The 126121-nt window shown below is 41.5% G+C and overlaps 3 protein-coding genes across 3 annotated transcripts; 2 read left to right on the forward strand and 1 right to left on the reverse strand.

The window, feature by feature from the left end:
- Positions 1–7302: 7302 nt before the first annotated feature.
- ZDHHC17 (zinc finger DHHC-type palmitoyltransferase 17) lies at positions 7303–56068 on the forward strand. Its single transcript, XM_035126738.2, has 17 exons — positions 7303–7416; positions 17671–17774; positions 20152–20274; positions 22197–22274; positions 24857–25001; positions 27597–27661; positions 29089–29251; positions 38315–38440; positions 38796–38938; positions 40496–40596; positions 43243–43367; positions 45824–45886; positions 47751–47844; positions 48733–48816; positions 49035–49192; positions 50962–51056; positions 53090–56068. The coding sequence occupies exons 1-17, from the start codon at positions 7354–7356 to the stop codon at positions 53226–53228; spliced, it is 1869 nt and encodes a 622-aa protein (XP_034982629.2). The 5' UTR covers positions 7303–7353; the 3' UTR covers positions 53229–56068.
- Positions 7660–17662, forward strand: LOC118077747 (pancreatic progenitor cell differentiation and proliferation factor A-like). The gene has a single exon (XM_035101466.2). The coding sequence runs from the start codon at positions 11282–11284 to the stop codon at positions 11621–11623; it is 342 nt and encodes a 113-aa protein (XP_034957357.1). The 5' UTR covers positions 7660–11281; the 3' UTR covers positions 11624–17662.
- A 980-nt stretch (positions 56069–57048) lies between the features above and the next one.
- On the reverse strand, positions 57049–75064 carry CSRP2 (cysteine and glycine rich protein 2). Its single transcript, XM_035126739.2, has 6 exons — positions 74909–75064; positions 64673–64791; positions 61284–61452; positions 59568–59697; positions 59140–59233; positions 57049–58419 (listed from the first exon to the last, which is right to left on the reverse strand). The coding sequence occupies exons 2-6, from the start codon at positions 64782–64784 to the stop codon at positions 58343–58345; spliced, it is 582 nt and encodes a 193-aa protein (XP_034982630.2). The 5' UTR covers positions 64785–64791; positions 74909–75064; the 3' UTR covers positions 57049–58342.
- Between the last annotated feature and the right edge of the window lie 51057 nt (positions 75065–126121).

The following is a 126121-nucleotide window of genomic DNA, read 5'->3' on the forward strand; positions in this document are numbered from 1 at the left end:
GCATCCCCAAACTGTGGCCCTCCAGATGTTTTGGCCTACAACTCCCATGATCCCTAGCTAAGAGAACCAGTGGTCGGGGAAGATGGGAATTGTAGTCCAAAACATCTGGAGGGCCGAAGTTTGGGGATGCCTGTATTAATGTATTGTTATTTCATAAAAGATTGGGGTGGTGTACAACAGAAAACACCATTAAAAACAATACAGAGAATCATTAAAGTGACTGGCTAATAAAATAAAATAAAATAAAAATAAGAAGCAGCATTGGCCTGTGGGCATCAAAAGGTCTTCCAAGAGACACTGAAACTGTCAGTGATTCAGTTGACTATTATGTTTACATCACTACTGGAAAGAAAATTGTTTGAATTTTCTGCAGGCTGTCTCTAGTATAATGTTCTCTTGAGCATGCTTTCTATGTGTTATAAAGCAGCAGGGAAACCCAACCCAGATTTCAAGCAACTGTCACTAGCTACTCCAATTATCAGTGTGTTGCTTGCATCAGCATTCTGCTTCTTTTTTCACTATAGAGTGATGGATATATTTGTTGTTGTTGCCCTCTGCATTTTGCATGTTTCAGCCAGGTGGAAGAATTAATCTTCTCTTTGCAGCTGGATGGAGATAACAAGCAGCCTCTGACAGTCTGTTTCACTTACAGCCCCCCCCCCTATCTGTAGTACTTGCTTACATAAACAAAATATTGCTAGGTAGGTACAGAAGGTGCATCTGTATTGAGTAGATGTTTTTAGTAGTGAGGTTTCCCTCCACTATGCTCGAGGCATTTCCAACATTGTTGGCACCAATGTCTGTCAGAATCTATAATAATTTCTACAAATATAATGGGCTATATTAGTAATTCCTTTTGTTCAGAAGAATATTTTATTTTTCAGTTAGCCATGGTGTTTAACCAATTAAATCCAGCACATGTCATTTATTGTTTGGAACATTATCACTCCAGCAAAAAGGAGAACCTCTAAACCCATTTATGTACGGTAGCTAGCAGCATCACTGCAAAGAGACAGCTGGAATTTGAACCAGGGCTTGGAAAAACCCAATGACCAATGGAGGGGGTAGGAAGAGTGAAAAGGGAGTGAGACCATTAAATTGTTCAACAGCACGTCTATTCACAAGTTCCATTGACTTAAATGGGATTTATTCCCAGGTAGGTTTCTACACACTATAGGATCGCAGCCTAAGAATCTAAAAATTGACCACAATTACGGTAGCTTATAGTATATAGCTTATTGAGTAGTACGAGAGACTTAACAAGTAATTGTGGTTTTGCTGTTATAAGAACAAGCCAGTATGAGCCTTGGACTTGCACGCTGTTCCTTGTCCATCATGTGCAGGAGAAAGAGATCTAAAGCTAAAGATCGTAATGATGGTTTGTTGAAGTCACCATTTGTTGACAAGTCAGAACAGCAACTTGATCCTGGTTCAGACTAGGACCAGTGTGACCTGTGTTTGGGGGTGGGGTGGGGAGCTCTACTCAGCCATGAAGCTCGCTTCATCCAGTTCCTCACCCCTGCTATTGTCCAGATCGAGAAGTTGCAGAGAGAAAGTATTTCTCTATTCCACAGTCCAGCAGGTGGCAGGCTATTCTCAGTAACATTGACAGACACAACAAAGGATTCTCTTAATAATTTATGGAGGGTATAATCTTTCCTTACATTGCTTTGAACCCTGAATCCACCTCCTTAAATATTCACGAAGACATGCCAGGATTCTTGATGCATGCCAGATGGGCGGGGTATAAATATATTATTATTATTATTATTATTATTATTATTATTATTATTATTTTGTTGCTGTTGTTATTTTGGAAATGTCTGCCTTTCACACTGCACACATTTACTGAGAGGAGATGCTGGTGCAACATCTGTGTAGCTGTGGCAAACACAATTGCTTGTGTGAAGCAAACCTCACTCTTTGCATTCATAGTTGTGATGGATTGCGACAAGCTTCTTTTACAAACACAGGATTTCCTTCAACAGAGAACAGGAAGAAATGGATATTGAAACATGGTGTTGAAAGTATAATCTTTAGATGGCAAACAGTAAACAGAGCCTTTATATATGTTCAACAGGAGATTGTACCCTGTACAAAGAAAAATAACACCTTACATTGCATTTATTCAAATGAATTACCACTTTCCGGCTAACAATGAGGCTTTGTGCATGAATAGAGCATGGGCTGGACCACAGGACACACTGGCTAGCCCCTGCCTGTCATTGCCTGGAGTGGCTACTGTGATGCTGGCCTAATTACTGGGAATGGAAAAGAAGCATATCATAAAGGTTGTAAAGTGACATTTTAAAAAAAGATTAAAAGGGATGCTCCTACCATTAGGCATAATGAGACAGTTGCCTCAGGTAGCTGTTTTTGGGTGTCAAAAAGGATAGCAAATTGCTATCTGTAATATTATTATTACAGACACTTTTCTGCCTCGGGTGCCAAAATTACTTGACCAGCTTTGGATACTGCACCTTGACTTGAGGTAGGTGGGCTTCATAGCTTGACATGCCACAGGCAACAAATTGTCTTGTGCCAACTCTGTTGTCTTTATTTACTGATGTGCTACAAACTGGCCTTCTCTGAATATGGTAAGCTACTGAAATATGTACAATTTAAGTGCTACAATCCACAATTTGCATTGGCAGCCAGTCAGCAATCAGGCTACATTCAAAGTATTGGCCTTGGTGTACAAAACTATACAACTTGAGATCAGAATACCTGAAAGATGCTCTCATCCCTTATACACTCAACTGATACTCAACTTGAGGGCAGTGGGATAGCTCAGTTGGTAAGAGCATGAGACTCATAATCTCAGGGTTGTGGGTCTGAGTCCCAACTTGGGCAAAAAGATTCCTGTACTGCAGGGACTAGATGTCCCTCATGGTCCCTTCCAACTCTACAGTTCTACCTATGATTCTGTGATCATTGTACTGTACTCTGCAGGAGAGAGCATCTTCCAGATACCATCTTATCAAGAGGTCCATTCCACACAATATGGAATATACACAATATGGAAATCTGGCATCTACTCCTTGGAACTCTTCCATTACATAGCAGACTGGTGGTGTGGCGAGTGGTTTGGGCAAGGCAGCAGCACCATGAAGATCTCCGAGTGAGCAACTTAACTCTTAACAGAGGTGGACCAAGGCCTTCTTGGTGTAGTGGTTAAGAGCGGTAGACTCGTAATCTGGGGTACCGGGTTTGCGTCTCCGCTCCTCCACATGCAGCTGCTGGGTGACCTTGGGCTAGTCACACTTCTCTGAAGTCTCTCAGCCCCACTCACCTCACAGAGTGAGTGTTGTAGGAGAGGAAGGGAAAGGAGAATGTTAGCTGCTTTGAGGCTCTTTAGGGTAGTGATGAAGCGGTATATCAAATCCAAACTCCTCCTCCTCTTCTTCTGCCTCCAACCCATCTCTTGGGCTCCACCCACTTTATGAGAACTGCAATCCTTAAGGGCCAACCCTAGATGGGCACTTCTGTGTTCCCCAGCCTTCCACCTACCCTGCTCTCTGTTTCATTGGACTAGTGTGGTAGGATGGGTGGTACTCTATTCCTTTGGCCAAGGAAAGGTGACTGAGAGTCCTGGCTTTTTTGTTTTGTTTGTTTTATATTTTGGAACACTGCTTCAGTGGAGTTTAATGTATCTGCTATATTTTATAAATGCTGTTAGCCACTTTGAGGACTCAAGTTAAAAAGCAGGATATAACTCCCCTAAACAAACAAACAAACAACCTTTTAAAATGACTTTCCATTTTAAAATAATATTTCCATTTTCAATTTTATATTATTGATAGGAGTGATACTCTGGAAACAAAGTTCTTGGTGCTACTTATAAAAATGCCCTTGGTAAACATTGTGGAAACCCTGATTTAATATCTAAATTTGCCTGTACATCCTGACACCTGTAATCATCATAAGTAAAGTGAGAAAATGTTGATTGCATGTATACTGTGTGTTAGCAAAGCATCCAGACACTAACAAAAACATTAAAAGTAAATACCTATCAGCCTTCCTATATAGACAGAAGGTGTTTAGCCAGAGATGCAATATATTCATTTTTAATTGTAAGGACTCTCTTATAATTTTACAGCCTGTATTACTCAGGTTATGAAGACAGTTTCCAGTTCAAATAATGGAAATCACAGCTGTAAAATGCAGACATATGAGAAGGGAGCTTTCAGCTGCCATGATTTCAGCAAAGGCTTTGACATATATTTGATAAGATCTGCTATGGAGGGTGCTGAAACAAAGCTGGCTGTTAGACAGATCTTCCTCCCATTAGATGAAAGAGATGGGTAAAAAGAGTTTAAAACATTATCCAAATCCTATAGGACTAGTATGGGGCTTGTCAGATACCATTTGGAGTGAAATTGACAAAGGAACTCCATCAAGAAAAAGACATAGATTCCACTTTCAAGATTTATAGTTTCTTAAATTTATATGCTTCCAAGACACGTAAAATGCATCGAGTTGTTAACATAATCACAATAAGATTACAACTGAACACAACAGCTAAAATACAATGGCAACCAACATATCAAATAACATTGTTAAATATGAGATCTCTAAAAACCTAACAGTGCAATCCTTTCTTCGAGTTACACTTACTAGAAGGGAACAGGATTGTGTGTGGGGGAAATCCTCTTGCTGGGTGCAACACAAAGGTATAATGGTGTTGTAGATGTAGACTGCTGTTGCAATTCTTTTGTGTAGGCATTACATAATGCCAGCATGACTGTAAACTCCACTGTGACATAGTGGTTCAGCAAGAAGAACTGAAGGTGGCTAGGGCTTGGTGGGGAAGGAACTGTTGGAGATTCATTCCCCATGTTTGCATTCATGGGATTGTTGTCTATCACATGACAGTGTATGTTTACATTCCACAGAGTGGGAAGTGATGAAGACAGCATGTTTGTGTTACTGTGTTTCCTCAAGTGGGACTGTTGTCCTTTGTTCTTTCTCTTTGCTGCCTGATGCTAGAGAGAGAGAGGGAGCAGGGCCGTCTTAAGCATACCCGGCGCACTGGCGCCGTGGTGTGACGGATCCCTCCGGCGCCCCCCCACCCCTTTTCCCAACGCGGCTGCCACGGGCACAGCTGCACTGCGCCACCCAGCCTGCCGTAGGGGCCATCTCTAGGCCCGGGTCCGGTGTTGCCCGCTGTCACGGTCCGGTCGGCGGGCATCAGGACCAGGGGCAAGATGGTGGTGAAGAAGCAGGAACAGGTGCAGGGCTGAGGGACCAGCAGCAGGCAGTTGCAGGATCAAGGAGCAAGGCAGAGACGAAGGTCCACGGGGCAAGAAGCAAGGCGAAGGCTCAAGGAACAAGAAGCAAGGCGAAGGTCCAAGGAACAGGAAGCAAGGCGAAGGTCCAAGGAACAGGAAGCAAGGCGAGGTCCAAGGGTCGAGGAGCAAGGCGTCGACAAGGCGAGGGTCCAAGGAGCAGGAGGCCAGATGCAACCAGGCAGGGATAGTGTTGCTGTGGCAAAGAGCTAAAGGGAAATGCTGGGCTTTTATCCCTCCCAGCTCCTGCCACCAGGTGCAGTGAGATCTCAAGTGGCCTCACCTGGGTGACTACTCCTTGCCTCTCCAGCACAAGCTGATGTCTTCACCTGTGTGGCCACGCCTTGCTTCCCCAGCACAAGCTGAGGCAGGCCCCAGTCCTGCAAGGCACTACAGGCCCCAGAGCCTGACTCCTGCCCATACTCCTGACACCCGCCCCCTGTTGCGACGCCCCTGTGCGCGGCGGAGACGGCCCCAGGCCCGCGCACCTCCAGAAAGCGGCCTGAAGCCGCTGAACAGCTGAGAGGCGCGCCTGGGGCCGCCTCAGCTGCGCCTCTCAGCGGGCGCAGCGGCGCCCCTGGTGGCCTGGCGCCCCACGCCACCGGACCCGGGCCTAGAGACGGCCCTGAGAGGGAGCCATGTTGCAGTGCTCCGTGTGTGTTTAAACGTAGATTAGCCAAAATGCTGAGTTGCTGAGTTGTATTACGCAACTGCGCAAACTCTGCGGATCCGTAAGTGTGCTGATGTTTCTTGGCATCTGTCGCTGTGATGTTCAGGCTGGAGTAAGCTTTTGAAGCTCCCAAACGATTGACCAGGAGGGAGGGAACATGCCAGTTGGGCATGTGTCTCTGCCAGGTCCTACTCACAAGTAGGAAATCCTAACAGGAACAAGCCTGGCTTTAAACCCTAGGCTTATTTAGAGGTTGGTCCCATGCATCCCTCTCCACCTGGCATCATGTTACACCTTCAAACAAAGTGGTGCAAGTTAAAACATTCCCTTGAAGTTAGCAGAGATCCCAAGACATCTGTACTGGCACCTCCTCCTCCCCATCCCCACAGTCACAATGCACAGGAAGATGTTCTTGATTCCTCCTTGGAATTACCTACTTTAATTCAAGCCTGCAATGCAAAGGATCTTGAGCTGCATCCACAAAAACATACCCATTTGTGATTGACAGGTCTGTAGCCCCACCAACTTATCAAAATGGAGTTAGAAAAGTGTTGGTGAACTGCCCTGAAAAGGGCAGGATGCGCAAGTGGGACATATAAATCAGGATGAATTTGGGATAAATGTGCATTGCTGTGTATGAGGACAGAAGACAAGGCAATGAAATATTCCAGATCTGGTTTGTCCAGTAGGGGAGTTTTACATAAAGGATTTTGCCTAGCCCTAGGTGGGGGGGGGGCAGGCAGAAAAAGAAGACAACTGGGGTGAAACTGCAGTGGGTCTCAGCTGATATCGGGATAACACTTCTTATTACTGTAACTTCTAGCCTAGGCAGTACGTGATCGTGATTGACTATAACAGCACTTGTGTCAGTAGTCACTGACACTAAATAAACGTACACATTCTTTAAATGCAGAATTAAAACGTAAGGTCGGGCATTTTAAAACACCTTAAAAAGTGCAAAAACTTGCTTTTGGGTCAACAGCATGTTGGAAGCCCCAACTCTTTGCTGCCACTGACATGGCTTGACTCGCTTGCATGACCTGTGTGTGGGACATCCTGGCTTCGGGGGTACCGGCCCACACAAGGCACCTTTCTGAAGTCTACCTTTCCCCCCTCTACATATGGGCCGCTGTCATTTGCTTTGGGTGACGTGGGTGGACCTAGGGGGCCGTCCCCCCCACCCCCATCTAGGGCCCTATCTAGAATCCACGCGCAGCAAAAGCACGGGCGTGAGCGGGGACCAGCGGCTACTACTGGAGAGGGTTCGCTTCCTCTCTCGCGCTCGGCTATCCCTCTCCTCCCCCCCCCCCACCGGCGCAGAGCGCGAGAGAGCAGGAGCGAGGTCGTGAGGGAGCGCGTTACCCGGCATGCAGCGGGAGGCGCGTTCGCACCAAGATGGCGGCGCCTCTAGAGGAGTACGAGAAAGAAGCGGGCTGCGTCCCTATCCTGCACCCTGAGGTGAGGCCCTGCTGGCTTTAAGGCCTCCCTCGCAACCCCGTCAGCCTGGAGAAGAAGCTGGGTGGCGGCGAGGAGGAGGAGCAGGAGCGGAAAGTGGCGGCGGCAGCGGAGGCCTCCGCCCTCCTCTTGGCACTCCTTTCCCAGGCGGGGGCGGAGGTTGGCCCGGAGGCGCGGGCAGGATTGTCTGGGAGGGAGAAGCGGCGGCGGCGGCGGCGGCGGCGGAGGGTGCGCCTTGGCCCGGGCTGCGGGGAGGGGAAGGGAACAGGCTGGGCAGGCAAGCTCCCTAGTGCCCAGCAGGGGTGGGTAGGTAGAGGACGAGGCTTTGCCCTGTCTCCCCGCTTTCCTTAATTCTGATTCCCTCACAAGGATATTTGGGGTGGAAACTGGATGGAGCTGGGCAATCCGTACCCCGTGAGCCGCCTTCCCTTAATTATACATAAAGGAGCGAGGGCACTGCAGGTGCCTTGAGTTTACTTTAAAAAAAGGGGGAAAGGGGGGGTCCTGAGACTCAAAAACCTCAAGAGAGAAGTATCACACTCCTCTAGTTAAACGCTGAAAAAGGCTTTTGAACCTCCTAATGGCCCAAGCGCGCAGTTGCACAATTTAGGGGCCCCCAGGGCAGCTTTCTGGTTTGGCTGTTCTCTGCGTGTTTGGGTAAAAGGATTCAGAGCTAGATTTAAACAAGAGCAATACTCTCTCTGGTCTTGTGGAGTCATTGATCTCCTCTCTCCCTTTTCACTTTACAGTTTGGGGCTTATTGTGGCTTACAGCTTGGTCCTATAAATTAGGGAACAGAGAGTGTGGTAGCTCTCTGAAGATGGGCATATTTATTATGGGATATAAACTTTTGTTAATCTTTTAAAGGCGTAATGTATTTGTTGGTTTTTAAGACACAGTATATTTGTTAGCTTTTAAAGGTGTTACAAAGTTACTGTATGTTTTTCTCTCTGACAGATTAACACAGTTTCTGGAAGTTGCATTCGTTACAGATAATTAGTTATATACTTACAAAGAATAGACCTCTTTGTAAGATTTACTGGCTTCCAGGCAATCAGTTGCTGGGAAACACCAATTTCTTTTCTACTGTACTTTCATAAGCATGACTATCAGGAAGATGACTGCAGTGGTGTTATGGGCACCTAATGAATAGTGCTCTATGTTGTCATTGATAGGTGTCTTAGTTGTTTCTCAGTTACCTGCCAGTGCACTTAAAAATGCCAGTGCACTTAAAAAAACCCAACTCCAACTGTTTCTCTGTCCATTGTGCTTTCCTTTCTTTGAAAGATTTATATGTCTTCTACATTTTTTAAATCCAGTCTAGTCTTCCAGTATAGCAGGGACATTTTATATTTTGCTGTTCAAATGCTGGTGGTGGAACAGTAGCAGAGATAACCTGTACCAAGAAAATCCCTTGGTAGTCACCTTATTTTGAAACTTTAACTTGTCAATATTCTAGTACTGAAAATCTAATCACTTTATAGGGCTGCAGCCCTATAATAAATGGCCTTGAAGGCCATTTTTGTAGGTTTGTAGCTGCTTCCTACATAGTATAATGAAGGACATGCTTTGGTTAATTATGTCCCTAAAATGTGTGCCAAATATCGGTGTGTTTGGGTTTGTTTTTTACTGAGCAGATGGTATTTTTCTTAGTCAACTTATTGAGCATTTGTCTAAGACTGTATCTTAAATTTGATAATCCTTTTCCTTTTGATTTCATCAATGAAAGATTACGTAATTGAAGGTATACAATAAAATATTTATTGTAAAAACAAATAAAGTAACAAGTAAAGACTAATAAAAAGAAGTAGCAAGACATGGCTAAGAAAATGCTATGCACTTGGGGGTATTTTACATAGCAATCCTATACACCAATTGGGGAGGGGAGCTAGGGAGATCACCACTGTGCTGGTATAATCACCACCATAGACTGTGTATGGTCAGCCCAGGAAGCAGATGGGTGACACAATCAGAAAATTTAAAAATGGCATATAAATAGCAGATATGTGCCCAGCACCTCTAGAAACATCAACACAATCCACTAGTTGGGAACTTTGCCAGTGAGAGTGCCAACATGAAAATGAGCCAATGAACTGTGTTGGATGTTAGCTTGTTTCAGACAAAGAGTTAACATTAATCACTGTTAGTTTGTACAATACAACAAACTGTGGTTAAATAAAAAAGAAGCAAAAGCTTCCAAATTTGATGCAGCTGTACCAGAGGAAGAATGAGAATGATGGAGCATGTAAGAACATAAGAAGACTGTGCTGGATCAGGCCAATGGCCCATCTAGTCCAGTATCCTGTTCTCATAGTGACTGACTGTGGGAAACCTGCAATCAGGATTCAAGTACAAGAGCACTCTGCCCTTTTGTGGTTTCCAGCAACTGATATTCAGAAGCATTGCTGCCTCGAGTCTAAGGTTCACTGCAGCTCATTCCCATAATGCTAAACTGTGGTTTAGCATGATCCCCGAACACAGTCACTGAATGTCAAAAAAGAAAAGGGGGGGAAAAGAAGACAAATTTTGATTATAGTATCTGGGCCTTTGTTCTCAGCAATGTTCATGCATGGTGTAGTTAAGTATCTACAGTTAATGAAAGCCATAATTCTTTTTCTGTGTAGTTATTTTCATGCTCAACTACAAGTAGTATTTTGTTGAGAAAGCCACATATGATACATTTAAAGGCTATCCGGTCATTGAATGTTGATTAACCTTTTAATGATAGCTAAATAATTTTAATGATGGATATATAATAAGGAAATGATAAACGAATGGCCGCCAACTTGAATGGGTTTAATAAAGGATTAGACAAATTCATGGTGGATTGATCTATTAATAACTGTTAGTCATGATGGCTATGTTCTACCTCCACAGTCAGAGGCACTATACCTGATGCTAGTTGCTGGGCATCACAAGTGGGGAGAGTACTGCTCCACTTGGGTCTCGCTTGCAGGCTTCCCATAGGCATGGTAGTTGGCCCCTGTAAAAACAGAGTGTTGGACTGGTTAGGTGTTTGGTTTGATCCAGCAGGGCTCTTTTGTTGCTTTTTCTGGTATGAGACCTGGCAGAGGCAGATAAGAATATTTTGTTCCAGTCTCACAACTTCAGAGGTAATTATAGAGATGGAGCATATGGACTGTAGACACAGAGATGGTGTGAGACTGCCAAGTAAATGGAACTGTGAGTAGAGGTTTTAATGGAAGGAGTGGGTCTCGGCTGATATCAGGATAACACTTCTTATTAACCTCCAGGTAGTACGTGATCATGACTGTAGCAGCACTTGTGTCAGTAGTAACTGACACTAAATAAATGCACACATTTTTAATTGCAGAATTAAAACATAAGTTTGCACATTTTTAAATACCCTAAAAAGTGCAAAATTGAGTGACTCTTGCTTTTGGGTCAATAGCATGGAAGCCCTAACTCTGTGCTGCAGATGACTGGTGATTAGCTAGAATGTAAAAGTCCCACACCATTAATTAATTCCTGACATTAAACATCAAAGAGCCTTGAGTGTGCAGGTATATTTTTAACAAACACAGAAATATCCTCAGCATTTGTGCTTATTGGAACTCCAAAAAGAAGTAATTCTATAGGAAGTGGGCAGCTATGGAGGACAGACCCTCCCACTAGTTGTTACTAAACAAGATTGTGGCACAACAAAAAGGGCCTCTGAAATCCATATACGCCTCAGTGTTTGTGTGTGTGCTGGAGTGTAGTCCTAGTATCTCCTTTGCAAATGGGCTCCATCACCTAGCGTCCGTGCCCCCCCCCCCCCGAGCCAGGTCACCTGTGGTCTGAAACAACTAGGATTTTGCTGAGCACAGTCTTAAAGGGTTTACAACTTCCACAAGAACAAAGAAACATGGCAGCAATGCTGCCAAGTGGCTCCCTTGTGGCAACCCACGCCTGCTACCAAAGGTGTCTGGGTTCCATTTCCAGCAACAGCTCCTGTGGAAATGCTGAATATGGGGAAGTCATCCCTCACCATCCAGGTTTCTCCAAGACTGATCCTGGGCACTGGTGGGCCAGCTTCTTCTTTGGAAAGACGACCCACCCAGTCATGACAACTGTGTCTGAATCCCCAGAGATCCCAGGAACTTTAAAGGTGGTGAACTGCATGATTACATGTGGCCTGGCTCAGGATGTAATGAGGAAGCGCTATGCCAGTGAGCCCAGCAAACTGAACGCGGGTCCCACTGCATGAGGTGGCTGACTGTCCCTGGATGGACGCTTCTGACTTGAGCACTAGGAGGCAGAACCCATTTTCCACTCCCCCTTCCTGTAGAGTAGAGCAGGCTGCTTTGAGTACTTATTAGATGTATGTAGGTTTTTATAAAAGCAAAAAAGGTAACAAAAAGGGGGAAAAAGAAATCTTCTGTACCATCTTTTTCTACAACTTTTTTTTTGTCAATGCAGCTGCATCGTCTCCCCTCTCTCCCCACCCAACAAAGCCTTATTAACACTTAATTCTTGTTTTGTACTCATCTGATGGAAACTAAAAATCCTGAGCAACCTTCTAAAAAAGGGGGGGGGGGCGCTGCAGTTGAGCACAGTGCTTAAGCAGGGTAGTAGGGCTCCTGCAGGTATTTTTCAGAGGTTTATGGGTTAAAACCAAAACTTTGAAGTTGACCCAGTAGTTCATTGACAGTCACTGCAACTCCTTAATGAGTGGTACAATAGGTGCACAGTAGGACACTCCACCAAGTAACCTCACTGCAGCACCCTGTACCAACTGCAGCTTCCAAACCAACCTCAAAGAGAACTTTGCATTGAGGGCATTATAGTAATCCAGTCTTTGGGACCCAAGTGGCGCTGTGGGTTAAACCACAGAGTCTAGGGCTTGCTGATCGGAAGGTCGGCGGTTCGAATCCCTGCAACGGGGTGAGCTCCTGTTGTTCGGTCCCAGTTCCTGCCCACTTAGCAGTTAGAAAGCACATCAAAGTGCAAGTAGATAAATAGGGACCGCTCCGGCGGGAAGGTAAACAATGTTTCCATGTGCTGCTCTGGTTCGCCAGAAGCAGCTTTGTCATGCTGGCCATGTGACCCGGAAGCTGTCTGCGGACAAACGCCGGCTCCCTTGGCCTATAGAGCGAGATGAGCGTCGCAACCCCAGAGTCGGACACGACTGGACCTAATGGTCAGGGGCCCCTTTACCTTTACCTTAGTAATCCAGTCTAGAAGGGTCAAAGAAGCCAGGCTGTGATGGTCCAAGACTTGGAGCATTTGATATATCAGCCAAATCCAGTAGAAGGCACTCCTAGTCACCATAGCCACTGGACTCCTATGAACAAAGAAGAGTCAACGGTGCACTCTCAAATGGCATATGCAGTCCTTTACAGGAAGTGCAACTCCATCTAAAATAGGTTGGGTTCATTACCCAACTCCTGGATTGGAATCCACCCACCCATAGTCTTGCCAGGATTCAGTTTCAGCTTATTGACTCTCATCCAGTCCATTTCTGCATCTGGACCCTGGTTTAGGCCTCACCTGAGATACAACGGAACTGAGTATCATTAGCACATATGATATTCAAGCTATTTTGTTATACAAACAACTTCAAACATGCTTCATGAGATGGTAAGTAGTCTTGATAAACACTTGCGTTTATTTAACAAATGTGACTAAGATCCTCTGTCTAAACTTGGTAGCTCCAGCCCATGTCTGCAGTGTAAGAACTATCCCTGCAAGGTACTGTTTAATTCCTGTAAGTTACTTAAGAGTTGGCTTGTAAAACATTCATTTGCCTATGTGCACAAAACATTGGTGCATGCCATAAAGTTTTTCAGTGATCTCCTTTCCATTGTTCCCTGCTGGACAGTTGCTTTTATGTCAAAATAGGCTGCACTGATTTAAATAAAATGTGATGAATGCTAGAATAGCGGTCAGGTTTTCTGTTGCAACAAAAACAACAGAGGGTTGAACTAGAAAAGTGAAACTAAAACCCAAATAGGTTTTTCCATGTGTGCAGGCTGCTGCTCAAGTGGAATCAAAAGAATTGCTGGATAATTTACCTGCATGAATGTACCAGGAACTCTTTGTTTGCAAATGGCTGTGAAATAGCACTAGCAGCTGTTCTAATTCTTCACATAGCTCTTTGCATTTAACACAGGGTTTCCTGTGGCATATTAAAGACTGTCTGATACTGTTTGTAGTTTTGTGTGGTGTATGTAGAGATGGAAGAACCCTGCTCTTTTATTCACGTGTCCCTTCCATGTCCCCAACTCCCTTTTCTAGTTGTGTAGCTGCTTCGTAACTGCTTTCCAACCTCCACTGCCTCCCATTTCTGAAGACCTACAGTAGAGAGTGGGATAGTTTTGGTGGGGCAATGGAATAGGACAACGTTTCTCAAACTTGGATCTCCACTCCACTAGTTGGTGGGTCTCTACTCCACTCTCCCTGACCACTGGTCTAGCTAGCTAGGGATGATGGGAGTTGTAGTTCAACAGTAGCTAAAGACTCAAGTTTGAGAAACACTGGAATAGGACAATGGAACATCAAAGATCTACATCTCTGCATGGGTAGGACAACAGATAGCATTCTCTGTCCTTTCACAAGTAGCTTGGTCTACTTCAGGCATCCCCAAACTGCGGCCCTCCAGATGTTTGGGGATGCCTGGTCTACTTTATGATGGGGAAGGATGCAGATTTCAGTTTTTCCTGGAGACTGCTGATAACTTTCTCTAATCCAAACACTTTTTAGCAGTTTGTAAAATAGAATGGTATTCTTGTCTCCATATAACAGATTAGGACTAGGATGAGATTTTTATTTTTATTTTAAAAAAGTGTAGATTGCTCAATTTGACAGAGATTTGAAGCAAGGACTTCATGCCAATATAATGTAGGATAATTGGTCACATTTCAATAAATATGAAATTTTTCTACTTCCATCTTTTACTGTTGTTCTGGGATGACTATACAAGTTTTTCCTCTAAAAACTATTTAGTAAAATGCCTTGGTCTGGCTCGCTGCTGAGAATGGTAATGATATGCTGATAATGTTAATAATATACTACATAGTTGAGCACGTGTAAATCTTACTGAAATCAAGAGAGTTTAAGCATGCTTAACTGTAGATTCTATTATACCCAGGTTTTTGGTAAAGTCTTTGTTATATTTCCCCCATTGAAATTTATGCCTCATGAACAAATTCTATTCTTAGAAATTTAACTAAATCCATATGCTGTTAAAGAGGTGTTCTTAGTAAACAAATGTTTACAGATGTTATGTAAGTATAGAAAAACAGTTTGACAAGAATACTTGACCCTTTTAATACTTCTTAAAAAACTTAGATTGACACAGCAGATTCTACGGACTGGTGAAGTCAATAGAGGAAAATCTCCCATTGATTTTAATGCATGTGTATTTCAGCTTGAATGAGTAAAATTTAACTAATCTGAATGCTCCATTAAAAAAAAGTGACAGCTTATTCCATGCCATCTGTGCATGAAATCACATGATCTTTCTGACCTCCAATTGCAGTGTTTGGATTAAAAGCTCTGGTCATGCATCTGTCCATCGCTTTGTTATGTAAAAACAGCATAAGCATATTGGAGAATGTGCAGGATTAATCAGTTAGTTAAATGACTGTTTCTTGCTGAATAAAATTCCGCTATTGTTTTCTATTAGTTTATGAGAATTATTTTTGAATATCTGAAAAAATGCAATTTGTTAGTGGTGTTTGCTTTCGAAAGCACGTTAAAGTGCAAGTAGATAAATAGGTACTGCTTTAAGCGGGAAGGTAAATGGTGTTTCCGTGTGCTGCTCTGGTTCGTCAGAAGCAGCTTTGTCATGCTGGCCACATGACCTGGAAGCTGTACCGGCCAGTAATGCGAGATGAGCGCCACAACCCCAGAGTCGGTCATGACTGGACCTAATGGTCAGGGGTCCCCTGTACCTTTTTCCTTTACTCAGCTGCTATTCTGTTAGAAAGGTAGTAGCCACACCTCTGCCTAGTGGCACCTCATCTCGAATAGGCTTAATGCAATAATGTATCGATTAGTGTCACTTTTTGTGGTCACCAGCAAGGGTAAGAAGATCCTGGAATTATAATAGATTGAGTTATTCTTGGTGCTCTGGATGGAAAAATGAAAACAATGATGCAGTGTTTTTCCATTTCCTTAGGAAGTGGAATCAAGATGTTCCTTTAGGTACTTGCAATATGCAGTCTGCTTTACATTTGCAGCTTCTCCCAACTGAATTTGAATATTTGTCACTAGACATTAGATGGATTTCTCATCCTGAAGGATTGGGTTTGAAATGAACAGAATCTTGACAAATAATTCAACTGCCAGGTACCCTTCTAAATTATCCAGTAGCAGAAGAAGCTGGGTTATCTTACTGAAGCATGCATATAAGGGAAGCAGTGACTCGTACTAAATCTCCATTGTATGTAGGGATTGGCCCATTTTACTGTTCACAACTTTCCCTAAATTAGGGGTGACTGATAGAATGCTGTAGAATCTTTTCCATCAGTCTATTTTGTGAATTCATCACTGGCATTGGTTGTGGTTTCCAATTTCATTGAAGGGTTCTGTTACATAGAAAGCTTGGAAGTTTGGAAAGCTGTGGCACAATGCAAGAGATGAAGATATTCTGTGTCTGCTGTGTAACTGTGTATTCCCTTCCTCCTATAGTAGTTGTTTTAAACTAGTTATCAATTATTTCAAGCAAACCAAAATGATTTCCTAAAATCTACATAAAAAAATGAAAGCTAGTTGTGTTGGTCCATGAGAATAAATTCCAAAATCTATAGTTAGACAGTATCTTTATTAGGACAAGCCAAAAAGTCACACACATGTGTGACAAGCTTTTAAGTTGCCATACTCCCTGCTTTGTGTGACATCTAGCCAGAGAACTTGAACACTTGCCATACTTTTGTGACATTTCCCTTTTGTGACATTTCCAAACTCTGGATTTTTTAAATCCCCCCCCCAAGAAGCTAGTGCATCTGTTAAATCTAAATCCATTTTCTGTCAAATGTCAACACTTGCATATTGTTCATATATAAGGTAAAGGTAAAGGTAAAGGGACCCCTGACCACTAGGTCCAGTCGTGACCGACTCTGGGGTTGCGCGCTCATCTCGCATTATTGGCCGAGGGAGCCGGCGTATAGCTTCCAGGTCATGTGGCCAGCATGACAAAGCCGCTTCTGGCAAACCAGAGCAGCACATGGAAACGCCCTTTACCTTCCCGCTGTAGCGATTCCTATTTATCTACTTGCATTTTGACGTGCTTTCGAACTGCTAGGTTGGCAGGAGCTGGGACCAAGCAACGGGAGCTCACCCCGTCGCAGGGATTCGAACTGCCGACCTTCTGATCAGCAAGCCCTAGGCTCAGTGGTTTAACCACAGCGCCACCTGGGTCCCTTATTTACTCTCTCTCGTAACTTACACAGGTTGCTATTTAGAAACCAATGCCTTAAATAGTATAATCTGCACTGAAATCAACATAGAATTGTTGAAATAATTCTTTTAAGTCAGGGGTTCTCTAGGGCCCACTAGAGGTGGCTGAAAATTGCTGATGCCCACCAGTCACAAAATGGTGGTGCAGTGACACAGCCAGTCTCAACGTATTGGCAGATGGAAGCAGAATGTGGCATTATCAGTTGAGAATTACTGACACCATTTTGTACTGACACATAATCCATCTTTGGATATTGCTTTGCCATAGTGTTTTCCTCATGGCCAGGAGTTCCATAGCTCAGCTTTACTCCATTCAGTAAGAAGGGGATAGAGAAAGAGAAGAATCCTAAACCAGTTGGAGGGGTGTGGTGATCCCTTGGTCTGTTACACTACTAGAGAAGCCTCAGGAGTGTGATTTAAAGAAGATTGGGAAACTGACAGAAAGAACCACCTTGTTTAGGAACCCAAGTATTAGGAACTGAGCTGTAACACCTATATAATTAGCTTAAGAAACTGTGGATTTACCACCTTGTTTAGAAGTCTGTAACATTCACTGAATTTAAACTGTATAAGTTTAACTGTTTCTTGATAAAGTTCTAGCTCCTGGCACACTTTTTTTTACCAGTTTTGCTCTAAAACAAAATCTTTCTCTTGCTTAACTTCCCTAAGTCTCCAGGTGCCAGACTTTAAATAACCATAAATTAGCCCATAGTTAAGATGGGGTTCACTGCAACCACTCTGGGGGAAAATTATGCTGGAATGGATGGACCAATTGCCTGATGCAGCAGAGCTTTTCTTCTGTTTTAGAAATCTTAAAATGAATCTAATAGTGTAATGAACTTCTTTTTGTAGGAAATCAAGCCCCAAGCACATTATACCCATGGATACAGTGAATCTCTTGGGCGCAAAAGTCACATTGATGATTATAGCACATGGGATATCGTCAAAGCTACACAGTAAGTGGGTTCATTTGACAGCTTGTCTATGTTGGCACCATGTGGAAAACAATCCTCTGAAAATGTCTGCATAAAGGTTTTGAGGAACGGAATAGCAATTTTGGACTGGTACTTCTTGAAAAGTCTGTGGAGGAAAGAATAGTATGCATACACACCTCAGTCTTGTTTGTCTGTAGCTTCAGTTTAAGAATCCAATAATGTGAGTGTTAAAATAATTAGAATAAAAGCATCACAGAGTATATTTGCCCAGTTACCTTTCACCAGTCCTCTGTTCGCCACCCCTACTACCCGCTTCCTGCCAGCTACTTAACACACTATTACTCTCCTAATGCTGCAGCTGTTGCTACCAACTGTTAAAGTGAGAAAGTAGAAAGATGGGAGGGTGGGTGTCCAGTCCTGGTATTCAATGAAATGTGGACATGTTTAAGGGGCTGTGTTCAGTGTAGGAGAGACTAACCCAGCACAAGCGGAAACAAAGGAAGAGCAAACAATCACTTGTGCATTGTGGAGTTTTGAGAGGACATTTACTGAGACCTTTTGCAGACGGAGGAAGTATTGGCAGACACTGGTGCATGTAGGTGATACATTGGTGACCCCTGCACTACAGCATGGAAACAGTACACCTTGATGGATGTAGCTATTTTTCTGCCTTCTCTCATTTCTCAGATGTGATTATATTTAACTTGAATCATATCTCTTCATTCAAGCAGCTACCTATGCAGAGTGCCACCAACAGCAGTTTTAATAATGGAAGTGCCAAGAGAAGAGGAACTTGTATTTAATCTCTTCTATATTTCCCCTCTCTTCATAGTCTAGTATTAAGATTTACTTAATAGAATCATGGTCATGCAGAAGAATATGCATTGTTCTTCCCATAGCAGTAATACTAGAATAAAGGTGTTTGTCTTACAAATGTGATAACTTGGAGATGAAAATGAGATAAAATTGAAGATGAATTATCTCCCTTCTGTTCCCAAGATCCAGTTTCAGGTTGTAAGTTAAACTGGATAACAGCTGGAAGATGATTTCATGCAAATATAAATGGTGATGATAGTGTTTTACCTTAGGATATTGGTAAAAGCTGTTTCAAACTTAAGAGAAATGTGGAAGTGAGCACCATCTAATGTTTTGCCTAAAAATAGCAACAGTGTTTTAATATCTGAACACTAATTTTCTTCTCTGCTGTCCCTGAACAAGCTAAGATTGTGCATTTAGTTAATAGTAAAGCCCAAAATTAATGGTTTACAGTAGATCGAAGGTTTATGTTACTTTTGCTTTGGTTATGCAAAGTAAACCTGAATTTTGCATTTGAATGTGTAAAAGTAAACTTGAAAACAATTTTGTCTAAACTGCAGAAGTATTATGGAGTCTTACAAGGCACTGTAATAAGTTAGGATACTTAAAGTGTGGTACAGTAAGTCTGCAACTTGCATGCATTTAACTTGTGCGCATTCAACATTACCTGAGTGGCAAAAAAGAAGAAGTAAAGAAAGAGGGTGGGGTTTGGGGGGGGGAATGACTTTGGCAATCCTACCTGCCATTAAATCAAATGGATTTTGACAATATGCGATTTTGGCTTTAGGCGCAATCCCTGGAACATAAGCGCCACATAAGTTGCCTTTTTTCTTTTCATTCTATGGAGTACTGATGCTTTTGCCATTGTGAACTCTTGTATTTGAGAATTACACACACTGTACTTTAACATATGGTAGTTGCAATGGAATATGTTTATGTGTTTAGATATTTATGTCTCTCTTTCTATACATATACATATACACATTTATAGAAAAACATACCTGAAGAGCAGAAATGTAGTTGAGGGTAATTAATCATGGGGGATATCCAATGTTTGTCCTACTTGGAGTAAAACTATTTAAATCAATGGGCAGGTAAATTTTCACTTATTTCAGTAGGTTTACTCCAGGTATGACTTAATTAGATCTTGCTCCATTTGCTTAAGTATTTAGAAACAGTAAAATGCAAGGCTTGCAATAGTATCATAAAATATACATTCTTACTGTGATTAATCTAATATGACCAACAAATTTGGCCTCACCTTGGTTTCAGTGCTGACAATGTATTCAGTTTTTGTTGAAATAATTGATTGTGAAGGGCAAGCACAACTTGACATCTGGGACCTTGGAAGTATGTGAAGGGTAGATTGTGAATAAACTACAGCTTGCACCAAGGAACATCTGAGGAAGGAAAATAAAGTAACTGAGCTCCATGGGGACACACTGGTTTTTTTTAATAGATTGTGTCCTATGTTTTTAAAATCACAGACGCAGTATATTTAAAATAAGTTATTAGGATTCAAATCTGCTTTGCCTTTATTAGTCCAAAATATCTGATTATCATAATAGAATCTTTTGTCTAGGTATGGAATTTATGAACGTTGTCGAGAGCTGGTGGAAGCAGGCTATGACGTACGGCAACCAGATAAAGAAAATGTTACACTTCTTCACTGGGCTGCAATCAACAACAGATTAGATTTAGTGAAGTAAGTAGTACTCTCCTACCAAAATGAATTCATCTTTAGAAGCATACATCAATAAAACCCTGCTATATTAGAATAAATGAGTGCATTAAAGACAAGTAATTTAAATAGTTATGACTTTTTATACTGCATGGTTTTGTGTTACTCCCCAAAGCTTCATTCTACCAACTTCTGCAGGTACAAGAGTGTGACCCTTCTTGGCCACATTGGTTCCTTCAAGGTTGCATTACCACAATGCACTTTTACGTGGAGCTTGCCTTGTGGCTGACCTGGAAACTGCAGTTAGTGCAGAACGCTGCATCATGATTACTGATGGGAGTGAGATTCTGTCAACATATTATACATGTGCTCAAAGATTTGCACTGGCTGCCAGTTTGTTTCTGGTCCAAATTCAAGGTTTTACTAATTGTATATAAAGGCCTTAACAACTTAGGGCCAGCTTACTTCAAGAATCACACAGCCCACACATGCCAAGTTGACTGCTTATATCTGCAGAACTTGCACTTTTACAAGTGCCACGTAGTATTTGTCCTGCATTTGCAAGGAGTCGCTGTTTTAGTGTAGCAGTACATGTCCTTTGCCACTCCTTACCTATTGATTTTATGTATGTGGTAATGATAATTATTTCATGTGTATTGTTTTTAAATAGTTTTGAAGATGTTAGGTGTGTTTTAACTACAATTTTATGATACATACTGCTCTGATTAATAGTTTTTTTTAACAGTATATTTCAATTTTCCTGTGCAGTGATGTTCCATTACCTGTGTTAACTGATCTGAAAAGGATCTGCTGTTAGGCAGGTCATCAGAGAATCACAGAAACACTGGTTAGTGCCGAGGGGAACATGGACCATCAACAGACTTCTTATGCAGCCTCCTAATAGCTATGGATTTCACTAGAACTGTGGATATCAGTTTGCTCATATTAATGAGCTCTATGGAAATGCAATTTCTGAGATTTTATTCATAAGATTCCATATATATATATATATATATATATATATATATATATACTGTATATATACTGTATATATACTGTATATATACTGCATATATAATCTATGAACAATAACAAAAAACTTCAAGAAAGCAGAATAGGGAGACCATTTTTTAAAAAAATAAGATAAATGTAGAAAAACAACAAATAAAAAACTTTGCTTTTAAGGCCCCAAAGAATAGAAAGGAGTTGTTTTGACACTGAAAAGATAGATCAGGCATCCCCAAACTGCGGCCCTCCAGATGTTTTGGCCTACAACTCCCATGATCCCTAGCTAACAGGACCAGTGGTCAGGGAAGATGGGAATTGTAGTCCAAAACATCTGAAGGGCTGAAGTTTGGGGATGCCTGAGATAGATGCATAGGCAAGCATTCTTGCGGGAGAAATTCCATAAATGGTGTGTCACAATGGAAAATATCCTTTCTCCAGTCATCATCCACCTTATCAGTGAGGGGCACTCAAAAGAAAGCATTGCAGATGTACAAGGAGGTTGATGTTGAACACTGGCTTTACACTGCCCATAAGATTTCTGAGGATGCTCCTTGAGTTGTGATGTTTTAAATTGCAGTGTCTCCTCTCTACAGTGGATATGGACTTGTGTGTGGTGTGATTTTCTTTCCTCAGTCAAAAAGTAATGCTGATGGCATGGATACTCTCCCATGTCAAAACTTTTTTCCTTAGTTAATTGCTGTATATTAAAATAAATGATAATTATAAATATGTTATTTAACCTCTAGTCACTTTAAAAGTACCTGGTTTCTCCTTAATTTTAAGCTGCTGTTATAAAGGAGAACATAATTACCGGGCAAGCTGTGAAATTATATTCATTTCCATAGTTACTCTTAACGTGTTACACCTCTTTATAACCATGTCTTTAATTACTACCAGTATCTTGCATTACTACATTTGCCCCTGTTTTATGACTGCAGGTACTACATATCAAAAGGTGCTATTGTTGACCAGCTAGGAGGGGACCTCAACTCCACACCACTTCACTGGGCAACAAGGTGGGGAAGATTTCAGCATTTTTCTCTTCAGTTTTGTCAGAGGAAATTTGTTGATTATTAAATACTGCATCTCAGAGGACATTGAAGAGCTGGAAAAGATGCAGAAAATGCAACCAAAATGATCAAGAGGCTGGAGAAATTTCCTCATGTAGAAAGATTACAAGTTTGGGGTTTCTTCGTTGAGGCAGGAGGGAGATAAGGGGTGGGGGCAGGCATGATAGGTGCAAATAAAATTATGCAAGGTGTGGAGAAAATGGATATGAAGATGTTTTTCCGTTCTGTCATCATGCTAGAATCTGGGTCATCCAGTGTTGTTGAATGGTAAGTGAGTCAGGGCAGACAAAAAGAAGTACTTCTTGACAGTGCATAGTTAAACTAAGGCTTTTATTACCAAAAGATGCGGTAATGGCCACCAACTTGAATAGCTTTAAAAGGGGATTAAGCGAATTAATGGAGGATAAGGCTATCAATGGCTAATAATTCAAAGTGTTGGTGCTGACCTTTAAAGCCCTAAACGGCCTTGGTCCTGTATACCTGAAGGAGCGTCTCCACCCCCATCGTCCAGCCCGGACACTGAGGTTCAGCGCTGAGGGCCTTCTGGCGGTTCCCTCACTGCGAGAAGTGAGGTTACAGGGAATCAGGCAGAGGGCCTTCTCGGTAGTGGCGCCTGCCCTGTGGAACGCCCTCCCAGCAGATGTCAAGGCAATAAGCAACTATTTTACTTTTAAAAGACAACTGAAGGCGGCCCTGTTCAGGGAAGTTTTTAATGTTTGATGCTGTATTATTTTTAATATTCGGTTGGAAGCCACCTGGAGTGGCTGGGGAAACCCAGCCAGATGGGCGGGGTATAAATAATAAATTATTATTATTATTATTATTATTATTATTATTTATTATTATATTAATGATGATTCTATATTGCCTTCAGGATTGGAGGCAGCATGCTGCTGATTATCAGTTGCTGGGGAACAACAGTGACAGAAAGGCACTTTCACTCATGTCCTCTCTTGATTTTATTTATAGATAGTCTGTTTATAGATAGTGTGAATATATTTGTATACTGCTATTCAAAACAAAATACAGTATTTAAAAATCTGTCACGAGCATAGACAATAAAAACCATGTGGAAGTTTTAAAAACAGATTGGTTAAGTTACAGAAAGATAGAACTTCCAGGTGCTTGACTGTCCAAATTATTAATGACTAGAAATACACCAAATAAAATTCTTACCTTCTGTGTGGCTTTGACAAGAGGACAAGTTGATTTAAGTAAATTTAAAGTAGCTTATTCTTGAGCAGTTAAAAAAATGGGGTGGGAGGATGTTTTTGAGTTCTTGGAACAAAACCCAAAAGTAGAGTGCTATCCACCCAGGATTGTGTGACTCGAATAAACAGCTGGCACAAATGTGCTCCATCTATTGCATTGTGTGGCTTATTCAGGTCACATCCTTGCCATACATTTAAAGCACTCTTATACCACTCTTATAAAGCACTCTTTATACCACTTTGGCAGTCATGGCTTGCCCTGCCGCAAAACTCCTGAGGTACAACAAACACTGAAATAATGGGCTAATGCTGCCAATTTCAATACATGCTTAGTCAATACATGCTCAGACTAAGAAAACTCTGAATATAAGAAATTGAATATGTAAATGTATCAAAGCCGCATGAGAGAACCTTGTGTAAAAGAACTTGAGCATTGTGGCCTAAACCAAGATAAGTGGTTTCATACAAATTTGAATGCTTTAAACATAACTGAAAGCAGAAGGAGAAACTGAAGAAACCCGTCATATGGGCGAAACAGGCGAAAAACGCCGGCAGCCTGTTACCATTGACACCTCGTTCGACCTGCTGCCACTTTGCTGACCGCTATATAACCTCAAAGACCATAAAGACTGGTTTGCCTTTCAGTATTTATTTGTATATGCTATCTGCTTGACGTTTGGTTTTGGTTTCTGTGTCAGCGCTTGTACATGGTTCTCTTATTGTTTTCTTTTTGTACTAATAATACTTGATTGAAACTTGATTGAATCTTGTGCCCTTGCGTGCTGCTTGTATTGTATTGGGCTTTTGCAAAACTCCTGAGAGCTGTAATTTGTTATGAGTGCTGAGAGTTGTTTGGAGTCACCTCCAAGAGCTACAACTCCCAGCACCCACAACAAACTGCAGTTCTCGGGATTCTTAGAGTGAAGTCATGGCTGTTAAAGTGTTATAAGATTGCTTTAAATTTATGGCATCAAAATGACCTTGCTCTTATGAGTTTACACTACCACATTTTTTTCCATTGCATCTTCTTTCTACTTCTGGAACCATGTTGTCTTCCTTAACTTAGGACAAAGTGTCTAGTGGATAGATGTCCCTGCCAGATATCAGGGGATCAGATTCATGTTTGCTTCCTTCTATATGTGCATTTTTGTACCAAAATAAAAATAAACCTATGTTGCTTAACTAGGATTCAAAATAAATTGCAAACCCTGTTTTTGAGTTCTTATTTTGTTGAACCTTAATATTTGTCAATGTAAAGTTCTTAATGTGGTTTACTACAGTCTAAAGCTTTTTCAATCTTATTTCTTATTATTTCAGACAGGGTCATTTATCAATGGTTGTACAGCTAATGAAATATGGTGCAGATCCATCATTAATTGATGGAGAAGGATGCAGTTGTATTCACTTGGCAGCTCAGTTTGGACATACCTCGATAGTTGCTTATTTAATAGCCAAGGGGCAGGTATGTATGTACTTAACTTTCTGTAGTTTTTAGTGGTGGTAGAATCTAAAGACCCAGTCTTCCTGGGTTTTTAAAACACATCTTTATATATCACAAAATGAAGTTGTCCTCCAGATTAATAAGCTACTATTAGAGCTGTAATTCTTTGCACACTTACTTCAAAGTAATTCCTGTTTAACTCAGTAAAAGTTGTTTCTGAATTAATCATGCTTAGGATTGCACCATCAATTTTGCATTGTTTGAATAAAAGCCCTTGATCAGTTGTACGATACCTATGCAGTAGGACCTCCACATTTTACTCCATGTTTCTCTCTGAGATCTTCATTATTCAAGGATCACATACAGTAGCACTTTGGCTTACATTACCCTCGGGTAACGTAAACTTTGGGTTGTGAAAGCGGCAAACCCGGAAGTGTTTCGCCGCGTGTGCATGTGCAGAAGCGGTCCCTCCGGTTGCGGAAACCTCAGGATCTGACTGGAGCTCTGGAATGGATCCTGTCCACAACCGGAGGCACCAGTGTTTTATTACAGAATTTAATTAGGTGGAGATAATTGTTTTGACATTTTTTTTGCCAAGACATTCTACTGGTAAACACTAATTTGTTCTCCTTTTCATTGATGATGATGATGATGAAGAATATAATAAGGTCAGTAAGTTTTTGAGTGTTGCACTTGTATTAAAAGATAAAGCAGTCCCTGCCTGAAAGTGCACAGTCTTAAAAAGAAAAGGGATTGGGAAGGAAAATAGAGTATATCTAGGTAAAATTTCAATGTGTAATAAAAAAAAAATTAACGTTAAGGATGTTCCATTCTTAAGGTACATTGTTCATGTATGTCTCTGGTTTACCTAAATCTAAAGGGTGGGCATGTGTGGGTAGGTAGCTATAATTCAAATGTATTTTCTCTTCAGAAGTGTTAATGACATTGTATCCGATGTTAGTTAACATGGCTTATTCCAAGTACAACTTGGTTGGATGCAATCTGTTGGGTTGTGTCTGACCAAGTTATACTCTGAATAAACCCACTGACATTAATGAGCTTTAGTGGGTCTATTCTGATGGTCGGTTTACAGACCATGTTGCATCACAATTTTTTTCCTGCTGCTGATTGCTGTATATTTTTCTTAGATTTGTATTCTAGATAGTGCATCTGCTTAATAAAATGCATGTATGAAAAGGTCTGTGCAGATGCAGCACCGTGCTTTAGCAGTCAGAGTTGAGGTCTAGCAGTATCAACAAAGACATTCCCCCAGTTCAATTCCCTGTCGTAAGTCATCCATCAAGGTGACCAAAGCTGTCTGTTTCCCATACCCAGGCCCAAAACCATATTGAAATGGATCTAGATAATCCATCTCAACAAGAAACCCCTGGAGCTGAGATACCAACACACATTCCAGTACCTTGCCCATAGATGGGGTATTGGAAACTTGCTAATAATAATCCAATATGGTGGGATTCAGGGAGGGCTTTTTCAATACATATAGGTCTTATAATTGCCATCTTTAGGCATGCTGAGACCCTGTCTTGTTTTAAGCGAGGCATTGACCACTCCCTTTTATCCACTCGGCCCATGGCCCACTAGCCCTTTAATGAGCCAGGAAGGGCAGGGATCTGGCACAGATGTGGTAAGTCTCAGATTTCCAAAGAACCTCTCCACGTCCTTGAGCTGCACAAGTTGAAAAGTGTTCATTATCATGGGACAAGCATGGCTCAAAGTTACATCTAATGGACCTGTATCAAATCTTCATGGTTTTTGAGTTTGTCCCTGCATATGCAGATTATTTCTGAAGCATCTGTGACTCTTAAAAAGATTGAACTGTAGATTAACTTTAACCAATATGATATTGTTAAACATGAGGAATTTCAGATTATTGTTCACATCCAAAGATTCCTTTAGTCAAGTTGCCAAAGTCTTGTACCTATGGAGTGGAATATTCTTGATTCTTAACTTTCTTACATTACACAAGACACTATGATGTATAACAAGGTTCCCTCCTCTTTGAAAGCTATTTGAAACATGGCATGGAAGCCTTCTGTTCAAGAAACAGAAGTGGGTCCACAGAACCAGCTGAACATTTCTTTGGATCCTGCCCAGTGTGATTATTTTATTCCTCCTACTTCATTGTTAATTCTGATTGGAAGATGTACATATTATTATTTGGGTAGTTCATTTGCAAAAATGGCAGAGTTGTAACAGCAGGTGGTGCTGTAGCATATATTATGATGTTTGATCTCTTATATTACATGCATACAGTGTGGTTTATTATGCATTTTGCAGTGTGTGAAAACCTCACTATTTAATATATTTGCTTATTTACATCACTGTACCAGTGCACCATTTAACAGAGATGGGAAACATGTGGTCTTCCAGATGTTCCTGGACTATAGTTCACATCATCTGGGGCCATTGGCTATGGTGACTGGGGCTTATGTAAGTTGGGAGTCCAACAACATCCAAAGGACCACAGGTTCCTGCCCCTGGTTTATAATGATTCACTGACCCCTTCCAGACTAGACATCTGGAAGTTTGTCCTTGATATTTTTTCTTCAACTTCAATAAATGGGCATGTCTGATTACTGTTGCTCTTTTCATCAGGATGTAGATATGATGGATCAAAATGGAATGACTCCTTTGATGTGGGCGGCTTATAGAACACACAGGTAATTTGCTCATTCAAAACTAGACCAATCTGAAGCTTTTTGTATTAATCAAATAGAATAATGAACTATACAAAATGTGTAATATGTTTTTACCTTAGAGTTGGTTAATCTTTTTTGTTATTTACTAAAAGGGAGCTTTATTTCTAAGAATTCATGAGCAATTGAGCAAGAAAACTGATTCAGCATTACAGAAATGTCACACTGGGACCAACATTCCTAGCATGTTTTGTTGAAAATATCTGTCTTTGTGGCATTTACACAAAGTGGTTGTTTTTTTTTACACACTTTCCTTCCCATTAATCATCTTCAGAGACAGACACAAGGTATTTTCTAGGTTCAGCGCACCTCCCCCATTTTCAAAATTTGATTCTGTCCCAACTTTAGATTATTATGGAGAAGAAGAGTCAAAATCTTTGAACTACATCCAACATTAAACGTACAGTACTCACAATAGACCCTTTTTGAAATGAATGGACATAATCAGTTCTGTTTTTCTAGAAAAAGAAGTGCCGTAACTCACCATGAACACCTCCCTTGTTCTCTTACAATGGCAGTGGCACCCACCAAAGGTGCTGTAACATGACTAACCTAGCCCTGCTAATTTCAGTAGTCTACTCTGAGCAGAAGCTGGCTATTTTTTGTGCTTTCTGAGTAGTCAAATTATTCTTCAGATTTTACTATCACCAGTATTGTCTGTGTTAAGAAAAATAAAACTTTTGAAAAGGGGCTAAATAGTAATACTGTTTTCGAAAGAAGGCACATCACATTTTGAAGGCAGGTCCAATTGTATGCCTTCTAAACCAGGTTGGGGGTTTTCAGACTATGGTCTGTGGCTGTGAAGTACACACAATTTTAACTCTGTGGAATTCAAATTTTAATACAGTACAATGAAATAAAGTACAGTATAAGAAATAAAAGAAGTAATGCAATACATTTAAGAATCATACGGCATCTAGCACATAGCAGTTTGGGGACCACTGAACTATGTGTTCTCACTCCCTCCCTCTGTTAATATCCTAGATATAAGCTGAAATGTCATTTTTGTGATTTCATGTTGAAATTGACCCTTGGGCATCTGAGATAAGTAGGGGGAAGAATATTAATTCATGCAATGCAGATCAAATATCTAGTCTTGTCTTAAAATTGCTAATGACCTTTTTTTTTAACTGCTTCTGGGATATAAAATGCTGCCTCAGAGAGTAAAAAAACCAACCCTAATCATTAACTCTTATTTTATAGAGTATTTTATAGAGTTCCATGGAAGAAAATCCCCTCCCCCTGCTCATTAGTGCTTTTAATACTGGAGAAAGAAATCTGATTAGTATTGATCAAATAAATTATCTCCAAGGGGATCTGATCCCTGGATTAATATGAAGATAATGATAAGTCCATGTTTTTATGGATTTAATTTTGCTTTCATTTTGCAGTGTGGACCCTACTCGGTTGCTACTTACTTTTAACGTCTCAGTGAATCTGGGAGACAAATATCATAAGAACACAGCACTACATTGGGCAGTGCTAGCAGGAAATACCACAGTGATTAGTCTTCTTCTAGAAGCTGGAGCAAATGTTGACGCCCAAAATATCAAGGTAAATCTATGTTTGTTTTAACAGAAACCTGCACATTTTGTTGGTTGGTTCTGATCCATGTGAAAATCAGGTACTCCTGTTCATACAACTATGGGAGGTTCTTCCACTTGCATCCTGTATATCCATGAACCCTCTTTCCTCTTACTCTAAACCCATGCTCACTGCTATGCTTTTCTACCCTCAGTCCCTACCATTTCATGCACATCCTCCCATCCCTCCCTCCCACACTCGTGGTTTTACTACTCCACCTTTGGTCTTTGAGCTGCCATGACTTGGATTGGGCTAGTTTAACTCCCTTATCTCCTTGAGCCCTTTCCCACTTAGCTTCCTGCCACCCCAGTTGTATCCAACATTGGTTATTCTCAGAATAAACCAAGTTACCGGTAAATTAATGACTAACCTAAATCCAGTTGGATACAACCCAGTGTTTATAACATTGCTTTCCTACAAAGCAATTTTCACTTAAAATTTTCTACTGTCAATATGCTTTCATTCACTCCTAGATCTCCCTAAATACAGCTCCTCTAGTCTGGAACATTTGTGTTTTCTCTTCAGCTAATGGCAAGCAGCAGTATGCCATGGTACCTTTCTGCAGACATACTTTTTTCTTATGAAGCAATGGAATACCATTAAAAAGAAACAACATATAAGAACATGTAACCACATACATAAATAAAGTACCATATTAATACGTTATAGAGAAAACTCAGGAAGCTTTCTCCATCTTGGCAGATAAGAGTTGCAGGGAGAATATTTGATTTAGACTTTGAGATGTTTGAACTGAAAACTCCTATTCATAATATTAGTAAAATGCTGCAGGCTACTGGTAACACTTCTCAAAAATTTGAAGCAGGTACCTCTTGGAAGGCAAAGGCAGGCCACTTACACTTGATTGCACCAGGAAGATAAATAATCCCTCCCTTCCAGTCAGTACAGTACTGTAGAAGAAATTATGGGTCTTTGTGCCTTTTGTTGACGCTATATTGAGGATTAAAAGCTATCTCTCTCTATCTCTTTGTTTGCAAGTATTGTGCAAAATCGTAGGTATTCTGCCATTTTTTGCCGGCCCATGCTGTTTTGTTCCTTTTACCTGTTGTTTTTCTCTTTTCCTTATCCTTAATAAACCCAGGGTAGAGTAAACATATATCTGTGTTGTCTCTACACCCTAATCTGTGCACGATGGACAGTACACATTGGTTCTGCTACACTGCCTGTTGGTAAAAATATTGATGGGTCGATACAAAATATTGCCACCTATTAAGAATACATAGCTATTGTAATCCAAATGCATCTAGGACTGCAGGTAAGCCTGCCATATTTCGAAAAGTAAAATTCCTGACACTCCCAAAGGAAAAAAAACTAGGGGGAAGGGGGCAGTGGCACGGCCTCCACCCCAAAACAAAAAAACCAACCCCCCCCCCAGCATCTCCAAGAGCTGATTCTTCTTCTTCTAGCAGGGAAATAAAGGGAGATTCTTTGTTGAGAGTTCTGCCCTCCCCCCTGCTTTAGGAGGGTGGGACTGATGAGATAAGTTCCTTTGGACCTGCTCCAGAGCAGAGTAGCCACAGGTGTCCTTTCTCCTTTTAGACAGACTCCTTGCCTCCTGGAAAGGGGAGTGATTGTCTTCCTCAAGGCAGCAGCCATGGCAGCTTTGAGAAGGTAACACAGCAGCTCTTGAGGGAGGAGGAAAGTGGGGGCAGGATAACTGAGTCATCTTTATTTTCCTATCCCAGCGGTTGGTGGGTGCTCAGGGCTGCTCTTGCCCTCTTTCCACAGTCCTCCACGCTCCCCTCCTCCTCAGCTGGGGTTGCTGCGTGTGAGGAGGCTGGGGGGACGAGTGTGCTTTGGGTCTCCCACATAAGAGGGGACATTCCTTCCACTACTTGGGGGGTGGGGTGGGAAGAAAACAGAAATAAAAAACCGGGTTTCCATAAGTACAGGAAATTTCAGACATCTCTTAAAATTCAAAAAATCCCCCAGGACGCCATTTTAGGCGTCCAATTTCCTGGTATGTTGGGAATTTTCCAGACATATAGCAGGCCTACCTGTAGGGTACAGGCAAGTACTAGTTGCAGCCAGCAAAATTCAGGCTCCTGAGGTGACCTGTTGTAGTAGTTTGCTTTGTGCTCCTTGAAATTGCAAAGCAAGTGTTGCAAGAGTAAAGAATACACACCTTTACTAATTTCTTCTTCCCTATCCCATCTTTAGAACTCTTGCACAATGACCCATCCTATGTTACCTCAAATGGCCCATGGTGAGGGAAGGAGAAAGGAGGTTGCAAAAGTTTGAAAGTGGCATTTTTCCTCTCTTTTCCCTCTGGGCTGTATAAAGAAGGCTGGGAAGAGAAGCAAAGAAGGCAATGGAATTCATCATTGCCTTCCCTTGGCTGAGTGCCTGCAGAGCTAGTTGCTGATTTACATTTTTAGGATATCTAAAAAGTATACCGGTCCTACTCTCAATAAAACACTGATGTATATTAATGCAGAATTGGATTTATGGAATATGAAAAAAGGTGACTCCTTGAACTGTTAGCTGTTGCGAACTATGTGTTGTGAGCTGCTTTTGACTTCTCAGGGCATTGTGTCTTCAAAAAGAGTAATTCAGTTGAAGTGACACATTGACCATCATCTTTGATTGTATCTCAGGTCTGAATGAGCTTTTTACTTCAAATCTCCCTTTATGGTGTGAGCAAACAAATCAGGAAACCTCTAACTAACCATAGCTCCCTATTTTCTCCAGGCTGGGAAAGTGTTCTCAGGATGTTACACCAACTTGAGTGTGTGCTTCTAGAGTCTGCCTGATTCAGAGCAGGGTCTGAGGCTGAACCCACTTCACTGTTGAAGGAAAATTTAAAAAATGATGGTACCTTTCTTTCCCCCCTTTTGACAGAACTGGATGTAAAATTTGCAGGTGTTGTAGCCTATTCAGAGTGGATAACGCCGGCAAATACAGGCAAATAGGTCTAGGAGATTTAGTGTGCTCCTTTAAATTGTATTTATAGATAATCTTCAGTGTTATTTTTTTTAAAACAGAATCAGATAAAATTTGTTCCTTTCTGAGGGGATGACTCTTCCTGCAAAGGGTAGCTTTTGGGGAGATGGCTAAAAGAAAAAGATTCCCTCTGTTCCCCCTAGTGTTTTGTCAGCAATTGTTATGAAAAGGGGAGGTATGAACCCCACTAGGTTTAGAACCTGCCAAATTGTAGACAAGAAGGTTTTTGTACTAGCTGCCTTTAAAGTTGATTTTTGAAGGGTGGGGCAGCTGAAGGATTCCGTTTTCTCCTAGTGGTTTTGTTTATGGGCACCCAAAGCAGCAAGAAAAGTGATTTGAGTAATAGGTTGGCATGGGAATTGGAAGCATTCATCTGGTGGATCCATACTTCCCTACTGCGTATCCTGCATTGTTACTGCCTGAGCTTCTGCTTTTTTGGGTGTTTGGGGGGGGGCAGCTTGAGAGTAACTCTGCCATGTGCACTTCTTGCCCTTCCTGATTGACTTGTTGGGCTCTGTCTCTTCCCTAATCAAGAGGACTGGTGCTGCCTGTGCAAGTACATTATAAAGTTGCTGGTGATGCAATGCCTTGGAACCTTCCTCCTACTCAGCTGCTTCCTGCAGTGCAGGCAGATGGCATAGTTTGGGTCCACTGCCAGCTCAAAGTAATGCCATCTCTTGTGCTCAGTGTGATGGGCTGGTGGCTTTTCACAGGGTGAGTGGTGGTAGTATAGGAGAGAGAATTGCTGGTTGCTGTTCCTTTTCCTCCCCAGCACCCACCACTGCCATGCTGCATCTCTTGAGGAAAGGATACTGAAGGTCATCATCATTATTAAGAGGGTTTGTAGCTCACTTTTCAGCTGAAAAGGCTTCTAGAGTGGCATACATGAAATCAATTAAAACAAGGCTACAGGCTTGCAATCTACAAAAATATGGTGCACAAGGAAAAGGGGAAGGAAGAGGGAAGGAAATAAAAGTCAGTCATTAATTCTTAAGCCGTTGTTCTTAAAACGACCAAGCAGCACAGTTCAGGGGTAGGAGGTGACTGATCAAGCTGGTTGTTGGGAGTGATTCATGCTTCCCATCTGTCCCACTGAGGCAGTCTGGCTGCTCCCAGGTGACAGGTGAGATATACACTGCACCTGACATCTCCTCTGGGATACCCTGCTCAAGTTCCACACCTTACAAGCTGACCTTGCCAGTATTATCCAGTGGCACAGCCTTGCCTCCTGCTTAACAATAAGAGTGGTAGTTGTGCTGCCAGACTCTGGTGTGACGCAACTCATCACTGTTGCTGCAGTGGAGATGTGTTTTGAGTTTGGTGGTGGGGGAACTCAGTATGACCAGTGCTGCTGCCATACACCTCTGCCAGTGCTGCCACAGAGGTAGACATACCATGTAGCTCCACACCAAGTCCAAACACACAAACTGAGGAAAGCCTGCTATCTAGCAGGGAAGTTGGCTAAATCTGGCAGTCATTAAGGTTGTATCAGCCCCATCTCCCAACTTCCCAAAGGTGGTAACACCTTTCTTGGCTGTGTGGCACTTATCTGATTGGCTGTTGAAAGCCACCTGTCAATCAAATCTTACTTTGGTTGAGAACCCTAAAAACTGGAATGTTACCAACATCCTGTCATCCATCACCCTCCCCTCTGACCACCCAAGATGCTGCATTATTTATGATGAAGGCCCTAGCTTTGTGAGTATACAGATCATAGACTTAGCCTGTTTTTCTAAAAGGTTTTCCTTATTTCATAAAAGCACCGTTCTTCCTTTTCCCTTTGTTCTCTTACCACCATCCTTAATAAACTTCTTAAAATTGACTGTTAGGTTTCTTGTGTGTGTTTCACACTACATGTGGTTATCAGAGGGATTTGACAGAGAAAAGTAAACTTCCCCAGGCTGCAGTGAGAAATGAGTGAAAAGTTGGATGTTCTCTCTGCCTGAATTTGCCTTTTAAGCTGTCAGGAACGTCATTTCAATTTGATTGGGTTGAAATCAAATAGCTGTTTTTAGTTTTAGCATAGAGTTTCTAGGCATATGGCTGGGTACCTTGGCCAGTGTATAATAGAAGTATGTAATGAAATAGTCAAGTGAGTAGTAGGGTAGTTTGGCAAGCTTCTTCCCTGTAGGTTATCTCAGTTTTTTCATGAGTATCATCTCGGCTTTCTGCTGTCCCAGGGCCTCAGGGTGGGTTTAAGTATTTTCTCTCTCCTTTCCCCTCTCTAAATTGTAAGAGATACAAACATGTTGCTGGTTGTTTGTTACAAGAGGAAGCCTGTAGAATCTTAAGCACTGCAACAATACCCCATGAACTGTGGTATACCCTGTTTCTCATATTTTAAGACATACCCATAAAATAAGCCATAGCAGGATTTTTAAGCATTCAAGGAATATAAGCCATACCCCGAAAATAAGACATAGTGATAGGCGCAGCAGCAATGCCGGCCGCGGCAGGAGAAAGAGGAAAAAAATAAGACATCCCTTGAAAATAAGCCATAGTGTGTTTTTTTGAGGAAAAAATACATATAAGACGTGTCTTATAATATGAGAAACACGGTACCCTTTGAGGGGAGTAATAACGTTTTTTTGTAAACTGTTGCTTTATTTCTGGCTGTGCCTTCTGACACTCATCTGAAATTGAAGGGATAAAGTTACTGTCATTCTTTAGTCTTTTAAGGGTCCTCCCCCCCCCGCTTGATCCTTGAAAGGCGTGATAAGTCTTATAATAAATTATGACCTTACGTTACAGAATTATTTGTTTTTACTGGAACATCTCCTCTGAGACACTTTTAAACCTAACACTTAAAAAGAAAAAGAAAAGCCTGCCTTTTTGATTGGACAGCAAGTACATCATGACCTCAGTAACATAAATTTCTTTTTGAACAGGCAGCATTGTGCAGTATTGCACCTTTGTTAGACATCAGGGCACCAAAGTGAGCAAAAGCATGCTACCTCTTTTTTTTTTTTTTTTTAAACTATTATGAGAGGTATCTTGGTGTGATCTAATTTAGGGCCCAAGTTTGGATATAATTTTATTTCCTTTTACCTTTGATATTGTGATTATGGGGTGTGGGCAGGAAAAATAATAGGAAAGTATGCATACTAATAGTGAATGTGCTACAGGAGTGGCTTTAAAGAACTTGCTAGGTAAAAATACAAATATACACTAGAAGCTTATGTTAGGAAGGTTTTTGGTGATTCAGATCTCATTTGCTATGATATAGAACACGGTGCATTTTCATAATTAATATATAGTTGTCTTTTCATGGAATATATTTGAAAGAAAAGCAAACATGTCTACTTTTAATTTTGGTTTTGCAACTCTAGTTATCCCTCTAAAAGTAACCTGTAATTTAAGAGTCACCTATTGTATCCAGTCATACAGCTGACAATAAGGCTTCTGTCAGCAGAACTGGGAGGGAGGGAATTTTCAGCAGTCCTCCATTCCCTGCCCCTCTCCCCACATCTGCTCTGGAGGGTTCCCCATCCATGGCTTCATATTATTGAGAGAAGCCTCAAATTTGGTTAGTTGATTTGTATGGTCTCTCTATCATCTATATCTATCTATCTGTCTACAGTATCTATCTATCTATCTATCTATCTATCTATCTATCTATCTATCTATCTATCTATCTATCATCTATCATCTATCTACAGGGTGCGTCCTTTAAAAGAGGCCCCGTGGATACAGAGTACACAAGTTTCACGGGGCTTCTTTTAAAACTCTCCCTGTATCATTGATAATTGTTTCCAAAGCTGTGCAAACGTAGGAAATGAGTGGATGTACTGACTAGCAGGGCATTAGCTGCTTTTGAGCTCATTTCTTTTGCTTCTGCTAAGGAAAGTCCTGTTCGGTAAATTGATATCTTTGTGGCCTAAGCTTTTTCAATGCACTGTTCAAGTAGAAGGAAACTCTCCCCTTGGAGACCAATAAATATTGTTGCTTGGTTTTTGCTGGTTTTGAATTCCCCAGTGATGATCGTTGGGCTAAATTTCCAAGTCACCCATAAGGTTTTGGTGTACAAATCCTATCAATAGAAATTGAATGCCTAACTCTGATTAGGTGTCTAGTCTCTACTGATGCTGGTATTCAGACGTGTACTCCTTGGCATTTGTACTCTTGTTTCAAAGGCTATTTGCCTTTTCTTGGGTGATTTTTCAGTTTCTGGTACCTGTCTCATTTTTTTTTAGGCGGGGGCCGAACGATGGAGGATTCAGCCATTTTTCAAGCCTCCATGAATGCTTTGTTTAGGAGGGGAGTTATCTTCAGTAGAAGAGTGGAGGAGTGCAAAACAGGAGCTGGAGGTACCTTCAGTTGGTTGTTTTTTGCCTCCTCTATACTACAAGAACAGTCGCAACATTTTCTTTCTTTCTTGAGGTGTAAATCAACAGTACCGTTCTGTAAGAAATCACTGTGATAGATTTAGGGTACAACCCCATATATTGTGAGGCAATTTTCAGTTTGGGGTTCTCTTTTGATTTTTAGATGGGGAGGATTTCTACAATAGAGTGATCTAAAGGAACTACCTTGCTCTGAACTCATGCAATTGGAGTCATAACTTCACATATCTTTGTCCTTTGACATTGTTATTTTTATGCAAAGTGGGTGGGGCCTGCTCAGGGAAGCGACCACAAATTGTCAGCAGTGCATGCACTGGGGGGGGGGAGAGGAAGAATGGAGAATCACATTTGCCTAAAATACCTGTAGATAGGTACCTGTTATAGGACATTTTGTTCAACCTTCTGAATTGGGGAAGAGATTATAAAAATTAGTCATTGCTTGGCTCGTAAAGGTACTTCTGAATACTCGGTGAATAGTGCAAACTGCCAACCAGGTATTCGCAATCAATACATTCATTTCTTTCATTTTTTAGACTTTTAGTGGTGGTTGTTTAGAGTACTTGTGAAAAACCTACCTGTTTTCAGGTGCTTTTAATGTGTGTGCCAGATCCACACATGCAGATGTTCCGTCTGCATACAGGTGGACTGCCTCACCTACCTGTCAGAATCCCTTGCTGGATCAGTGATTAAAGGAGGGCAAGAGGAGCTTCAGAGAATGCTTAGCAAATCATTCTCTGAAGTACATCCCACCCTGCTTTTAACAGTGTTCTAGGACGTGTAACAGGGAGGGGGCACTCAGAGAGTGGTTTGCCAACATTCTCTCTGAAGCATCTCCCACCCTCATTAAACCTGGAACAATGCTAAAATGATGGGGCCAGCAGTAAGCAGGACCACCTGTTTAGTGCTGAGTTTGGGCAAGCCAGAGAGCATGCCTGAACTCAAGAGGAACACTCTCTCTTCGCATTTGAGTAATCCTGATTAGCTCTGGGTCCCCATCAAAGGCTTCCAACAACCACCTGGTTTAGGGCTTACATACATAGAATCCTACAAATGTGTAATCTGTACACAGTGAAAGATATATAGAACATGCTGATAGAACCTACCGGTAGGTGTGTAAAACTCTATCCACCAAAGTATTAAATCCAAAATGTGAAAATCTTATAGGAGTAGGGTAAGTATAATTTTGATTTTTCACTGCATGTAAGTGCATCAGAACAACAATCTAATACACACCTACACATGCAGTCCCCAAGAGGTACAGATTGAACATCTGCATCAACTGAATGTACATGGCATTGATAACTAAGCAATAAGCATTGTTCACTGTTTGTGAAATTCCATGAATGGATATTGCTGCTTGTTAATGTTTGAGGGAGAACCTCTTGTTCCAAACTAGAAAGCTAAGCAACTTTTAAACTCCCATTACGGTAATTATTACATATGCACCCTAAGGATAATGAGTAAACTCATTGTTTCAATACACAGAAATAGCAATGATTTTATTTCATTTTATGAAACTGATTAAACTGAGAAAATATTGGAAGAAAGTAACTCTCCATAGCATAAAATAAATTAGCAACCAAAATAATGCTTTATAAGAACAACAACATAGTAGTATTACATGTTTTAAAACTCTTAAGTAGTTTTAAATGCTTAAGTTACTATTTCTAAAAGTGAAGTTGTGCTTTCCCCCCTTTTTAAAATTGTTAATCTTTCATACTCTTAACAGGGTGAATCACCACTTGATTTAGCAAAGCAAAGAAAAAATGTTTGGATGATAAATCATCTACAGGAGGCAAGGCAGGCAAAGGGATATGACAATCCATCATTTCTCAGAAAGCTGAGGGCTGATAAGGTGAGAAGAATCTTTAAGTGATGACTCATGTAATGTGTTCTTTTAAAAATAATTTCTGACCCTGCTTAGTTGACACCCCACTACAGTTTGTACCAGGAGGTATTGGGAGTCTTGGACTTACACATCTCTCCCACCCCCAAATTTGCCATTCTCTCACTGCAGCGAGGAGTGATTGACCAATCCTAGGCATCTTGCATTTTTCTGAATCTAGGATCCTTCCTAGTTTTGCAGGATAAACCGCTCTTTGTACATATTAAACTTGCTATGAAGTATCTGAGTGTTAAAACGAAGCACTAACTTTTATAAAGTTCATAAATATCCAGGTTAATTAATTGTTGTTTGTCTTTTTATGTAGGAATTCCGTCAGAAGGTGATGCTGGGAACACCTTTCCTAGTTATTTGGCTGGTTGGGTTTATAGCCGACCTTGATATTGATTCTTGGCTCATTAAAGGACTAATGTATGGTGGTGTTTGGGCTATGGTTCAATTTCTTTCCAAGTAAGTATTTAACTAGGGAATATGTTGGAGTAGATAGTTTGGTTTTACATAAAATACTGACAGATGTATAAAAGCCCCATTCTTCGGAGGAAATCTTTTACCCAATTCACTCTTCCATTAAATTATTGTTCAGGATAAGTAAGGAAAATTGTGTTTTGATGCCCTTCCATCCTGCCTTCCAGTTGGTTTATAGGAGACCTACTGTGCTAGATTGAAGTGGCATTCATATTTTAGTTCTGAGCAAAAAGAACCTTAAATACCACATCAGTCACATTATGAATCATCAACTACTGTAGATGTGTTGTATGAAAATGTGTCTGTCTGCCCAATGTGTCTGTTTCCACTTTCACAAACCAAATATTGAAATCCCTCTATAAAATGATTAGCTTATTTTCTATAGAAATAAAAATACCCTACTCTTCTATTTCCATAATGTAATGGTCTGTAATAAGCAGACTTCTTTGAGGAGGATATTTTGGGATTTTTTAAAGGGGATCTTAGTATTCAGTGGGTGGATAAAAAAGACAAGAATTATTACAGGCAATGCCCATGTAGGCACGTTCGAATGACACTTGATCGCGCATATGTACATGGCTCCGAACCTGGAAGTAGCCCAGAAACATCACAAAAGGGGCGGGGTGGGCTTACACGGGCTCCACTGACAAGCACGGGGGTTCGGGACAGAAACCCTATGCAACACAATGATAGCCTGTACAGTATATAACTCTTAATTTTAATGGCTCTAATTTTAATGGCAAAGAGAAATGCATTCATAGTAAGAACATTATTAAACAAAGAAAGTTTGCATGGTTGAGTATCTTAAATTTATTTATTGTCAGTGTAATATGGCACATGTCAGATAAATATTTTAAACACTGGAATCTCTTGTGTAAGTATAAGAGATTATATTACTATAGCTCATGTTCTGGGTTTGGCTTTTGCTTCAAAGTCTGTTAAAATAACTATCATTTTGAGTTTTGCCGAGTGTGCTGTTCAGCCTTATTTTTAACTGCTGTCAAAATGTGGCTTTAGAAGAAAACTTTATTTCCAAATCTCCTTTGACAAAACACATACAAGCAGGAGTATGAAACGGTTTTAGATCTGGTTAGGGGACAGCATATGTAATATGTATGCAAGTAACAATTGGGAAAATTGACCTAAAAAGCAAAAATTACAAACCCAAAAAAGTCAGTCTGTTTAGGCGGTCACATAATTTAAATTAATAATTTAGTGTAGTGGTTAACAACTCCTGAACTCTGATCGTGCATATGTAAAATCTTCTTCATTTGAACATTACAAACTGAACAGATTCATGTTCTGAACCTTGTAATTATGAACTCTTGCAACATTTTGAGGTCTAAAAAAGTGCTTGCTGGTTGTTGAGTAATTTAGATTATTAAGACCTTTTGTAGCAAATGGACAGGTTATTTAAAGCTCTAGCGTTTGTTTCTTTGTTTCTTTGTTTTTAAAAAATCTGGCTATATTTACCAGTTTGTGAATGAGCTAGCACACCCATATTTGAATATGTAATAACCTATTATGTTCTTTGTTTCACAGATCATTCTTTGATCACTCAATGCATAGTGCACTGCCTCTTGGAATCTACCTAGCAACAAAATTCTGGATGTATGTGACATGGTTTTTCTGGTTTTGGAACGATATCCTTTATATTGTGCTCAGCATTTGAATTTTTTTCATTTTAGTGAGTTATATTCCAGTGCTCACATTCAAGAAAATTAAGAGGCTAGAATTTTAAGAAATTAAGAAATGGAAGTTTTAACAAGAGGATGTGGACGTTTTATGGTTCAGACAGGTCATGGAAAAGGGTTAAGGGACTTCAGTGAAGCTGAAGCAGGAGACAAGTGAACACGAGAGGGAGTGAAGCATGACAGTAAGTAAAAGGGGTCAGAAGGAACAAGTAAAAGCAGATAGTAGGACATACAGATTGAAGGGGACAGACTTAATTACAGGCCAGGATAGGGAATCTGTTGTTCGATTCCCATTATCCCCAGACAACATGGTTGTGCGTGTGTGTATACCCATTAGTTAAATTACTCAAAACACAAGCTCACAGGTTTTATTGATTTGTAGCAAAATAAGTTAAAATGAGATGTTTTTGAACAAGTCCTTAAACCTAGCAATATTTAGTCCTAGTCTTCTACCCCCTTGCTTTCAATCTCTTCATTTTCTTTGGCTCTACATAAGTGTTTCCTTCTTGCTCATGTTGACTTTGCTTTCTCAGTAGCTGTGCTGATTGTCATATCCTGATTACTGGCTCCTTCTGAAGTTAATATTTATGAACATTTAATGACATTATAGCAGAGTGATACTACATTTGCAATGTGGGTGCTGCCAAAACCGTCCCCTCTAAATCCTACATGTCAGTTTACTTTAACTGATTAATGTTGCCAGCCTCTATTATTAGTTCTTCTAGCCATTCAAGATCTGCTGTCAGTCAGCTTGTCTGCAACTTGTTAGAAAAATATATATGACATGTGCTCTGTTTTATAGAATGAAGTAGAAAAATTGTGGTCAGGGTATGAATTTACTCTCATACGTCTTACAGTTGGATGAAACCAATTGCATCAGAGAACAGTGCCTTCTTTGTAGGAAGAATAATGTGATATCTGACTAAATGTTTCTGTGGCAGCCTTTTATAAATATGCGTCTGGAATATGTTTTGATCAGAAATAAAAGGGCATCCAGATTGGTTAATTTAAATATCTAGAATTGACCTTTAACTTGTCACTAGAATTATGATGAAAAGTAATATTTTGGATTTACTCACTGCATTCCACTTGGGACTCTTGAGGTCTGTTTAGTTATTTCTGTGCTGTCTAGGATTGCCTTCTAACCTTGCATCGAAACAAGCTTTGATACTGTTTTATAAACCTTACATAAGAGGGAATCTGGTTAGCTTCAATAATAGTCTACAACACCAGGAAAGACAACCTATAAAAGAGAGAAATTTGTGTTGGATGATACCATGTGATCCCCCTCAGTACTCTTACATACTTACCATTATTAGGAAAAAGGATATGTTGTCCTCTATTCCTGTTAAAGCAAGTGCTTTTCAAGATGTCTGCATTTCATGTAGCAAGTGTTCTTAACTTTCCCCACTTACATAAGGTCAGAGGCCCAACCACAGAGGTAGTTATGTTACCACATTGTGTAGAGCACTAAAAGCAAGCAAATGTGACCGTACAAGGGTAGGGGGGAACCATCTAATCTCTTCCTTTGGCTTGGACCTATCTCTTGCTTCTTAGTCACAGGAACATACTGTCCAGTTTTGAAAGCATCTCTCTGTCAGAGGTTTAATGCCAGACAGACAATTAAGGACATCTAGCTTTTTCGTAGTAGAACATAATACAGTTTTCTCTGCTAGCTTCTTTTTCGTGGTCTAGACATGTTGAAATGAATGCTGGTACTTGTTAAAACATGCAGTCGTACCTTGGTTTTCAAACAGCTTAGTTCTCAAACGTTTTGGCTCCTGAATGCCGCAAACCCGGAAGTGACTCTTCCTGTTTGCGAACTATTTTTGGAAGCCGAACGTCTGACTGGACTTCCGTGGCTTCCAATTGGCTTGTAGGAGCTTCCTGCAGTGAATCAGAAGCCACACTTTGGTTTCCAAACATTTTGGAAATTGAACTTCAAATTGTAAAGCAGCTGGAATTCAAATACATACTGGGGGGAAAATCCAAGGGGCTGCAATTTATTCCAACACTTTCATTTCCAAATAAAGTACATGTTCCTTTTTTCAGTAAATTATTAAGGGGGAAGAAGAGGAGGAATCTTTAACATGAATGTAATCCATCCCCCCCCCAAGGCGATTATTGTTGTATTCATCATTCCCTGTATAATCTATTTTATTATAAAGACTTTTTTGTGATTTAGCTGGAATTTCAGGCCACTAATAGGCATAAACATTAAAAAATATATTAAAAAATGATTGACCGTTTGAATGTTTTATGTCAGAAAATGATTTAAAGAGATATAAAAGCTGCAATCCTAAACACATTGACTAGGAAATAAGCTCAACTGAATTCAGAAAGACTTTTGAGAGAACATGTATAATGTTGCACTGTTAATTTTGGAGCTGTCAAACAAATTAAGAAAAGATGATACACTTGAACAGCATATAATGACAAAAAAGGATTATTAGATGTCTTGACATGCATCTAGTATATTCCCTGTGAAGTGCATTAGCAACAGAAAAGTGTATTGCAGAATTCTATTCTTATTTTCAGATAATAATTATTTTTAACAGGAAAGAAAAAATATTTAAATTCCTTAACATTTAATACATCTAAATTTTGTGTTCATCCACCTTCCATTTCTTGCTAATAGTGTTGCACTTTTCTACAATTTTGGAAAATCTTGGAAATCAGACCCAGGAATAATTAAAGCCACAGAAGAACAAAAGAAAAAGGTAAAAAGCAAAACAGTCCATTCTTGTTAATGGTTGAAGATGTTGTTTAGATTTTCTATGTACACACTCAAAGTGTTTTCTAATCAAAGCAATTACAGGAAAGTGTCCCCCGCCCAGCCTCCCACAGAGGGGCACAGGGGGCTGGAGGAGACAGAGAGTTGCTGAAAATTGCTTCTGTCTCTGTTTCGCCAAGTTCTTCCATTTAAGATCATCAGAGGTAATTCTAGTCTAAGCAGAGTAAATGCTTGAGGTCAGTCAGATATTTCTGGTGTTTGTTTAAAACATTGTTTAAAACATTCTCTCTTTCACACTCACACGCACGCACACACATACACACACAGTCTCTCAAGTCTGCATCTTCCAAGAAATAATTTGGGAAAGAGTTGTGGCACCTTGAAAGTTAAGCCCAGACAAATTACTCATCACATGTGTAATTGTTTTTGGACCAGTCAAAAATGAAGGTGAAGAGGTCATCCTTGAAAGGAAACCAGCATGTCCAGAAGAAGACTAGGCTGTAGACTCTCTTTCCTGATATAATGTCCTGTGTATTGGGAGATTTTAATGTATACCAGCTATCCTCTTCATGTCACAGCAGAACATAGGGTGGTAGTAACGGCTTCAAACTGAATGCAAGGGGATACATTTTTGAGGTTGGAAAGGGTATGCCTGTTACTGGAGCAGCCCAACAGCCCTAATGCTGGTGCAATCTTGAGAAGCAGCCAAAAACTACTGATCTTGGTGCTGGATAGAGTCGCCTTGTATCTTCGAGGCAAGTGGAGCAGAACCAATTACACATGTGTGTATGTAATAATAATAATAATAATAATAATAATAATAATAATTTTTATTTATACCCCGCCCTTCCCAGTCAAGACCGGGCTCAGGGCGGCTAACAACAAATAATATCAACACAAATATAAAAGAAACAATTCAGTTAAAACACAGATTAATACAATGTTAAAATTCAATTTTAAAATTAAAAATCTACGAATAAGATAAAACCATTATGAAATAAAACCTTAGGGGAGGGTAACCGTGGGGTCAGACTGCGTCAGTCCGAAGGCCAAATGGAACAGCTCTGTCTTGCAGGCCCTACGAAAAGATGACAAATCCCACAGGGCCCTAGTCTCCTGGGACAGAGCGTTCCACCAGGTCGGGGCCAGTACTGAGAAGGCCCTGGTCCTGGTCGAGGCCAGCCTAGCCACCTTTGACTCGGGATCTGCAATATGTTATTATTTGTGGACCTTAACATCCTCTGTGGGTCATACCGGGAGAGGCGGTCCCGTAGGTACGAGGGTCCTAAGCCGCATAAGGCTTTAAAGGTCAAAACCAGCACCTTGAACCTGATCCTGTACTCCACCGGGAGCCAGTGCAGTTGGTAAAGCACTGGATGAATGTGATCCCGCGGCCGGGACCCCGTAAGGAGCCTCGCCGCGGCATTCTGCACCCGCTGGAGTTTCTGGGTCAGTTTCAAGGGCAGCCCCGCGTAGAACGAGTTACAATAATCCTAGAGGTGACCATCGCATAGATCACTGTGGCCAGATCAGGTTGAGAGAGGTAGGGGACCAACTGCTTAATGCGGCGAAGATGGAAAAATGCCACCTTGGCTGTGGTTGCAACCTGTGCCTCCATGGAAAGGGAGGCATCCAAGGTTACACCCAAGCTCTTGACAGAAGGGGCTGACACTAATTGGGCCCCAGTGAAAGATGGAAGTTGGCCCCCCCGCCCCATGTCATCCCGACCCAGCCAGAGGACCTCTGTCTTCGAAGGATTTAGCTTCAGCCGACTCCCACGTAGCCATCCAGCCACAGCTTCCAAGCACTTGGTCAATGTGTCCGGGGCCGAGGCAGGACGGCCATCCATCAACAGATAAATCTGGGTGTCATCAGCATATTGATGACAACCCAGCCCAAAACTCCAGACAGTCTGGGCAAGGGGGCGCATGAAGATATTAAAAAGCATTGGGGAAAGGATTGCACCTTGCGGGACTCCACACACCAAGGAGTGCCGCAGTGACAACCCCCTCCCTAGCGCCACCCTCTGTCCCCGACCTGAGATAAAGGAACGCAGCCTTTGTTGGACTGTACCCTGAATCCCCACGTCGGCAAGGCGGTGGTCTAAAAGCTCATAATTGACCATGTCGAAGGCGGCTGACAAGTCTAGAAGGCTCAGTATGTAGGCTCAGATGGTTCTGAATTTCTTTGAGGTGAATAAAATGGCATGAAGATATTTTTGCCCAAGCTTGAGATGGTGTTAAACTAAACGCGGAGTGTGTTAATAGAAGTTGGGATTTCCAGTGGGGTAGCTTTCCAGTAAAAACAGCCAAGAATCTCCTGGCAACTTGAAGGCTAACAAATTGTTTTATGACATAAGTTTGTTGACTAGAGTCGACTTATGAAGCATGTATGAATATGGTTCTTAAATGATTAAATATTCTTATTTTTGCTTTTCTGCAGACAATAGTGGAACTTGCAGAGACAGGAAGTCTGGACCTCAGTATATTCTGCAGTACCTGTTTGGTAGTATGCTTTTTTGCTTACATGTAATTAAATTACCAATTTTAACATCATGTCTGTTTAGAAAAAGAGTGTATTCTTTGACCTTGTGATATTCATACAGGGTATAAGTGAGCCTCTGCCAACTAAAATACTAAGCCAGCATTTGGGCATGTGAATGCCATGCTTCCTATGGATAAGTCCATAGTGTGGTTGTGATGGATCCAGAAGAAAGCAGGATATCAAAATTCCTTACTGGAGTCCCTGTCCCACTGGAGTTAGGACTCTATATTCCAGTGGGATGTCCTTGACACGAGTTCAGATGGATTTGGGTAGAAGCTTAACTTAAAACACCCATAGGTTTTTATAAGCAAAATACAGTGGCTCTCTTAAGTCAGTATAGGAATCTGGGCAGCAGGCTGTTCCAGACCTTCAAATAGAAAAATATATGTTCTAGTACACTAGGTGTGCTACGGTATCTGATGCCACTCCCTGTGGTAAGACTTCCCACTACCAAAGTATTTAGCAGGAGCAATACAAGAGTTCCTAGTAATCCTTGTGGTTCTTGTTGTTCCTATGTATCTTAATGACAACCCTAGATTAGAATCCTAAAAATAGGAGAGAGAATAGGACTGCTTCAGTTTGTGACTAAATCAAAAAGTGCATAGATCTCCGTGTGTAGAGCAAAACCATGGAAATACTTCCATTAACAACTTTAGATTAAATTTACAGTGCTATTTTAGATACACACACATCTTATATTGGCTATTTTGTATGAAATTTAGTTGTTCAGTTTGTGATGTGTATAAAGTAAATATCAACATTAGTTATTATCAACTGTCACTTGAGTGAAAGTTTTGCCTTATCTAAAACATCTGTAATGAAGTAAGCAGAATGTGCTTTATATAATAATGTTCTCAAAATATACAGGAATTGTGAGGTTGTTATGATACATTTATATTCCTATCCAGAATCTAAATTCATGCAACTCTGGACTCTTTAATAAAACCTTTAAAACTACGCTAAATACCATATATCATGTTGCATAAATTATTTGATACTATAATGGTATTTAAAACTTGTTGCTCTGTATGAAAATCTTTTAAGAACTTGAGATACGGTGAAAAATAAGTGCTCTCTTACTTTGGGACATTGATAAGATAGTCTTCACAGATCTGAGTATTTTGTATTTCATACAAATGTGTTTATTACTTGATAGATACACTATTTTTAAAAATGCAAATGTTAAATGTTGTAGGTGTCATTCTCAAGATAAAATGTCTTTTGTGTGCTGACATTTGTTTTGATGAAATGTTTTCACCTACAGCATTACAACAGTGTTGTGCTCAGTTTTTTCTATATGGAAAACAAATTATTTATGCATCCACCCATAAGTAACTGATCTAACTGCAGATGATAAAAATCACCAAAATACTTAATCTTTTGTAAACTCTGCAAGCTTTTCCATCAGTATCGTCATCAGTTTGTTTGATCTCTAATTCAGAGTTTCAGTGTCGGCAGTAAACAGAACTGTGGGAAATTCTGTTTCGCAATGGAAAGGAGGATTTTCTTGTGTTTCAATTTAATTGAGATTGGCGATTGCAAATGCTGTAAGACTTGTCTATAGTATATAAGACTTGTCTAGTGGGTGTTTGTGACAAATACAAAGCTTCCGTTTAGAGGAAAGTTAAAGTAAGGGAGGTATGTTTTTGCTAGGTGAAGCTAGAACTACAGGCTCCACGTGGTTACATTCTTCAGTTCTTGGTATCATGACATGCATGAGTAATAGAAGCAACAACAATAGCAACATTGTGTTCAAAATTCATATTAAAGATTGATAATATGAAAAGTGTGTTACATTGTATGCATGTAAAAATCTGTTGAGCAGATACGGAAACCGGTGAGGTCCAAACACTGTGGTGTGTGCAATCGATGTATAGCCAAGTTTGATCATCACTGCCCCTGGGTTGGTAACTGTGTAGGTAAGTACTGATAAGGAAGAGAAAATTTCCATCGCGTTCAGCTTTCATTCTCAAATAGTATGTGCATTTAGCATAGCACGGTTTCTTAGTATGTATTCATGTATTCACCACTGCTATCAGACCAAGAAGATGCCAAACATTTTTATTCTATAGTTTAGAAGCATAAGCAAGCTCAGCCCAGCCTCTTGACCTCCAACGGTCTTCGTCACTGGGAGCTAAAGCAGTATAGCAAATGAATACAGCAGAAAGCAGGGTTTGTTTTTTTTGTGGGGACACAGATGTTTCATGTGAATGTTTGGTAGGTGATCTTGAAGCAAGTATGGTAAAAACTTAGTTTTGAAGCTAAGTCAGGGTGTTTAAGCTTTGCATTTGAGGCACTTCCAACTGGATTCATCTCAACAGAATGCCTGAGCATTTTTAGAGACCTGATTTGTTGCTCTTTTTTCCTTTTACAGTTTTATGATGCATTAATGGTTTTATTGTGTACCACTTTCATTTTTTTGAGTTTGTGGTTTATAAATATTCAAATAAATAAATAAATTTCAGGGTAATATTAGTATTCATAAACATATGAAATAGCTTTTTTTTGGAGGAGAAAAGGTTACTGGGCTGAAGGTCAGCTTTATATTGTATATTTGCATATTGCATATTTATGCTCACTTACTCATTTACTTCTTGAATATTTCCTAATTCTTTCCCCAGGGGAGCTTGTGCTTTATTTGCAAAGCATGTGATGAACTGCATTGCCGGGCTGAAATAAGACTCTTCTAGTCTTGTGGCAGGGAAAGCTATGCTTTATATATTCTGTATTACTAGAAGCACCCTTTCTGGTCTCTTGTTAAAACGGCATTAAAAACAAATACATTTACTTCCATTTTTTCTTCTCAGGAGCTGGCAACCATCGTTATTTCATGGGCTATCTATTCTTTTTACTATTCATGATTTGCTGGATGATTTATGGATGTATCTCTTGTGAGTATTGTTTCCTGAACCATTTTCTTAATGCCTAGTTTAAGTCCTACTGTGCCTGCAACCTGCATGTTCTGTGTACCTTGATTGTTGCCTGGTAGGGTTTTTCTTTTCTTATAAAAATGCTTTTGGAAATGTTCCCCATGCAACATGCCCTGTATTCCGTAGGCTCATGTTCAGGAACATTTTCTAATGCAATGATATGTATTTTTTAATTCCAGACTGGGGAATCCACTGTCACACTACTTACACAGCAGATGGATTTTGGACATATATTACACAAATAGCCACCTGTTCACCTTGGATGTTCTGGATGTTTTTGAATAGCGTGTTTCACTTCATGTGGGTGGTTGTGCTGCTAATGTGTCAGATGTATCAGGTAGGAGAAAGCACTTAATATGCAAACAAGCAGGGTTGCATTCAACAGTGTTGCTCACTGACAGTAAAGCAGTAAGGCCAGTTGAATAGGGACAAGAGAACTTTAATTTCCCCACCCTTCCCCTTGCACCCAGCCTCCTAAATCTGCTTCAGAGGGATGGGAGATTCTCCAGAGCAGATTTGGGGTTGAGGGAGGGCTGCAGAGGAGATGGGAAATCACTGAAGATTGCTTACCTCCTCATTCTGTTGACAGAACCCTTCTTGAGAATCTGGGGGTTAATTCCATTGCATATGTGAGGATCTGAATGCGTATTGAAGTCCTTGGCTGTTTCTCCAATGCAAAGCATCAAACTTGCAATGCACTTATTTCCCAAGCCTTTGGGTGCTACCAGGTTTGATTGCCAGCAATATGGAACTTGGTTGGGTTTGGTATACAAAAATGTTGAAAAAAATAAGTGGCTACTTTCGGTTTTCATGTATCTTTTATCATAAATGATCATGAGTGACAGAAACACACAGGAGAATAGAAAAGACTTGGCGTCAAGTACATATTGGATGCAGCTGTTCTGCTGGCAAGGAATTTGCACCACTGAAATGCAATTGACTGTTTTTACACAGTCAATAAAGACTTTACCCAGGCAAGTTCAGAACATGCAAAGTCTCACTAAAGAAATTGCTCCAATTATCCATTTATGTTTGGGGGTGAGGGTTTGCTTAGATAATGAGGGTCAGCAATTAAGACACAAAAAGAAACTATTGTTAACTGGGACTTCCTGGCATGTTTCGTCACTTGCGGAAATGGAGGAGCTAAGATCTTATCTTGGATTATTAAGATGTACTATGATAATCCAAGCACAGCCTATTTGTGTCAGTGTCTCAAAATAATAGGCAAAGTAATACATAATACTAACAATGTTTTGTCAGGTAGGAATAGGAAAATGTTAACATGGACAGAGTCTAATCATATGGTAAACTTTCTCTTTAGCAGGCCCGAAGTTACTGCTTGACTGTTTTTGAAAATAAATCATTGAACCTGTTAACTCGCAGTTATTATTAAGTTCATCAAGGTTCAGAGCAACCATCAGTATACATCCAGTGTATCAAAGAGGTTTTTTGTGCATTAACACCAAACTCTATTAGCATGCAATACAGAAAAAGTGTTCCATTTAGCTATAACTTGTTTCATCTTTGTACTAAGCTGTCAAAGGTGGTCTTGGAGTTACAGCAGATCAGTTCTGGCTTCAACCTCCACTTTCTGCAGGGATTGCCTATGCTATAGATTTCCCTATAGGTGTTTTAATAGTGCATCTTATTCCAGTGGGCTTTAAGTCACTACCCGTCAACTGATAGGTTCTCACTTCAAGGCCATTTGGATTCGCTGCACTATCGAGTTCAACAGGCGGTTTGCTGTGCTGTGCAGTACCCCATGGGAAGCTGCATAGCACAATGTATCCCAGCAGGCCTGCTGATCCCAGTAGACAGTCGATTGGTGGTGATAGTAAGTCTCCCTTGCTAATTAGCATTTGGGAAAGTACTTTAAGGCTCCCTATTGTACATTGGCAGCTGCATCTCTACCTGCCGCACACCTAATGTGTATATGATATCAGATGTGGGCAGATGGATATGGTGGAACCACTTTGTGGACCAAATTGGGACCTGTGCCAGGCCTAATAAGACTTATGGGCTAGAAGCTCCCCATGCCTCCTTTAGTGGGTTTATATACTACATCTTCAAAGATTCTGAATACTTCCCCTCCTCCATTTCTCCCAGATCTCTTGTTTAGGTATTACTACAAATGAAAGGATGAATGCAAGACGATATAAGCACTTTAAAGTTACAACAACATCTATCGAAAGCCCATTTAAGTAAGTACATAGATAAAGAAACCTGGAAATGTGTTTATACAAACATACGGGTGGTATTCACAAGTGAGGGAAAGCTTAAATGGTACATGTGAACGGATTCTGTGTGCTGGGTTGTTTCCCCCCTTCCCTAAAAGGTAGCCACAGAAGATGTGAATCTCTTTCCTCATGTTCCCAGGAAAGCAGCTGAGTTAGGGGTGTGATCTTGATTGGGGAAACGGTTTGAAGGGTATTGAAGTATTTTTTTGTTGTATAGTTACTTGCTCTGGGAATTTTATACAAATTGAAATCTGGACTACAACTTCTTAAACAAATAACTGGAACATGAGCAGAAACACATTTCTTTTTAGCACCCTCAAATTCAAAACAAAACAAAATCCTAAAACTAAAAAGTATACAGTTCATTTTCTCTCTCCTTCATGCATATGCATGCATATGCAAATATTTACCATTTCATATTGTTAACATACTTGGATTCTCTTGGAAGCAATTGCGCCATTAGTACTGACATGCACAAAAAATCCTAGCTACCTAGTAACTTTAAAAATAAACATTATCATGAATGAAAGAGTATTCCTTAGAAAAAAATACTTCAGAGTACACAGACATCTGCTTTCTCTTTCCCTAATTTGGTCCCGTTTTCTCTTCTCTACGATCCCATTAATAATTGACAAAGACTCCTACATTTTTTTCTTTCCCCAAACCTCTTTGTCCCATTCGCCCTGCCTTATTCTTCCTCTTGTGTATCTTTCTTCCTTTGGAATTAAGGGCACCAATAGTATGATCAAACAGCAGCAATCTAATAACATCAAAAAGTAAAAATCTAATCAGCAGTCTGGTTGCACAGGCTGCAGTTTCTAGACTGTCTTCAAAGGTAGCCCTACATATAAGTTTTCCAGTAGTTGTCTAAATGAGGTTACCAAGGAGGAAGCCACTGAAGCCAGATTATCCATATTCAGAGAAGGATAAGGAGTGGGCCATCAGACAAAGCTATAAAGACACTCAAGCCATTGAGACCACTTTTGTCTCTGGCAATAGTAATTGATCCTTGAGAACCCGCAAACCACAGACCTGAACTTTTAGGGCAGAGCTTTCCAAACCATGTGTTGCGACACATTAGTGTGTAGGTGTGCCATGCAAACACACCCTACGTTCCTCCTGGGGGAAATGGATTAGTTTAACCTCCAGTTTGCTAATAAAACTGAATTACTGTGCCACAAAATAATGCATGTCTAAAAAGAGTGTCACCAACATAAAAAGTTTGGAAAGCTGTTTTAGGGGGAACATGACCATATCCAGAGCTGTTGAAAGCAGCATCCAGAGATATAGAATATCTGATGAAATAATGATCATACCCTCACTTGTGGGAGTAGCCAGACTGTGCAACCACCCTTAGATATGTGAATTGTGCTCCATCACAACCATGAATTCACTCAGTTCTAGCCAATTAAACTGGGTATTTGTAATTTCTCACATGTGCTATGTAATCAGTTCTTCCCAAAACCCAGTACACCAGGTCAGAAGTATTATCCCCATTATAAAGGGGGTAGATAAACTGAAGCCAAGAAATCATAGCTTCCCTAAAGCTTCCTATTGAGAGTTTAGAACAGGCATCCCCAAACTTCAGCCCTCCAGATGTTTTGGACTACAATTCCCATCATCCCTGACCACTGGTCCTCTTAGCTAGGGATCATGAGAGTTGTAGGCCAAAACATCTGGAGGGCCGCAGTTTGGGGATGCCTGGTTTAGAACCCTGTGTGGCTTCTTGGTTGATAGCTGACGCTTTTTACTCCTCGGTAGCAGTGAATGTTTCTGGTAAGTATCAACAACCACAGTTCCATAGCTGCCAAGTTTTCCCTTTTCTCATGAGGAAGCCTATTCAGCATAAGGGGAAATCCCTTAAAAAAGGGGATAACTTGGCAGCTATGCAGTTATATGTATTGAGGGGGGGGGAGGCCTCCTTAATGTTAACTAACATCGTTGCACTTGCTGGACTAACTTATATTTATGTAACCGTTTTTGTTTGTATTTTTTAGCCATGGATGCATAAGAAACATTATAGACTTCTTTGAATTCAGATGCTGCGGTCTTATTCGTCCTGTTATTGTGGACTGGACAAGGCAGTATACAATAGAATATGACCAAACATCTGGAAGTGGCTACCAGCTAGTGTAACACCCACCTCCAAACCTGTGAGCATATCGTATCTGAGTGGTGCCTGAAAATTTGTTTCTCTCAAATCCACATCCCTTGAACAGTAGCATGCTATGAATAGAGCTAACAGTGAATCTAATGGTACCTTCTCTACATCAGTTTTATTAACAGATGTAATCAAAGGACAGAATAAACTGCCAATCCTGACAACGAGGAGGAAGATGAGAAAGGGATTTTAACTGTCCTTACCGTGGGAATGATTCACAAAGACATATTCACGCCATTTTATTTCCTTTTAACTGCTTTCACAATGGAGCATGAGATTGTTAAAATACAAACATACTAAAGTCATGCTGTGCTGAACATTAAATATTTATTTCATAATTTGAACAATTTCATTGGAATTAAAGTCAAATTTTACAAAGCAGCCAGACTTTGAGATCAATGTATTATATTTCCTGTAATGGAATTTTTGTACAGATTTGCTATAGTATTATGTGCATTGAAAATGTGCATTCAGTACTCCGAAGAATCATGTGGTCTTATTGGGAATCCACCATAAAGCGTGAAGTTGTTGGAAGCAGGATGCAGGTCACAAAACTGTTACGTAAATGTAATGGCTGTTGGCTGTTAAAGCTGTCTTGTTTCTGATATATTGAATTACTCGTAATAAGCCTTGTGTGAAGATGTATATTTGGGGAGGGTGGGTGAAGTTGCACAAAATTACATCTCTCTTGTCCAGTATAAAGCCCTACTTAGGTGCATGATACGACTTTTGAAAATTAGACCACATAATAATCTGCAAAAACTAAATAAAAACGTATAATATATGCAGTCAGTGAAATGCTGGTACCTAAGTAGTAGGTACAGTTCTGCATGTTGTAGTCTACAGTCATTGGAGCATTGGAAGATGTGTGAAGCCATGTAGGTGGAACCAAAGAGTGAAAGGGCCAACTCTCAGTAATAGGGGGGCAGGGAAGGATATGACTGCAGTTAAATTGAATGTGGCTGCTGGAGAAGTAAAAACTGATCAACTCTTTTGCTTTACATAAAATGATGGAATTCAAGCTAAAGAAAGTTATAATTCCTTTGTAGCAGATTTAAGTGGGGGGAAAGCATTACATGGCTTCTTGAAGAATATGGTAATGGCAAGTGGGAAAACACCCTTAACTTTTGTTTGTCTCAAAGTTACCAGAACCAGATATATTTGAAAGGTAAGGAGTGGTATGGAGTTGCATTCCAGAAGAGTTTTATGTTGTTGAATGTGATGCACTGATTTTATGTTACAGCATTTTTATATATTCCTTGTGAATTATTCACTGCTTCCTTAACTATTGTTTACAGAGAGGCTTGAAAAATCTGTTAAGTTCTCTTTTTAAGTGCTGTAGCAACATAGTGGTTCGAGAATCCTGTGAGGGGGATTTGGGGAGGGGACCTTAATACAGTTGATCGAGACCAGTGTAAAGAATGTTTTATCTGTATATACATAATTTATCAAATAGTTTTCTCTTTGTGAGTGTGTGTGCGCGTGTGTGTGTTAGTATATTTAAAAGCTGCTCATTTCATTTTATCCAACCAAAAATGTAGGAAGATATCTAATGGGCTTGTTAGTAATGATCAATATTGCTGTTCATAGGCACTGTACCCTGCAACTTCACTGCATGTTTGATGCTTGGCAAAACTAGCATTTCCTGTAATATGCAGATTACAGGTATTAAAGCAATCTAGTGGTATTCCCGCCCCTTGCCTTAGTAAGAGGAGCAGTGAAACTGTAAATAGTCGATGTTCAGTATTTTCAAGTAGGCATTTTCCCTCTAGCTGTTTCTTTGATCACCAGGTGTGCATAGTTTGCAAGTACCAGATATCAAGATTTACAGAAGTGCAACATTAGTGTACTTGAATGTTTAATACTGGAAAAATTCAACTTAGTCTTTGACACACTATTTTTTAGGGAAAGAGAATGAAGTTGGGTACAAGAGGCCTGTGCCATTTTGTCAGATACAACTTAGAACTATAATAAGAATATATTATTCTTACAACACTACTTGTAAACTAGTTTCAAGCTGAACATGTTTGAGCAGAGCCATCTATTTCTTATTTTACATTACATGGAGTTGACTCCCTTTTGGAGAAAGTATAGCTCTGCAGAATCTCATTTGATGTTGAAAGCCCTCCGTAATCTATTTGCTAAATATATTTCATAGCTCCAGAAAAATCTGTGTTACATACATCTATATTTCTTTTGCAAGTTACAGTAATGTGCACCATATGGATTCCTTGAACAAATAATTGTGTCCTTGATAGTGAAAATGAATCCTACTTCAGTTGAGCCAAAATACTTGGTGTAAATTTTGCTTAACTGTATGCTGCAAAATTGGCAAAAAGAAAATATAATAGACTTAGAATTGCCCAGACGAAAGTTCTACATCTGTGGCAGCTAGAATAATTCTAGTAGTCTGAAAATAGGAGGGGTATTTTCTGAAATCTGGCAGATTGGGGGTGGGGAGTATCTATGCAGCATTTTTTCTACCAAGAACTCTGTTATTTATTGCAGCAGACCACATCATTCTAGAGGGCTGCATGAAAGCAATCCAAATATACCAGATATTCATTGATCTATTCAGAACAAGCACATGAAAAAATTGTTTCTGCCCTAGATAAGCTATTTTCTTTTTGCAGGTTTTAAATTTCTCAATGCTCTTAAGTTTTTTTTAACAGGTAATATGCATAAGAGCATCATTATTTTTTTAATTTACCTTATTTATAACTGTGCCAAGCATTATTTTACTACTGTCAAAATGTTGATGTATTACATGGTGAACAAAATCTGTAAAATGTTTAATAAAAATAGCACTCCTTACATAAATTAAAATTGTCATTTTTTGTAAGTTATTAATCAAATAAATACTTGTCTCCTAGATGCTAGCATTTGTCTTTACTTCAGCAAGTGTTTCTTGTTCTCACTGTTCTCCTGCCCAAAACACTTAGATCGGCTCCTTTTCTGCTAATTAGGAGGTTACTCCAAAGAGCCCATTGCTACCTCAGTAAGTAGACTAGCAGAACATTTTTTTCCCAGCATTGGAGTCAAGTCCTTACAGCAAAAATTTGCCAACTTTTCATGTTGGTGACACTTCGTAGACATGTATCATTTCACCACAGTCATTGGGTTTTCCAGCCTCTGGAGGAGCGTGGGGAGCATTCATGCGACACACCTACATGTTGCGAGACACAGTTTGGAAAGCTCTGATCCACAAGTTATTCTTGAACCAACTTTGTACTTTCCCTCCTCCCCCAGCCTTTGAGAGCCAAGCTCATGCAGGAAGGCTTTAATAGCAATTATGCCCTACAGCAGGGGTGGGCTAGTTGAATCAAGAACTGGTCCAGGCCTTGCACTGCACCCACCTGATAACACGTGGAGAAGAGGTGATTCAAAGTTAGAGCCATGTCTCTAATTTTGCACCTTCAGCCTGAACTGAAAGCCGGGGAGGCAAAAGAAGAATTTCTGAAGTGGGTGACAGTGCTGCTTTTTACAATGAAAGAATAGTAACACTTACTGTGGTGCTTAGATCGGGAAGAGCAGATCTCTAGTTTGTCATGTAGATGCAGTTTGGCCAAAATGACTGGTTAAGTATTGAAAATAGCTTTAAGTGTTACTAGTGCATAAGCATTTCTTGCTCTTATTACAGTATTGTATTTTATCATTTTGCTAAAGCTGTATGCCCTAGGCCTAGATTTGTTAATTATATGGTTGTAAGAACACACAGTTAAAGAATAATTAGTACTCATGATTTGGGGATCCTTGTTCAGAATTGTGCTGTGCACACAGTTGACGTTGAAAGGAGATATGAAGTCATTTCTTTGGCAGCCTAACCATTTATTGTTGAGACATGCATACTTTATCCTTGCTTCAGAAATTTCAAAATGACCCACATGTACATAAGCATACCAAGCAAACTCGCATGGTTAACAAAGCAAAATAGCATCTTGGCTTGAAATAAGATGTTCATTATCCCAGTTCATTCTGCAAAAATAGCAAAGCCCATAGTTCATATATACTTAGGTGTCTAAAATCTCTGTAGTCAAGTCTACTATGGAGCAGGGATATAGGAACAAGTTACCAAATGAATAAAATCTGACAAAAATGGTTTTTGTCTACAACACAAGAATAAACTGCTTAACAAGTGAAACCTTACGTTTCCCTACGCTTTCTAGTTACTGTCCTGTCTGCTTCTTCCCCTGTCCCCAGAAATTAGTGCCTTGATGAACTGCCTCATCCACAATCTTGAAGATACCCTAGTAATTGGTTGGAAGTGCTGGTCCCTTTGCAGAAGTCTGAATCACAAATGACATTTTTGTTACTGTGTATATTCTAAAATGGCCAATTATGGATAGAGCAGCACTAGTTGTAGGGCTAACTACAAGCAATTCAGAACATCAGTATTCAAACAGTAATAACAAGATATGAGGCTTTCTAGAAGTTACTCCAGACTCTTAATGTTCTCATAACCGCAGTATTTATCATAGACTTGGATCTTATAGTAAACTTGAGTTCATAGAGTTCCCCCTGTGCTCCATCCAACCACTTCCCGTGCAGCTGAAATAGGAATAGCGAAGGAGAGGGGAGGGAACTTCCTTGTGAGTCAAGCCATGTTTTTCCCCTCAAGTCTCTCTTTAGGATACCATTAATTAGAATAGCCAGAGTAGAGATCTAAACATGCAACTGAGCATAATTGGGAAGGTTAATGCCTGAGCAGGGCTACTGCAAATCTACAATGTCAGACTTGGCTATAATGGATTTACATGCTTTTTACTCCCAGTCTTCCCATTATCTGATGAAGTGTTTGTTTAGGCAGCAAGCAACTCCTACCATGCTTCAAATGTTGCAGGTAAAGCAATATATAGATGCAGATCTGTAGGCAGTAGAAACAGAACAATTTTCTCCAGGGCGCCTTTCGAAACACAAAGCTTTTCTGAACCCAGTTGACAGTGCATGTAAAAAGTGTGCTTTTAAGGCTTGAGAAAATGCAATACTTTAAGACAAGCAACGGCATAGGACACTAGTTATCAGTTTCACAGTAATCAGTGGCATTTAAGTTGTAACTATAGAACCATTTCAGTGCAATGGCACTAACGAATCATTGAGCGTGAACCAGAGCACCAGCTCCCTGCCCATAGCCAAATCCTTTGGGGCCAAAGTTCTTCGCATAACAACCTGCAAGGATAAATAGTAGACTATCAGTTCAATTTTAGCAACTGTATTGGTGAAATAATAAAATCAGGTACTCAAGTGAGCAGATTTACAGAACATTTTTAAAATGAGTTTCTATTGTTATCCAAGGCAAAACTATTCCTTTATTATACCTACAGTGGTGCCTCGCTAGATGAATTTAATTCGTTCCACAGGTCTTTTCTTATAATGAAAAATTCGTCTAGCGAATCCCATAGGAATGCATTGAATTTTTTTTTGCCCATAGGAACACATTAATTGAATTTCAATGCATTCCTATGGGAAACCGCGATTTGCTAGACGAATTTTCGTAAAACGCATTCGTCTAGCGAGGCAACCTCCGCTAGAAAAAACCTTGCATTAAGCAGAAATTTCATTAAGCAGGGCATTCGTTAAGCGAGGCACCACTGTATAGAGCTGTCACTTCAGAAAGAAGGAAAGTTTGCTATACAAATCCTTTTGGCTGGTGTAAAATAGTATTCCCTACACCATCCACAGCAATGATTAAAATTACTTCCTTAGTTGAAAACCTGGTACCTTCATTATTATTCCAACTATCACTTAAATTGAGAAAATATTTATCCACTTAAAGAACAGTTGCAGAATAGATTCCTTTGACCAGTTGGTCCCCCCCTTCCTGGAATCAAACCATACGACTCTTCACCGGAACAAGCCATTTTTATGCCCTTTGCCTTAACCTCTTACCTTTGCAATAGATTTCACCGTCCTTCTCTGTCAGAGTTGTTGATTCAAGACTTTTCCCGCACTTGGCACAGCGAAAGCAGTTTTTGTGCCAAGGCTAGATAGAAAGAGAGCACATTTATTTTAGGCTTCTGTATTGCACCATTAAAAATTACAAGCCTTTATTTTCAAGTAGGCATTACAAAAAAAAGTTGTCTTCTTAGAGTTATCTTATTTTTCATATATGAGCTTGCTCTATTAGTAAAAAGAACTTAACTAGGCCACTGTCTCAAGACTACATATCTCTTCCTCCTCAACGAGATCTACTTGCTCACCTCTTGTAAGAGAGCAAGCTACCCCACTCTAACAACTCAAGATTTTATCTACAATTAATGAATCTGAAAAGTGTCAGTGTTGCTTGGCAAGGTATTTGCAACGCTATGCCACCTTACCTTTCCAGCTCCTATTACTTTCTCGGCTGCATACACAGAATCACCACACCTGGAACATTTCTCTGCTCCTCCAAATTTTTGGGCAAACTTTGAAGTATTTGGACTTGTTGTAGGTCGGTGAAAAGGTGCACTAAAATAAAGTAAAGGTGCCTAGCGTGAATATCCCATTTCAGTGGAATCCATTATTTTTTATTATTATTATTATTATTATTATTATTATTATTATTATTATTATTATTATTATATTTGTGTCCTGCCCTTCATTCATAGATCAAAGGGTGGTTCAGAGCATAAAAATACAAAATAAAAACAACAGGGGAAAACCCCACAAACCAATAACCTGGTATAGATGCATACTAGCCCATAGTTATACTTCTATATGCTGGTGCACTGAACTCTCACAATGCTGTTGTAATGATTTCCCCTCAATTTGCACCTGTAATATGAAAGAGGTTTTTAAAGACAGCCATGTTTGCAAATTATCCCTTAGTTTGAATAATGGCTAGGATTACAAATATGCACTGCTAAAAAATGTACTTATTTAAGAGTGCCTCGCATCAGGATTTTTGCTCTAAAGTTCATTGGAATTTATAAAAAACAACCTTTATCGAAAGCCCACATCAATACAGCCTCGTTTGTGCCTGAAGTTCTGGCTATAATAAAGACTGCCACAGCATTCCCTGTATTCTTTAAAATGCATGCAGCCTTTCTACAGATTTGAGGGGGTTTTTTTGCCTTGTGGCTTGTTTGTCTTTAGAACAAATCCCCTGTCATTTGGGGAGGTGCCCTCACCAGCAAAGTATTCTTATCCATTTAGAGGGCCCTGAAAATCCTACTACAATCAATGAGGTTGTGGTGGACAGCATCGTGGCTTTTCATTTTATAGTGAAGGCGTTCTATAGCTATAAATTCATCTGAGGCGTAATATCAAGGCTTTGAAGCCTTCATCTGAACAGAAGGAACTGCTCAGCATCCAACATGTTGAGACTGTTCAAATGAAATACCAAGCCTTGCTCATAATTACTACCCCCCCCATGCTCCTGGCTTACTGAAGCCATAACTGCTTGCTGCTGCACAAGCCAATGTGCACGGGTTTTGATTCAAGAGGAAGCAACTGAAACCGAGTGCATATAGAGAAGAGGAAGTGCGCACAAGCGCAATTCTCATTGTGCCCAAACCATGGTTTGGTGTCACATGTGAATCAGTCATTGGTTTGCCCCATCATATATATTAGGCTGGATATTCATGAGATTCTAAAGCAGGCATCCCCAAACTGTGGCCCTCCAGATGTTTTGGCCTACAGCTCCCATGATTCCTAGCTAAGAGGACCAGTGGTCAGGGATGATGGGAATTGTAGTCCAAAACATCTGGAGGGCCGAAGTCTGGGGATGTCTGTTCTAAAGTAACATAACTTTATTTAAGAGGTAGACCCTTAATTATAAAACACTTCCATAATAAACAGCTGAGAAAACTGAATCACTATTACATGCAGAGAGTAAACCAGGGTTGACTCCTTTCCAGAGATGTTCGTTTCCTGGAAAGCTAATAACTAAGGCATAGTTATATAATCAGAGTGAACTCAACCATTCCACCATTTTGCTTAGGGACAATACACAATACAGACATCACAAAAGCATGGCTGCAGGCTGTTTCCTGTAGGGTCACACTGCCAGCAGCAGTTACAAGTAGCTCAAGTAGAATGCAAGTTATACTTACTTGTCATGCTTGATGCCCAGCCTCTCCCCTCTGTCCATATTAAGAGTGCCTGCTCCTTGGCCATAGCCATAGCCTTTTGGACCATACTTCTTTCCATAGCATGATTTGCAGTAGACCTCTTCGTCATGGATGGCTACTGTTGTGCTGTCTAAGTTTTTCCGGCAGACCACTGAAAAAGAAAGAAAGAAAGAATTTGCTTCTTCAAGAAACTGATGCCTATTCATCAACAGAAAGGAACATCAAGTGCCGGGGGGGGGGGAGTGCCTCTAGTAGTTCTTAAACCTTAGCGGACTACTGGAAAATGAAAAGAGGGGAATGTTTTTGAATTGCTGGATTATATTTTGCTCTATGGAGGGACTTGTCCCTCCTTCCCATTTATAATTGTGACATTTACAGAATGGAAGCTTGATGCAGTTTAATTAACAAGGCTGAAAAAGAAGCCAGGAACTGAGGTCAGCAATTTTCCCTCCTGCTTTTTAAAAACCACACAACATGTTTAATTATGCAACAGTTCCCACTTTTACTTTACAAAGTATCCATATCTAGAGGCACTAAAAAATAATAATTGGTGCACTTTCTACGGGTACTTCATTTGAGAGACTTACTGACCCACCCAACTTAAATCCATGTCCTGAATTACCATTAGTAACCTATTTCTGCTTTTACAGTTTTTAAGTTGCTTTTTCTGTTTCCTGGGAATGAGGCCAGAATTTCTCTGTTAATGAGAAAATATGGGTAGTTCTATATGAGCACTCAGCGCAATGGAGTCCATGTGCTCTCCACCATTCACATTCAAGAAGTTTACTTCAGGGCAACATGCTTTAGTTAACACAACTTCAAAATTGAGTATTGTTTTTGCATATCACCAGAAACAGGCAGTTCAGAACTCACCTAGTAAGAAATATATATATATATATTGATCTATAAGAGTGCAAGAGCTTTTGCATTTAATGGTCTGTATCATGGGGTCACGAAGAGTCGGACAAGACTAAATGACTAAACAACAACATCAGAACATAATGTGACATAACAATAGGTGCACAAATGCAGTCAAGATTACAGCGTAGAGGATTGACACCAGCACCAGCCATTCCTCACACCCAATGAAAATACCCACCTTTTAACTGGCATTGTAAAAGTTACGAAGATAGAAATGCATTTCTGCTCACATCTAGTCTGTCTGCCCATCGCTATTCCACATCAAATGTGAGTCAAGCTGCATTACAGAAGTAGATTCTATTGTGTGTGTTTTTGCTTCCTTTTGAAGCAGAGCAGTGCCACACTTTGGGTTTTGACTCCTGTAGTTGAATTCTGTAGTGTACAATGTGTTCTATGATAATCTCACAAGACACTGTTTAGTTTCATGAAAAGAGTTGTCAGGAAAAGTCACGCCTTCTAACTAGGAGGGCTCTCGCCTTTAATCCCAGATTTGTAGAGGCCGAATGAGATAACCAATTCCTTCACAGCTGAGTTCTTTATGCATCCTCAGAAACTTATTCCTTCATATTTTCCATGTCTAAGCCTAAACAGGAAGAAGCAACCCTGAACCTAAACTGCAAATAATTTGAGCTTATTCTGTTACCTTCCCAGCCTTGCTGCTTAGCTCATTGACTTTCTTGCTACCATGAGGTTTGACAGCTGTTATCAACTGCCCTGCTTTTCCTGAAGTGCAGCTACTGAAAATTCCAGGCCCTGCCTCCCCCACCCAAATTGCTTGTTGCTCTTACTAATTTCATGACATGAGCTTGGGTAAACTACAATCCACGTTTAATGTCACAACAGTATTGCCTCTTCTTTGTGGCAGCTGCATCACAAAGCAGTTATTTGATGCAATCCTTTGCTTAGTATCTAATGAACAAGCTTTTTAATACAAAAATGCAATTCTTCAATAAGCTGTTGGCCTGAAACATAATCGCGTAGACTCTGCTCATTTAAGACAATCAACAGCCTCCCGTGCCAAAGCCCAACAGAATTTTGGCTCCACTGTGCTGAAATAGAAAATCAACCAGATCATTCAATTAACTTATTTGGTATGGATGAGGAAGAGAGCCAACTAATGAATTCTCACAAAATGATCTTTGAAATGTAAACTGCTGGAGCAGCTTACAGTGTGAAACAGGCATTTTTATGGATTAAACTTGGTATTTTGTTAACATGCTTAATCTTAGAATATAAATTCAGCTCAGAGCCAACTGAAATGGTGGCTTTGACTTGAAGTGAGCTACGTGTGGCCCTCCAGATGTTCTGAGGCTACAACTCGATTGGCCATGCTTGCTGAGGCCAATAGAAGTTGCAGCCCCAACACATCTGGAGGACCATAACCTGCCGACCACTGACCACTTTCATTTGCAAAGATGGTGATAAAGCTCCGTCTTGAATCCCACTAATTCTAGTCCTTTTAATACTCTCAGTACTAGACAGAATTGGTCCACTTCTCTTGCAAAGAACAGCTAGATCAGCTTCTTATTGTTCATGTGCTCAGTTATATGAGACATGCAAGTAGGTCCACTTCCTGTGGTGGTTTGAAAGTGCTCTCCTGACAAAGGCTACTGCATTCCTCTGCTGAAGATACAGTCCTCTCGAGTCATCCTGGGAAGAAAGGAACTCAAGGTTGCTCAAGGCAGCATAGATAGTGCTTGGTATTTTACACTCTTTGCTCCTTGAAGCCATAAGATGTCTGTCTTTGGCAGCGTTTCTCAACCGCTGTTCCGCGGCACACTAGTGTGCCGCGAGACGCTGGCTGGTGTGCCGCGACGTGCGGCGACGAGAAGGGCGATTTTGCAGCTGCAAACTCCACCTCCCTGGGCGTCCTATTTCTTTGCCCCTTCTAGTTTCCACAGACCAATCAGCTTTCATTATTTCCATTTTCCCTATGCCTCACGTGACAGGATCATCCCAGAATCCTTTAGCCAAGATGGCAGCCCCCAGCAGCTAATAGTGCCGCACGTGTGTCTCAAGTAGCTACTTTTAAAATATTCAATCTCCATCATTCAAAAGGTAGTTTGTTGCTAATTCACGGAGGCATGAAGACCAAATCGTCCTCTCACAAGTCCGAGAACACACACAGGGTAAGATACGGGACGGCGGGGTCGGGTGGGGTGGATCAGAAACCCGGATCTTTTAAGAACTCGGCAGCGCTGACCCGCCGGAAAGCAATATTTGGCAAGTGTTTCTTACAGTCATAATTATAATATAGGGCGGCACAGAGTTAATTTTTTAAAACTTTTTTAATGGTGGTGTGCCTCGTGATTTTTTTCATGGAACAAGTGTGCCGTGGCCCAAAAAAGGTTGAGAAACACTGGTCTTTGGAGCTGAATAGCAAAACCCATGGTCCTGCTACTCACGACTTGCATTGCCCATTCACTGTTTCAACTGAAAAGAGTACTTACTACAAAGAAAGCAGCATTTGTGGAAGCTTTTCCCATCACATTGAACTTCTTCTGCATGGTACACTGTTCTGCCACAGGCCCCGCACTTGTTGCCACCTCCCCAGTTTGGCATTTTGAGTCTGCAAAAGAGACGCTAGCAATTAGCAACAAGGTAGAGGTTTTGTTTCCACAGCAGGAGCTTTGCTAAGATTTGTAGAAAATAACAAAAACTTTTCTAGAACGATCTTAATTTTTCCCTCCAACTTCCACTCCATCAGTTTTTGTTTTAAGTTTTATTAAGGATTTTTGTGTGTGTTACAAAACAAATGAACATAGGAGGGTATGTCTATCATCTCCAATTTCAATTCCTAAGAGTCTTTTTCACATTTAGTAAGAGACACTTTTGTCATAGACATCTTGCTGCTGGGGGTAAGGCGAGACAGAGAGAGATGGGGGAGAGATTTGGGAGTTACAGCCTGGAGTAACTGCAGGCTGAGGTAAGTTTTCATACATTTCTCAAATAGCAAAGCCTTCATATTAGGTTTAAGGGAACAAATCATTTGTCATGCATAGATTTCTCACAACATCGTAAGAGCATTCCATAGATATTCCCTGTAAGAGAATGATTACAGCAATGTGATGAAAGCAGGGTTGGGAGTATCCACTGGAGTGCAGCAATTCTTCCAGACAACTCCATCATGCTCAGAAAGCAGGGGAGTAACCTCACCCTCATTCACACAACTGGAACCAGAAACAGTATGCCCCAGTGCATGTTCTCTCTCACTCACACACATCTATTTTCCACTCAGCAGAGGAAGTGAACATGTGCAGCACGCCATACCCCACTGGAGGGGTGCAAGGGACAATAGCAAATGGCCCATTCTCCTAAATGCCTCTGGTGCAGTCTTCCTAATCCAACATCAGTAAACTCTCCACAGCTCCCTCTTCCACTGAAGAGAGAAGGATGCAAGCTGGAACCATGAGCAGATCCTGAAGGCTCAAAAGAAAATATATTTGGAGGTGGAAAGGAGCAAGGAACGTTATTAAGCTCTACTGACCAAGGACACAAGATTACAGTGGTACCTCTACTTACGAATAACTCTACTTACGAATGTTTCTACTTATGAATGGAGCTTCGTCCGCCATATTGGATGGGTTTAGATAGGATTTTTTCTACTTACGAATTTTTAGATAGGGTTGCTTCTACTTACGAATTTTTTCTCCCAATGCATTCCTATGGGATTCGACTTACAATTTTTTCCGACTTACAAATGTGCATTCGGAACGCATTAAATTCGTAAGTAGAGGTACCACTGTAGTTTTGAGAGAAATGCCTCAAAAACACAAAGCCAGTTTCTATCCTCCAGTGGGGGTTAGCACACAGCAAGAAAGTGTATAAAGGTAAACAAACATTTTAAAATATTGTAATCTTCCTGGGGTGGGTATTTGCTTAGAAAGGTGTATCTAAACTTTTAATATTGGTAAATGGAACATCTCTATGTGGCGAAAAGGTGACCTTTGTTTTCCATTTTAACACACAGCCCAAGAACAAACAAGGAAAAACTTAAAAGGTGCTTTAAAAAATCTTTTAATATGCCTGTTGAAACACAGCTTCTGCTTGCTTAGCAGGGGCGATGTGGGGCAGAGAGAACATATGTCCCGCTGAACATTTGTCTAGTGGGTGAGAGAGACAACTAGAAGAGAGCTAAGTCAAGTGAAGTCCACATTGGAAGCAGTAATTGCGCCCAAGATATCTTGGCCTCAAATGATTGATACGCAATGAAGCTAAACTCCATCTGAGCCACTGATAAGGTAATCTTGTTTGCCCGTCTTCCATGGGCCATTAATTTTTGAATGGATTTTTTTTCGATTTCACTCTACCGTACTACAGTCATACCTTGGTTGTCGAACAGAATCTGTTCCAGAAGTCCATTCAACTTCCAAAAATGTTCGACAACCAAGGCACGGCTTCCGATTGGCTGCAGGAGCTTCCTGCACTCAATTGGGAGCCGCGGAAGCAGAGTTGGATGTTCGGATTCCAAAGAACGTTCTCAAACCAGAACACTCACTTCCGGGTTTGCGGCATTCGGGAGCCAAAACGTTTGAGTTGCAAGGCGTTCGGGATCCAAGGTATGACTGTGCTAGATTTTGAAGCCAATTGTGAGGTCTGTTATAATCTCATTTTTCCTCTACTATATTAGGAATCTTATTTTATTTAATCATGTTAAGGACACCATTGTGTCCTTCACAACTTTAACAACTAACTGGTTAAAATTGTCTTCTCTCAAATTAACCTCTTGCTTAGTAAAGCTCCAAGGGCACAGCATTCCAGTCACCAGAAAATAATGATACCTATCCACACATCCTTATCTAACAGCTCTTTTTTCGCGCTGGAGCATCATTCCCTCCTCGCCCCCAGAATCCGGGTAACCGAAAAGTCCCTTCGTGGTTGCCATCTGTTCTAAGCAAAAATCTGCTCTTATTCCCTTATGGGGTACACAAGAGCAATATTGGGTTCTCCATCGGTCGGAGAATATATAACAGAGGCCAACCAGAGAAGTTTGAGAAGCAAAGCCTTTATTTGCTGTTGCAACAGGGTCCTTCCCCTCACGCAGGAGAACAAGGAAGGAACCCAGAACAAAAGAGAACCTCCACTTTTATCAGTTTCCCCATCACCAAGAAACGCCCCCAATACATCATTCCTACATCACAGCTATGTAATCAATACCTCACAAAAAAGGAGGGTTCAAGGTAGAAATCTGAGCACTTTTGACACCTCTCCTAGTCCTCCTATCACCCCTCCCAGGTGTGAATTCCTAAACACAAAGAGAAATTAACATTTTCATAAGAGTTGATCACTATCTTTTGTTCAGAGGAGTCTTCCATTGTGAATGAGATACCATTGACAGGGAATTATGGCTCCCAAGTTGCTAGTCATGTGGAAATGTGTGCATGTGCTGATCCTTAAGCCTTCCTTAAGGCAGGGTTGAGTCCAAGCGGGAGGGGTGCGGGTCTCTGGAGTGGAGCAGAGGCGAAGAAGGTGGTGTTGCGAGGGATTCTGGGTAACTGCAGCTGTCAGGTTCGGTCACCCCTCTCTGTTCATTAGTAATGGTGTCCTGCAACCCCCCCCCAATATTATTTTATAACACACCCATCCACAAAGTAGCCCTTTGGACAAACCAGACAACGTAAGACAGAAGTTCACAGATGAAAGAGTAACTGCAACCACTTCCGTTGACGCTGATGCTTCAAGAACACATATTGTGTAGCTGAAATACTGGAGCTGCCGCCTTGCAGACAAGGCTGCTCTGATACACAGTTCTCTCTCTCTCTCTTTCTCTCTCTCTCTCTCTCTCTCTCTGTGTGTGTGTGTGTGTGTGTGTGTGTGTTTTGGGTCGGGTCACATTGTGAACCTGGCCCAACTCCTAATGATTTTGGATAAACAGCGAAAACAACAGCAGCCAACTCCTTTAAGTGTACAAATGAAAGAATCTTTCTATAAATCATTGCTGTTCTATTAGCTTTTTCAGATAGCTTGAACCCAAGTTCAGCTTAGTCGTTATGGAGAGAGTGACCCAGAAAATCTTACAAAGCAGAGCTGCACAGCTCAGTGACCATTGTCTAGAGTAAACCATTATTGGAATGTAGGAAAAGAAGATTAATGATTAATCCAGATCAGGACATTTTAGTGCATTCCCTACCCAGCAATTACAAGTCTTCTTCTGCATGACCCTAGTAGCTCCATTTTAGGTAGCAACATTAATATTAACACATCCCTTTAAGAGTCCTCAAGAGTTTAATACTGCTTTTCCAGTTTTTGGCATTATATAGTGGTCAAGATGAGGTTGAAATGGTTACTTGTGACATATACTGTTATTTTGTCTTTCTTGGCACCACTGGAATCTAAAATGTCGGGATTCCATTACATTTATCCAAGGGTTTGGCTGCACTACCATGTAGCAGCTGATATCAATCATAGCAAACAGGACACTAAGACGGATATAAGCTGCATTCCTTTCTCCAGAACCTTGCAGTACAAGATTCCTTCCCACTTTATAGCATCTCCTAAAGAGAAAACCCACTAGGAACTTTATTTTAAATGGGGTTCTGTTGTTCCTTTGTTGGCAACCAACTTTAATGTGTATGTATAAGTTCATTTCCTTCCACTTTAAAGACCACATACTCCAAGGAATTCACCTTGGCACTGGTAACCTCAAGACTGGATTATTGCTATGTGCTCTACGTGGGGCTTCACTTGCACTAAACCTGGCAGCTGCAGCTGGTGCAGAATGAAGCAGCTAGACTGGGGTACCCCATCAACACCACAGATCCTCTGCTGAAGAAGCTGCACTAGCTGCCAAAATGCTACCAGGCACAATTCAAGGTCTTGTTTTTAATATTTAGTGTCCTAAACTTGAGATGAGAATATCTAAGGCATCGTCTTGCCCAGCAACTGTGCTCCTCAAATAGGATCCTGCTGAGAATACCATACGTCTGACACAGAGGTTCAATTAGTCTGCACTGGGCTTTTAGCCCCAACTCCCTAGATTCATTTTTCAGCCACAATCAGACAGGCACATAGCATTATGATAAAAAAATTCCTTCAGTAGCACCTTAAAGACCAACTAAGTTTATATTTTGGTATGAGCTTTCGTGTGCATGCACACTTCTTCAGATACCGTGCATGCACACGAAAGCTCATACCAAAATATAAACTTAGTTGGTCTTTAAGGTGCTACTGAAGGAATTTTTTTATTTTGCTTCGACTCAGACCAACACGGCTACCTACCTGTAGCATTATGATATTTAGGCACCTACTTTTTTGTTTAGGAAAGCTTTCCTTGAGGTGTCACCCAGTTATTTATGAAAGACCAATTCTCCATTTTCATGAAATGTTGTTGCTATTTTTAAGAGTTTGTTGAATTGGTTTTATTGTGCTTCTGCATTTTATTCTGTATTTTACCCTGTACGTTGCTTCAATGGTTTTATGCCATAAAGTGGTCAACAAATGTGTACAATAATAGTTATAGTAATGGACCCAGAAATAGCAAAGAAATGGTAACTGGCGGGTCTGGCTATTTCTCTTTCCCATAAAAACGATTCTCTATGAGTAGGCTGGCCCTGCTTTTGGTACTCATTCCACAAACAGAACAAGTCATCAGAACAAGATTGCACTGGGAAACTTTTGCATTTATATTTGCATGCCATATAAGCACATGTGGCAAGTGTAGCATCATTTTATTCACTGACACAGCTTCTCAGAACTGCACAACCACTATACATTATTTCTGCACTACTGTAAATACTAATTTTGGTACAGAAGAGGAAATAATGGCGTTGAACCAATTTTATCAACAGGTGTCAGGCGAGTTGACTTCTAATACGCAGCTGCCTATTTAAACAATGGCAATTGAATTGGAAGATGTATATTTCCCCCCCCCTAAATATCTTAATGGAGGGCACTTGATCAACATCCATTATTAACACCAATATCTATACTTGGGCTTTACACTCAAGATGAATGTGTTTAATATACGTCCAGATTTGGTTTACTATAGTAATTGTTTCTGCTTCTGATTCAGTTATTAATTTGTTTCTCTAATGTGCCCTCAGCTAGTAATGGCATGCCCATAACGTATTTAAGAACACTGCAGGAAACCTTTGTATGATGTGGAACCAATTGTGCTCTGCAGCATGGAGTTCTAAGCTACCATTCTTCAAATCCTTTCCCTAACAATACAGTGCATTGATACACCTGTCAAGCAGTATTCACTAATGCCACCTACCTCGATGCCTAGCAGTCTTCCTGCCTGAACTGCCAGAACTGGTCTCAGAGGCCATGTTGAGGACTCCCAGACTGCTAGTTGTGGAGAACTTCAACATCCATGCCAAGATGACTGGCTCTGGGGTGGCTGCCATGATGACCGTGGGGTCATCATGACCCAACATGGTATTGGCCACTGCATGTAGCAGGTAACACTCCGGACCTTGTTTTCTCTGCTGGGCAGGAAGAGGGTGCTATTGATATCACAATCCCTTGTCATGGTCACATCACCTCCTGTTGAGATTTAGGCTTCCAGTACCTTTTCCCTTTTGCATAGGCCTAATAGGATCCCAGTGCAATCCTAATAGGGACCCAGGTGGCTCTGTGGGTTAAACCACTGAGCCTAGGGCTTGCTGATCAGAAGGTCGGCGGTTCGAATCCCTGTGACGGGGTGAGCTCCCGTTGCTTGGTCCCAGCTCCTGCCAACCTAGCAGTTCGAAAGCACGTCAAAATGCAAGTAGATAAATAGGAACCGCTACAGCGGGAAGGTAAACGGCGTTTCCGTGTGCTGCTCTGGTTTGCCAGAAGCGGCTTAGTCATGCTGGCCACATGACCTGGAAGCTGTACGCCGGCTCCCTCGGCCAATAATGCGAGATGAGCGCGTAACCCCAGAGTCGGTCACGACTGGACCTAATGGTCAGGGGTCCCTTTACCTTTACCTTTAATAGGATGGTCCACCCTTCAGAGGCTGATAGATCCAATGGGTTTCCAGACAGCTCTGGGGAATTTTTTGGCTGCTATGATTTGCACTCCTGTCAAAGTGCTGGCTGATCTCTGGTACCTTCTAATGGCTTGGGCTGTTGACATGATCACTCCTGAGCAACCTCTCCTGCTTTGTAGAGCCCTTTTGGCTCCTTGGTATACTCCATACCTTCAGGCAATGAGACAAGTTGGAAGACAGCTTGAACACAAATGGAGGAAAACTCCAGTTGAATGCAATCTAACACTGGTGTGGACTCACCATCAAACCTTCTCTAGTTGCAGTGAAAGCAGCAAACTATGCCATCCACCAGACCTTTTCCAGATAGTGTGGGGCCTTTTACGGTCTGGTCCGAAGGAGGTGGTAGAACAGATGGTAGCTTGCTGTCACTTGTTTGCAAAGCATTTTAAGGATAAAATCACCTTGGACCTTGACTCCAATGTTACAACAGGTGAATTTGAAGAGGTGTCCAGAACACTGTCTAGTTTGGTTATGTTGACTAAGTTTCAGTAAGGATGGATAAGGTGTTTGGGATCAGTCAGCCTCTTGGCTGTTTAAAACTAGTAGGGAGGAGACAGGTGACTAGGCCAGGGAGATTATTAATGCTTCTTGGTGAGACAGGGGGTCCTTGCCTGCTTGAAGGAGTGGTAAAAGCAGTCCTCAAAAAACCCTCCCCCAGTTTGGAAAATCTAATTACTAGCCAATTGCTAATCTCCCCTTCTTGTAACAGTTCCCCATTTGTGGAATGCTCTCCCCAGGGAGGCTTGCCTGGTACCTTAGCTATGTATTTTTAGGTGCCAGGCAAAAGAATTCCTCTTCTCTCCGGTCTTTGGCTAATTAAGCAACCTATGGCTTTTTAAACTGGGAGGGTATTATTTCTGTTTGTCAGTATGTTTTATATTTTTGTGTTTTCATATTGTAAACCACCCTATGATCCTCGGATGAGGGTTGGTACAGAAAGTTAACTAAATAATAAATAATAATGCAGGTCTACAAGAAGAAGGCACTCACGAACCACTTGCAGGAGAGACTTCGGAAACCATCAAGCAGTCCATCTCAGAACACAACTTGCTCCATTTGAAAAATCTCTCTCTTCAGAAGAGATCTATTGTGGATTACAACTCTAGAACTATTCTGAAATTCCTGGCAAGCAGAAAGTGTCTGCTAGTGGGAACAAGAAGCCAGCTTTGGCAAAGAGTTCAGTAGGAGATCTTTAGCAAATTGGCATTTCTCAGGGCTAAACTAGATGCAACCTTACTTGAACTGCAATTAAAATGCATATTTAACAGAAAGATAAGCAGCAGCTGCAAAATCAGGACCAAAATTACAGGATGCAATTTTTTTTTAAAAAAAAAACACCTCTCCTTACGCTGTCGTTCTGAGGAATACCTCCCTGTCCTCATGAAGCTACTGTCCCCTGTCCCCGTCCCGCCAAGGAGGAAACTTCCATTGCTAATTTCAGAAGGGGGGGACCAGCATAGCTAGTGGTCATTGAGAGCTTTATTCTCAATGAATTTGTCTTATGTATTTACAATTTCAATGCCAGTTCTCCCAGCTTGGAGGGATGTACTATTTGCTGTGCAAGAAAAGAATGACCCTAACTCCTTACAGATTCTAGATCTCAGTAATTCTAGTAGTCCCCACACATTTGATTCTGTTTGTCCAAACAATGTTGTGGTGCTACTATGTCTGTGTTTTTGTTATTTTAATTTGTGGCATATAATTTTGCATCGTAAACTGCCTTCCTTGAGTGTGACAGAAGGAAAGGTAAAAATGCTTTTAAAAAATGTAAATATATTAATTGTTAAACTTAAAAGTGTAATCCAACAGCAGTCACAGAGAAGGCAATCTAGGATGGAAAATATTCTACACTGTTCTACAGGATAGTATCCAGGCTGTTAAACAAGTTTGAAGAATCAGGCATTACAGATCCAAGGAATTATGCAACTACCTTCAAGGGCCAATGGGATTCAGTTTTCCATTTCCATCCTCCTGACTCTTGCAGTTCATGACAGAACCTGTTCTAGGGGTTGAAGAAATAAAAATCTGTTGCAAAAATGGGGAGTTCCCCCCCCCCTAGAAGTAATTAAGCAATTATGGGGTTATAAACCCAAAAGCCATAACTCTTGCATCTATTGTTATCTGTTACAATATTTTGTACCACCGCTTTTCAGTCAAAAAGCAATTCGGTGCTGCTTACAACAATTTCAAACAAAACCCAAAGAAAATGGTTTAAAAGTGTGGAAGAAGGGGTAGTGAATGAAGTTTACCAAATCCTTGCAGCGAGGGAGACAGTTATGCATTTTGCCTCTCATAAGGGCTTCTTGAAAAGCAGAATACTGTATACTGGCCAAGATTACTACTACAATGGCATATAGCCAATAAACATTTATACTTTCTAAATTCTATATATCCAGACACTGGAATAAAAAGTCTCCAGAGTCACCTACTTTAAATGGATTTTGCAGCAATTCTGTTCCACTTCTTATGTCAAAAGCCATACACTCATTTTTAGAAGACTAAAAACCTGCCACTAGCATATCTTCAACCTGGCAGTAGCTAATTTTAGGGTCAAGACAATTAGCAAGCAGGTGACTTGAACTTGCTATCAGGGCATGTGACTTGCAACTAAATCCCATTACCTACAGCATTTAGCTTTGCACTAAGGGGCTTATGACATGTAGCTGGTCTTTTCCTAATTAATCCATGCCTATTAAAAGAGCCATTTCACAAACTTGGAAAAACAAACTGCTGTTCAACAAGATCTATAAATGAAGCAGAATACCTACAGCGTAACATGGATATTTACCAAGCAGTAGTTTCTTCCATTATAGATTAGTATGCAGGGCCAACCTGGATAAGCTTTTAAGATTTGCTTTATTAACAGGATAGCAGCCAACTATCCATAGGTATGTCCCCAAGAAACTCTACTACCCAATGCACATCAAAGGGAAACCATTTCCAGACAAACTGCTCGCTCACATCACATCACATCATTTAGAAACAATAAGTGCGCTGAGTAGCGTTCCTGCTTTCTCACCAATAAGCCACTTAGCGGCAGTTACTTTACAAATGAGCACAGGGAGCTGGGAAACAGAGCAGTTTCCAGGCAAGAGTTAAAAAGATTCCTTTAACCTCATTATCTCACCCCACCCGAAGTTCCCAGTGAAACTTTCCCAAAAGGTGCTCAGGAGCAGAAGAAAAGGCTGCCATAAAAAGGATTTTAATTCAGAAACGTTCACCTTTCCAGATACACTGGGCCCTGCTGGGCACTATATGAAAAGCTTTGAGAGAAGCACAGCTTTACAGCTGGGTTAACACCCGGCTTCAATGAACTGCGACGGCTGTGCAAAGTGGAGAGAAGCGGCAGGAGAAGGGAGAAGATAAAATTGCCTCTGACTAGGCACTAGGGTTATGACCCGTCCATTCTAAGAGAGACCACGAAAACACGGGAATACACTGAACCCGACTCGCTTCTCGGAGCATGTGCAGAGATTTATACTCCTCTTCTTCCCTCCGCAGAAGAGCAGCAGCAGGAGCATCCACACGCGCGGAGCAACAGAGCCGGGCGTCCCAGCTCCAGGGGTCGTGGATATCATGCCCACCGTCAGGAGGCGCCAGCCCAGCGTGCCCCCCCCCTTAAAACCTAGGAAAGCGAAGCGCCCAGGCTGTGCAGAAAGGCGAGACTGTGGAGGACGAACACAGAAGGGGAACAAAATCAAGCGAGTCTTACCTGGGCGCGCGGCCACCAGCTGCTTCAGAAACTCTTTCTCCCAGGGCTCCCCACCAACTCCGCCACAAGTGCGACAGAAGAAGACAGCCGGGTTTCCCTTGCAGCTGTTTATAGCGTCCCACAAGGGGGCGGTGCTGCGACGGAGCGTAGCCAGGCAAGCCCCTTCCCTTCGGGCCGCCCTTTCTCTTTCCGCCCTGCGCGCCCTCGCCTTCCCTCGCTCGCTCCCGTTTCGCGTTCTGACGGCCCTCAACTGTTCACACGTTCCAGCGGCGGAGCTGCAGACACCGTCCGCGGTCCGCCCATTAGAAATAGGCCTTTGATGTTTTCCCCCTTTTACAGTACAGACTTGAGGGGGGAGGGCTGAGGAAGCTCGACATGCATTGCTTTCCAAAGCAGAGCCTTTCCTGAAGATCCAGACTTCTCTATATTATAAAAGTCCCAATGAAATAAATAAAGTATTGTGTGTCTAGTAGTCGGAATTTGTGGTGGGGGTGTTTTTGCTGCTGCTGGACAAGGGAAATTACACTCTCTTCTCCATTTGAGTGTTGCCTGCCGGCTGGAAATAAAGATTTGAATTGGTGGCTCAACTTGGAATGTCTTTTTTCTTTGTTATGGCTTACAGCTTAAAAAGTAAAATCCTTAATACAGACAGAAATGTTCTTCCTTCATTTGACATCTGTCAAGTGTCTCTAAATTATGGAGGTACCTTTCTCCTCAAATACCAGAAGACGAGTCAAACGTGTTTCTTGGGGACAAGCAAGTGAAAGCAGGAGAAATAGATTTGCCTTCTGAGCCCTGCTTGTTGCCTTCCTGAAGGGACCTGGTTGGCCGTTGTGGCAAGCACCGTACTGGACTACAGTATTGTCCTTATTATTGTATATTTACAATATTTGTACGCTGCCTTAAAACATAACGCTCTCTGAGCGACTATAACTTCCCTCACCCGCTGCCAGCTTGACCACAGTTCAAAATCTGGATGGCACCCATTCTGAAAAGCAAGATTTCGGAGACAGAGAAAAAACCTTAGCCTACATACCGGAGAGCTGCTGCTGACTGAAGCATATCTTCCGGGGCAAGGTGGACCAATAACTGGATACACCAGAAGTGCTGGGCTTTACAAACCCTGTGCTTGGGAAATGCCCAACAATCAGCACTTAGGAAGTAGGGTCTGCAAAGACCCTTTCAACCAAGCCAGGCCCTTACCTGCCCCCCCCCCCGATAGCATATGATTTAGGGCAGGTAGGTATGGCTTGGTCGAAATGGCCACGCAAGCCAAATGCAGAGGCCCAGTGGGCCACAGGCTGTTCCCCACTGTAGTTTAGAGGTTGAATTTCCCTAGTGGTAATATCCAAGTTGAGGAGTTTTCATCCAGCCCTTTGGAAAACGTAAAGATAAATATTGTTGTCCTTCCCCCCAAGAACAATGCCCTACCATTTTATGAACATTTTCTTTTTGAAATTTCTATGGAGGCCGGGTCTTTGCACAGCAGCAAATTAATTTAAGATTAAATAATAAGAATTAGAGATTAGATCAGGGATATGGCTCCTCCTCCCCGCCACACACAGTAAGACTACCTGCCCTGCAGCTAGACTTATCTTCATGATATACTAAAAAGCCCTAATTCAGTCTGTAGAGGGTGGTGCCAAGTTGCCAACAGAGCTTTTGGGGATCAGTCTTTGTATCAGCTGAGTATTTCTAAACACAAAGCTCTTTTTGTTTTATTTTGTCACACAGGCATAACTTCTGAATAATGCCGCAATAGAAAACTATTGTCTTCCGTTGAAGGTAAGTATTTTCATACGAAACATGTAATTGCTCTAAGTGAAGAATTTTTTTTTGGGGGGGGGAGACCAAATTGCAGAGACCAAGGTAATCACATTTCTATAAACAATGAATGGATTGGTGTATAAAAGGCACATGGATAATAAGGATGAACGCTAATATGCTTTTCACTCTATATGTGTGTGTGTGTGTGTGTGTGTGTGTGTGTGTGTGTGTGTGTGTGTGTGTGTGTGTTCTATGCACTTGGGAAGCTCCTGAACAAGCTGTTTTGTTTCCTATTCGTGATACATTTAAGGGACATGTACAAAATTAATGGCAGTATTTGAGTATAAATCTCAAGTCAGGATAGGGTTGCCAGACTCAATAGAGGACAGGACTTCTGTGCTTTTAATTGCCCTGCTCTCTTTTGAGTCTGGAAACCTTAAAGAGAAACCAGCAGACCCTTTGCTTGGAAATTAAACAAAGGGTCTGCTGGTTTCTCTTTAAGGTTTCCAAACTCAAAAGAGAGCAGGGCAATTAAAGGCACAGAAGTCCTGTCCTCTATTGAGTCTGGCAACCCTAAGTCAGGGTAAAATCCACATCACTTGTTCTGCTGTGGAAAGATGAAAATACCAAGAACCCTGGTAAATTTATACCTTCAGCCTCTTTGGTTTTGCACCTAGGAGCAACTGTTTCTGGCCTGCCCACTTCCATTTTGCAGAATAGTCCCATTTTCATAGGATGATGAGTTGCTGGCCATGTACACTGTACCTTTAAACCACATTCGCCCCCGCCAATAATAATAATAATTCTGGGCACTGTAGTTTACCCTTCACAGAGTTACAATTCCAAACAACCCTTAACTACACTGCACAGAATTATTTGAGGGAAGTAATGTGTTTTGGATGTGCTTTTAAAGCTACAGTACATGCACAGCCACTGAAAGTTACCCCACCAATCTAGCAAAGGGAAGAGGAGCAGAATTGCTTGCCTTTTTGTGACCACCAGCTTGGTGTGCTCCAGGCACTGTTTGGTGCATCTGCAGCCCTAAGTCAACTTCCTCAGCTGGTATCACCACAGTTCTCGGCTCAGCGGGCTCCTACTCCTACTCTCAGCTTAAGGCCAAGGCCATGGCAAGTAAACATCATAAAAGCCTCTAAATTCTGGGACAGTGCTGTGAAGAACCTCTGTTTTAATTCCACATCTAGGTGACTACAAAAAGGCAATGCCTCAGTGGTAACTTAAGGTCTCTAGCATGGACACAGCCTTGTTAAAACCGAGGCAATTATATGCATTCGAGTAATTTCAAATCTGTTATCGGCTCCGGAGTTCTCCAGATTGTTTTACAAATTTGTTTCAATTAATATGGTGCTCTTTATATCCTAGCATCCATCACACAGAGTACAGTAAAATGCTAAATGTGACAAAAGAATGCCAGTCTTAAAGGTGAATGATTTTGTCGGTAATAAAACTTACAGCCTCATGAAGAACAGAGCTGCTTGTTAAATGTATTGAGTACAAAGTTAAAGAAAACTATTTCAGCACCTTAGGAAGCATGTTTAAAGAGATGATATCTTTTTTAAATTCTTTTTTTAAATTTGCCTGTAGTTTAAGCTCCACTTGAGATGCTAGTAGCTACCTCTAAAAAGGTGAGAGCAGCATGCAATTTATATGTAATCCTAAATGCAATTAGAGAAACAATGTGTTGTGCAGAGTGCAGGTACAGATGCTATCATGGCACCTGAATGTGATAAGCACAGCAAAATAAGGAGGTTATTAAATTAAAGATCTGAGAACCCTGGACGGAGCTCTTTGAAAAGCTTAGCCCAACACAAGCTCCATTGAAGGAACCTGTTCCACAGAATTTCAATAGCTCCAGTAATCATTCACAATAGGGAATATAATTTAGGACAAGGTATTCCTCTAAAAAGTTGAGCTTGTTTTATTAAATCATTTTAATATTGTACTGTGAAGAACTCTGTTAGCTAAAACAGTGATGAATTACCTTTGGGGAGGGGGGGAGTCTCCAGGGTGTGACTGTTTTGCGGTAGGTATTCAAGCACATGCTGGAACTTTAGGTGTGTATGGTTGATGTTTATTAAAGGTCTCTGTCACCCTAATGTAACAAACCCACTTTGTTGAAAGTGATGGGGAAATGCTCCACCCCCAGCGTTCAGCCCAGACACTGGAGTCCAACTCCAAAGGCCTTCTGGTGGTTCCCTCCCTGCGAGAAGTGGAGTTACAGGGAACCAGGCAGAGGGCCTTCTCGGTAGTGGCGCTTGCCCTGTGGAACGCCCTCCCAACAGATGTCAAAGACATAAACAACTATTTGACTTTTAGAAGACATCTGAAGGCAACCCTGTTTAGGGAAGTTTTTAATGACTGGTGTTTTAATGTATTTTAAATATTCTGTTGGAAGCTGCCCAGAGTGGCTGGGGAAACCCAGCCGGATGGGCGGGGTATAAATAATAAGTTGTTGCTGTTGTTGATGATGATATAAAAACCTCCCGATACAGGGCTGTCTTCTAAAAGTTGTGTAATTCTTTTATCTCCTTGACATCGGAAAGGGGGGGGGGAGTTCCACATGGAGGGTACCACTCTGTACAAGCAAATCAGGATGAAAGCTCAATAAACAGGTTGTCTGGAGAGGACCTTAGTCTAAGACTGCATTAGCTTTTATACTGTAACACTGTTAGAAGCTGGATGTAGGGCAAAAGTCAGCAGTCAGAACTGGGCAGAGCCATCTTTGCTCTCTCTCAACTGTTTTCTCTCCCCCTTGCCTCTCATCCACTCAGCAGGCTTTTGGGGTCGGTATAGATTGCTCTTGTCAGAGGTCTGATTGACTGTTTACAAAATGGCCCCTCCATCTGTTATAGGCCTCCCCCAATGTTTCCCTGCTTGCTCTTCTTCTCTCCCTCCAGGTTAAAGGTTGATACCGGTAGCTCCTGGGCTAAAACTTAATCTCTCTGAAATTGCCCAATTCTGCTGTTGATTGTGATAATTTAGTTAGTGCAGTTCAACTGGCTTAAAGAGCTTCAGCCAGATTGTTGTCCAGGGCGAGTTACAGGAAGCATGCAACTCCCTTGTTACCACAGTGCCACAACCTAACAGTCTGTTTCCAGGCGCAATTGAAAGTGCTGGTGATGACTTATAAAGCCCTATAAGGCTTAGGTACAAGGTATCTGAAATACTGCATTCCCTCATACAAACCTGCCTGGGCTCTGAGATTTATTGGTCCTTCCCTTGATCCTGCCACCCTCACAGGAATGCTTGGTAGGAATGTAGGGCCTTCTCAGTGGTTGCACCCAAACTCTGGAACTTTGCCCTTTTGCCAGCAGGTGAAGACCTCTTTATTCCAACAGGCTTTGGGGAAATTACTGTTATTAATGAAAGGCTGGTACTGTGCTGTCTATATTATAATTAGCTGTATGTTTTGAACAGATTTATATGTGTGTGTTCAATTATTTTTAATGACAAACCCCAAGTTTTTAGCTGTTATTATTTCATATGTCACCTTGAGCCCCTGTCAGGGAAAGAGGTGGAATAATAATAATGATAATAATAATAGTAATAGGGACCTATTAAGATTGGTTCCACTGCACAGCTTAAATTCTTCTTTTTTTAAAAGCAAAATATCTGTAACTTTAGATAATAGAAACAATGTCATGGGTATTAGGTGGGTTGGACTAGATGACCCACATGGTCACTTGTAACTCTACAATTCTATGATTCTATAATATCTAGTTTTCCTCAGATATTTCCAACATGCAAGTTGGCCTTATGGCGGGCATGTGGGACTCTGGCATTTCCTGATACTGTACCAGGAAGATATAGTTCAAAATCCCTTTGCAGCATAATTCCACACTTGCTAATCTTAACCACTGCTTTGAAGGGGAAGGTGAAATAGGACCACTTATTTCTAAAAGGCAGTTATACTTATTCTGATGGTGTACACATGTTAACAGCTTTAATCCTGTTTAGGAAGGTCCTGGCTAAGTTACCTGTTTATATCGGCTTCTATACTTTCAGTATACCCTGGGAAAGTAACATGTATGCCTCTTCAGCAGGAAAAATATTGTGTGGAGTAGAGGCAAACATACTCCGCTCTACATTAATGTGGCCTGTCGGGTCTTGAATTATGGACGAAAAGGTGATGGCATCCTTAAAACAATCCACAAGTGCCAATCCTTGACTCCACTTTCAGTTAATCATGCTGTCTTCCCCCAGCAGCCTTCTAAAAGTGGCTGCCATCCACGAAACTGATTTAAGGAAAGTGGGTCTACTGTCTATATTAGTCAACAGGCTGCATAACAGAATGATGGACACAGGCGGCGGCTCACCAGTGCTGGGCCATTTAAATTGCCTTAGAATACAGAGGGAGCCAGTGGGAGCAGGTGGAGAGGAAATAAAGAAGGAGAGAAGAGACAAAGCTTTTTCTGGAGGTTGCAGAAGGGACAGGGTGGGGCGCGTTGCTATGCAGGTACACAGCCCTATCTGGAGATCTGGGAGGATAAAACTCTGCCCCAAGGGATCAACAGCTTAAGTGCTTGGTCATGCAGGAGGATGGGGGTGCAGTAACTACTGATGTGCAGCTGGAGCAAGACCTGTTGCTCAAAGACAGGAGTGCCAACTTGGTCCTGTGACTGTGGGTGCCCGGGGCCATGGATGCCATGCAGCGTTCACTCATTTGTGGGTGCTCAGCCTCTCGGGCACCCAGGGAGTTGGCAACCTATGCTCAAAGGCTTAGTATGACCTCAAGGGAGGAGGCTGTCCAGTGAAATAGCTCAGGAGCTGGTGGAAGCTGGTAGTAAAAAGGTAAAGGGGTAAAGGGGCCCCTGACCATCAGGTCCAGTCGTGTCCGACTCTGGGGTTGTGGTGCTCATCTCGCTCTATAGGCCAAGGGAGCCGGCGTTTGTCTGCAGACAGCTTCCGGGTCATGTGGCCAGCATGACAAAGCTGCTTCTGGCGAACCAGAGCAGCGCACGGAAATGCCGTTTACCTTCCCGCTGGAGCGGTCCCTATTTATCTACTTGCACTTTGATGTGCTTTCGAACTGCTAGGTGGGCAGGAGCTGGGACCGAGCAACGGGAGCTCACCCTGTTGCAGGGATTCGAACCGCCGACCTTCTGATCAGCAAACCCTAGACTCTGTGGTTTAACCCACAGCGCCACCTGGGTCCCCTACTGGTAGTACTACTGACTTAAACGGGCTTATTTCTGTTTCACCACCTAATGACAGAAGAAGGAGTAGCAGGTTGATGTTCTCTTGCTGGCGAGCCAGATGACAGCTTGTCTTCTTCCAAGATGCTCTGGATTGTGTACATGGTTTCCCATCCCTCTTTTTAACCTACCGCTGAGAAAGACAGGTAGACACAGACAGGCTCAAAGTGAGTTTCATGACTGAGTGGAGAGTTGAACCTAGGGCTCCTGAGTCCTGGTCCCACATGCAAGCCACTACATCCCACAGAAACTTCTGTTTCCTGCAGTTTATACAATGCTCTACTTCTTGACTCAGATATTGAGGTAAAACATCTTTGTACCAAAAAGAGGACTTGTCAAAGCAGCACCTTGGCAACAATTTCCACTTACTGTGAAGAGAACCGGAGTAGCCGAAGAGTGACAAGGACAGTGAGAGCTTCTTTTGTGTACTGATGATAATCTGTTTTCAACACTTTGCTCCGTACAGTAATTGTCCTCCAGCAACGCCATCCACTTAGAAAAGGGAATAGTTATGTAACACTTACTCCTATAATGCTGTACAAAGGCAGCTTTCTGTGGCTGATCAGAGCGTGTACAGTGCATTTCTCTGTAGTTGGAAAAACTTGTATGGAGACTACTCAGAAGAAAATAGAGCAAATGCAGTTTCTGTGGAAATAATTTCTAATTGTATAAATGTTCAGTAGGCTAAACAACAAAAGGGATAGGACAGAACAATATTTTAAGATACACTTTCACTGCTATTTGGTCATGCTGCTATTTCCTTGTTGAAGAGATGGAAAGTCTTTGCAGTATTAAACAACAGAAACTGTCACGGGTCAGTGTTTGTACCTCTCAGTCAGGACATGGAGTAACCAAATTATTAAATGCAGTCCTTGAACTGCCCTGGGCAGCTACTGATTTACTTTGTGAGCACCTGCCAAAAGTTGGATCTCTACTTCTGAATCTCCCAACTCAGGGTTGTGCAGTTATGTCATTCTGGGAATGCCTTCACTCAGAATTTGGATTGATTGGTCTGGGAAATTTAGCCACATATAAACCAGCATGCTTTGCATGAAGAGGTTAAGATAGTAGAGCATGCTGTTTTGGCTAGACTTGACTAGGTCACACCCCCTCATTTTGGGTGATGAAGGGTCAGCGATTTTTGTTCACTCTCTCTTCCACCATGGCAACCCTACCAGATAGGATGTCTGAGCTTGATTGTTCCAAACTCAGACCGTGTGTTCAGAAACCTTTATATCATATTTTGGAACACATTTATTTTGGAAGGCATTTGGCCTGCACACTTTACTGTATGCTAGCTTTGGTGTCTGAACATTATCCGATGCTATCTTTTCTAGCTGCCTGCATGTGTGTTACCTTCATTGTCACCTAAAAGGTTTAATAAATAGCTGAGTGATCTATAGACTTTCTATTACCTTCACCTGTAAGAAGTGTATTCCCTGAAAGCAAAATAAATTTGTGCAAATGTAAAGTTTATAGAAGCTGATGTTGCAGGAAGAACATTGAATAGCCTTTGATATATGCATAATAAAGCCTCATTTACTCAAAATCCCCAGGTGTGCAGAGTAGTGCAGGCTTTCTGCTGAAGCTCTTGGTCGAAATAAATGCTGACAGTTTAAATAAAATCCTCTCTCTTTGTTGAAATCCTTTGGAAATATGGCTTACATTCCCTGGAAATGGTTTTGAGCTATTATTCTCCCTATTCTGTCCCCCGCCCCCTGCTTTAAGCTACAATCCAAAACAACAGTCCACAATATTTCACAGTCCTTTTCACACTTACCTGGGAGTAGCCCTAATGAACTCAGTGGGACTTATTTCTGGGTAAAACTGAATAGAGCCACCACACTAGCGGCAATTCTCAGAACTCTCCATAGATTTTTCTAATTACTTCCTTCCTATTGTTTCTTTCCCCTTCTCCTTTTCCTCCCTTGAAACTATCTTAAGCAATATTTGGAAAACAAACAAATCCAGATGTTTAGACAATCACATTCTAACCATCCTGCTGGACACACAATACAGGGTCATAGAATTTTCTGCTACAGTTCTGTTTTACAGGTGTGCTGGAGAATGATTTTTTTGTTTTAGAGGATCTTGATTCTCGCACACCTTGCTGAACTGAGGATCAGGCCCCAAGATAAACAAGCTAATGATTCATTTTAAGAAGGTAAAAGCATGGAACAGTACAGCCCTGCCATATCAGATTAAGGCACATCTAATCTAGCATCTGGGAGGGACGTGGGTGGCGCTGTGGTTAAACCACTGAGCCTAGGGCTTGCCAATCAGAAAGTCGGCGGTTTGAATCCCCGCGACGGGGTGAGCTCCCGTTGTCCAGTCCCTGCTCCTGCCAACCTAGCAGTTCGAAAGCACCTCAAAGTACAAGTAGATAAATAGGTACCGCTACAGCGGGAAGGTAAACGCCGTTTCCGTGTGATGCTCTGGTTCGCCAGAAGCGGCTTTGTCATGCTGGCCACATGACCTGGAAGCTGTACGCCAGCTCCCTCGGCCAATAACACGAGATGAGCGCCGCAACCCCAGAGTCGGTCATGACTGGACCTAATGGTCAGGGGTCCCTTTACCTTTTTAATGTGGCCAACCAGATGTCTCTGGGAAGCCCAGAAGGCAGGACATGCATGCATGTCTTATTTTAGGATGTTCTAGTGTAAAAGGTATATATACACTTTATGAGCTTCGTTGTATTGCTTTTCTTACGTGGAATAATATGTACTGCTTTCTTTGCTCCTCCTCAATAACTCCCTTCGCTTTCTATTTGTCTGTATCACATATGACCCATTGTTCCATTTTAGTTCTTCGTTGGATACACACACACACACACACACACACACACACACAACCTGTTCCCTCCTTTGGTGTCGTTTATCCTTTTTTTGTGGTTTATGGCATTCTTCCCCTATTTCCTAATATAAAACAAGCTTTATTTAATTTATAAATCCTGTTGCTCTCACTGCTTCTCCAGTGAGAGTCTGTATTTGCTGCTGCGCTTTGTACATTCCAAGTTCAATTACCTACCTTAGCCAGATCAATTCTCAACTGTGTAGTTAAGAGTGCTTCTTGCCAGGTTCAGTTGGAGGTTGTTCTCAATGAATACTAGGACCCCCACCTTTTTTCCATTTTGGTTTGGAAGAAGAATTCCCCTCCTCATTACCTGGACAGGGAAAAAATACCGTAATCTTGATTGTCTACAAGATTCAGCAGTTAAGTTGACACTTCTTGTTTAAGATAATGTTTTTGTGTGAGAGTAATCTCAACTGTACCCTTTGTAACAACTACCTGAAGCACTTGATTGGTCACCCCTCTCCATAGCTGTCAAGTTCTCCCTTTTTAAAAGGGAAATTCCCTTATGCTGAATAGGCTTCCTCGTGAGAAAAGGGAAAACTTGACAGCTATGCTCCTCTCACTGTGCAAGATGGAGTAAGGCTAACCATTTGGAAGGGCAGCCACAGAAACCAAAGTATATCAGTAGTATATCAGTAAAGGTAAAGGTAAAGGGACCCCCTGACCATTAGGTCCAGTCGTGACCGACTCTGGGGTTGCGCGCTCATGCATTATTGGCCATGGGAGCCGGCGTATAGCTTCTAGGTTGGCAGGAGCTGGGACCAAGCAACGGGAGCTCACCCCGTCACAGGGATTTGAACCGCCGACCTTCTGATCGGCAAGCCCTAGTAGCCAGGCCTTAATGCTCCTGTTACTCAAAACTGGAGAGGGGGACACGCCAAGGTACACCTGCCCTTTAGCCTTTGATAGTTTTTAGTGACAGGCTTTCTGCGTACAGTTGTATGTGTGAAGTGAAGGCATCAATGTGACCCAGAACTCCAGTTGCTCATGCTTCCCGTTCATGTAAAAGCCTTTGCCACATACAGCAGTCTGCATTGAAGCCCCATCGCGACAGATGGTTGCACTCTTCACACAAAGGATGGGGGTCAGGGCTACTCCGCAACTCCTTGCTCCTGTGTTGAGTAACGCAGGAGCATTAATCCCCACATAGGACTATGAACCGCAGGTCTAGCACATAGGTTATAAACGACACTTCTAGTAATGATAGTCACAAACCCCAGGGGCACTGCAGCGATAACTTATGAGGACCTGTGGCAATTTCCATTCTGAAAGCAATTCAGCCTTTCTTGCAATGTTCCCCCCCCCCCTCAGAGCTGGGAACTATTCTTACCTTAGGTTCATGCCCTCTTAGTCCTCTGCTGAATGCTGACTCAATTCCACATGTAGCCCATATCCTTTTTCTTCTCTTTCACAGTTTTGAATGACTCTCTTTTTTCTAACGAACTGAAAGGGAGAGGTTCATTTACGATTTCAAATATTCCAGAGCAAGTCGCTGCATTGTTCACATCTGCTTGCAACAGTTCATCCCCCCCCCCTCCGCTTCTTTAAAGCACAACACACACTGTTGGACTGCAAGTCCCTGTTTCCAATTCAGTTATAAAAAAAAAATACCGAAGACTATCTGGACAAATAAATGTATAATGGAAAACACAGATGAAGCATAATCATGAATTATTATGTTTTAAATATGACTATATAGGTAATTAAGGTTATAGAACGTAGATATGCCTGCTGTATTTTTGTCTTAAGTAGCCATAAGTCATAGGGAAGGGATTGTATTTGATTATAGGTGTCTATTATTGTTGGCAAAAATGAGATACTTTCCAGAGCTGCTCAAAATACAGAGCACTGTACTTTTGGGGAAATAGATAAAGTCTTCCATTTATTTTATTTTTTTATTTTTTGGCACTATACGCAGCTATTTATGAATTTCCTTTGTTCTGTTTCTGACTTTCTGTTGACTTTAGATTTGCTATGATACGCCAGGGCTTTGACTATTCTGAACACTCCCTCCCACAGACAGTATTAGGTGTACTCTTATTAGCTGGGGTCTCGGAGGGTTTATGTGCACAGTGTCTTCAGAACCCGTGTAATAATGTACCAGTTTCCTTGCAATGCCAGTATTCATTATTTCAGGAGTAGGAACTGTCAATCTTGCTACTGTCTTTCAGTATCAGGTACACATTTAAGTTATTTCCAGACATCTCAGAAACTATTGCTCTAGGCCAGAAGGAAATTTTATAGCTTTTGTTTCCTGTGGACAGGACTCCCCGTACAATTTGTAGAGCAAGTAGTGAAAGAGGGTGGTGAAGAAGATTATGCAGGGACCTTGAATCAATCTTAGCCAGATAGCTAATAAAACAATATACAGACTTCATATAAAACACAAACACACAATACTTAGGAATAAGTCTATTCCAGTAAACTCTTGTTTCAAAATGTGGCTGATGCTCAATGTTAGCCCTACTCTAACAGGACCACTGAAATCAATGGGCTTAATTTAAGTTCATTATTTTCAGTGCATATAGTCTGAGTATGACTTAAGTTTCCTGAACAGATATTAATCCTAATTGCCAAAGGGGATGTGAAATAGGTTTGGAAGTGCCACCAGGAACGCAGCTTCCTGATCCTTAGTACAGTTTCCATATCCCAAGCACTTCTGCCATGTGAATTGACCTAGAAACTATCTCCACTCCTAAACTGAGCATGTGGTGCAGGAGCAGGATATAGCCCAGTTCATTGGCCAACCTACTTTTTTGTATTCTTCACTGGTGCAGCAACTGTTGCTGTTTGTCTGAAGTTGTCTTTTCAGGATTGTCAGCTTTATTTAGTTTTCACAAAGCAGACTCCAATTAAGCTCGCTGTCTTGAACTTTATCCCAGTGATCAATCTGGATGTCACTCATTTTATGCACTTCGGCTATATTCCAAGCTTGGTGCTGTTTCCTGATATTGAGGGAATTGTGTGTGACTTCCAGTTTAGTGATGATCTGTTCACAATTTCTAGAGTTGATCCCTCCCATTCCCGCTGAGCAGACTCTGAAAATGAAAGTTGGAAAAAAGTAGGATTTCTTCAAAGTTTTGTCTTCTTCAGATATAATTTTTCTACAACTTTTTTTTAAAAAAGAAAATATGTAATACAAATTAAGAAGGCAACACTTTCAAATGAGGGAACAGTTACAGGCATGTAACCGTGTTGGTCTGCCGTAGTCGAAACAAAATAAAAAAATTCCTTCCTGTAGCACCTTAGAGACCAACTAAGTTTGCCATTGGTATGAGCTTTTGTGTGCATGCACACTTCTTATCTTAGCGCAAATATATTGTTCAAAATTACAAAAACAATCAAATATTTGAGTTGATGCATACACAAAAGTAAATGCCCAGGCTATATCAGCCAAGTGAATAATGAAGCAAGGAGTGGGAGAACTGAGCTAGAAAAACAGAGCAGAGGAAATGGAATGATGCTGTATGTTAAGTAGTCATGCCTATACTTGGAAGGAACATGGTAATAAAAGGGAATCAAGTTGACATTGGGCTTAATTTTCAGGGTGGTTTCCAGCTTACTGCACTCATCAGCTGAGTATATTCAATAATCGCCTCCCTCCTCCTCCTCCTCCTTGTCCAGCCACTGCTGTTTGTTGGCTGGATATGGGAAGATTTTTAAAGAAAAACCTGGAGTATACAGCTGATGAAAAAGATCTTTATGGAGGGAGACAGGGAAATGTTGACCCAACGTGTGGCAGTGAATACTATGCTGGAAAAGTGTTACGGATTGTGCCAGACGGCATGCAAGCCTGAAGTTCCCACGTACAACCCTGACACCACTCCTGGTCTCTTTCGACATTGAGACCTGGGCATGTCCCAAAAACTAGCACTTTGAGCAATCAAAGAATACCTCCTGTTAACAATTCAAACATGCTTATTGTAATAAGAGAGTATTAGCATAAAATAAAATTGTGTGATCTTTGGAACAGCAACCACTATAGAAAAGGGCATTTCCCCCTCACTTTAAGGAAGAGTCAAGAAGAATTATGGGAGTTGTAGTTCAGCAGCATTTTAGAGGGGCAAAAGTTCCCCACTCCTTGCCTAGAAGTTTACATTTGCTGTGATTTACTATGAATCTGTTCTATTTGGTACCTGATCCATCCAACTGTGCTTCTTTAATAAACTATATTTATTTGCAATTGGACATGGATTGTAATTTGACCTAGAGCTAGGGAACTCGCACAAACTGGTTAGCTTTTGGGATCTTATGTTTCTATGGAGGCATTTTTTTCTGATTCCTCCAACACACCTTGATGGGCTCCAGGTCAGGGATGGAACCTACACAAGGCAAGCAAGCATTGACTTGAGGCAAGGTTGGACTCAAAGTGGGCATAAGGCAAGGCAAGAGACAAGGTGCTGCACCATATTATGAAACATGTGAAAGCAAGGAACAAGCTGAAACTGAGCCCTTACAAGATAAGTACCAGTAGCAGCAGGTGCAGCCTAAGCACCACCTTTCCTGCAACATTCAGCCTTCTCTATCATCACCTACTGTGTTAGGGCAGGAGAAACTCTGGTCTGGCTGGGCCTTTGGCACTGGAGCCTCCCAAGTTTGAGCAATACAATGCTGTATCAGGCCCATGGCAACAACACCAATGGCTCTTCTGGTTGGACATATTTCTGAGGCTGACCTCTCCCTTCTGCTTCAGAGTCCTTGCCCTCATCCCCTGAAGATGAGGAATCTGACTTCAGGGTTACGATGCCTACAGCTAATTCTGGAGTTCGGTAGAAAGTAAGGCAGTGTGGTTATTATTAATTGATATGCTGCTTAATGCCAAAATAGGCTTCTAAGCTGTTCAGAGATGTATCAGTTAAGAGTGCTGGATTAGGACAGAAGACACCCAAGGAACTTACTGGGTGCCCTTGGAGCAATCACCATCAGTCTAACAAAACCCAAAGGGTTGTGGTGGGGATAAAATTAGGGTGGTGTGGGAGAACCATATATCCCACTGAGCTTCTTGGAGAAAATGACAGGGCCTACTTCAGAGCAGAATTGTTGCCCTGCCATCCACAAATTAAATGTGGATAGGATTGCAGCACAAATTAGTTCCTCAGCTGATCAGTGTTTAAAAGTTCAGTTCAGTTTCTTTAACTGTGAGTCATTTTCATATGCCTTTTATTCACTTCCAGCAAATTTCCCTTGAAGCTCTTATAAATACCAGAGCCAGGCAGCCTTTGCTAAAACTACAGCTGACATGTTTTAACAATGCTTGCTGGAAGTGGTGGAATAATCTGAAGATTTTTTCCGATGCGACTCACCTTTCAGTTCAGGAACCAATTTTGCTAAACAAGATCCAATTGCATGATGAAAATCTTTATATGTTTCTTCTTATTTTGGATTTACATATTAAAGTTTTTCATATTTCTTAATTTTTCTCTGATTTATGTAGCACTTTAGATAATATTTAGGTATTTGTTTTCATTTATTAAAATATGTTTGGTCTGCTACCATGGGACCACCAAGGGTGGTTAATAACATTAAAAGCCAAAGGAAAGTTGATAAACATAAAAAACATAGCACCATTCCATACATGTTTACTCAGAAGTCTAGCTTCAGTGAACTTACTCCCAGGTAAGTCTGCACAAGGTTACATATTGTTGTGGAACAGCAGCATGAGTGGCAATAGCAAATATTAAAAACAAGTGAACATCATAACCACAAATACAAATAGTTGCTTTCATCACAGAAAGGCACATCTAGAAAAGCACAAGTTGCACTTGAGGACTTATAGAGAAGAGGCTATTGAATTCTCATAGTCAGATGTTCTACAAGCTGGGTGCAACTACTGTACGACAAAGACCCTGTCCCTCATGCCCATCAATGGCACCTCAGATGGAGGTGGAACACTCAGCTGGATCTCCAGGGCAGGCAGACATGTTCAGGCGGGTTCTGGCAGCCTTCTAAGCTACCTATGTTCTGCTAGCCCTTACAGATTTCAACAGCTAGATGGGGGGAAAACATTCTGCCAGCACTCATCATGGACTAGTTCATTACATGGAATGGAAGCTGAACATCTGAAAGGGCAATAACCCACCCCAATCTCAGAGCTGCATGAAATTCCAGGGGTTCCAGGTGCTTACCCAGCATCTGTGTTTCCTTTTGGGAATAAGGCACAGCGGAGAGTGTAGTGTCTTTATGATACATGGTTTATTTACACACACATACACCACGCAGGTGGCGCTGTGGTCTAAACCACAGAGCCTAGGGCTTGCTGATTGGAAGGTCGGCAGTTCAAATCCCCACGATGGTGTGAGCTCCTGTTGTTCGGTCCCTGCTCCTGCCCATGTAGCAGTTCGAAAGCACGTCAAAGTGCAAGTAGATAAATAGGTACTGCTCCGGTGGGAAGGTAAACGGTGTTTCTGTGCACTGCTCTGGTTCGCCAGAAGTGGCTTAGTCATGCTGGCGACATTACCTAGAAGCTGTCTGTGGACAAACACCAGCTCCCTCGGCCTATAGAGCGAGATGAGCGCAAAACCCCAGAGTCGTCCTTGACTGGACCTAACGGTCAGGGGTACCTTTACCTTTATATATAACCTGAGCCTACGATTGAGGGGTTCACAGCATTAACACCCCAAGAGGTTCCTGCTTCTCCCAGTTCATTCTTCCTTTGATTCAAGCAGAAATCAGCCATGGCTCTCTGATCATCTGCCCCCCCCCCCCCGCAGCTTCTAGCTCACATTGCAGCAAACTCTGGCCTTTGTCTTTCTAACTGACAGACAGTTGAGGGATGGAGACCCATTTATTTGCCCTCTGGCACAGAGTCATTCCTGTTTCCCTTAATGATCCAACTTTAGCAAGCTATTACCAGGCTGGCCTGACTATTCCAGCAATTTAATCAGTGCTGGATCCAGGATTTAGAAGGGTGGGGGAAGCATTCAGCCTGACGCCCTGTCCCCCAAACTCATAGCAATATGAAGAGAACACAACAATTCAGATAATAGACTTTGATCTTTGTGCAGTATTGTTGCTTAATATGTAGGCAAAAACGACCTGATGAATAGCCCATCCCATTCTTTTGTTTTTATTAGAGCAGAAATATTCTTTTTAAAGTGCCCTTGCAATTATGCATCTGCCAGGTAGCATGAAAAGACTATTCTCTCCTAGTCAGGAGACGGACCGGAGCTAAACTGATGGCCTTCATCAGATGTTGCTGGACATAATGCTGCCTTTCATGGCTGTTACATGGGTCTGTTCCAGAAGCACAAAATGAAAGGTAAACAAGATCACAAGTTCCAGGAGTCATTAGTTCTGGTAATGGTTATGCTGCCTTTTCCTGTGCAATTTACATCTCTAAATGTACACTTGGGGAATCAATTATCTGTTGTGCCACAGCATAGTAATTTCCTATATAATTTCATCCAATTGCTAGAGGAACTCATTTTGGGGTTGGAACAATTGTTAATAAATCATTAACAATCATTAACTTTGAGGTAGCAAGTGACAGCTAATACAGATTTCTGGACTACAGTGTTGCCTTTGTAGGCTCCGCATTAATCAAATTGCTGACAGGAGCGGTTGACATCAGGAGTGTTCGAGGGGAATTCCCCCCTCCCTCCTGTATCTAGAAATGCTAAAATTCCTCCTCTATTGTAGTGATAGAGCAAATACCATTCCTCCTCTGTTCAGTGAAGAATTAGATTGCTTTGGGGTTTGTTTGTTTGTTTGTTTGTTTGTTTGTTTGTTTGTTTGTTTTAACAGAGAGAGACTTCAGCTTAATTCAAAAGAGAAGTGTTAATTGCATAATTCCCCCTGAATGTCCACTATCAACTTCTTGTGTGAAGCACTATAGGCAAGACAGAAATCCCTGGTTTGTGAAATTATTTCCACCCCAGTCTAAAGTAGTCTGACAAGTGCAGCTTCCCGGATAACAGGGCTTTAAAAGCTGCATGGAAAGTGGGAAGAGGAGACGCAAGTGGCTTCTGCATCATCTGTTTTCCTTCTTTTCAAACATAATGCCTAAAACAAGTGTCACATAATGTTCATTCCACACTTTCAAGGAATCAATTCTTCAGTGTCGCAGCACCTGCTCTCTCGAGCTCCTTGCCTATTAGGTAGGCAGCTTCTCTGTTTTGTTTTTTTTGGCTCCTGCTAACAAATGCTTTGTTTAGGCAAGTAAAGTTTAGCACAAATGTTTGCTTTTCATGTTTGTTTTTATTGGTATTTTTAATGAATATTTTATATTGTTTTATGTAAGCTGCTTAGAGGTATTTGTTGATTAAATTGCATATAATCCCATTAAGTAAATAAAACAAAACAAGTAGTACTACTGCCCGCGTGCCAACGATAATCTATCCCAAACACATATAAATCCCATTTATTTTAATGGGAGATTTACAGACACACATATAGGGCATTAAAACTGTTTAATATTGGATGGATCATGCTGCCGGTATGTATTTCTTAAAACCAAAATGTTGCCCATCAGGATCTTTCATAGTAAATTGCCTTATATCAGATTTAGACTGGAATAAGTGTTAGTGTTGAAACAATAAGGGGAGTGAGAGATGCTACAAATAATAGAAAGGAACAATATAAATGATTTAAGCAACAAAACAAAAAATTGTGAGTTTTTCAACTAACTCATCCTATCAGCCAAGGACATTTGGCTGCATAATGGAACTTCTCCTCTCCCGTGTTAATCTGTTCTGGGTTCCTCCCAAGCCTCAGCAGCAGATTTGGGAAGAATGTGGGGCATGCACAGGAAGAGTACGGGGAGTTCCACTGCACAATCTTAAAATAATGTATAAGCATGGATTACTTGGAAACACTGGCCTGCGAGTGCTCCAATCGGAGAACAGCCTTTACCAAAGGTGTTGCGGACTTTGAAGAAGTACAAACTCAGAACGAAAAGAATAAACGAGCTAAGAGGAAGGCACATCTGGCAAACCCTCACTGTGTTCAACTCCCACCCGGAAACCTACGACCCCCCTGTGGAAGGACGCATGGATCCAGAATTGGCCTCCACAGTCACGGTTAAGACCATTTCCATGGAAGACAATCTTATTTGGCTACAAGTGATCGCCAAAGAAGAAGAAGTAAATATCTCCATCATGGAGTGACTGAGAAACTCATATTTAACATTTACATTTGCTTAGATAACATGTAGGTTATACACATCTGATGCCTGAAAGACATAATAAAATAATGCAAGGGTTCCTAGACAATATTTGTTCTTATCTCACCATTCTGGAACCCCAAGGCCTATGCTTGCTGCCAGCTTGGAAGCCCTGCCTAAGTGCTAATACTCTTTGGCTCTGGAGGCCTGCTCCCTCCCCTCAAGAATCTCTGCATGTAAGGATCTTTTCCAAGCCCCTGCAGGCAATATTGAATCTGTCCTCTGATGTGCCAGTAATACTGGTGTTGGATTGGAGAGCAATGTGCTTAGCAGAGACTGGCGAGCACCAGGATTAACAGATTAGCCATTGGGATTAATTTACTTAGAGAGCTAAACTGCTTATAGATGTACCTCACAGGGTAAAGGGACGTTTAATTGGTTCACACTTGCCAAGTTCCGAGATGCTACAGCCCTATTGCTGCACAGCACTGCCTTTTGTTAACACTGTTGCTTGCCATGCAAATACTGGCTTTTCACAGATTTCCCCTATGACATCACCGCCACATGCATAATATCAGACTTTATTAATAGTACTGCTGTTAATAATGGAGCGAAGGAGAATTTGCCACTAATGGTCATGTGCCTAGACAAAGGCTTCAAGTAAATGGATTCCCAAAGGCACAAGTTTTCCACAGCCTAACTGGTGAAACTTAGTAATACTGAGAACAATAACAACCATTAACAGTACTGTAATGCCAAATGCCATCTACAGTTAATCACATCTACCACAGCTGCGCTTGTATTCTGATTTTTCATAAATCTGTGGTGCTTGACTTCGCACAGCGGAACTTCTGACACAATCCAGCATGCGAAGAGCCTCAGGAGATGTGATTAGCTTTCAGAGCTACAGTATAAGAATTCCTCACAAGACTTTCTTTGGGAAAGCATAAAGTCACCTTGGTGTCTTGGGGTTCTTCTGTCAACTGGAAACCTGACTACAGCTCCACAAAGACTGCCACCTGTAGACACTTGGGGAGCCCACTGGCTGATATTCTATTTTAACTGCACTGCATAAGCTTGGACTACTGCAATGCGCTCTATGTACCTTTGAAGGTGACCCGGAAACTACAACTAATCCAGAATGCGGCAGCTAGACTGGTGACTGGGAGCGGCCGCCGAGACCACATAACACCGGTCCTGAAAGACCTGCATTGGCTCCCAGTACATTTCCAAACACAATTCAAAGTGTTGGTGTTGACCTTTAAAGCCCTAAACGGCCTCGGACCTGTATACCTGAAGGAGCGTCTCCACCCCCATCGTTCTGCCCGGACACTGAGGTCCAGCTCCGAGGGCCTTCTGGCGGTTCCCTCGCTATGAGAAGCCAAGTTACAGGGAACCAGGCAGAGGGCCTTCTCAGTAGTGGCACCCACCCTGTGGAATGCCCTCCCACCAGAACAACAATTACCAGACCTTTAGAAGGCATCTCAAGGCAGCCCTGTTTAGGGAAGCTTTTAATGTTTGATGAATTTCTGTATTTTAATATTTTGTTGGAAGCCGCCCAGAGTGGCTGGCGGAACCCGGCCAGTTGGGCGGGGTATAAATAAATTATTATTATTATTATTATTATTATTATTATTATTATTATTATTATTATTACACATGGTTACACAGGAGTAAGTGTACATACCCATTCCGTTCAATGGAATTTACTTCCAAATGTGCCAAAGGTTGCATGCTCAATGTGTGGCTGGGGCAACTGAGCATAGCTGTCAAGTTTTCCCTTTTCTTGCGAGGAAGCCTATTCAGCATAAGGGAATTTCCCTTAAAAAAAGGGAGAACTTGACAGCTATGCAACCGAGTCAGATGGGTGGGTACAAATAATAAAATTACTGCTACTACCACCACCACCTCCTTATTAGGCATAAAGGCCCCAAAAATAAAGAAATGAAGAAATGAAAATAATGTTTGTTAAAATTTCATTCATTATTTGTACATTATTAGTTCTGTGGAATAGCATTTCTGTTGAGATACAACAGGCGCAATGGTTTCTGAAAACAACTGAAGACATTTTGGTTCTGATGGGCTTTCCCAGCTGAATGAATGGGTCTCTGCCACATGTGTTGACTTGGTATTGTTTTTAGAAATATCTATCTGCTGTTCTCTGTGTTGTGTTTAACACATATAGAACACTAGAGCAGCCTTGCAATTATTCACTTATAAACAAATTCTTGTGTCTGTAAGAAATATTATTCAAATATGACGATTCTGTTTGTTTTGGTGGTAATCAAAGGAACAGCATAGTCTAATGCCAAATTGGCAAATGTGCAATGGCACATCATGACGACAACAAAGTAAGCAAAGAAAAATTACTGATGGATCGCAAACTTACTGTAGTTCCTGTTGCATATTTCACTCTCCTGAAGAGATCAGCAGATGTCATCCAAAGTGTAGTCCTCTGTTTGTCTACAATCCCATAACCAGTTCAAATGGTTCTGCAAAGAATAAAAATCATGTGGCCCTTCCTCGGAGCATGAACCGTTTACTCTGCTTTGGCAGCCATCGGTTCCTGCTTGCCTTTGGCCTTCCTTGAACTTCTGTGGACTGCACTAAATGGAAATAACCGAGAAAGGAATAGAACAGAGGTGGATGTGAAACAAAGGGAGCAGCAGAAGGGAAAGCCCTTTGAAACGCACGTCAAAACTCAACATGGAGCAAAAGCCAGCCGTTGGAACTGGAAAAGGTTGACAGTGACTCCCTGCCCAGATGAAGGCCGTCTGTTCTTGCGTTTTGGCTCTACCTTCTAGCTGTGTACTCATTTCAACATTCATGTACACCCCACCAAAGACGCAAATCCTGACTGCAAGGTTGCCACTCTTGGAATCCTTTGGGAGGGAAGGGTAGGATAGACATTTAATAATAAATCAGTGTACATGTGTACGTTTTACTAGGTAGGAATTCACAAGGTAGGGATATCCCTAGGTAGGGATATCACAAGAAGCAGTTCGGCAAATGATGCTTTTCTTGGCACAACTGGGAAATGGCTTGCTGAATTTCTGCAGAAAAGGACACAGGAGCCTTACCATAAATAAAAGTGGATGATCCATATATGTGTACCTATGACTTCTTTGTCTCAGTCATTCCTTAAACTAGCCAGATGTTACAGTTCCATATTTAATGCGATTTTCTTTTCCTGGAATAAATTTTTCACCTGGAGGAAGTACTCTTAGCACAGTTTTGAAAATGACTTCCATTCCTACTCCAATGGTAGTATGAAAGAAATCTCTCTGTGAGGTCTAGTTTATAGAACTGATGGTAACTATTTACGTCACAAACTGCTAAATTTTCCAGAACTTCCTACTACTCAAATGCTAAAACAGAATGTTGAATACGCACTTGGGGAACTTTCATCCCTTTACAACAAGATTACCAGATAACGTACATAAAGTGGGCTGAATTATCATACTGTAAAAATTCCCAAGTATTAAGTATGATTATAATATTTATAAACCAGACTCGACACAGCAAAGTCCTTGTAACAAAGTCGCTTTACATTTCCGCAACTGAACTGCTATTCTTCGCTTAACACGCACATCCCACGCATTCCCTTTTAAGAAGAAATAAAATACTGCTTCTATTCTAATTTACATAAGTTTTGGACCTTTCCAGAATACCCTTCATTTTCTTATTAGATCCCCCACTGCATGTATAATTAAAGACAAATCAGATTAAGGTGATTAACATAAATTATAAGCCATTTTACTAATTTCTAAGGGCATATTCCTGCAAGGGATAACAGATACATTAGAGGACTAATTAGGCCAAAATTACCTTTGCTAATGAATCTTAGCAGTCATTAAATCCTCTAATGAAAGGGACCTTTTTTGTGTGTGAAATAGAGGTTGAAGGTGTAATTTGTCAAATAGCCTGCTGTAAATCCTCAAAATCCTTTAAAAAGATTATTCAAGAAGGTCCATCGTTGAAAAGCACCATTTCTGTTAAATTCTTTTTGCCATTTGTCCTTACAGTATTAAGTTGCGTATTTTGATCACTTTTTTCCTTCAAAGGCGGTTAGGTCATTCCTCCAGCGCCACAGTACAAAACTCCAATCAAACAAATGTGTTTGGGATGACAAGAAATGCTGGAGTCCCAAATAACACCTGTCACGATAGGTTTAGATCCAGTAGAAAATCTGCTTAATGCAGTAACTCTTGCCATAGCTGTCAACTTTCGGATTTGAAAATAAGGGATCAGCAGCTTCACCTGTCCACTTTCAGATTTGAAAATAAGGGAATAGCAGCCTCACCTGTCCTGGGGACAGTCTACAGTATATCTAACAATCCAAGATTGCTGCGAGAAACAGCGCTGGAATAAGGGAATTTCCAGCAAAAAAAGGGAAAGTTGACAGCTGTGGCTTAGATTAAGGGAGTTTCCCGCAAAAAAAGGGAGGGTTGGTAGCTATGACTCTTGCACAGGACGTAGAGCTTCAGAAAGACCACTTACAGTGCAATCCCACAATGTATCAGAGATTATCTTACTGTATTATTAATTAATGTATTATTTATTAAATTTTGCTGTATAGTGAATAAAGAAAACACAGGCTGTAGCCTATAGACTCTAGCGGGTTTCAGCCTGGGCTCATTCAGCCTTGCACGATAGGTTGCACAGGCCGGGTAACTTCTTCAAATTTGAGGTATATTTTCTCACACAGTGTGCATGCCTTTAGACGGAGGCTTTATAATGAAAACGAAATGTCCAGATTCGTTTTCAATATGTGTGTGATTGGCATATTACGGTAGTTTTGAAATATTTGCTCCCCCCCCCGCCCACCACAGTTTTAAATATTTATTCCTAATCATCTGTTTGACATCCACACCAACAGGCAGAACTTGACAAAATGTACCTGGAAGTGTTTTCCCTTCTCCCATTCCCTCAATTATTGACCCTTCACTATCTTTTTCTGTCCTGGATATGCATGCAGGTATTTATGTACTGTATATTCCTGCGTATAAGACTACTTTTTAACCCAGGAAAATCTTCTCAAAAGTCGGGGGTCGTCTTATACACTGGGTCATATTTCTTATACAGCGAGTATATCCCAAACTCTATATTTCAACTGGAAAAGTTGGGGGTCGTCTTATACACCCAGTCGTCTTGTACGCCGGAATATACTACTTTTCTGGGGGGGGGGGAATCACCCAAATGGTTCAAGAGCAAATGTTACCAGCCCTTAGTTATCATAACAGACAAAATGGAGGCTTGTGCTTTTTACAGGCGTGAGGGCTGTTAATACCCATCTCCAGGTTGTTAGGTTTTTTAAAACAAACAAACAAACAAACAAATACTGAGGTCTTAATATAATGTTATAAATGTGCACATCAGTACTTTTGACCATGGAATTATTATGAATGGTGTGGCTTGTTGTTTCACTGCAGTTTACATAAATCTTCCATTAGTGCAGAATATCTAATGAAAGTTACATCATTAACATATGCATCATTAACAGATTCATATACGAACAACTCCCTACTGTTCCTATGGTATATGAATAGAAAGAGCCTTTCAAATGAACTGCATATGTGCAAAACAAGGAATTCCTGCATCAGCCATAGAGATTGTGATGTCTTTTCTGCTCAGTCTTAACACTTTCAAAAGTTGGCAGTATTCATTTTAAAGCTCTTTCACATGGTGTCGTGTGTGTGTGTGTGTGTGTGTGTGTGTGTGTGTGTGTGTGTATATACTGTATATATATAAAACTGTTATATTATATATTGTAACTGTTCTGGTTCTCTCCCTGTCCTACTACACCTATGCAAAGAAAGGCTAGTAAAAACTTAAACATTTCAGTTGTATAAATACCTAATACAGTAGTTTACAACAGATGTCACAATTTCTAGAGACATCACAATAACCATACGATACTCAGAAGTAGGCCTTGCTGAATTCCAATGCACATGTACTGGATTGCAAGATGGCTTGTTCAGAGTTGCTGGGAGTTGTAGTTCTGTGAAGGGTAAACAGGAGTGCCCAGAATTCTAAAAGGGGGGGGGCACTGGATTTGGCCAAATCCTGAACCAAACTGGGTTGATTTGGATGGAACTGGGCTTTGGCCAAGTCAAGTGAAGACAGCCCCAGACTGCTCCAGTTTGGACCTCCTGGAGCTGTCAGGTGGTGGCATGTCCTGCAGAAAGAGCGAGCTTTGGCTGCATGTGCCTGTAACCAACAGAAGACCACACACCACACACAACATCAAACTCAGCAGGATTGAACCTGCTGCTCATCATCCTGGTACAATCCTTCAGGTATCTTCCCCCCCACCCTCTCAAAATAAGGCTTTTCTAATTTCATCAGCATCAGTTGGAAGTAAACTACTGCAGGATTGGCAAACACATGTTTTAAAACAGTTTAAGTCCTCCCAGTCCCCATTCTTAAAACAAAAATGATTTAAGTAAAAAAAACAAAAACATTTATTTTACAAACAAGTGATTTTTCTGCCTGGAGATGGATGGGAGGGAACGTCTTGGCCTTAGCAATATACATAGTTTTGGATTCAGTTTGGCTGAGTGGTGCAGAGAGCAAACTGGCCAGAGAACAGGAGGTTGATGGAAATATCTCCAGGAGTCTCTTTAAGTACAAATGGAAGAAATAAAAGTGTGGGAGGGACAGGAAAGGGTGTGGATTTGAGCTGTGGACAGTGGAGAGTTTAACCAACTTTCCTTGAAATTTCACTTGGGAGAGCAGTGTTGCAGGGGGCAGGCCTCTACTCATGCAAATGGAACACACACATTTGTAGCAATTCTTGAGCAGCAGTATTAAAATATGGTGGGTGGAAAGTAAGAGGGACATAGTCTGCTCAGAGGAGAAGTACCTTACCTTTCAGTATTATTCTAGTAAAGGTAGCCAAATTGTGGGAAGGTTTGCATTGATGGTTTCCACATGTACGATTCTCTCTCACACACCTTTTCTTCAAAACGCTTAATTATTATTCACTAATGCCCTAGAGGTTATCTGGCTATGCTGCATGTGAATGCTAAGCTATACAGTACAACAAACAGAGCAGAAAGCACAGCCCTCTGTTTCTGGAGAACATCAGAAACATTTAGGTAGAAAAATGCATCAATAATTGCAGTGTAATACAAATGCAGTTGGCTCCAGGTTTGAGGGAGTCCTGGGCAAAGTGTCCTCTCATGGGGTCTCCCCCAGCATTCCAGTCTTAGGCTTTTGTGGAGATACTTGGCAGCGATGGTAAGTGGCAACAGCAATGCTCTGAGCAGTACTGGACAGCTGGGTGATCTGGCCACCCGTTACATTTTCCAGATAGCCCTGGAGAACTGCTTTTACCATGCACCAGCCAAGGGGGTTGAATTATGCCATATTTTTCCAGGGTACTTGCCTCCAGTGTTGAACTTTTCGAGTCCTTTAGATATGTAAAAGACCTTTAGATATGTAAAAGCTGCCCAGAGTGGTTGGGGAGACCTGGCCAGATGGGCGGGGTATAAATAATATATAATAATAATAATAATATTGAATATGTTATACTAGTTAGCTTGGGAATGTACATACTAATATGCCAAATAAAAAAATTCCTTCAGTAGCACCTTAAAGACCAACTAAGTTTATATTTTGGTATGAGCTTTCGTGTGCATGCACACTTCTTCAGATGCCGTTCATGTGTAATATGTAATACTCAATTCTCCATCTCCTACTTAAGGTCGGGGGGGGGGTAGAAATGTAAATCACTATGAGCAGTAGTACAATGGTACCTTGGGTTACAAACGCTTCGGATTACAAATGCTTCAGGTTACAGACTCTGCTAACCCGGAAGTAGTACCTCGGGTTAAGAACTTTACCTCAGGATGAGAACAGAAATCGCGCAGTGGCGGCAGCAGGAGGCCCCATTAGCTAAAGTGGTACCTCAGGTTAAGAATGGTTTCAGGTTAAAAACGAACCTCCAGAACGAATTAAGTTCTTAACCAGAGGTGCCATTGTATTATTGTTCTTACTATTTTTATGTGTGTAATGGGTGTTTTCTAGACATAATTAACTGAACAGACTAACTGAATCCTCCATCTCCCCAAAAATTTCTTTAACTTTATAATAGTACACATGGTAAAACAGATAGAAGTTTTGATTAACATAGTTTCCCACAACACATTAAAAACCATGATATAGTGGGATTATAGCACCCATTATCCAAACTTTTCATGTAGGAAGCAGTCTTTATGTATTCAGATTCTAGTCTGGATAAGGAGAGGATTTATTTTTTATCTTAACCTCAACTGCAATTTAACCAGGGTTGCCAGGTTTTTATTGGCCCTGTTCCTGGGCATTTAATAGTGGCCAGAAACTGAGAACGTTAGTTGATGAAGCTTTCTGCATAGTTTCATTCTCTTCTTAATTTTTGTATGTTGGGGTGCTGTTAAATATATGGGAGCAAGATAAAAAAAAGAGCTACCCTCTTTTAAAGAAAATATTATCACTGGAGACTGTATCACCAGTACTTATCCTTCAGCAATTATAACAAGCAAGTTTGTCTCTTTATAAAGTTGCGGTAAAAAACCCTATTTATTTTCAAGTTTCTCATTTTAAGGTCTTTCTAATTCATGGGTTTTGTTCTGATTTGATACTTGTGATAAAGCAGGTTCTCACTATAGGGGAGAGCATGGGTTGCGGAAGGGTTAACAAGATGTCCCAGGGCTGTTGGGGGCAGGTCAGTCTTGATGACCTTGTTGTATCTTATTGGAGGGTTGGTTGTTGCTGGGGAGTTTTAATTGTTGCAATTTCGTGATTGACAATTCTAGTCTTATTTAAGCTTAAGAAGCTTAAGAAGCAGTTTGTCCTCTTTGCTGCTTGCTTTGAATCTCCCGCCCGCCCTCCGCTGTGTTTAGGCCCCTTGCTTTGACCTTGCAGTGCCTGTCACGGGGTCGCCTGTATTCAGGGGCCTGGTAGGAATTTTGCCACTTGACTGATTGGCTGGTGTCAGGTGGTTTTTGCCTACCATACTGCAATTAGCCACAACTTGTAAGGTTGCGGTTAGTCATTGGTTCAAATAAATTGGTTGAGGGGTATGGATTTTGGCTGGGCCTGACCCTCATGTGATTGCTGCTGCCATATAGAAGTATTCCGTTAAAGGAATCCTGGGCTCTACATGTTTGTCTGTTTAACCCCGCTAGGGGACAGGCCGCGCATGAGCCACGGGGAGCATCTGGGGAGCGGACAATATGAAGGGTGTGTGCCCCCTGCCCCGTCCTCTCTCAGGGGATGCTTACTTACTGGCTCCTCTACGGTACTAGGTTAGAGGGGTCAGATCTGTCCCAGGCGGGGGACAGATGGCTGGGGAACCAATGACTAAGCAACCACTCACATTTGATTTGTATTTTAATAAAGTTGTGGCCAAAATTGATGCCAAAAACCCTTAAACAAAATTTATGGTGTATTGTGTGAGTTATTGGGGGGACATCTTGGTACCTCGGCACGCAAATCTTAAAATGCATGTTTTGTGAAATGCTCTGAAAATTTCGTGTTTTTTTCTGATAGAGGAAAGTCTTTTTTCCAGAAATCTTAAGCTCTACTTAGCTGTATGGCTGGCTGTTCTCAATATACACCTTGAGAAATCAATATCCGTATTGGATTCCCAGTGCATGGTGGGAGTGAAACAGATGATTGTGGGGCTTTTCTCAAGGAACATTTCACATGGTGCTTTTAATGAGGTGAATGTTAATCTCAGCATCGGAAAAAAGTGACCTGTGAATTGGCTTCAAGTTAATAAATGTCAAAAGTATATAACCATGAAACAGCTCCCTATGAGCTTTTCTTTAAGAGGGCATTTAACTGTACTTAAAATAAAATGGAATGAGCTAAAACTGTGCTGTGCTGACTGATCAGCATAAACTAGAGAAGTCCTCTTTATAACTGAGTCATCAGTCATGCAGAATTACAAACTGACACAATCCTGGAAGTGATATTCACTTATCAGTCTAGTATAAGGTTACCAGACGTCCCCGTTTCCCGGGGACAGTCCCCGGTTTTACAAATCAGTCCCTGTACAAAATCCATTAAAGTTGAAAAGTATCCCTGGATTCATTGGGGGGGGGGGGGAATTGTAACCTTAGTCTAGCAAGTTCATTGTCATACTGTATAACATACTGAAATCTATATGTGTGTGCATGTATGTGCCTATATTTGCATATGCATGTATCCTAGTACAGCATATTTTAGTTGAAATAAGTTTGATTCATCTTAAAGTGTTCATTTTGGAAATATTGTTTTCTGTGTAGAAATAATTCCGGCTTCAATCCTGCTCATATTTATGTGACTGATTTATGATTTATGTGTGCTGCTTATGCCATGGGCTTCAGACATGACTTTAAATCACTTTGGAAGCAGAGGACAGATATATTCAAATCTTGAGCCATAATGAACTGCAAGCAACACTGGTGCAAATGAGTTCCTAAGTCTGTTTCTGGCTAGGACAGGGTTCTAGATAGCAGGAATGAGAAACACATGGCTGTCCAGATGTTCTTGGACTCCAGGTCCTCTCAGACTCAGCCAGCCTGGCCTATGGGAGTTGTAGTCCAACAACAGCTTGAAAGACACAGGTTCCACATCCCTGCTCTACAGGCCTGGCCTATAATCCTTATCCAAGGATCACCGTAAGTGCAAAACAACCTTCATGTGCCATGGTTCTTGTACTTCCATGCCCTGTCGGCATCTTTACCAGGATCCACAGATACAACAGGAGTGAGGAGATGGTACCCCTAAAAGGCAGCTTTTGCTATATTTTTTGTTAGATTTCTATATTGCTCTTTAGCTGAGGATCTCAGGGCAGTTTATATACAAACACACAGAAATACATACCATTGTAACAAATAAAAACAATACTCTCTCTCTCCCTCCCCCAGTTCAAAAGGCCATAGGTTGTTTAATTAGCCAAAGGCCTGGGAGTTGAGGAATGTTTTTGCTTAGCGCCTAAAGATATTTAACAAAGGCACCAGATAAGAATGGTAGCCTACACCTAAGAAGGAAGCTCCATTTCAGGTTGAAGAGGCAAAAAAAAAAGAGGTCTCTGTTATGGAAGCCAGGAAGTCAGCTCTTGCTAAATCCACTGAAAGCTGTCTCATTTGTGTAAAATGCGCACTGCACAACATTGTCGTTCTTTCCCCTTATTACTTTTTGAAGTTATACTTAATCAAACAAACCAAAAGCACCAGACAGAGGACTTCTTTTGAAAGCCAGGAAATAAAATGTTAATGAAACATCTCTCCTGCCTTCTCTTCCCTCCCTACAGCGACCAGAGAAGAAGTTGAAATGCCTTGGGGCTCCTGCCAGTGAGGCCCCAAAGACAGGCTAATCTCCCTTGCTTACCTGCCTGGATAGCAGGAAGAAGATCCACATTTTAGATAACAAATTCTCTCTTGCTATCACAACCTTAAAAACTTTCAGTACCCCAACAGCTATCAGGCAGCAATAACATATTGCTGTTGTGCTGATTATTAAGTTCAGATTTGCCCATAAAAAAAATGCTACTAGCCATTTTAGGAATTAGGACTCTCTCAATCCTCATTGAGAAAGAAGTTTCAAGTTTTGACTCTCAGATGCCTCCTTTCTCAAACCTTGCTCTGTTAGGCTGTAAAAATACCAGCCGGGTGATTAAGATGGAAACTCTTTTGAAAAACAAGCCTGCTGGTTAAAATGAGGCCAGAACATCCTGGGAGACAGGTGTGAGCAGAATCGCTCAGGTGCCAGCCTGACTGAAAAGATTCCTTGAACTGTGTGGCAGAAGGCAAGTGGAGGTGAAGGGAACGCCAACATTCTTTTTGGTACAAGAAACACCCAGTTCTGTTGATGGAGGTAGAGAATACCTGTGCATGAGTAAGATAAGGAAAGAAGCCAACAAAGGCAGCTCTGTTAAAATCATGCTGCCAGATATAAAAGGCAGGAAGAAGGCCTTAAAAACCTTTCAAGCTGCAGGAAGCATTACATATGATGGTAACAGGTTTCTGACTTCTTGAGTGGAGCTCTGTGAGGCAGACAAGACAAAAAGGAGGGTTTGTCCTTTCTTCCAAAATAAAAATAAAAATGGAACAAGTGGCGGAAAGAGACCCGAAGCAGGCTTTCAGTCTTGTAAAACTCCATGGCCGCAATCCAGAGAGCTGCTATAACAGCAGTCGAAAAGCCTGGGAGTGCTCAGTGGGATTTAGGCTTGATTCCTTGAACAGCAGCCCCACCACCCACAATAAGGTTTAAATTCCCCCTCAGTTTCAAAAGTGCTTTGCCATGCGGTGGTATTAATGGGTTACTGCTCGAGAAATGCACATGTCATATATGCCCCACTGGGCAGATTGTGAGCCTTGATTTGCAATTGCGGAATATTTTTTCCCAGTGCATATATTCTGACAAAACTGTTTTTGGCATTACTGGTCCTACCTCTTGTTTGAAAAGTAGCACCACAATTGGCCCATGTGGTCTCTTCCAACTCTATGATTCTATAAACATATTTTGTTGAAACTCCCATTGATTTCAGTGGAATTTAGGATAAGTGTGTGTGTACACAAACACTTGTCCTGTGTGTGTGTGTGTGTGTGTGTGTGTGTGTGAGAGAGAGAGAGAGAGAGAGAGAAAATTTCATTCCAGTTACATTTTCCTGAAACTCTACTTGGTTTCTCATTCCCCACACGCGTACAAAACGGTGGTGATATCTGAGATATCATCGCATAGAACTCATCTATTTCAAATTAGCATAGCTCATTTGTAAGTGTAATCCTGTTTGGTGCAGCCTCTCTGTGGGATAACTATAGCAGAAACCTTTTCCACCCTTTTCCAGCTGCCCAGAAGGGATAGCTCTGAGGAGACTGGGAGGTGATTCCCAGGAGAGTTGAATATTAGCATAGACAGAGAGAATAAGGAGATTACAGAAAAAAGGGCAGCAGAAAGGAACCATGGAGAGAACAGCAGTCACCTCCTGCTCCCTCACAGCTGTATACAACCAGGGTTTGTGTGACAGAGCCTGAGGCATACCGTAGAACTGCACAACCCAGGACTGTGTAGCGAGAGGCGCATCAAAGAGACTTTTAATGTTATTACTAAGTCTAATGCCATTACTGGATCCTGTTCATTCCTGTTCTGTGGCTTAACTTTACATTGTATACCTACCTAGTTGTCCTTCTTGCTTCCTCCTGTCTCTGAAATAAATCCTAGCTTCTGTTTATTCCTCTTCTGCATTCCCCCTGGTTCTTTTCCCTACATAGCGTAGCATTACTACAATGCAGAGTCCATTAAGACAGCGTTTCTCAACCACTGTTCCGTGGCACACTAGTGTGCCGCGAGACGCTGGCTGGTGTGCCGCGACGTGCGGTGACGAGAAGGGCGATTTGCATTGTCACGTGCCTGGCGGCCGCCAATTAACAGCACTGACCCACCGGAAAGCAATATTTCTCCTCCTCTTTCCCAAAGCTCAGTGCAAATGAGCCTGGCGGCCGCCAATACACAACACTGACCCACCGGAAAGCAATATTTGGCAAGTGTTTCTTACAGTCATAATTATAATATAGGGCGGCACAGAGTTAAATTTTTTAACTTTTATAATGGTGGTGTGCCTCGTGATTTTTTTCACGGAACAAGTGTGCCGTGGCCCAAAAAAGGTTGAGAAACACTGCATTAAGACACCACCCACAGGCCAAAGCTGCTTTCACATGACTACAGTAGTTTGATCTGCAGCGCAGATAGAAAACCTACACATATATTGGTTTAGAATGTGCACGGCATTCTTGGGTCTCTCCCGCAGAAACAACATTGTGAGAAGGTAGTACGGGGACAGCCAACACGGTGCCCTACAGCTGTGGTTGGTTGGTTTCATAAATTTTATATACCGCTTGATTGTAGGGAACCTCAAAGCGCTTTTCCAAAAAGATAAAAAAGATCACTAAAAAATAAATAAATGCAAACATAATCTAAAACGTGTTCTGGGACTACAACTCCCCAAATCCCTGACTTACTGGGGTCATATGGGGGCTGATGGGAGCTCTGGTTCAACAATATGGCTACCTGATTGGAGGAATGGTGGGATAGAAATGTAAATAAATAAAAAATGTTTGAACCATGTATTTGAAGAACAAAGGGAGCGGACAACAGACTTGTAAATTTGCCTGTACAAATTATGTGCATTTGCAATACAGATTGGTTGTTACAGAAGAAATTACATAATATAAATATAATATAGACCCGCTCTATGACCCTCCAAAGACAAACTGCTTCTACATTTCTGAAGGCATTCATGTCAGTGTTCATAAGAGTAGGGAGGAGCATGCGGGTGGCTTTCAGAGTGTTTGTTTGAATTGTTATCATTTGCAGGATATATGGGACCTCTGTTCTGATATCAACTTTCACACTAGCACAGAAGTTTACAGAATGTACAAAATACGCATTTCCTTCTTTTCTTACCAGATGTATATTTTTACTATTTAAAATGGCTCTTTGGTGATAGGATATGCTTCCTTTCTAGGTCTCTTTTATCTGTTTGTTTGTTTAACTAGCTTGTGAAGTCTTGAAAAACTGTTGGAAAATAACACTTTTATTCCTTTTAACGCTCTCCTTGCCTTTCTACAAACTATGTTCAATGTTTTGCTTGTACTGTACCATTGGATGCCATGATATATTTAAATCCCATGGCACACGTGTAATTAATGTGTCTTGATATCAAATCCTTAACTGAATCTCTTTGGGATATATATATATATATATATATATATATATATATATATATATTCAGTTCCTGGATTTATCCCCTAAGCAGCTTTCAACAGACATCAGAAAATGGTCATGACTTATAGATTTATAGAAGGCCGCTCAATAACAGCTCAGAAGCATAACATGATAAAATACAATTAAAAACCCCCACCAATATCATAAAACAGCCTGCAGCCTAAACATTCCCATCAGAGAAAAAAATAAAGAGAGGTTCAAAACAGTAAACTCACAGCTTATTGTTTTTAAACCTGGGAGATTAAAAAGTGTTCATCTGGCACTGGAATGCCCAGCAAGTCTCTCCGAGGTCATATCACAACAGATAATGCCTTCTCAATTGGAAATCGACACATATAAGAGCATCTGATGCTTTAAAGAGATGAGAACATACGAATAATTCTGCTGGATCAAGCCAGAGGCCCAACAAGCCTAAGCATCCTGTTTTCACAGTGGCCAACCAGATGCCTATTGGAAGCCCAGAAGGACTTGAGTTTAATAGTACCTGCTCCACTTGTGATTGCGTACACACACGCTAAATCCTGTCTGTGGTGCCTACTCGCTTCCACAATAAAGAGGCAAGAGTATGGATTAAAATTGGCCACAACTTTATTGAATTCAAGAAGTGGGAAACTTGGCCCAGGCCTTGGCAGGTAACCCTCTCAGCCCGTCTGGCTGAGGATATGCAGGCTGATGAGGCCAGTGAGAAGGGGACTGTAAAGCGCAAACTTACACAGCATGCCCTTCCACTAACCCCATCTGGGAGTTTGACCTACGAGCCGCCGCTCCAGGGCCAGGGACTCCCGATTTTTTGCCCTTTTAGTGGGCTCTTGCAACACCGCCGCATGGGAAGGGAGCCCGATTGCATCCCTCCCAACTTGAAGATAGACAAAAGGAAACCTTGCCAAGGCCTAAAACTGCCACCCGAGGCCCTTAAGGCCTTGCCACCAAGTCCCCTTGACCGAGTGACCATGACCCATACTCTGCCGTGTCCGACTCTTTGTGACCCCATGGACCAGAGCACGCCAGGCACTCCTGTCTTCCACTGCCTCCCGCAGTTTGGTCAGACTCATGTTCGTAGCTTCGAGAACACTGTCCAACCATCTCTTCCTCTGTCGTCCCCTTCTCCTTGTGCCCTCAATCTTTCCCAACATCAGGGTCTTTTCCAGGGAGTCTTCTCTTCTCATGAGGTGCCCAAAGTATTGGAGCCTCAGCTTCAGGATCTGTCCTTCCAATGAGCACTCAGGGCTGTTTTCCTTAAGAATGGATAGGTTTGATCTTCTTGCAGTCCATGGGACTCTCAAGAGTCTACTCCAGCACCATAACTCAAAAGCATCAATTCTTCAGCGATCAGCCTTCTTTATGGTCCAGCAATTGGTATTCAAAGGCAAAGGGCCTCTGAGAACTGAGGGAAACCATAGACAGTTTGAATAGTAGCCATTGATAGTTAATTCTGCCTTCCTTCTCCTGTATGTCTCACGAAACAGTCTCCTCCATTCCCCAGGTGTGTTTTTGTTCCGTTTCTGAGGTGGAATGTGATTTACTATAATTAAATATTCTTAGGAGACAGAATTTGCCTCCATGCCAATGTCTAATATAATTGAGATGTTTTAGATTACATTTTAAAATTGAATTGTGTTTCAGTGAAGTGTGATATATTTAAAATTCGATAATGTTTTCTGTCAAATGGAAACTCAGCACCATGTTGTTTAAAATCAGGCACCTGGTATATTATTTATAGCTAAAAATTCTTTATCTATGACATTTAGAAAGTATTTTAAAAAATAAACAAACATTAATAGCCATAGATATAAATTTACACTGCAATACATTGTTATCTAATTAATGTTTATGTTTTTGGTAAATGTGTTAGTTGTGCTAGATAGTTTTTCATATGACTTGATAGATGATCAAGGAAGTTCATTTCTCCAAAAATATAACCACCGAAAGAGAGTAAAAAAATCTAAACTTAAGGAAAAGGGATAGTTAATTTCATAGTCATGGCATTATGAGCCTTAATTTCATCTACAGAGTCCCCCCTCTGAGAATCCTCTCTCGTTGAATTTTGGAGCATGCATGGAGAGGGCTTTTCCGGTGATGGCCCCCCAACTGCAAGAAGCTCTCCCCGGGGAAGTTCCTCTGGGGAACTTTGCATCTTTACAGTGCTAGACTTCTATTTTCTCCCCAGCTTTTAAACAGATTTGAGCATTTTCGCCAGTTTATAGTCTTTTGTCAGCCATCATTTTAGTTTATAATTTATAAAGGTTGTTAAATCTCAGGCAGGGATTTGTGTTGCACCGTCATGTCGGTGCTCAAAGAAAAGATTTTGCAGTTATCTGATGATTTTTGAATATTTGTTTTATATGGGGACTTCCGGTTGGTCGCGTCGCCATCAAGGTTGGAGGTCCGTTCAGCGGAGCGGACCTCGGCACTTTGAAGAAAGGGAATGCCGCTCCAGCGAAGCGGATTCCCTTTAAAAACCCCAAGTCGAGAGTTTTGGGGGCAGGTGCGTCTGGCGGGCGTCAAAAGCGGGCTCTCCCTCCCCCGGAAAGGCTCTGTTTTGAGCCCCCGAGAGCGGCGGGATCGGAGCTGCGACGCGACAGACAAAGACCGCTAACTTCAAAGCGCGACGCTGCGAAACCGCGAGGCACAGCGACCAATTCTCCCAAGATTTGGATCAAAATTGTAAGTTTGGACTTTGATTTGGATTTAAATTTGGACAATTGGCGAAGGGATGAGACTTAAAAAACGGGAGTCAGTCTCTACCCATTGACGAGCTGGAGGCAGTGCTTTAGCCCAAAGCCAGAGAAAAGGATACAGAGTTTTAAAATCCCCAAGGAAAAACTATAACTTCCCCACCTAAGGCAGGGCTAAGGGGGGAAGAGTGGAACAATATTGACCCTGCAAAAGCAATTGAATCACGTGGGAGAAACCCCTTCTCAACCCGGGACTCGGCACCCCAGGAGATTCAGCAAAATTTTTATGAAAGGAAAGGTTGACAGCTGTCAACAATAAAGTTAAAACTGAAGTGAAAAAAGTGAAAAAAGAAGAGATTAATTGATGGGATTTTAAGAACTGTGAAAATTACTTTTCAGCCATGTTGGATTTGTTTTTGTTTTTTTGTTTATTGGAGTGGGACTTTTGAATCTCCATTGCTCTTTGTCTTCTAATCTCCCTGCTGCCCTTGAGTGAGAAAGAATGTCAACATCCGGAACATCTGTTTTCCAGAGGACAGTGTTAAAATTGCTTGGAAATCTTATAGATGGGCAACAACAGCTTAGAGCTCAGCTAAGAGACGTTAGAGAACAGTGTCAGGAACTGAATAAAACTTTGCAGAATGAGATCAACAATGGAAAATTAATTCCTGAAGACAGAAGGCAAGAATATACAGAAGAAGAAGGAAATACCCAACAAGGAGAAGAGAAGGACCAGGACTTCATGGATAGTTCTGACCCTCTGGAATGGGAAAAACAAGAACTGGAATTGATTTCATGGGAAATGTGGGAAAATGTGAATAGGCAAGGAAAAGAGTGTGGGAAAATGGAGGGACAGAGGGAGGGGAAGGCTGGTGCATGGGTGGTAAAATGGGAAAGAATGGGAGTGGGATGAAAAAAAAAATTTGAATTAAAAGTAAGGCAGGAAAAAAATGGATATGGATTTTGGTTTATATTAAGGAATATGAATTTGGATTATAATTTGGAATTGCTGTATTAAATGGGGGAAAGGGTCTGGGGTGGAGGAGGTGGTAGTAAATATTTAAGGATAGAAGAAAGTTTATGAATTAGGAAGGATTAAATCTAGGAAAATTTCTTGGAGGAAGACTAGGCTAGGGAGAAAAAATATGAGGTTGATTTAAAAAAAAATGTTTCTTTGAAGGATATAAGTTGAAATTAGGGCATATGAATTGTTTGTCTAGATAAATAGCTTGGGGGCTTGCTCTCCCTTTCTTCCCCGCTGTCCCGGGGCCTCTTGGTGGCAGAGAGAGGTTCTGGGGGCGGGAGGGGGGGAGTGATAAACCAAGCTATAAAAGGGAACATCTTTAACTGCTCGTCGCCCATGGGCCTACTTGTGGCAGGGGGGGCACTGTGGGTTGGAGGGGTGGGAGAAGATGGATTTTATGTTAATTGAAATAAGAGGTAATGTGAAATGATAATGATATGCTGTATGAATTTAGGTTTAAAGACTATGAGTTGAATTGCTACAATGAAATTGCTATGATTGAGTAGGAGAAGATATGAAAATCAATGGGGAAGGATGAGGGGAAGTCACAAAAACAATGTTAACTAAAAGAGGATGAATATGTTTTGTTTTATTTTGTAAAATCAATAAAAATTATATTTAAAAAAAATGAATATTTGTTTTATATGTTAGTGTTTCTACTTGAATGCGTTATATGCTGTTTATTCATTTTAACTCACCTAGAGGCTTTTTAGGAACAGAGGAAGCTCTCTTATAGAGAGGCAGACATTTGGTTACACTGACTGGAGATGCTGAGGATTGAATTTGGGAGTCTGTGTGCATGGATAGCAGATGCTTTACCACTGAACTCTGGCCTTTCCCCACCGACTTTTTGTGTACATTAAAAAAAATTCTTATTATTGGCATGTAGGTCACTCAGGGGACCTGGGCCACCTGCTACCAACATGCTGGGCTTGTGGCATAACCAGTGCTATTTTCTAGAAAGGTGCTGGAACTCACCACGAATGCCTCCCTTGTTCTCTCATACAGTCAAACGTAATCCGTTGTTTGGTTGTCGAACGTAATCCGTTCCGGAAGCCCATTTGGCTTCAGAAATGTTCAGCATTTCAGTGCCTCCTGCACTCAAGCGGAAGCTGTGTCGGATGTTTGGCTTCCAAAAAAGTTTGAAAGCCGGGACATTTACTTCTGGGTTTTCGTCATTCGGGAGCTGAAACGGAACCATTCAGGAACCGAGGTTTGACTGTAATGGCAATAGCGCCCACTTGAGAGGAACTGAGTTCTGGTGAGTTTCTGCTGACAAAAAGCCCTTGACGAACGCTGGATTTGGATCGCAGAGAACCAGGTTTCAACTCCCATGACATTGCACCACTTACTGCTACTCAGTCCAATGTGCCTCATAGAGTTGTGGCGAGGATAAAATGGAGGCGGGAAGACCCATGTTTGTCACCTTGAGCACCCAAAAATATGTGCTATAAGAAGTACAAAGTAACAAACTTTTATTTATCTTCTCACCATGCCGAAGCCATTTTAAAGGATCAGGTTTGCAAGGCTGCTCCCCTCACTGTAATACGCATTTCCTCTGAATGATAACGAAAAGACATTTAACTTCTCTGCTAGCGCAGAAGCAAAGCTGCACAGCAAGTGAGTGCCACATTCAGCCCCCTGGTGGTGCTACAAGGACTCAGAGGACAATGCCACCAAGGAAAAAATCCATTTGTAGGATCATGTTGATAACTTGCCTGTAGTTCCGGAGGCAAAAGGGTGGTTGTGCTCAACATCCATGAATTAAGGATGGATTATTATGTCAGAAGCCTGTCAGGGAAGCAGAGCTAAGCAGAGTAACTCTTTGTTGTAACTATCCATGCCAGTGGCTCCCAATGACATCAGAGGCTTGTTTTACCAGCCTTTCTGTGTGTGGGGGGTTCATTATTATTTTTTTAGCCCCTGTTTGTTTTGCCTGACAGCAGGGGGAAGAACACCACAGTTAACAGCCACATAAAGGCAGCCAGATCAATCTTCACCACTGCCTGAGGCACTTTACATAACAAAGTAGTGCTGATGAATATCCGCCTGGTGACAAAAGAGCTTGTTTTGATTTTATACGCTTTGTGATTAAAGTTCCAGGAACACCCTGCATTTAGGAGGCTGCAACACCAGAGGGAAAAAGCAAGAGCCTGATTCCAGTTGGTGACTTCTTTTGTCTTTTCTGTCGCTCAGCTTATCAGCAGACTTTGGTTTTAATAACTGGTTTGGTGTGGAAGGTTTTGGCCACATCCTGCAAGAGATGGATACAGGGTACCACCATTTACAGATTGTGCCAGGGGTCTTGCTGCCATCATTCATGCCTTTTTACCCAGAGTATGAACTGCTCCAACTACTGAGGAGCTCTCTGTCTGCTAAGCCCAGCAATATGAGACTGAAAATTATTTGGATGATGCAAGTTGGTTCAAAAGTGGCTTTTCTGCAGTGGCTCCCCCGGAGAGGTTCGGCTGGCATCTTCATTATATACCTTTAGGTGCCAAGCAAAGACATGCATCTTTAACTAGGCCTTTGGCTAATTGACACCCAATGCCCTTTTAAATGGGTTGTGGACAGGGCTTTTTTCCAGCTGGAGTTCACCAGAACTCAGTTCTGACACATCTCAGGTGGGCGCCATTGTCATTATAAGAGAATTCATGGTGAGTTCTGACACCTCTTTTTCTAGAAGAATAGCACTGGTTGCAGAAGGAGGGATTGCAGTGGTACCTTGGTTCTCAAACGCCTTGGTTCTCAAATGCCTTGGTATTCAAACGCCTTGGTTCCCAAACACCGAAAACCCGGAGGTAAGTGTTCCAGTTTTCGAACATTTTTGGGAAACTGAACGTCCGATGCAGCTGTCAGCTATTGTTTCCGGGGTGCCTGCACCAATCAGAAGCTGCAACTTGGTTTTTGAATATTTCGGAAGTCAAACGGATTTCTGGAACAGATTAAGTTTGGCACTTTTGTTTTTGCTATTTGTTTGTTTGTTTTTGAGGCTTTTTCGGTTAATTTGTTTTTGTGACTGTGTGGAACCCAGTTCATCTACTGATTGATTGATTGTGTGACTGCGGAAAGCCCCCCCATCCAAACAATGACTATCATCAGTGCAGGTAAAGGGATTTTTTTATTAAAAAAATCATCTACAATACTGTCTTATTTATTTTATAGTACAGTGCATTGATTATTGCTTTCATTTTATGGACCAGTGGTCTTGTTAGATAGTAAAATTCATGTTAAATTGCTGTTTTAGGGGTTGTTTTCAAAAGTCTGGAACAGATTAATCCATTTTTGCATTACTTTCTATGGGAAAGCACGCCTTGGTTTTGGAACGCTTTGGTTTTAGAACGGACTTCCGGAATGGATTAAGTTTGAGAACCAAGGTACCACTTTGTTGGTTTGTTTTTGTTCATATTTTTATTGTATATTTTGTTTTTTTATATTGAAATTTTATGTTGTTAACCGCCCTGATATCTACAGGTACAGTATAGGGTGGTATAGAAATCGTCATCGCCATCATCTACAGTAACAGGTAAGGAGACAGTGATAACATATCCAGCCTGCTGCCACCTTCATTCTGACTTTGCTTTTGTGATCACAGCAGCCTGATCCAAAGACATGAAGGATTCTTTCCCTTCCCCCTTGCCCCCCTGGGAGAAAAAGCAATTGGAAATGTTTCAGCTGCTTTATGTCTTTAGGTCAGGGCTGCTGTGAAAGGCCACCTTTGTGGCAACTGCGGTGGTTACTGATTATCTGCTCCGCACAATTTGTGGTGCTAGTTTTGATTTATAAAGCCCTTTATGGCCTGGCTCCAGGATATTTTAGCTAGCACTTCTCTCCATATGAACTTTCATAAGCTATATAAAATATATATTGGAAAGTTCCCACCTGCCCCTTATCTGTAGAGAAATGCGGATGTCAGCTTTTAGGCACAATTCAAGGTGTGGGTGATAAGCTTAAAAATGTCCAGGAAAAGTTATGGTGGCTAGCGAGTCATGCTTTTCTTAGCAAGGGAGATGTGCTGATTAGGTGTGAGTAGATATCTCTCTGCCCCTCCTATGGCCTGGAGGCTACTTACAGTGCAATTCCTAACCTCCAGGCCATAGGAGGGGCATAGGATAAGCTGAGAATGACCCTATACTGGGAGGGAAGGCTGAGACCCCCAAATTTGGGATCTGCCTCCCAACCTGTGCCAAAGTTTTTGGAGTGAATTGGACAACGTTGGGTTTTTGGCTGATACCTACGATCCATAACTTGAGTATCAATTACTCAGCTTGGGGGCACTGCAAAATGCAGGGGGTTAGTTTTGCAGCAAAACAACTATAAAACTTTGGCACAGGTTTGGAGGGGATCCCAAGTTTTGGGGTTCATAGTTAATGAAGCTCACACAGGCTGCACCAAGCAGAAAACCCTCAGAATGCAGAAGGGCAGCATTGGCTCTGGGCCAGCTGCATCTCTGACGCTTTATGCTACTTGCTCCACCAATCTGTTGCATGTTCCCATATTTTATCCTAATTCTGTTAGTAATTGAAGCCATTAATTAAAACAATCAATTACCTGGATCTTTTAAAGGAAAAATACAGGACACAAGGGAAAAGTCATCCTCTCCAAGGCTCAACATGATTTGCTAGAAATCATTTCTGTAAGGAATGATTCACGCATCCTGCAGCGTTTAATTTCCCTGGCTAGCAGCAAATTCCCATTTAGAACCAGGAACAACCATTAAAACGAAATAAGTTTAAAATGTGTGCATTTATCTAGTGCTGAATCTGTGAGAATATTGGCAAGAATTGTTTTAAAAGTCAGCTGTTGGACTTTGGCCTTGACGTTTCAGCTTGATTTAGTTTAATATGCTGCTAGTAGACTGTTTCAGCACAAGGAAGCAATAAGAAATATTGTTGAGAGCTATTGAAATCTTGTTGAGAGCTATTGTTTCATACTCCCTAAGCTCAATGAGCAAGACTATGATTGCATTTACTCCACATTTGTGCTAAAGGAAGTGAGCAGAAGACACTCACATGCTTGTGGGGCTCAAAGCAAGCCCTGCTCTCAACAGACGGAAGGCCCTTCGACACTGAAGAATTTCCAGAATAAGTAAGACTCCTAGTGGGCTAGGTGACTAGAGATACCTTGCAATTATGGTATAGTGGTTGGAGAGTTGAATTCGGACTGAGGCGACCCAAGCTCCAGTCCATGTTAAGGTCAGAAAAGTCACTGAGTCATCCTAAGCCAGTCATCATCCTTTAACCTAGCCTACCTCTCACGAGTTGTTGTGAAGGTAAAAGGGGAAGGAGAGAAACCGCCTGAAAGAAGGGTGGGGGGGAAAGATGTGATTAATGCCAGCTGAAAATTGTTTGATCCAACAGGCATTCTCTGTGGACACACAGGGTTATGGGAAAGGTGGGTTAGAGCTGGCAATGTCTCATTTTTATACCTTCAAATGGATTTTTGAATGTTTGTGTTAAAAAATTGCAGCGTGCACTGTTGTACTTCTCTGGAACTACCATTTTCAATCACCTTTCAGTTTCAGAAGTATTATGGGTGGGCCATAATCCATACAATACGTAGAAAAGGTTTTTTTAATAGGAACGCTGAGGTCATCTGACATTCTTTACTTAATATGTTTTATATTCAGAGCAAACAGTTGAAAGAAACCAGTTCCCACTCCTCTCCGTTTGCAGAGCCGACATACCTTAAGGCAGTATGAAAACATTTGCTGTACAAGATCCATTGAATTGAATGGTGTACAAGATCCATTGAAATGAATGGGCAGAGAAGTTCTCCTCCACAGATCCAGTCCTCTTCAACCCTGCTCACTGAGGATATGTTCTCAGTGGATGATGTCCCCAATGAGTAGGACCCCTTCATTGATTTGAATTGAATATAAGTTTGGTGCCAAAGTAGACAGGGGGAAACACATCCGTGTGCTGTCAGAAGACCATCATAACCCAAATCTGAGCATAGCACATGATTTTGTTTGCCCATAGTTGACTTATTATGATAAATCACATGCTCTGGCTCTGATACTCAACTATAGGTGTTGAGGACCTGTGGGGCTCTATATATTGCTAGACTACAACTAGCTACAACTAGTTGGGTGAAACTCTTGACGAATTCCCAAACGCTCTATAAGTCAGGACTGCCAGGGAAGCAGAATTTTATTCTTCTTCAGTGATCTTTTCATAGAGTAAGCAGCATCAACTGATCATTGTTTAACTCGGTCTGTTGTTTGTTGCTGCCCTGTTTGTTTGATGGTCCATTTTATATGTAGTGTTACATTTTATGAATCAGTGGGTTATTTTTCTGTTATGTTTTGTACCCTGCCCTGGTCTCCATATAGATGAAGAGTGGGTCATAAACATTTGCTACGAGCAAACAAACAAACCTCTGAGGCATTCAACTTTTTGCTCAGAGGGAAAGCTTATGGCTGTAACTGCTTGATTATGGCGCATCACATTATTAAACAACTAAAATTGGATCAGTGGACCTGATAAATAATTGCCGCTTTAAGCAGAAAGGACAGAAACTTGGCCCACCTTGTAGCACAAATACATTCCAAACCTTCTCTATATTCTCCTTGTAACCCAACCCCAAATTGCTCTGGGGAAACTATGATAAATCTTTACACATTTGGAAGCCTGAATGCATTATCTTATGGCTGCTCCAAATTCTAAACACAAATCGGCTGCTCCATGCTGAGCCTATTTATTTCAGTTCTTTGGAGACTGATAGTCTCCTAGAATATATGTCAGGAGAAAGTTTTTTTTTTGCTTTTTTTAAAAAAAGCATATTGAATTTTTTATTGTTCACAAAACATGAAATATTGCAAGTTTCTTACAGAGTGGAACAATGAGAAGTAATCATTTGTGGCCTGTTCTTGCTGCTGGTATGTTCGCAATCAGAGAAACTGAAGCTTGTTGGAATATTTTAGCATGGCGGAGACAGAATTTATGCTGCAAGGGTTTAGAGATATGGTAACACTGTGACATTCACATTAGTTCAACTATTTGTTCAGAATCTGGAAAAATGCCTGAGCGGAATTTGCTCGATTTCTCCGTTTATACTGCTTGGAGATGTGCATTCCTATCTGTATTCCACTGCCTCTGAAAATGTGTGTCCCCCACTCCTTGTATTTTATTTATTTATTGTGCAAATGGGGACTGCATTGATGACTCAACTCCAAATGCACCTTGCAATGCAGATGAGCATCTGGACATGCATATGCATCCCACAACAAAGGAATCAGCATACAAAAGCTATTTTTGTAGCTTTAGCTAACTGGGGGAGGAACCAGAAATCAGTGCCCTGTGTAGACAATGCTAAGTGAGATGGTCCGACTCAGTATAAGGCAGGTGCTTTATTCATTCCTCCTTTGGTGGATTAGAGCATTGGAATGCATCTTCCACATTAGTTATGACAGCAAAGTGATCCTCTAGTACAGCAGAATTTGAGACACCTGGATGTAGGTATGTGATTCAAGCCAGCACTGGGCTCAGAATATTTAGAAAAATGATCCTCAAGAAATCATAACCCTCCATAATTGCAAACACAAGGAAGCCCAACATCGCAGAGGGCAAGCTTACTGCGATTCTGGAGAGACATAATAATGCATGTAATAAATTGTATGGATGGAGGCTCGTAACATTATACAGGAGGCAGCAACGAAAACCATCCCAAGGAAAAGGAAATGCAAGAAGGCAAAATGGCTGTCCAACGAGGCCTTACAAATAGCGGAGAAGAGAAGGCAAGCAAAATGCAAGGGAGATAGGGAAAGATACAGGAAACTGAATGCAGATTTCCAAAAAACAGCAAGGAGAGATAAGAGGGTCTTCTTAAATGAGCAATGCAAAGAAATAGAGGAAAACAATAGAATGGGGAAAACCAGAGATCTGTTCAAGAAAATTGGAGATATGAAAGGAACATTTCGTACAAAGATTACCATAATCAAGGACAAAAGTGGTAAGGACCTAACAGAAGCAGAAGACATCAAGAAGAGATGGCAAGAATACACAGAGGAATTATACCAGAAAGATATGGAGGTCTCGTACACCCCAGGTAGTGTGGTTGCTGACCTTGAGCCAGACATCTTGGAGAGTGAAGTCAAATGGGCCTTAGAAAGCACTGCTAATAACAAAGCCAGTGGAAGTGATGATATTCCAGCTGAACTATTTAAAATTTTAAAAGATGATGCTGTTAAGGTGCTACACCCAATATGCCAGCAAGTTTGGAAAACTCAGCAATGGCCAGAGGATTGGAGAAGATCAGTCTACATCCCAATTCCAAAGAAGGGCAGTGCCAAAGAATGCTCCAACTACCGCACAATTGCGCTCATTTCACACGCTAGCAAGGTTATGCTTAAAATTCTACAAGGCAGGCTTAGGCAGTATGTGGACCAAGAACTCCCAGAAGTGCAAGCTGGATTTCGAAAGGGCAGAGGAACCAGAGACCAAATAGCAAACATGCGCTGGATTATGGAGAAAGCTAGAGAGTTCCAGAAAAACGTCTACTTCTGCTTCATTGACTATGCAAAAGCCTTTGACTGTGTCGACCACAGCAAACTATGGCAAGTTCTTAAAGAAATGGGAGTGCCTGATCACCTCATCTGTCTCCTGAGAAATCTCTATGTGGGACAAGAAGCTACAGTTAGAACTGGATATGGAACAACTGGTTGGTTCAAAATTGGGAAAGGAGTACGACAAGGTTGTATATTGTCTCCCTGCTTATTTAACTTATATGCAGAATTCATCATGCGAAAGGCTGGACTAGATGAATCCCAAGCAGGAATTAAGATTGCCGGAAGAAATATCAACAACCTCAGATATGCAGATGACACAACCTTGATGGCAGAAAGTGAGGAGGAATTAAAGAACCTTTTAATGAGGGTGAAAGAGGAGAGCGCAAAATATGGTCTGAAGCTCAACATCAAAAAAACCAAGATCATGGCCACTGGTCCCATCACCTCCTGGCAAATAGAAGGGGAAGAAATGGAGGCAGTGAGAGATTTTACTTTCTTGGGCTCCTTGATCACTGCAGATGGTGACAGCAGTCACGAAATTAAAAGACGCCTGCTTCTTGGGAGAAAAGCAATGACAAACCTAGACAGCATCTTAAAAAGCAGAGACATCACCTTGCCGACAAAGGTCCGTATAGTTAAAGCTATGGTTTTCCCAGTAGTGATGTATGGAAGTGAGAGCTGGACCATAAAGAAGGCTGATCGCCGAAGAATTGATGCTTTTGAATTATGGTGCTGGAGGAGACTCTTGAGAGTCCCATGGACTGCTAGAAGATCAAACCTATCAATTCTTAAGGAAATCAGCCCTGAGTGCTCCCTGGAAGGACAGATCGTGAAGCTGAGGCTCCAATACTTTGGCCACCTCATGAGAAGAGAAGAATCCTTGGAAAAGACCCTGATGTTGGGAAAGATTGAGGGCACTAGGAGAAGGGGACGACGGAGGACAAGATGGTTGGACAGTGTTCTCGAAGCTACGAACATGAGTTTGACCAAACTACGGGAGGCAGTGCAAGACAGGAGTGCCTGGCGTGCTATGGTCCATGGGGTCACGAAGAGTCGGACACGACTAAACGACTAAACAACAAATAAATTGTATGTAGGATCCCCCCAGTGGAAGAAGGAAATACAGGGCCTTCTTTGTGGTAGCCTCTTCCCTGTTGTTGTCTTTTTAGAGATAGCCGAACAGGGCTTCATAAGGGCTTTGACATTTATTTATTTATTGGCTGGTTGCCTTTGTCCTGTTGGTTGTGCTGATTCTACTGCAGTTTACTGTGGTTGGTTTATTGATTTGATTTGTCAGATTTATTGGATGTTTTTTTATTGTATTTTGTAAACCCCTACATATATATTTGACTACCAGCATAAAATAATTAAATTAATTAATATATTTATTGCAGCATAGAACTTTAGCAAGCAATCTCAAGTTCTTCTAGATATGTAAAGACTTAGAAATCCTTTCTTACAGTTTATTCTTCTTGGGTGCTGTAATTGTGTTTAAAGGAAGGACATGTTGGGAAAGAAGGGACTCTAAAAGTCAGGCATATTTATTATCAAAGTTCTTGTGTGAAATGTGCTTTCTAACATTTTCCAACATTTAGCAATTTATGCAAAAGGAGTCAGTTGACTATTAAGTTGGTGCCTAATTATAGCCATTCAAGTTTTGATTCCTGCGTGAGCAGCTGCACTGCTTTGTTATAAATTTGATGACCCTGTCATAATGTGTGGGAATTTAGAGGTTTCCAATGTCTTCATCAGTCCTCAAATTGATTTATGGGTTATTGCTGATGCAGCCCATGGCTTCACCTACAGCACCAAGGAATGTTATTATATAGAATCAATGGGCCAATAAAATGGTGAATGAAAATAAGAGATGCAGAAGCATTCTGTTACATTCAGTTCGTTTGAATGAAATTAGCTGAAACGTTTCCAAGCACAGGAAAGCACGAATATACTACTTTCTGTACAGATTGCACAAAAGTTCTCCTGGAAATTGCATTAGGAGAAGCAATTTGGTGCTGCTAAAGTCCAGACTAGACTATTAAGTAGTTCCTCCACCCCCACTTCACAAAAATCTATTGGTTTCAGATTTCTTTGTGGGAGCAGTTTCAAGCAAACTATGTTTTGGTGGGTTAGAGAAATGATAATCTCGCACCGGCTTTTACTACAGCTGAATTCAAACCATTGCAAGCACTCTAGGTCACATAGCCTGTGCAAAACTGGAGGGGGTATATCCCCAGCTGTAGGAATGTCAAACCCATAGGAACCACCACCACCACCCCAAACAAAGTTGATGGGCATTGTGATTCAAATAGCGTGCATGCATTTTCATGTGATTTGATTATGCAAGGCGGGGCTTACCTCCCCTCCCCACAATATTGTAATCAAGTTGGTACGCCTAGCAAAAAATGGTACAGAAGTTCCATTGGTGTCACCTGGCACGTTGTCATTGCAACAAAAAACTCAGCCCATAAAGTAGACAGGACGCTTTGAGAGAATTTAAGAAAACAAGTGGACAGCATGTTCCTCACAACATTGGATGTGTGATAATGCTAATGTTAATACAGTGGTAGCTCGGGTTACAAACACCTCGGGTTACAAACACTTTGGGTTACAAACTCCGTTAACCCGGAAGTAGTACCTCGGGTTACGAACTTTGCCCCAGGATGAGAATGGAAATCATGTGCCAACAGCGCGGCGACAGCGGGAGGCCCCCATTAGCGAAAGTGCGCCTCAGGTTAAGAACAGTTTCGAATTAAGAACGGACATCCAGAATGAATTAAGTTCGTAACCCGAGGTACCACTGTACCCATATCTGCTACTGTTGTTAACCTGTATCTTACTAGTCACAATATCTGTTTGTTTTAAAAGAGAGCTCAAAAGCTTGTACCAATTTTGTGACTTTTTGGTTGGTATTTATTTATTTGCTGTTCAATGGCAAGATTGGCTTCTAAGTGGTTTTCAAAGTACCATACAAACTAAGTTGTTTCCTCAATTGTGGATTTTAGAGTCCCCCCCCCCCCTTATGGACCAGCATGGGCTACTTTTGCTTTTCATTTTATTATTAATAAAAATATTTTTATTATCAAGAAATAAAGCATGCACAAATAAATGATTGCAATTGGTCTGAGGCTTAGAGCTGCAGGATAGCCAAAGGAGATGTTGCTAAAAATTATAGAGGGTCACCCAGAAATACCCAAACTATGGTATTTCTCTGCCCTTTTAAAAATATGCATGGTTAGTTTTCTAAACAAAATAAAAAAAATTCCTTCCAGCAGCACCTTAAAGACCAACTAAGTTTTTTATTTTGGTATGAGCTTTCGTGTGCATGCACACTTCTTCAGATAAATTTAGTTTTCTAGTTTGTCATGCAAGTACTACTGCCATCGTGTGGAGAACCAAGACAAATTATTTGAATGGGGAGTGGTACAAGAAAAAGAGAACAGAACTCTTGGAAGCCTCATGTCTCATTTGATCAAAATACTCATTTTTCTCCAGTGCCCAATATCTAGACCACACATACACAATTTACACAGGCATCAAAACAATGGTGATGTTGCAGTTTCACACTTCAGGGAGCTTTTCTTGTCAGGTATTAGATCTACCAACATGTAGGGTAACTGTAGGCTAAACTAAACCAAATGTTTACGGCACATGACTTCTCCCAAGGAATCCTGGGGGTTGTAGTTTGCTAACGTTGCTGAGAATTGTAACTCTGTGAGAGTAAAACTACAGTTCCCAGGATTCTTTGGAGGAAGTAATGTGCTTTAAATATATTGTGAGTATGCAGCCTATGGGTTAAGAAACTTTGTTTAAATAAAATGTGCTGTGCTTCTTTGACAAGTCTTATGTGTTCTTTGTCTAGGTTTCTTTTAGGATCATTATGTAACCCAGCCTATGCTGCTGGCAAAAACTTAACTGTCCTTAGATATGTATTGTTATAGGACTTGTAGATGCTAGAATTTAATTAAGGCTTGTGTGTTAAAGCTATGTATCAGACCCCCAAGTCTTGGAGTGTAATGAAGGCTAGTGTGTACTAGACACTTCTAATCCTTAAATTAGTATGCAAGAAAGACTAATTCCATAGGCAAGCTTCCTAAATTGTGTATTAGACACTTCTAGGCCTAGGAAATTAACATGTAAGATGATTTCCTTTGATGAGTTAGCCTGGGGTAATGGGTTGTTAACAAAATAGGATTAAAGGGGAATCTGGCCTCCCCCAGTGTTACAAAAAGCCGGGGAATAGGTTAGCAAGAGATGTGGCTTGAGGGAGCAATGGAAGTGGCAGGGCAAGGATGCTGCTGTCCGTATGGGAGAATCAGGGGCCCTCTTGGGTTGTATAAACATGTAAATAAACCATATATCATAAAGACACCACAGTCTCCGCTGTGCCTCATTGTCCAAAAGGAAACACAGACTTGCTGTCAAGTGTGCCTGGAACTCCCTGGAATCTCACACTGCTGTAGAGCTTGGGGGTGGCATGTAGCAGTATATTTCCAGGCACAATTCAAAGGGCTGGTTATGAAGCTGTCTGGCTTAGGCCCAGGCTACCTGAAAGACCGTATTATCACATACTAGTGTCTTCAGCCCGTTAAATAAACGGGCGCTAGAATGCATGCCGGCTCCTCGATCCGGTGCTCCGCGCAGCGCTGATCAGCGCCGACCCGGCAGGCCGCCAGATCAAGGAAGCGGCCTGCCGGGTCGGCACCCAGCAGCGCTGCACGAAGCACCGGGGGACTGGCGGCGGGGAAGGCAGGCAGGCGCTTGCTCTATTGCCTGCCTGCATTCCCCACTGCCTGTCACACGAAGATCGGCGGACGCCGCTTGCCGGGGTTTGTCAACCCCGGCAAACAGCGCCCGCCGATCTTCGGCTGTCCCCCCATGCGCTACGGCTCGGGGAAGCAGGCAGGGAGACGCAACAGCCCGCAGCTTCCCGGGCTGTTGCGTCTCCCTGCCTGCTTCCCCAAACTAAAGCGCGCGGGGGACAGAGCCGAATTGCGGCGCGGGGGGGGGGCTTTTCGCCGTTTGCCTTCCCCGAGCTAAGGGGGAGGCAAACGGCAAAAAGCCCCCGCCACGCCGCAATTCGGCTCCGGGACTGGCTTGGCGGTGGCGGGAAGAAGGGGAGGAATTCCTCCCCTTCTTCCCGCCACCGCCAAGCCAGTCCGCAGTGGGGGCTTTTCGCCGTTTGCCTTCCCCCCAGGGGGAGGCAAACGGCGAAAAAACCCGCCGCGCCATACTTTGGCTTGGAGACTGGCTTGGCGGCGGCGGGAAGAAGGGGAGGAATTCCTCCCCTTCTTCCCGCCGCCGCCAAGCCAGTCCCC

The sequence above is a fragment of the Zootoca vivipara genome, chromosome 10 (assembly GCF_963506605.1).
Source record: "Zootoca vivipara chromosome 10, rZooViv1.1, whole genome shotgun sequence".
Taxonomy (NCBI): Eukaryota; Metazoa; Chordata; class Lepidosauria; order Squamata; family Lacertidae; genus Zootoca; species Zootoca vivipara.

Bases quoted from the DNA above. Each gene is read 5' to 3' on its own strand.
- CSRP2 (XM_035126739.2), bottom strand. From the start codon at position 64,784: ATGCCAAACTGGGGAGGTGGCAACAAGTGCGGGGCCTGTGGCAGAACA. The intron at 61,453-64,672 runs GTAAGTACTCTT...TTTCTTTTTCAG, and splicing joins CAAATGCTGCTTTCTTTGTA to TGGTCTGCCGGAAAAACTTA. The intron at 58,420-59,139 runs GTAAGAGGTTAA...TTATCCTTGCAG, and splicing joins CGGTGAAATCTATTGCAAAG to GTTGTTATGCGAAGAACTTT.
- ZDHHC17 (XM_035126738.2), top strand. From the start codon at position 7,354: ATGGCGGCGCCTCTAGAGGAGTACGAGAAAGAAGCGGGCTGCGTCCCT. The intron at 7,417-17,670 runs GTGAGGCCCTGC...TTCTTTTTGTAG, and splicing joins TCCCTATCCTGCACCCTGAG to GAAATCAAGCCCCAAGCACA. The intron at 17,775-20,151 runs GTAAGTGGGTTC...TCTTTTGTCTAG, and splicing joins GATATCGTCAAAGCTACACA to GTATGGAATTTATGAACGTT.
- LOC118077747 (XM_035101466.2), top strand. From the start codon at position 11,282: ATGGCAGCAATGCTGCCAAGTGGCTCCCTTGTGGCAACCCACGCCTGC.